The sequence below is a fragment of the Ambystoma mexicanum genome, chromosome 7q (genome assembly GCF_040938575.1).
Source record: "Ambystoma mexicanum isolate Mex_15411 chromosome 7q, UKY_AmexF1_1, whole genome shotgun sequence".
Classification (NCBI taxonomy): Eukaryota; Metazoa; Chordata; class Amphibia; order Caudata; family Ambystomatidae; genus Ambystoma; species Ambystoma mexicanum.
The window spans coordinates 791,670,557-791,814,735 of record NC_090941.1 but is presented as its reverse complement, the minus strand read 5'-3'; positions in this window follow the sequence as shown (position 1 = coordinate 791,814,735).

Sequence of the window (144,179 nt, the reverse complement as noted above, 5' to 3'; positions counted from 1 at the left end):
CTTTTCTGATGTATGTGAAGTTGACTTTGTACTAGACATGTTTATTGTTGTATTGTTTGATGCAGGAGTTGGTTGTTGTTATTTTAGTGGTATTATTGGGAAATCTGCTATAGCTTCTGTTTCTATTATTTGTCTTTTAAAAGATTTCTTTTTCTGAGATACAGGGTGCATATTTAGATGGGGGTGCATGGTGTCTGTAGCCTGTTGTATTCCAGGATGCAAGGAATGTCAGCATTGACTTTTGTTTGTATCAAAGTTAACTAGGAATAGACCACTGAGTGTACGCAGACATGAAAGTGCTACATAACTCATACCTTCTTTAAAGACTGTGCTGCCAATGTCAATCAATGTTTGATCTAGGGTTAGACCTTGTGATTTGTGAATAGGGACAGCATATGCAAGTGAGAGTGAAAATTGCTCTCTGCGTACGTACACGTCTTTGAAAAGAAGGAAATGTCGTATTGTTCGGCCAATTATTTTAACTTCTGCAAGTTTGTCAAAGTGAATATTGACAAACTGAAGGTTGTCATGCGGATATGTTTGGAAGCCAACAACTGTGCCAATTGCTCCATTGACGAAGCCTTGTTCTACGTCAAGGTTGTGCTTTATAATTACTCTGCAGTTCAGACACAAAGTTAATATTTTTTCCAATCCGGCTGATTTGGAGATTCATTTTTCGAAGCTATTTAGTCATGCTGTTGCTTGTTGTCACATAGGAAGTGTCATGTTTGTCTGTGGAGCTGATATGCAGTATAGGTTGCATTTCCTTTTTCAACATTGTCTCATTGAATTGACTACAGCTTTCAAGGGTTGGCATTAACGACATACATTTTAGATTTTGTTGAGTTAATTGTTCCATAACATCAGGAGCAGACGTGTTTCACCCATATAGCTCATAGGTTAGTCTACTATTTAAGATGGATTTTGCATCTTTAGTAAGCAGGCCAGTTCTAAAGTTTTTTAAAATGTTAGCACATGTGAGGTCTGCAGACTGGCGCATGTTTTGAATTAGGTCTCTGTAGTGAAAATGTTGCCAGAGATTTACATTTCCAATGCTGCTGAAAGTATTACGGGATCCTTTGTGTCTTAATGTTTTGAAAATAGGTTGCCCTTTCACTGGCGTTAACTGTAGGAAGTCTCCAAAAAACATAACATGTTTTCCTCCAAACAGTTCTTCAAAGTTGGTTTTTAGGACTTGTTGCATTCTGAGATGAATTAAAGCCAACATGAGGTTGGAAACCATGCTTACTTCATCTATCAGGAGCACTTTCATTTGTTTTAGAATTCAGCGTACCTCAGTAGCAGCTTCTGCTGACAATTTGCAGTATTCTAATTTGTTTTGGTGTTCTACGGGGAAGAGTAGTAGTTGGTGTAAAGTGAGACCACCTATGTTGTAAGCAGCTAAACCTGTGTTACTACAGCCATAATGTTGTTGTTTGTTAAGTTTTGTAGAAATGTGCTAATTATTTTAATTAATAATGTTTTGCCAGAACCAGCTTCACCATTTCCATACAGGAGCACACGGGCCGAATTACTGCCTCCCAGATCCCTGAGCCAACTCCCACCAGCCATCTGCTGCTGCCTGCCTGCCTGCCTGCTGGCCACGTGCCCTGCTAGTTGGTGCCTGCACGTCAGCAATCTGCAGGGGTCCAGTTGCTCTGACCACCCCTGCTGGAACAGAAGACTCCCGACTGCAGTTCCATCGCTCCCCAGCCCAGCACCAGGACCCAGGTGCCGACCCACACCTGCCTCGGGGGTTGCCATATTGGTGGAAACAACATCAGAGACCACTGGCGACCCCCAGCCAGAGAGGCAGAGGGCTGCCAGCTTCACAGCAGGAGAGGTTGGCATCCTTGTGGAGCAAGTCCTGGTTCATTCTGATGCCCCCTTCAGAAGAATATGCGCCGACAAGGATGGACGGAGAAGGATCTGGATGGACATCGTGGTTGCCATCAACGCGGAGGGGGTGGCAACCCATGACCTACCACACATCCACAAGCGCTGGGAAGACTTCAGGTCCAGGACCCTCAGGAAGGCCCGGCGCCTCTTGGACGCTGCGGATGCAGAGGGGCGCTGGGTCTGCCTTACCAACGACCAGATGAGGGTCCTGGAATGCATATGCCCAGCGATTCACCTCCAAGTCCTTGAGAGGCAGAACTGTCCGGAGTCGAGCAGTAAGTGTCCATGCGTACTGATTGGACGCAGTGCATGTTGATGTGTGCCAGGAGTGTGCAGCTTGGACATATGTCTGGCCCATGTATGGATGTGCAGGGACATGAGCCTGCCGCATGGGAGTCCAGTCATGTGTTATGCACATCAATGGTGTATGTGTTCCAAAGCATGATGCACAAATGCATGTGGAGACGCACACATGTTAGCATTTCTGTGTATGTACTATGCCATGGTTGGCGTGTGATGCATGGATGCTGGTTCCACCTTCATGTACGTGCATGGTGTACATGAGCGTGTGTGTGTGTGTTTGACATGTGTGCGACTGTGACACAGACGTGTAGGAGGCTGATTGGCAGATGTGACATAGTTGCCGATGATTTCATCGTGACAGGTGGTGAAGATGTACATATGCATGTATGTCTGGTGGCATGTGTGCATGCGTTTGGCACTCCCCGTGTTGCACGTGACGTCAGGCTAACCTTCGGATGTTCATGCTGTTGTGTGTGTATGGATGCTGCTGCCTGCTGCAACATTCTTGTTAATTTGCGCATGTGTGTGGGTTCAAATACTATGTGTGTTGGGGAGTGTGATGCCATCTGTGAAGTTTGACACTGCCACTCATGTGCAACTGTCATGTGTGAATCAGACCATTGTACAGTGCCCTGATGCCTGTGTTCTGTCTCTCCCTGTCTGCAGCGTTGATTGATGAAGAGGGCAGAGACGGTGCTGTGGAGCACAGCAGCAGGGATCCCACAGCCAGCCGGAGACGCAAGGGCCAGCTCCCCTCCCAGGTTGTCATCTCTTCGAGGAGTGAGGCGTCTGGTGCCGCGTCCACGGCCGCAGCTGCCGAGGGAGGTTGGAGGTGGACTCCTCCGCAGCAGAAGGGGCAGCTGAGCCCCCACAGGAGCATACGGAGGAAGATGGCACGGAGTCATCCAGGTTGGTGGGGGGTTCGGTTGAGGAGGAGGCATGGAAGGGCCACACAGGGGGCCTAGAGGTGGATTCCACTGGTACTAGTGGTGCAGTCCAGGGGCAGGGACAGGAGGCAGCACAGGCCGCAGCGGAGTTGCCTGTGTGTAATCCTGTCCCTGATCCTGTGACTGCATCATCCGGCACCAGCAGGGATGCCTCCGTCCAGACCCGTTTTCAGGGAGGGGATACGCATACAACAACTGGCCTTCCTATCCCTGCAGACGTTGCAATCTGTGACCGGATTGAGCCTGTCCTGGCTGGGGTGGCGTTGCGCCAACGTGGCATTCAGGATGACGTGCAGGGTTCTTGTCTGGAATATGCACGTCATTTCGAATACCTCATTGGCCGCGTCGACCTACTAGGACAGGTCATCTGCACTGGGTTGCTCAGTGTGCTGGCACTTCTTGCGACCCCGTCCTCAACTGCTCAACTGTACCCCCTATGCACCAGTTGTCCTCCGTGCCATCTTCCTGCCCAAGTATCACCTGGGCCTCCTGTGGAGCTGCCCCTGAGCCAGCGGCCAGGCTGGTGGAGGACACATCCCTGCCACAGTCAGGAGTCGGAGGTCCAGCAGGGGTGGCCACCCCACCAACTGGACCCCAGCAGATGGAGGATGTACAGGCATCATCGAGCAGGGCATGTGCCTGGTTTGCCAAAGGTTGGCATTTCCTATGCTGCCAAGACTTTTACGGCACAGTTTGTGCCCTAAAGTTTTAAAAATAGGTTCACCTTTCACTGGTGTTAATTGAAGAATATCTCCAAAAACAATAATGTGTTTCCTCCAAAGAGCTCTTCGTAGTCTGTTTTGAGGACCTCTTGTAATCTGAGGTGAATCAAAGCCAACATTAGGTTGGAGACCATGCTCACCTCATCTATTAGTAGCATTTTCATTTGTTTGAAAACTCTGCGTAGTTCCATTGCACCTTCTGTAGAAAGTTTGTAATAGTCTAATTTGTTTTGGTGTTCTACTGGAAGGAGTAGTAATCGGTGTAAAGTGACACCGCCTATGTTGTAGGCAGCTAAATCTTTGGGGGCGGTTACAACTGCTGACAATTTGTTGTTTGTCAATTTTGAAGGAACTTGCTGATGATTATTATTAAAATTGTTTTGCCTGAACCAGCTTCACCACTGATGTATAGCAGTATAGGTTTGTAGTCTTGGCAGGTACAGTTTTTATTTTCATGTTGCACACCATGTTCAATTTGTTTTGTTACTTCTTGAAAAATGCTATGTTGCTCATTGTTCAGTTGTGATTTCAGTACAGCAAAGTCTTCTGTAGATTGTTCATACTGACACATGGTGTTTTCTGCTTCTGTCATGGCTAATTGTGCCTCATTTGCTATTAGTGACTGTCCAAGTGGTCCTTGTCTTCCTGTTACAGAAGATTGACTACTGTCGGGAGTGTCCACATTTAGTTGGGCCTGGAGTTCTTCTTCATTTTGCTGTTCATTGTGCAACATTGTTTTGTAATGTGTAAAGTTTACATCTGTTATAGTACTTTCATTTGGTTTGAAAGCGTCTTCATAGGAGCCATAGGTATCTAGTAACTCTTCTTCTTTTCTCCATGGTTTAAAAAGTTGTAGCAGGGACATGTATTACAGTTCTTTATGTTGAGGAGTTTTTAATGACAATTTCATATGGTTAATTAAACTTTGTTTGGTAAGTTTCACTAAGCTGCCTTCACAATTTGCCACTCTGTATCTACCTTTCTTTTCATCTGGTTTTATATTATTTTTGTATGTGAAGTTTTGGGCTACGTGGTATAGACACATGGTTTGCAGAGTGGTACTCCTGTTTGGGTAGTATGTGTTCAGTAAATTGTTTTTTAAAATGTCTTGGCTGTTGGGATCATTTTTGGATATTGTTTATATGTCTTCATATGATTTGAGAACTCTTTTTCTACATTTAGCAGGACCAAGACTGAGCCATACTATATTTTCAGTTTTTCCATACAAGGCAGTACCGGTTAAATGATCTCGAGCTTCATAGCAGCCACATTCTCTATGAGAGAGCATTGTTATGCCTAAGCTGTACAATTTCTGTGACAGTGTTTTGTCAGATGATATGTCATCCCAGAGGTCTTGAAGCTCTGTTTTTTCTGCTTTGGTTAAATAGGCTGTGACATATTGTGCAACTGCAGTGGAATTGTCTGCAAAGAACTGCACATCTATGTTTGCATTCTATAGGAGGGCAATGATTGCATTGTAAACATTGATATATATTGATTCTTCTGTTCTTTTTATGTAATATGTGTTCTTAGGTGATTTACCTTTCACAATATGTCGAACTGAAGACATGTAGTTGTTTACTTGACCTGTTGTTGTAACTGGTTTAGGGAAACCAAAGCGGCATTTGGTATAGTATTTTCCTTTGTTTTTATATTTGCAATGACAATATTTCCCACATGTGTGTCTTTGAATTTGTAAAATGTATGCATGAAGGTCACTATGTGTTGTTTGTGAAGGAATTTCACAAGTGACATATTATTGAATAAACTGCAAAACAGTGTCATCACTGTCCTGATCAAATTTAGGAGCATCTTTAATCCATAAAAGCATGTGGATGTGTGGTGCTCCTCTGGGTTGGTATTCTTTTCTCCAAAAGAAGTGTTGCACTTCTCAGAGGGGAGGAACAGTTTTATTACAAATAAAGTGTAGGATAGCAATGAAGCAATGATGAAAATATCTTGATACATTTACAGGATCTAGAGAGCAGAGTTCTCCTGGTGTTTTTATATCTATGTTTGTTTTCTTTTGGTCTGGAAATGGTGTAAATCTTCCCATGCATATTCTGCACAACTTAATGTAACAAACCAAGTGGGTGGACCAAAGTTTCTTATCATACAGCATACATCTCCATGACTTTGGAACCAGTATTCTTTTGTACCCCGCATGTTTGCTAAAAGATTTGAAATACTTGAGTATAAAACCTCATCTTTTTCTTGCACTTTTTGTGTAGCTGACATATTTTGAAAATGGGTACCTGATTTTAATGTGGGTGCAACTCCATAGCATAGAGTTGCTAGTTCATTTTCAAAGAGAAGGTGGAATATGCATTCCACGTTTTGTCTGAATCTGGGGTCATCAGAATACATTCGTAAAGAGCGATATTCTGATGCTGTTATTTGTGTGGGTCTATCATCGTACCTTCCTCCTTTTCCAGTAGGAAAGAGTAGAGGAAAGGCCTGTGCTACTATACTTGTTTCCCATATGCTGATTGGAGATCCTTTGGCTGGTCACATTTGGTACGTTTCCAGTGCATCATCTATGGTGTCTTTAGAGTATAATGGATGAATTGTATAGTGGTCTAAAATATTGGATTCTGTAGCAGGATCTAGAAGTTGAAATTGAACAGTTTCTGGTGAGTCTTGAATTATTTCAATGGTTTCTCTCAGGTTTGTACATTTTCTTTGAGCTCTAATGCTAAATAAACTACTTTGCCATGAATGCCTTTCACTAATTCAGAGGGAGGTAATTTTGCTGTTTTCGGTTGAATGCATATTATTGCTTGAAATGGGTGCACTGTTTGAATTATGATGCTCTCATATAAATTGAGTTGTTGCGGGGGTTTTGGTAGTGGGAATAATTCCAAGTTATTTGTGATAGCACATGAAGGTGTTTGGTTATTTTCAAGTTTTGCAGTGCAGTAAATACACAGAATTAATAGAATTGTTTGTTCTACAATACTAGAATTCTAGTGTGTTTGAGTAACAGTTAGAACATTATGGTAGTATTGCACTTACTTGTTTGTATGGAAAGAGTAGGTTTCTTCTAAATTCCTGTTCATACTTCAGACGCTGCTGCTTTTCAGGAGAGTGGTCTTCACTGCAATTGTAAAAGAAAGAAGTTAGTAAATATGTGTGTTGATAGCACTGTTAATGTAGACATTGTTTTTTTTTATTTTTGCAGTAGTAGTGTTTTCTGATAACTGAGCATAGTATGTACATGCACTTTCCTTTGCCTATGTGCATCCTGTATATTTTACTTAGAATCTGTCAGTTGAACATGCTTTACACATGAGTACAATAGTAAGCATACAGAGCACACTTGGCTTCTTAAGCCTCTATTATTGGATGTTAGGAGATGGAAGAAATAATCATATGATTTTTTTTGCTATTTTTACAGGGTAAATGGCAAGAATTGTACAAAAAAGTATGCAATGTATGTATTTGTGAAGCTGTGGGAAATAAAGCATAAGGATGTGATGTAGAGGCAGTGGTGTTGTTTCAGCTGGGAGCCTTTCTAATGATATTGTCTATCTGTGTGCATGAATAAAGATGCATGTACTTATCCTGGCAGTGTGTCATTTTATAATACACTACAAAGCCTTGTTTCCCACAATTATACTGTTATTTCTCTCATCTTTTAATATGAAATTACACTTTTTTAGATAGCTGTGTATGTAAACAGAAATTTAGAGAGCAGAGAGGTTTGCAAGTGACACTTGATGATAGCAGATGGGAGAAATAACAGTACATTCATTTTACAGGTTATACAGGGTGAGTGGCAGTTACTCTGCTTATATGCATTCATACAAGAGCTGTACATGTACTTTGCAGAAAATACTCATACCTGTAGTTTGTGTTCATGCATGTGGATGTGGATGAATCTGCAAGTAGAAATCTTGGGGAGTTTTATAGTAGTTGTTGCTGTAGGTCCTTTACAGTCACAGCCCAATTGTACTGGGAGTGATCTATAGTACATCTTAAGTGCTGATCTGTCATGATGGAGTTAGATGTAGAGTTCTTGCATGTGATTGGTGGATGGTTGTGTGACTGCCTAACAGTAGCCAATGAGGAAATGGTGCAGGAAGTGAAGTGGAAAGGGTAGAAGGGCTGCCCCATTGTTACACGTTCTGCGGACACCGTGGCTGTCCGCGGACAGGGCGTGCCACATACGGGACTTCTCAACATATCTGTCATGGAAATAGGACTGTAGGGATCAGCCATTCAGGTGTTGAGGTTGTGGTTTGTATTGAAAGAGGCTGTGTGTAGTGAAGATGGCAGAGGTGGAGAAAGTCAGGGTGTTGGTGGTTAGAGATATGTTTGTGCATGGTTTGGAGCAGTATGCTAAATGCAGGAATGTGGCAAACAATTTTGATATTAAAACAGTGGAGGTGGTGTGGAGCACTGTGCCTGGTTTCAATGTACAGGCAATTGTACAAGTTTGTGAAGATATGGGCAGGGTGAACAGTCCACATGTGTTTGTTTTGCACTGTGGTGCTTTGCATTTGGGCTATGTCAATGCCCCTACTTTGTTGAAAGATTCAGAAAACTTGTTTGAGACAGTATTTAAATTACTTCCAAATGCTAAGGTAATTTCTTCAGGTTTGGTACCTAGGGCAATATGGGACAATAGTTCTGTTTTTCTGTCCTCAGAAAAATATTGCTAGGTGTGTAATTAACAGATGCATGTTTGCTTCTATGCTTAGAGCTGACATGTTCTTTTGTAATAATGACAAAATTGACTCTGCTAAAGTTAATTATTTTAAAGAAGATGGTCTGTCTTTATCTTCTTTGGGAAATGCTATGCTCTTTTGGAATGTAAGGATTGCTTGGGAGAAGTTAATGTGAAGATTTTCGGAGGAAAATAAGAAAAACAAAAATACAAAATACAAAATAAAAGGTGTTTTTGAAGCATCCCCATGCTCAGATTTTTCGATTTGTCCATGGACACCACGGTTGTCCGCGACATCGCGTATTACATACAGGGATTTTGGGTTTGAGAGGAATGCAAATGAGATTTAGCAGAGCAAGGGATTGGTCAATAAGGTTTACTGGGTGTGATGTAGAAGTAGAGACTCTGTCAGAAAGTATTTATCCTGAGAGGGGAGCAGATAGCTATGGCTGTGTGTTTCAGAAAACAGATTGTCTGGATTTTGGGAGACTCATGGATAAATTATTTGGAGGTGCATGCACATCGCTGTGTAGTGGCTGCACATCTTGGATTCCCTCATGTGGAAGTGAACTGGCATGGAGTGCGTGGAATGAAGTGGCTTGATTTGGTACCTCTTTGTGCGACTTTGGTGACACAGTGTCATCCAGACATTATTATTATTGATTGCGGAGGGAACAGTTTAGGACACGTGTCTGGAATTTCTTTGCAATTCTCAATGAAAGAAGGACTTGCGAAAGTCATGGACATGTTTCCAAATTCCCAAGTAATTTTTTCTCGTATTGCGCAGAGACAAATGTGGCTACGTTCTTCTTCATTTGGTCCACAAATGGAGAAAGCGAGGCGCAATGTCAATAAGGCTGTTTGTGCCTTTTTGAGAGATGTTGGCATGTCCTCTTTTCACAATGAAAATATAATTTTTCGTAGCACACACATTTTTTGCAGAGATGGAGTACATCTTACTTATGCTGGCAATCAGATTTTTCTACAAAATATACAAAAAGCATTGCAACCCTTTTTGGAATTACAGGAATCCATTTTGCAGTAGGTGTTGACCATTTAAAGTTTTCGAAACACAAAAAACACCACAAAAAGGTTCTGTTCAGAGCCACCACTTCCTCCTAGAGAAAAGTCCAATGGTTCTGATAGGACAGCACCCCAAAACGTTAGATGTCCCCGGACTGTCCACAGACTTCTAAAAATGCACAGGGCCCTGCACTATTTATTTGCCACTTCTATTTTTAAACTGTGAAAGGCGGCTCTGAAAGAGCCTTTTTTGGGGGGTTTTGTTGTTTTATATTTTGTTTTGTTTTTTAAACACGACACACAAGGAAAGGAGGGTAAGGAAAGGACACCAACCACGGAAAGGGCAGGTGGAGAGAGGAAGATGTAGAGTGGGCCTTATTCAGGTAGGTAGCAGTCCTTCTCATGCTCCTTGACCGCAGCCTCTAAAGCACTTTGAAGGGTCTCCCCCCTGCAGAGTACTGTGTCGCAGTACATGCACAATACTGTGACCCTCGAAAGGTAAGGGTCAACAGTATCACGTACGGCCTGCGAGGCAGTTGGAGGGATGCACTGCGCCACAGGAGTGTCTCTTGTGGTGGCAGGAGCGGAAACGGAGGATGCTGCATGGGAAATCAACCTACCACGTCTATAGCAAGGTACAACCTTACAAATAGCCCCACGGTGGAACGACCTTAGGTGTCGCTTCATTGATGTAGTACCATAGCTATACTAACCAGGCTTGCCACGACTGAGCACCATCTTGCACTGAGTGCAGCGCACTTTGTTCGCACGTGCTTTTGGTACTCCATCAAGAGTGGCAAATAACCTCCACACCCAAGATTCACGATGAGTGCTAGTAGTAGGGACTTCCACTACCTCATCCTCTTCATCCTCTTCATCACTCTCCTCTGCATCTTCACTCCTGTTCCCCTCTGCAGGTCCTTGGGGAGGTAGTGGTGGTGGAGGGGGTGGGGTGGTGCTGAGGCAGAGTAGCACCAGCAGGAGCAGCAGCAGCCATTGTTACCATTTTCAATGGTTTCAGGAACCACCAGAATGCGAGAAAAGACAGGAAAGAACAAGAGCAATCCTATGTAAAAATGCAATATGCGCAGTCTCTGTCCTGGAAGCCTAAAAACAGAATAAGAAGCAGCTCTGGGGTGTGGCCTTTCATAGGCGTGCTGGGGCACACTCCCGGGCAACCGTGCTGTCCGCGAACACTTTGAACACTAAGAAAGGGCTCAAAAAGTTCCAAAAAGTATGTGATTTGCCAGGAACATTGTCTGGGATATGTGCAATGGTGAACTTTTACTGGGAAATACCTTGGATTGCTCAAAAAAGCACTTTTTTAATGTTCGGGGGCCCGGACAGTGTCCGGGAACAAGGATCCATGCTGAGCGTGGGTGTGGTCACATGATGACGTCACGGACATGTTTGCGAATGGGATGGCTGTCCGTAGTACACCAAATGCATGGGTCGGTTGTGCGCATGCGTGCAAGTGTTCTACGGGCAGTTTTTGGGTCCCTGAACTAATTAAAAGTGCGACACATGTGTTGCAGACAGTTACCGACAGGCGTGATGTTCGTAGGACCCAAGGGTGTGATACGCATACGGGCGGTTGTCCTGCGAACCGATTTCACGTCCCGAACACAATAAAGTGTGTCACAAATTTGCAGACATGCGGACCTAGTGTGTGTTCTACGGACACATTGGGCCTCATTACGAGGTTGGAGGTAACCATGGCGCTATTAGCGCCATGGCTGCCTCCAAAACCTTACCGACTCCGCCCGTTTGAATGGAGCTATTACCGGCCCATTCCAAGGTTGGCAGGACCGGTAATTCCCCATTCACCAGGGCCCTTCCCCATTCCCATTTGAGCCCCCATAGGGCTCAAAGGGAATGGGGAAGGCGCTAATAACGGTACAGCAAATTGAGGTACCGTTATTAGCTCTAAAGTCCCTTTGCAGGTCCCGTCCTTAACGCCTGGTAAAACCAGGCGTTAAGGAAGGACCCGCAAAGGGAACTCGTAGTAGGGCGGTAAGGGATTACCGGCACCGGTGCCTGTGGCGTCCCGGTGTAGGAAGGAAAATGGTTTACCAGGATGGCCACCATGGAAAGGGAAGGCAGGGTTCCATACAGGGCCCCTCTTCACTTTCCATGGCAGCCCAGAAGGCAAAAAGAGAACTCTATGCCCATATTACCACAAGCACATTTTTCATCCTTTTGAAATCTATCCCAATTTCGAATAACTTTACCACAAGCCAGTCCCAGGAGGACATGGCCACTTTAACCCCATGTTTTGTCCCTCATGGTCATGGCCAGTATCCAGATTGTCTGGATCATGACCTTATTCCATGACCCGGACAATGTGGCCACTGCCCATGGCCACAGGCTACACCTCAGTCACCAAAGGTATATCACTATTTTTTGTGATATGATATGATATGATCATTTATTTATATAGCGCCTATACACAAGGTGTTTCAAAGCGCTTCAAGGCAAGGGAGGGAACAAGGGAAAATACAACCACATTCTTACAGGCCATGAACAGTAAGGATGTGAAATGGCCTATCGTACTCGGCCTGACAACATTTCAGATAGTGCAAGAGCTAATACATAGATAAGGAAGGGAGGGGGAGAGTGGGAAGGAAATGGGAACAGACAGGCAACTACCGTACTAGGCCTGACGACATTTCTGGTAGAGCCGGAGAAAAACAAAAGTTCAGGTAGAGGGGTGCAGAAAGGGAGGGGAGGAACAAAACAAGCGACTATCATACTAGGCCTGACGACATTTCAGATAGTGCTGGAGCGGTTGTGGGGAGGAAAAAAACAGTAATGGGAGGGTGGAGGAAACAGACGAGGTAGCTCTCATATTAGGTCCAGCTACGTGTTATCTACAGCGTGTGTGTGCTGTCTACCCAGCTATGTGTTATCTACAATGTGTGTGCATGGTCTTCGCAGTTTGTGTTATCTACAGCACGTGTGTGCGGTCTTTGCAGCTACCTGTTTTCTACAATTTGTGTGCATGGTCTTTGCAGCTGCGTGTTATCTACAGTGTGTGTGCGCGGTCTTCACTGCTATGTGTTTTCCGTTAACGCCTCCTGCGCGGTCATCATTTCTGCATGTTTTCTTCAACACGCCTGTGTGTTCGGATGAGGCGCGTATGAGCTCGGATTCATCTGTGCATGTGCGCGGTTTCTCAGCTACGTGTTATCTACAGCGCGTGTGCACGGTCTTCGCAGCTATGTGTTTTCTGCAGCGCGTGTGCGCGGTCTTCACAGCTACGTGTTTTCTACAATGCGTGTGCATGGTCTTCGCAACTACGTGTTTTCTACAACGCGTGTGCATGGTCTTTGCAGCTACTTGTTATCTACAGCATGTGTGTGCTGTCTTCCAAGCTACTTGTTTTCTACAACGCGTGTGTGCGGTCTTCGCAGCTACGTGTTTTCTACAGCGCGTGTGTGTGGTCTTCGCAGCTATGTGTTTTCCGCAGTGCGTGTGCATGTTCTTCGCAGCTATGTGTTTTCCGCAGTGCGTGTGCGCGGTCTTCACAGCTATGTGTTTTCTACAATGCGTTTGCGTGGTCTTTGCAGCTACGTGTTTTCTACAATGCGTGTGCGTGGTCTTTGCAGCTAAGTGTTATCTACAGCACGTTTGTGCGGTCTTCGCAGCTGCCTGTATTCTACAACACGTGCGCATGGTCTTGGCAGCTACGTATTACCTACAGTGCATGTGTGCGGTCTTCACTGCTATGTGTTTTCCATTAACGCCTGTGCGCGGTCATCATTTCTGCGTGTTTTCCTCAACACATGTGCATGTTCGGATGAGGCGCGTATGTACTCGGATTCATCTGTTAAGAGCATGCGTGCAAGTTTAAAAAAGATACACCGTTAGGTGCTTCCTTCAACGCGTGTGCGCGGTGTTCTCAGCTATGTGTTATCTACAGCGCGTGTGTGCGGTCTTCGCAGCTACGGGTTTTCTTCAACACGTGTGTGTGGTCTTCGCAGCTACCTGTTATCTACAGCGCGTGTGTGCAGTCTTCACTGCTACGTGTTTTACGTTAACGCCTGTGCCCGGTCATCATTTGTGCATGATTACTTCAACGTGTATGTTCGGATGAGGCTCGTGTGAGCTCGGATTCATCTGTTAAGGGCAAGCGTGCGAGTTTGAAAAGAAAGTGTCTGTGTGTTTTGATTGGTGCGGTATATGTCAAGAGCGGGTGAAGTAGTTGTGCGCGTGCGCTTTACTACGTGAACTCTTCTCTGTGTGAGTGTGGTCTACACCGCTACGTGCTTCCTTCAATGCGTGTGCGCGGTCTTCCCAGCTTTGTGTTATCTACAGCGCGTGTATGTAGTCTTCGCAGCTACGGGTTTTGTACAACGCCATAACACTTGTTTTTTTGTTTCTTGCAGCCATATTCCATCCCATCCTCATCACCCCTCACCTCCCTAAAGAATATTTAATAAGTTTGACAAGTATAATAGTGTTTTTTATATGTTTTTACCGCGATGTCCGCGGACAGCAGATGCGAATCCAAGATTGCGGGCGTTTCTAAAAATCTGACACACTTCACGATTCACCCCAGCCAATCAGAGAACACGTTGCATGTCTGCGGATATGATGTCCGCTGTTTGGCCAATCGGTGTCCTGTCCGCGGAGCGAACAGGGAAGTGTGTCCGCGGAGTGGACATAGATATCACTAATTATTTTGCCTTACGTTTTGGTCGTTTTAAAAAAAACTACTGGACGGATTTGCACCAAATTAACAAAAGCATGCTTTCGGGACCAAGCTGCCGCTCCTGCTGCAAATTTGGTGAAAATCCGTCCAGCGGTTTGGGCTGTAGGCGTGAGCAAAGTTTTTTCACATTATGTCTATGGGAAAAACAGAAGTTTTGAGACCCCCCTATAACTTTGCCCCCCATGGGCCAAACTTTGCAAAAAATTCAGAGTGGGCCAAATACTTTTTGCAAAGTTTGGTGAGGATTCGTCCAGGGGGAGCAAAGTTATAAACCTCCCAAAAAGTGCTCTTCCTATGGAAACAGCAACTTAACCATAACTACATGGCCGCTACCGCAGGCCATGTAATATATATTATATATATATTTGTGAAATCTTTTTTTTAAATATAAGCATACCTGTACTATGTTTTGTTAGTCTTGCGCAGTTACATAGTAGTTTTAGATGCAGATGTCTTTCATTAACAGGGGATATGTAATCTGAGAGTTCAAGTGTACATCTGAAGTGCTGCAGTGAGATGACAGGGTTAGGTGTAGATATTTTGGATGTGATTGGTGGATGTTGTGTGACTTTTTGAAAGCAGCCAATGAGAGAGTGTTGAGAACATGGAAGTGGAAAGGGTAGAAGGGCTGCCCTCTGTAAGGGGTTCCACGGACACCGTAGTGGTCAACTGGCGGCACATGTCACATCCAAATGTTTTGAGGATCCCTGGCATGGAAAGGGGATGGTGGGGAGCAGCCAATCAGGTTTGCTGAGTGTGGTGTACAGAAAGGGAGGGTAGTAGGAGTTTTGTTTGCAGGAGTTGTGAGAGCAGTGATAATGGCTATGGGTATGTGTTTGAGAAGGCAGACTATGTGGATTCTGGGGGACTCTTCAGTTCAGTCATTGAAGGTATATGCTGATAATCATGGCATCCTTAGAAATATTGGATTGGCAGAAGTGGAAGTTTCCTGGCATGCTGTTTGTGGCTCACAGTGGAAAAGCTTGCTTTCATTCTGTGAGAGTATGGCTCAATTTAAATGTCCAGATATTGTCCATTGTAGAGGCGACAGTTTGGGGTTTGTGACTCCAGTGTCTTTGCAAGTTGCACTGAAGAGTTTTTTAAAAAGCATAATGCCACTGCTTCCTCCTGTGCAGATTATTGTTTTGGAAATAAAGCAGAGACGCACATGGAGATGTCCAACAACATTTTTCATCCTCAAATTGAACAATCAAGGCAGATTGTTAATAAAGGTGTATCTGCTTTTTTGTATGCTGTAGGGATGTCAACTTTGGGGATTCATAATATCAATTCTCTGGGTGTGAATTTGTTCTGGCCAGATGGAGTTCACTTCATAGATGTTGGAAATAAAATGTTCCTTTACAATCTTAGGAATGCATTGAAGAGGTTCTTGTAAGGAAAAAAAACATAAAAGCAAAAAAATTGAAAAAAAAGTTGTTTGTTAATAAACACCAAAAAAAAGCAAAAAAAAGGTTCTTTTAGAGCCACCACTAAAGACTTCTGCAGAAGTCTATCCTGATACATTCTGGTTTCACCATCATCGTCTTGTGCCAATTCTGGACTTGACTTTTATGGACTTCATTGTTTCATGGTGCGTCACCCTTTCTCAACTCTCATGCTGGACTTCCTTTGCATCATGTACTCATGGTGGCCCTGAATCATGTTGTTCCCATCGTCATCTTGCATCCTGACTTGCAACATATATGTGTTACTACTGACTTTCTGCAATTTTATTCGCTCTCCCCTCTTGCTTCTCCACCCTTTTCCTATCTCCTCCCCTCCTCCCCTTACTTTCTTCTATGCACTTAATCTATCAGAATTGTCCCTGGACCTAGTATCATAGCAACCTCGACTGTCTCCTCCTCCTCCCCTTACTTGTTTCTTTCCTCTCCCCACAATCCCTCTCCAGCACTATCTGAAATGTCGTCAGACCTAGTACATTAGTTGCTTGTTTTGTTCCTCCCCTCCCTTTTTGCACCCTTCTCCCTCACCTTTTGTTTTTCTCCATCTCTACCAGAAATGTCGTCAGGCCTAGTACGGTAGTCACCTGTCTGTTTCCATTTTCTTCCCACTCTCCCCCTCCCTTCCTTATCTATGCCTTAGCTCTTTCACTATCTGAAATGTCGAGTACAATAGTTAATTTCACGTCCTTACTATTCATAGCCTGTTAGAATGTCATTGTATTTTCCCTTGTTAACTTCCTTGCCTTGAAGCGCTTTGAAACACGCTCAGTATAGGCGCTATATAAATAAACTATCATATCATATCATGCCATGTCATATTAAATAACTTCATTACACGTTCTGCGGTAGGGATTTAACGTTACCGGTAATGGAATACCGGTAACGTTAAATCCCCATGCCAATTACGACCTGGCTCACCGCTATTAGCGGCACCGCTAAGTACGGTGCCACTAATAGCGGGCAGGCCGCGTGCGCGCGACCCTCCTTCCCATAAATTACGCCATGCCGCTATTAGCACAGCATCACAAGGCGGGCGGACATGCTAATAGCGGCATGGTAAAGCCCCCCAAACCCCTTACCGCCATGGTGCTAATACCGGCATCGCAAACCACCCGTTAAGAGAACTGAGCAGTGTTCCCACCTGCCACAGGTGGACAAAATCAGCACAGGTGGAGGCAATGGAGACAGTGGCAGCTCTAAAGGAGTACACCACACCCCTTCCCACACCCCTTCCCACACCAAGATGATTCCAATACTGGCAGCATTACATGGCCTGGAGGACCTCATTGCAGTGCAGGTGCAACAACAACAGGCAGCACAAAGGAGACGCAGGAGGAGGAGGAGGAGGAGGAGGGCAAGACAGGCACAGCAAGCACCACCACGGCACCTAATCATACCACAGAGGCACCCACCAATCCCCAGGATCAGAGCCATCCATTCGACCTAACCCCTGAGCAGATGCACACACTGTACCGTCTGGACACGGCTACTATCACCAGCATCGTGGACAGGATCCACAACGACATTGTGTGCCTCATAGACACAGAACTGCCATCCCCCGCTACTGAAGGAGGTGAGTGTGCACCACTTCCTGTCCACAGGCACTTATCAGCATACAGTGGGACAGATGCATGGCATCTCACAACCAGCATTCCCACGCACACTGAACCAGGTGCCCGATGCCCACCTGAAGCATGCACCTGAACACATATCCATGCCACAGACTGCCCAGGAGATAGCAAACACAAGAGTTGGCTTCCATCCACTGGCAGGCATCCCAGGTTGCATCGGGGCCATTGACTGTACCCATGTTGAATTGGTGGTCCCACATCACAATAAAGTAGTCTACCGAAACAGGGAGCAATTCCACTCTATCTACGTCCAAATGGTATGTGACGCCAACCAGATATTCACACATTGCTGGCCAGATTTCCTGGAACTACACATTAATCCATGGTTCTGCAGATCTCAAATATCCCACGCTACATGGAGCGACACACCGGACAACGTACGTGGCTACTTGGTGAGTAGCCGGGCAAGCACATGGCAACGTGATTTGGGGGGGGAGAGACACACACTCAAAGTGGGTGTTGACTGGCGTCCGTACGGAAAATGGACATACAGATGTACGCCAATGTCCATCAGGGAAGGCCACGATGTACCTGAGAAGAACCCACATGCAATTTGAAGGTGCACGACTATGAGAACAATGCAGGTTGCAAAATATTACACATCCACCCCCATTTCACATCATGCCACGCCACATATTACACAAATCAGCAACATGGCGTCAAGATGGTAATACAGAATCAGCGCATCACAGCATCAATCCAGCAATGTACCCTTGAATGCATGCAAAGGGATCACCCCTAGACATAGCACTGAACCACACACCTATAGCACCACTGAAGTGATGCTTCACAGCATGGCAACATCGGTGTCAGAATGTCAGTACACTAGCAGTGTGGTACAAAATTTGCCTGGGCCAGGGACACCTAAGACCTGGCCTCACCCAGGACATGTCAAAATTACTGTTGTAGGCATTATTGTGGCATTTCTACTTGCAGGGTCGGCCACACACTTGCACGTTGCTGTCACACAGACCATCTGCATGTATGCTCTCAGTTTAGCACTTGCATCACAATGCAATGTCAATTTGTGTGATGTGAACAGGCCGCCCTTGAGGTGAACAGTAACAGGACCCCATTCATCCCCCCATACAGGTGATGCGGCCTATCCCCTGAAAACCTGGCTCCTCACACCTGTACGGAGACCACAGAACAGGCACGAGGAGGTATACAATCGTGCACATACCCGTATCTGCATCGTGATGGAGCAGGCCTTTGGACTTTTGAAGTCACGTTGAATGTGCATTACCAGGTCTGGTGCTGCTCTCCTGTATGGACATGAGAAGGTGGCCAAGATCACCATGGCATGTGTCATCCTGCACAATATGTGTGACAGACGGAATGGCCCACTGCCCCCTGACGTTGGAATAGAAGCACCTGATGAGGATGATGATGTTGATGAGGACGGAGGTGAAGGGGATGCAGGTGTTGCAAGAGGAGATGGCCAGGAGGCACGTGCTGTGAGACAGCATCTGATCAGCCAATAAATCTGCGGAACATGTTTTCGTACTGTCACATGGATATGGGGAGGAATGCACTGGTGTATGTCTTAGAGCACGCAATGGACCCTGTCGCCAATGAAGTACACACACACACAATGAAGATGTCCAAGGCTGTGTTTTCATCAGAAACCAGTGTATTGACTAACATAAAGGTGAAGAAGTGCAAGCCCCACAGCATCCCACCAACCTTCCCACCCCCCCACAACAGACCCATAACACCCTTCCCACCACCCCCCACAACAGACCCATAACACCCTTCCCACCACCCCCCACAACAGTCCCTCATGTGTCTGCCATTTGTGCCATGGCCAATGCACACCGAGGTATCCCCATCAACCCCCTAATTTCCATTGTCCTTGGAAGGATCTTGAGGGTTGCCAGACGTGCGCCTGGTAGTTCGCATTGAGCGCCTGAGGGGACTTGTTTGTGTTGACCCGGAAGACGAGGATGGGGCAGACTCGCCTTGTTGGTGAAAGTGGCGGTCCATTGTGTCTGCCATGCGGACAAGCACCTCCCTAAGCCTTGCAATTTCATTGCATATCCTGTCCGTGTTGGCGTCCATGCGCTCAGTGGAGTGCCTCACCGTCTGGACAATGTTCTCACTGAGATTGGAAGCCTCAGCGACATGCTGGCCAACCAGCACGGTCAGCTCCTGTTGGCGCTGCAGGATGGTGGAAATTTGGAGGTCAGTGCCGGGTGACCGTGCACTGGATGCCGTGCCCTCAGATGGCTGCAATGCAACAGGTGACGGTAGCATGGGTGACATGATTGCAGGGTTGGTGTCCTCGAAAGTCCCATCAGAACCAGGGGTCTGGGATGCCACTGACTCTGGGCTTCCTGGGGGGCTTGGGGTGTGCATCTCCATGTGCTGGACTAGGGTGTCCTCTGGATCGGATAGGGGGCCAGTGGCGGCTGCCTCACCAGCGGAGCTTGCCGCAGCTGATGGTGGGCCCTGGGTGTCTGGCATTGTTGCCAGTGGGTTTGCCTCCGGTGGTGGGGCCACAGTTGGTGGTGCAGCTACTGCTGCCCTGGCAGTGGCACTATGACGTAGGCTACCACTCTTCAGGTGTGGCCTTCCCCCCTTGCCCCTGGATGTTGCTGGGGTATCCTCCGGCTCCTGTGCCCTTGGCCTCTTGGATGTAGGTGGTGCCTTTGATGCATCAGCGGCATCCTCCCCATCTGTATGTGAGCCTGTCAGGGACGAGAAGGGGGATGGCATTGGTTGCGTTTCAATATACTCAATGTAAATTACAGGAATGATGCAGTTGTGGCCATTGGGACTTAGCAGTTGTGGATGCAGGTGATGTGCCAGTTCAGTGCCTCATCCATGCATGGTTGAGTTTGGGACTTGTCTCTGGTGATGTGTGCATGTGTGTGTGTTTGGGTCTGACACTGACATGGTGATGGATGGATGCATGTGTGGATGTGTGTCCATGCATGAGTGGGGTCTGTGCTCACATATGGGGGTGATTGTACATTCACACCGCATCCTGTCATGTGTACACTCACCTCCATCGGAAGTGGTAGCCACGCCGACCTCCATGCTGCCCACTCCCTCGATGCTTTCGATGGCAATCATGTTTGCGCATGTCTCCTCCCATTCCTTCAGGCGTATTGGTGAGCCATCTCCACCGGCACTGGCAATGCGGTGGTTCTCAGCCAGGATGCCCCTCACCCGCAGCCTGAGGTCGTCCCACCTCTTCCTGTATTCGCACACAGTGCGCGTGCTGGTGCCCACGGCACTGACTTTGACAGCCACCTCCTCCCAAATGGCTTTCTTCTTCAGCAAGGTAGCGCGGCGCATGTCATTGGCAAAGACTAGCTCTGCATGCTCTGCAAGGGTCTGTGTTAACATGACCAGTTCCTCATTAGTATATTTTTCCTTCCGCTGCCTGTCACAGGTTTTCTTCAAGGCCTTGGGCATGATGCAGGTGTCACGGATGATTTAACACAGCTCCCAACTCCAAAATGGTCCAGGGGGCAGAGGATGGCAATGGATTGTGTTTTTAAAGATGGGCGCCATGCTCTTTCCCGTTCCGGTACGATGACGCTATTTCCGGTTCCGCAATTTAACGGTCAATGCTAATAGCGGTGACCGCCAATAGCGGTGACCGCTATTAGCATGTAGAGTGAGGGCGGAGGTGCTATCAGCACTTTGGTTGGCCCCGGTAAGGTGCTTTTGCGGCATGGCGGTAGGGTCATTTACCGGCATGGCCCTATGCGCGTGTCCGCTTACTCGTAATGGTGCGCTATTGGCGGTCTCCTGTGAGGGCGGACACGCTAATAGCGCCATGCTGGTAAATCCCGTTTTTTACCGCCTACCGTGTAATGAGGCCCATAGTGTTTAATTTCCCTCACGCACTAGTCTGCGGATGGCACGGGCCACTTCTGGGTCTTTTGTGGTTGCCTGCCATGGAAAGGGGCCTATGAAGGCCACGGACAGTCGTGGTGTCTACGGACATCGGGGATGAGCCAATCAGGTTTCATGGGTGTGGTGTACAGGAAGAGAGGGTAGCAGGAGTTTTGTTAGTAGGAGTTGTGTGAGCATTGAAAATGGCCATTGCAATGTCTTTCAGCAGGCAGAGTGTTTGAATTGTGGGGGACTCTTGGGTCCACTGGATGAAGGTGCATGCTGAGTATTGTGGAATAGCCACAAATCTTGGATTCCCTGAATTGGAAGCGTTCTGGTATGGAGTGCGTGACATGGCCGACTCCGTCTCCATGGCAACTAGAATCAACGTCGGTGCCAGCTGGAGCATCACTGCCGCGGCCCTGAGTCCCAATAGGCTTGCAGCGCCTTGCAGCCCCGGCCCCCACCTTAAAGGGAGAGAGAGGTGACCGCCAGGCAAAGCCGCAGGGCAGAGGCCCAGGATCAAGGCCCTTGCTCTCGTCCGCTCTCTGCTGCTCAAGGATGCACTGCCCCCATCCACACCAGCAAGGTAAGAGCTCCACGCAGGAGCACCATCCCATCAGTGTTATTGAAAGAACGGCTTGTCTTTGCTCCAGCACCGCAGCCCTCTGCCACTTCCAGACCCATCTCCTTGTGCACTAGGAATGAGCGCCTAACCTCGAGGCTCCTCCTCCAATCAAGTGCCCTAAGATCTTCAACCCCGCCACTGCGGCCCTAGCCATTACCGTTCATCGTCACTCTCCTGGCCCCGTCTCCACCTCAAGGCACCTGGTCCCTCACAGTGGAATGACCTGGGAAGAATGCACAGACCACGGGGCCCCACCCAGTCGGGTACTAGGCCCACCGTAAAAGACAATGGGAATACTCCTGTTCTCACTTCCATGCACATTTTCGCAGCCCCCAGCCCTTACGTGGGTGCTGCCGTAGTAACAGAATGTATTTCTCTTGTGACCATGATATCACCCAAACGCGGCCGCACTACTGCTGTTGATGCACCTAAGTTTACTTTGGATGCCCATGTGACTGATGCTGTTAATCCTATGACTACTGCTGATGCCCCTGTGATTGTTGCTGGTAACCCATGATTACTACTGTTGCCCCTGTGATTGTTGCTGGTGCCCCTATGATTACTACTGTTGCCCCTTTGATTGTTGCTGGTACCCCGGTGATTGTTGCTGGTGCTCCTATGATTACTACTGTTGCCCCTGTGATTATTGCTGGTAACCCTATGACTAATGTTGATGCCCATGTGATTGTTGCTGGTAACCCTATGATTACTACTGTTGCCCCTGTGATTGTTGCTGGTGACCCTATGACAACTGCTGATGCCCATGTGATTGTTGCTGGTGCTCCTATGATTACTGCCGATGCCCCTGTGATTGTTGCTGGGGCTTGTGCCCCCATATATGCATCCACTGCTGCTAGATGTGTCTATAGAACTACTAGAATACCTCTAAGTGCCACAACTTATGCTGATAGTCCTGTGACCTCTGTCTCCCCTAAATATTCACCCATTAAGCCTATTCCGGCCCCCTTTACCACGCTCAGGTGCGCTCTCATTAATGCACGGTCACTCCCTGCCCATGCATCGGACATCCATGACCTTCTCTGCAACTCCAACCTGGACCTACTAATTATTAGCGAGAAATGGCTCCATGAAGCCTCAGGGCGTGCTCTTGCCCTTGCCCTACCTTAAGGGTACTCTATCTTCAGACAAGACCCTGGTGCACAGAAAGGAGGGGGTGTAGCACTGATCACTAAGCAGTCCATCCCCATCAGGAGAATTCAAGGAGCCCTATGCCATAACTGCGACTACATGCTCGTTAAAATTAACCCGTCACCTAACTGCACTATCACCCTCTATATCACATACCGCCCTCCTGGGCTGGTCACCGAGTTCCAAGATGCCCTCCTTCATGCCCTTGCTGGCAACCTAAAAAAAACACCATGTCCATCCTCTTGGGAGACATGAACCTCGGCCTAACTGACCCTGCTGATGGGCATGCAGCTTCTCTGAACAATGCCCTCTCCATACTGGGCTTCAAACAAGTGGTGACAGAACCCACCCATAGCAAGGGACGCACCTTGAACTGGATATCCCATCACAACTGCCCTCCTTCAATCTCAGCCATCACCCCCATTCCATGGTCCGATCACTCCGCCATTCATTTTGACCTTACAATCGCTAAAGCACCCATCTTCCGCCCTACAGCACTGCCACCCACTCTCACCAGAAGCTTCAAGCAACTTACCAAGGAAAGACTATTACCACACCTCCTGGTTCCGGAGCTCACCATTTATCAATAACCCAGACACCCTCATCGCCACCTACAACTCTCATCTCACAAGCCGTGGACACCATTGCCCAACTCACCCAGAGAATAGGCAAGATTGCCAAACATACCAACTCATGGTTCTCTCCTGAACTCCTCGAACTATGCACCAAAAAAAGGACAGCCCTCACAGCATAGTTGGCCAAACCGAGTGACACCACTAAACTTGCCTTCAAAAACATCGCCAAACAATATAAAACTGCCATCATCGCAGCCAAAGCCAGCTCCTTCAACTCTAGGATAGCCAATGCTGAATCAGGATCCAGGGAAATCTTTGCGATCTTCAGAGAATTGGAAGCTCCTGCACTCATCCGCCCTCCCTAACCAAGGACAAGGACTGGTGTAACAAGATCAAAGAAGATAGGCTCAACAAACTGAACACCCTACAAGACAAAATCATCAGCCACCAAAAAGCTTTAAAATAACAACTATCCAACCTACACCTGGATTCCCCAGATGAAATCCCAGCATTTTCATTCGAAGAGATGAAGGAACAGGACGTCCTAGCAATCCTCAACTCCGTCAAGCCATCAAACTGTAAGGGTGATTCCTGTCTAGTTCAGCTCATCAAAGACAGCGCCTCCACCCTGGCACCTTTCATCACAGCGTTCATCAACACCTCCTTCAAATCCAACCGAGTCCCTTCCTGCCTCAAAGAAGCCTGGGTGCGTCCACTGGACCCTAAAATCCAGGGAAACTACAGACCTATAACAACGGTCCCTTTCCTGCTGAAGATTCTGGATAAGACAGCCTACCTTCAAGTCCAGAAATACTTAGAAGCTCATCACCTACTAGGCCTCCAACAGTCAGGCTTTCGTCCTAACCACGGAACAGAAACTGCATTATTGGACCTTAAAAACCAGATAGACGACCTCAGAGATGTAGGCAAACCTGCCCTCCTGCTACCCCTTGACTTATCAGCGGCCTTCGACCTGGTTGACAATCATACGCTATGCCACCACCTTTCCACAACCACCAACCTTTCGCCAAACGCCACTGCCTGGATCTCGTCTTCCTCAAGGAAAGAGCAATGAAGTTCTTCTCGGACCAAGCCAGTGCGTTGCCCGAATTTATCAAATGTGGAGTTTCACAAGGATCTTGTATCTCTCTGACTCTTTACAACCTGGTCATGAGATTGCTATTCAACTATCTGGACTCCTTAGGCATCACATACACCAACTATGCTGATGATACACAGGTCCTCGTCCCCCTCTCAGGAGATTTTGAGGCTGACCAGAAAACCTGTGACACCATCTACACCACAATCCAAACTTGGATGGTCGAAAATTGGTTGTGCTTAGTAGTGAAAAAACAGAACTCCTACTCATCGGCTCGCCAGAAACAATCAGGAAACTTTGTGTAAAATACAACTCCTTCCTGATTGACAACACCCCCATCCTTGTATCACAGGCAGTCAAAACTCTTGGAGTGTACTTAGACTGTAACTTCACCATGGTTAGGCAGGTTAACGCCATCGCTTCTGCATCGTCCTATCACTCAAAACCTATCACGGCAGCCAGACCATTCCTAACACAACAAAACTGCCTCACCATCTCCAGAGCAATTATCAGGTCCCGACTCAACTATTGTAATGCACTTCTGTTAGGCACCTCTGCGAGAAACATTCGGAAACTCCAGACGGTACAAAAAACAATGTCCTTAGAGCAGCCACTGGCATCCCTAGAAGAGACCACATTTCGGCAATGAGAACATCTGTTCACTGGCTCCCCGTCTAGGAGCGTATCATTTTCAAGTCTCTGGCCCTAACCCACAAACGTCTCCATCACTCTGCACCCTGTTACATCTCTCAGAGATTCACCCTACCTCTAACTAACAGACCCACCAGAACAATCTACACTAACCGTCTAGCTATTCCCAAAAGCCTCAGGGCTCGTGCAGGGGGATCTAGTTTCCAAGTCATCGTGGCCACCAACTGGAACCTGCTACTCCCCTCCCCATTCAGGAGCATTGAGTCACATACAGCTTTCAGGAAAGCAATCAAAACAATGCTGTTTGTGTAGAATCACTGCCAATCACCCAGCCGCATTATATGTACAATATGTGTTTAAATGTATTACTGCACACCTCTAGACACATGCTCATTCTGTAACTAAGCTTTCTCTACTATTCACGTAACTAAGGCATCCTTTGTATGTATCCTTGAGTATGATTGTATTCTTTAAGGCACTTGCTCCATGTAACCTATGCCTTATGTTCACGTAACTAAGACACCTTCTTGAAACAGCGCCTCGATGCCTTACAAATACAAAAATGAATAAATAAATAAATAAATAAAGTGGGTTGACTTGCTCCGATTTTGTGCAAATATGGTTCAATTGAAGCATCCAGATATTATTATCATTCATTGTGGTGGGAACTTTTTGGGGAACGTGACTGGAATTTCTTTGCAGTTTGAAATGAAGGAACCATTGGGAAAGTTGAAGGAAATGTTCCCTAATTTCAAAATAATTTTTTCACGCATTGTGCAGAGACAGATGTGGATGCCTTCCAGTTCATTTGGTCCGCAAATGGAAAAAGCGAGGTAAAATGTCAATAAAGGTGTGTGTGCATTTGTTTGCGATGTTTGCATGATATTGTTTCACAATGAGAACATTAAATTTGAAAGGAGCAACATTTTTTCGGCTAGATGGAGTCCATCCAACTGATGTGGGTAATCAGATTTTTGTGGAAAACATTCAAAATGCTTTGAAGCAGTTTTTGTGAAAGTGAGAAGAAATAATGAAAATTAGTGAAATGTGTTCTTATTTCAGTTTGTAAAACCAAACATTATCTAAAAGTTAAAAACACAGAAAATGTTCTTTTAAGAGCCACCGTTTTTGAATGCAAACTATTAAAATGATTTCAATATTCACATGCCTTGTTTTTTTTTTTACAAGTCTGCAGACTAATGAACTGTCCACGGACTTTGCAGGCTGCTCAGAGGCATGTGATGTTTTTTCTCACTTTAATTTTTTAACTGTGAAAGGTGGCTCTTAAAGGAACCGTTTTTTGTGTGTTTTTCTGGTTTTGTATTTTTTTAGGGGGTTTTCAGTTTTATTTGCAGGAGAGGGAAATTAAGGTGGGGGAAGGGAAGGGAGGGAAAAGGTGGAAGGGGCACCAACCACAGAGATTGAGGGAGAGGTGGACAGGGGAAGATGTTGGGAGTGCCTTAAATGTAAGGTAGGGGGCACTGTTTCTCATGCTCTTTGACATATTTATATATATTCACTGAAAAAACGTTGTTAAAGGTTCATTATGGTTAAGTTGCACTAACAAAAAGCTATGAAATTCAGTGAAAAAACATTGTTAAAAGGATACTATGGTTAAGTTGCACTAACAAAAAGCTATGAAATTCAGTGAAAAAACATTGTTAAAGGGATGTTATGGCTAGGTTGCACTAACAAAAACCCATGAAATTCACTGAAAAAACATTGTTAAAAGGATACTATGGTTAAGTTGCACTAACAAAAAGCTATGAAATTCAGTGAAACAACGTTGTTGAAGGGACGTTGTGGTTACAAGTAAACCCGAAAACCCCTTGAAATTCGGCAGTTATGGTACGTTAAGCAACCATAACTTGTGCCATCTCTGTGCACTGCTAAAACTAACACCCAGAACATCAAAGATGACATCACAAATGTCATTGATGACATCACCGATGACATTGCGTATCTGGGCCACTTCTTTTTGTTCAATGACATACCTAGGCCATGTGCTTTTGTTCACTGATAGAGATCATTTTACAAATTAAGTGGTGTTACATATGCACACATTAACCTTCCTATATGTTGTTAAGGCACTTTCCTTAGCATTTGGCCTCAGTTCACGGTACACATACAATACAAAATAAGCAAGCCTCAAACACAAAAATCATCTGCATACTTCATGACGAAGTCTAATGTTACTGTGATTTTTGGGGGGTGTTCTTTCTTTCCTCCTTACTTAAATTTCCTTGTATGTGCCTCAGATTTGTATGCATTGTAGGTCTTGATGTGTATTGTTTGTACTAACACAAGTACGTAGTAAGTCTTCAATTATTAGCTATTTATTCCATGTTTATCATTACTGAAAACTCTGACAAGTTACCATTCATTTTTTTACTATCCAAAATTACCAAATTAAACATGTTTTACTTCAATAGTGCATGCTGCAGTCATTGCCTATGTGCATATATGATTAGGTTCCTGTATTAACAACAACACTCCAATATTATGTGTTGTTGAGTTGAGTACATTTCTTAATACATTAAGTAGTTGATGATAGATCTCCCAATCAACCCTCACATCTTGTTACTAACATTATAAACACAACCCCTTTTAGATACTTTTTATCACAATTCATTTTATATGTGATGTCATCAGTGATGTCATCAATTTCATTTGTGATGTCATCGCTAATGTCCTGGTTGTTAGCCTTAGCAGTGCACAGACGTGGGGTGAGTTATGGTTGCTTAGCATACCATAACTGGTGAAATTCTGAGGTTTTTAGGTTGTGCATTTAACCATACCGTCCCTTTAACAAGGGTTTTCAGTGAATTTAATATGTTTCTATTAGTGCAAGTTAACCATAACATCCCTTTAACAAAGTGTTTTAAGTACATATATTTGTGGATGTACGCTGAAAGAGAGTGGACTGCTAGTGGAATGTGGAATGGCAACTTTCATAGCTGGCACGAAGGAGATTAGAGTTGATCAGTTGGAAGAGAGAGAGGAGAGAGCTTGATGGCTGGTAGCTTTGTTCACAGTTACTTCTTGTACACACAATACAAACTTACCTGGATTTTCTGGAGTTGTAGTTCATTTCATATACATCTCTGCAAAGTTACTTTGAATATGCCCTTATGTTTGATTGTTAGATGCAGTTAAAAACAGTCCATTGATCTACTTGTAAGAACGCTGTCTCACTTTAAAATGTGTTTTGTAGAAGGTTCATATTCATTGTACTTTTGGGTATTAGGAACGTGGTTACACTATAAATATGATGGCGTTTGCCTGTTATAACTGGGTGTTAGAAACAAGCCACCTCAATTTTTTTATATTTGATTATAAAATCTGTTGCAAAAGTGAACCCATGAAGTGTATCATGTACACACAACTTTAGTTAGGAGGTTGTACTGGAGGGCATAGCGACCTCTGATGGGCCTTTGGGATCTGAGCTCACCCTCGAGTACTTTAAGACGAGATAGCTGCACCTTGGGGTGGATGGGATGCGGATTGTCTTACTCCAGCACCAAACAATAAGGACAACTCAATGGTTTGACAAAGGGAAGTCCGTTTAATGACAAGTACAAAAAACGGGGAAACAATAGGAAATCAACAATGATGCGATCGCCCGTCTCGCTTCAACTTCCAAATTCTTCATTCCGATAGCAATACTTATAGTGAATTCTTTTCATCATTGACGTGTAACACTCAAAGTTTATCATGCAATTCTATTGATTCAGAAAAGGTAATTTAAGTATAGGTGCTATGTCTGTATATGGTAACAGAGTGTTAGGATTGGATAACTCTTATCGGGTGGGCGTCCCTACGCCCATCCCTCTACATCACTCGTGCTAGACGTCACTACAAGTAGGATGTCTCATTGGTTCTACTAGCTATAGGACCTTAGATTATTTGGTCCATTGTGATTGGGTCAGTTACACCCCTAGGCATAAATCTCCACTTTAATTAGCAGCAGGCAGAATGATCACCGAGATGCGGTAAATCCTAAGATTCACCCTGCCTCCCTTCCATCAATCTGTACCTTTTGGGCTATGTGTCAATTAGTTGGCCGAGGTTGGCCTCGAAACTGTAGCTTCTTATCAGGAGGAGTTATAGTATCCTTTGGGTTTGGGTGACATCAGACGTTGGTACGTCTCCGCGCTTGGCTGGTCACATGTTAGTACACTGTGAATCTGCTTCAATTTCCTTCTATTTGCGTATTTGGTTCTCCCTTCAGCCTTGCCACCAGCCTGGGCCTCCTTATCTCGACCTTCACAGAGCAGACTGTTATGCTCTTAAGTTTCAGTTCTTCTGCGTTGCCGCTCTCCTCCCTTCCTTGGGTGACCTCAAATTCCCAGGCATGAGCTCTTTCTGCTAAGTTTCGATTCCGCTCTTTCGTCTGGCTCTGTGCTGGTATATGAATCCTGGCCTGTTTGCCCCCTAGAAACCTGGGTTAATTCTGCTTTTGTAAAATGAATTTGTATTTGTATAATGTGCTTCTTGGGGGTAGATTTAGTTGGCGCTCGTCGCTCTATTCATCTATTAAGCACAGCAAGCAGTACGGTTTCCTTAGCTTCTTGCGTTCCAAGCCTATTTACAGGCGTTTGCCAGTTGCATATTTTCATCCTGTATTAAGGTTATGTTTCTTTTATTTCAGCATCGTTTCTTCTTTTAAGTCCATTACTGGAATTACTACATAGGGTCTGGGTGCCCTTGTAGGACTCATTTGTGCATCATCAGGTGGGTGCACTGAAATCGGACCGCTTCGTGTACCAAGAAAAAATGCAGTTCTGATCGTTAATGACAGCAAAATAATGATAAACACAATGCACAAATACATGATCGTACGGTAAGTGAGGCAGCAGCATTTTCTCCCAGAGAAGCGAGAGTGCCCCTCTGCTTGTGGGAGGACCAGGTTACTGTTCTGGGCTCCCATCTCCATCCTTTAATCAATGTCAATGTTATTGAATTTCCCCCAAGTCAATATTGTTCTTGAACAGTTTGTATCATAAAGAGTCTGTGTAACGCTCACCTGATTCCCACGGAGGCGCTGACCCAAACTGGACTGCTACAGTTGCTTCTATGACTATGATGAGGCGTAGGACTCGGAAGACGCTCTGGGCAGGACCTCCGAATATTGACTGTCTGGCTTGTAAGGTGAGTTTTCTGCAGGTGGAAGAAAAAGGGGTAATTACAAGCTCGTTGGATAAGTTCTCCCACCAATCTTCTGCTTTTCCCACTTCTTGGTTCTCGACTGGTCTCCACGAACTCTCACCTTTGGTTTAGTAAAGCCGAGCTCTCCATCCTGCTTCTGGTGCAGGGGCGCGTGGAATCCAGTTACGTCACTGGATGATTTCAGTGTTTAGGCTGAGTGTCCTTTTGTGGCTTGTAATAGTCCTTCAGGTGCCGAGGAGCTGTTGGCGACACCACCACTGCTGTGCAAGAAGAGGCTCGTGAGTATAGAAGATCTGAGGCCGCTTCTGAAGGAGCACCCTTTTATAATGTCCTTTTCTGTCTTTCAGGTGCCGAGATGCTGTGGGCGATGCCGCCGCTGTTGCACATGCGGTGGCACGTAAGTATAACTGAATTGTGGCCGTTTCCAAATGGGCGCCTCTGATAATGTCTTTTCCTTCAGGTGCCGAAATGCTGAGGGCGATGCTGCCGCTGCTGCGCGTGAAGAAGCGCGTAAGTATTACTGAATTGTGGCCACTTCAAAATGGGCACCTCTAATAATGTCTTTTGTCTTCCAGGTGCTGGGATGCTGCCGAAGCGAAGGCCGCGGTGATCTCCGGTGGGATCACGGATGGATAAGGTAAGCGAGCACAGCTGCGAGCGTGTTGCCCGTTTTCTAACCTTATGTCTTTATTTGCAGGTTGTCGGAGACTGGACTCTTGTGGCTGAATTCTGGTGAGTAGATGTTCCTGTGCCTTTTCTTCATCCACAGGTTGCTGCTCGAGAAGCTGAGGGTGTGTCTGGACCTGGAATGCAGGAGCCGACCCGGTGAGCGTCCTGCTGCTGTTGCAGAATAACGCGAAGCACGTGAATTCTATCGGGCGTGGTTTAAATAGTGGAGAAGTGCTTTGGTGCGTATTCTTCCTCCAGCCTCACCCAGGTAAGAAAAGAGTTCCAGTGTCAGAGGATTAGCATCAGCCCCACCCAGGTAAGAAAAGAGTTCCTGTAACAGAGGATTGGTCCCTCCCAGCCAGTGGCTGGGACTTCACCCAGCTTGGATTGTTCTAGGTGAGTATGCAGCATGGTCTGCCACAGGTAAGTCCACCCAATCACTACTGCACTCTTTAAGAATATGAGCCGGGCGCCCATGGCGCCCATGGCCCAGGACTGTGGTTCCTTATGAGCCTGGTGCCAGAGGCGCCAGGACATGGTCCAAAGGGCCCCTGTAGGGGTCTGCTGGAACCGGGGGTGTGGATGATGAGCCTGCTTCCGGGGACGCTGGGCCAGTCTTGGCTCCTCGGGAGTAGCGCTCATGACAGCACCCCCCCTCAAGGCCCCTCCCAAACTTGTCCTCCCCGGGGGTTTTGGTTTATCGGGAAAGGTTCGGTGGAATTTCCTGACTAGACGAGGAGCATGGACGTAGTCATAGGGTCCCCAGGATCTTTCCTGGGGTCCGTAGCCTTTCCAGTCGATTAGGTAGAATAGTTTTGATTTGATGATCTTGGAGTCCAAAATGTTTTTAACTTCAAATTCGGGCTCTCCATTCACCTGAATGGGTTCTGGAGGTCTGGTCAGTCTGGTTCCAGGTTGCATGGGTTTCAAAAGAGATACATGAAACACAGGATGTATTCTCATATGGGTTGGCAAATCTAATTTAACGGCCACTGGATTAATTATGGCCGTAATTGAATATGGTCCCAGGTATTTGGGGTTGAAGGTGCAAGGTCCTTTTAGCGATAAATGTTTGGTGGACAACCAGACTTGATCCCCAACCTGGTATTGAGGGACATTGCTTCGGTGTTGGTCTGCTCCTTTTTTGTACCTTTCTTTAGCTTGTTGTAGATGTGCAGTTGCTTCCTTGAAAGCTTGGGTAATAACAGAGTGCAACTGATCTACGGCGGGTGTTCCAAGATCTTGAGGTGGGTCGAGGTTGGAGGTTCGAGGGATGAATTCCATACAAGATGTAGAAGGGACTCTTCCCGGTTCCCAAATGAACTGAATTGTTGTATGCATATTCAGCTATCCAAAGGATGTCCTTCCAGTTGCTTTCAGACTGTTGTAGCATGCATCGTGAATATTGTTCGAGAGTCTGGTTTGTTCTCTCGGTTTGCCCGTCGGTCTGGGGGTGATGGCTGGTTGAAAGTCTTACATCGATTTGAGCTGACCGACAACAACTACGCCAAAAGTGAGAAATAAACTGGCTTCCTCTATCAGAGATTAGTACCGACGGGAAGCCGTGTAACCAGACAATGTTTTCAAGGAATTCTCTGGCTAGTACTGAAGCTGAAGGTAAGCCTTTTAGCGGAATGAAGTGGGCCATTTTAGAAAACAAATCCACAATAACGAGAATAGTGTTGTACCCGGAACAAGAGGGTAAGTCTGTGATGAAGTCCATGGAAAGGGTATGCCAGGGACACGGTGGAATGTCTAATGGTTGCAGAAGACCAGCCGGCCTTTTCTTTTGACCCTTGTTTTGAGTGCACACACCACAGGACATCACAAATTCTTTTATGTCTTTTCTCCATGAAGGCCACCAGAAGTGTCTCTTCACTTTTTCTGTGGTTTTGGCGATGCCAGGGTGACCCTCCATTAATGAATCATGATAACAGGAGATTGCCTGTTTTTGTAAATCGGCGTGTGGTAGGAATAATCGTCCTTGGAAATAAGGCAAGTCATTGTTTACGGTGAAGTTCTCTCCTCTTTGTAACCAGCTCTGTAAGTCTGATGGGGTCACAAGTTGTTTAGTTTTTGCCTCAATATCCTGAATGGATTGCAAGAAATCAGACCCAAGATCCTTTGTTCAGGAATTATTGGTACGGGTTCGGGATTGACAACGTTATCTCCCATTCCAATTCGGGAAGGAGCATCCACTTTGCCGTTCTTGTTGCCCGGGCGGTAAGTGATCACGAAGTCAAATTCAGCAAAGAATAGAGCCCAGCGAAGCTGTCTGGAGGATTGAGCTTTGGCGGTTTTCAGATACTGTAGATTTCGATGATCGGTGATCACCGTAACGGTGTGTTTGGCCCCGAGGAGATAATGCCGCCAGGCCTTAAAGGCGGATTTAATAGCTAAAAGCTTTTTGTCCGTGATGGTGTAATTAATCTCAGGCGCCGAGAACTTTCGAGACCAAAACGCCACAGGATGCAGTTGGTTAGTCTCTGGATCCCTTTGTGATAGAACTGCTCCCATTGCTAAGCTGGAGGCGTCGGTTTCAACGATGTAAGGGAGATCCGGGCGTGGGTGTTTCAGTATTGGCGCCGAGGTGAACTTGGCCTTTCGCTCTTGGAAGGCTTGTTCAGCTTCTGCAGACCATTCAAAGCGCTTATTTTTTCTTAAGAGGGATGTGATGGGTTGTACCACTCGTGAAAACTCTGGAATAAATCTGCGGTAAAAATTGGCAAAGCCTAGCATGCTTTGAACGCCTTTCACGGAAGTAGGAGATGGCCATTTGAGGATTGCGTCAACTTTTCTCGAGTCCATGTGGACTCCTTTGGGTGTCAGAATAAATCCCAGAAATTCGACCTCGTTGACATGAAAGGCACATTTCTCGAGCTTGGCAAAGAGTTTATGTTGGCAAAGTTTTTCAGGACTGCCCTAACATGATTTCGATGATCAGCTTCCGAAGATGAGTACACAAGAATGTCGTCTATGTAGACGACAACACAGACATCAATGAGCTCTCTGAGGACATCATTCATGAAATATTGGAAGGCGGCCGGCGCATTGCATAGTCCGAAGGGCATCACTTGGTATTCAAATAGCCCATACTTAGTGCGAAATGCCATCTTCCATTCATCACCTTCCTTGATCCGTACCAAATGATAAGCTCCCCGGAGATCAAGCTTGGTATAAATACAGGCGTTTTTCACCTGGTCGAGGAGTTCCGGGATCAGAGGTAAGGGGTATCTGTTTTTACTGTTATCTGATTCAGAGCACGGTAATCAATACAGGTTCTGAGGTCACCTTCTTTTTTTGGTACGAAGAACAGAGCCGAGGATGCAGGAGACTTTGATGGACGGATAAAGCCATTGGCCAGGTACTGGTCTAAATACTGTCGCAGATGAAGGTTCTCAGGCTCGGTGAGGATGTAAATCCTACTGCAAGGGGGAGTTGCACCGGGTAGCAGATCTATCTGACAATCGTATGATCTGTGAGGTGGCAAGGTGTTAGCCTGTTCCTTTTGAAAAACATCTTGGAACTCTTGATACTCTTGAGGTAATTGTGGACCGTCAGTCGTTGCTGACGCTAGGCCAATGCTGGGTCGTGGATAGCAGGTTGGTGCACACTCAGAGAACATTATCGTCTTTGCTCGCCAATCAATCTGAGGGTTGTGTTTCTCCAACCAAGGGATTCCTAGGATTACTTGGAATTGAGGAGCCTTGATCACGTCGAGCACAATTACCTCCCGATGCCCGTCTTGGCCTAGTAACGTCACTTCAGCAGTGGTATGGGTTACCGGGCCGGAGGCGATTTCGGTCCCATCCACCGTGGTAATGACGTCTTTAACCGCCTTTGGACAAAGAGGTAGGTTCATCCTGGAAGCCAATTCGCGGTTCACGTAATTTCCTATTGCTCCACTATCAATGTATGCCTTAATAGCATGCAAATGTTCTGGTTGCTTTGGGTTTACGAGGACCATAGGCATTATGAAGTGCAAGGTCAAAGAACTGGTTTTTAAGCTCGGCAAGCGGACCTCTACACTTGTCGGGCGAGGTCGTTTCCCGGCTCAGGCTTTTCAGAGTTCTTGTCAGAAACTCCTACTGTCTTCTTAGGTGGTTTTACCGGGAAATCTCGAAGAAAATGTCCAGAGTTTCCACAATAGAGGCACAATTGCATTTGTCGTCTTCTGTCACGCTCTTTCTGGGTTAAGGGACCCTTTACGGCCCCAATCTGCATAGGTTCAACGGTGTCGACCCCTTTGGCGTTGCTTTGTGTTTTCGTGAATACTCGGGTTTCAAACCTGGATCGGTCCGCCTTTCTGTTTTGGAGCCTATGATCCAATTGGACCACCAAATCAATATATTCTGAACAGTCCTGAGGAGGATTCACGACCTGGGCAAGGATGTCTTTAAGTTCACCACGCAGACCTCTGTGAAATAGCGTGATCCTTTTATCCTCGGGCCATCTAGTTTCCACGATTAACCTATTAAAAGATGCAATGTAGGCTAAGAGGTCCTGGTTGCCCTGTCACAGGGAGAGGAGTTCGTTGTCCAGGGCCTGCCCTTGGGAATGTCTTGCAAAAAGTCTCTCCATACTCGCCTGGTAGGCTAAGAAGTTCCGAAGAATTGGGTCATCTTGTGTAACCAGAGGGATCGACCAATCAGCGGCGCTGCCGCTAAAATACGAAAGTACAAAGGATACCTTGGTCTGGTCAGTTGGAAAGGCTGCGGGTCTACAAAGAAAGTGCAGTCGGCATTGATTTATAAACACTGCAAATCTTTTAGGGTCACCAGAAAAGCGTTCAGGTGGTGCCAATGGCACATTTCCAGGTAGGTTGATTTGAACGGGATTGGTTGAAGTAACTGGGGTATAATTCCCCCCTGAGTTAGGTAGAGGAGTTTGCCCCGCTTGACTCTGTAATAACTGTCTGGCGAGATCGTCAGTTTGTTCTTTTGACATTATCAATTCCCTCTTAAGGGCGTTCGTTTCCTGGCGAGCAGCATGGACTTCAGCTCTTAATTCCCCCAACAACTGGGCCAATTGGTCTGTGTCGGAAGTTTCCATAGCGCCTGGGTAGGAGATTATGGGTAGGCTTCGCGTTCTGTAACGCTCACCTGATTCCCACGGAGGCGCTGACCCAAACTGGACTGCTACAGTTGCTTCTATGACTATGATGAGGCGTAGAACTCGGAAGACGCTCTGGGCAGGACCTCCGAATATTGACTGTCTGGCTTGTAAGGTGAGTGTTCTGCAGGTGGAAGAAAAAGGGGTAATTACAAGCTGGTTGGATAAGTTCTCCCACCAATCTTCTGCTTGTCCCACTTCTTGGTTCTCGACTGGTCTCCACGAACTCTCACCTTTGGTTTAGTAAAGCTGAGCTCTCCATCCTGCTTCTGGTGCAGGGGCGCGTGGAATCCAGTTACGTCACTGGATGATTTCAGTGTTTAGGCTCAGTGTCCTTTTGTGGCTTGTAATAGTCCTTCAGGTGCCGAGGAGCTGTTGGCGACACCACCACTGCTGTGCAAGAAGAGGCTCGTGAGTATAGAAGATCTGAGGCCGCTTCTGAAGGAGCACCCTTTTATAATGTCCTTTTCTGTCTTTCAGGTGCCGAGATGCTGTGGGCGATGCTGCCGCTGTTGCACGTGCGGTGGCACGTAAGTATAACTGAATTGTGGCCGTTTCCAAATGGGCGCCTCTGATAATGTCTTTTTCTTCAGGTGCCGAAATGCTGAGGGCGATGCTGCAGCTGCTGCACGTGAAGAAGCGCGTAAGTATTACTGAATTGTGGCCACTTCAAAATGGGCACCTCTAATAATGTCTTTTGTCTTCCAGGTGCTGGGATGCTGCCGAAGCGAAGGCCGCGGTGAACTCCGGTGTCATCACGGATGGATAAGGTAAGCGAGCGCAGCTGCGAGCGTGTTGCCCGTTTTCTAACCTTATGTCTTTATTTGCAGGTTGTCGGAGACTGGACTCTTGTGGCTGAATTCTGATGAGTAGATGTTCCTGTGCCTTTTCTTCATCCACAGGTTGCTGCTCGAGAAGCTGAGGGTGTGTCTGGACCTGGAATGCAGGAGCCGACTCGGTGAGCGTCCTGCTGCTGTTGCAGAATAACGCGAAGCACGTGAATTCTATCGGGCGTGGTTTAAATAGTGGAGAAGTGCTTTGGTGCGTATTCTTCCTCCAGCCTCACCCAGGTAAGAAAAGAGTTCCAGTGTCAGAGGATTAGCATCAGCCCCACCCAGGTAAGAAAAGAGTTCCTGTAACAGAGGATTGGTCCCTCCCAGCCAGTGGCTGGGACTTCACCCAGCTTGGATTGTTCTAGGTGAGTATGCAGCATGGTCTGCTACAGGTAAGTCCACCCAATCACTACTGCACTCTTTAAGAATATGAGCCCGGCGCCCATGGCGCTGGGACTGTGGTTCCTTAATAGCCTGGCGCCAGAGGCGCCAGGACATGGTCCGACGGGCCCCTGTAGGGGTCTGCTGGAACCGGGGGTGTGGATGATGAGCCTGCTTCCGGGGACGCTGGGCCAGTCTTGGCTCCTCGGGAGTAGCGCTCATGACAGCCTGGTGCTTCACAAGTGTCCCCCCTCTTGCGGGTGACGATTGTCTCTTGATACAAGATGCAGTATCCTTGCTAGACTATGGGGAAATAGATTAGGTTAACACTTTGATAAGTCACTTTTACTGTGCATGTTCAAAGTATGTGAGTTCCCAGTCCACCCCCCAAATCTGCTTCAGTCCTGAGGACATGCTGGATACTGGTCACTTGTGAAGAAATGGAAAAATTGCACTTAAACAACAAAAGGTGAAGTCCTTGTCTCTGCTCCCTCGATCTGTCCCTCGATGGAGAGATTCAATGGAATCGCCTCAGATAATCTCTCTGAATGTTAGACAACTCCACCTGCAGCATTATACCATGGAGGAGCGTTCCCATCTGTGCGACATTAGCTGGATCTCTGATGTATGTGAGGAAGTCAATCTCTGCAGGTCTCCACACCAATTCTGGAAAGTCAGTGACTAGGCGGAAGAGGACGTTGTGGGCCAGTCAGCTGTCTTCGGGTGACAGGGACATTTGTCCTTCCTTGCTGGGTTCAGGATTACCGGCCCTTTCCTTGATGCGAAGAGTCCTTGCACTTCCCTGAAGCGTGGATTGTGACTAAATAACTCAGTTTATTCCACAGTTGTACAGAATTTGCTGGATCTCGAATAAAGGTCAGAGTATCAGTTGTTCTTCCGACAATAGATGGGCACTCCTCTATTATGCGAAAGAAGAGTGTATTGATGAGCTCATCTAGAATCGCCTGTGGTGGAATCATTTGTGTCCTTTTCACTGTATTCAGGTAGTACAACGAAGGCTTCTGCCAAGACAGTAAGTAGTTGCCAGATTATCTTCTTGTTGGCAGGATCTTGGATAAAGTTTGAGATACTGGTGACCCTCCCTACTAGTGACGGATATGATACCAATACTAACTGGAAATAGCTGAGCATGTCCTTTGTGATGTTTCTGCTAGGGGACACCATAAGTGCTGCCAAACAAGTCGTGGTATTAGATGATTCAGGGTTCTGTATTTTGATCTTAAGGAAAAAGTCCTTGATCACTGTTTGTTACAGTCTTTTCCTTAATAAGTGCTTAAGTGTGGCTTGGTTCAATAGTTCGTGTTAACAAACGTGCTGTGGCTTACATGCGCAATTGTTTTTTTTTTCTTCACCCTGCAACTAAGATGCACAGAGTGCCCGTTTTATGTCCTTATCCCTTTTTTTGCTTAGAGGAAATGTCCAATTTAAGCCACAATTTGCAAAAGGTTCTTTTTTGTCTTTGCTTTACTGCTCATGCGTTCTCTTCCTCGTCATGGATCTCGTCTGCATGTGCTGAGGTTATTCCCCATTGTCTGTGGTCTCTTCATGGTGGGGTGCAGCTGGGGGGCTTTCTCCGATATAGGGCTTAATGTCATTTAGAGAAATCCATGCTCTCATGCCCTTCAGTTTCACGGCTGATGGAATGCAGTCCTCCACGATGAAAGGACCATTGGATCTTGGTTCGTCCCACTTTTTCCTCATATGGTTCTTCACAAGTTCTGCATCTCCCGGGAAAATGAGTGGAACACGTAGACCTTGAGCTGGGTCTGTTGCAGCATCCCCCTCTTTGTTTTGTGATGCGCTGCACCCTTTTTGTCATCGCTGCAGCTGGTCTGAAATTACAATAAGGCTGGATGTCATGCAGTTCAGGTATTTCTGCATTTCGGATCCCAGGACCTCTCTGGTAGGCTGGGCATCACATCTAGCTCTGTCTCAAGGGGTTAGGGAAGTATTCATTCTCCTTCCTGTGACTATCTTGTGCGGCGTAAAATGATGGTCGGAGCCTGTTTGGTTCTGAAGAGCATACAATGCCAATGGAAGGCAGTGCAGCCATCCCCTCTTTAGAGTAAACTTCAACTTGGCTATCCTTTCCTTTAACAAGCTGTTGAGCCTCTCCCAAATACCATTACCTTCTGGATGATATGCCAACGAGAACTTGTGCCTTATACCAAGCAACAAGCTAATCTGTTCAAAGACTGTCAGTGCATACAGGATTAGCGCGCTGGAAAAGGAGAGGCTACCTCATAGAAGACGGCACGCCAGTGCAGCATGCAGCCTTATTGGACAGGCTGATTAAGGCAGTGCAGCTCCCAGTGGGCATAGCGGTCGTGAAATGCGCCGCCCACACGAAAGGGACAGACTTTGTGTCACGCGGAAACCACGCAGCAGACACAGAAGCCAAGCGTATGGCCTCCAAAAGTGAGATGATCATGGAAGTGGAAGTTGCATACACCCATGAGAGAATGATGGTAGCACGAACCACACCAGAAGCCTGTAGTAATCAGGGGAAGATACAATTGATGGAAATTCCTCTGTATAATTAGGAATCCTGAGAACTGGAGCTGTGCAAATCGCTCTCTTGAGTTCTACAAACCCCTTTTCCATTGCCTCAGTCCAATCAATCTTTTCTTTTGTCACCTGGGCCTTCTTTAGGGCCTGGAGCAAGGGCCTGGTATACTAGCTGTAATCAAAGATTCATGCTCTAACATAATTGCACAGGCCTAAAAAGCTCTGCATTTGCTTTATCGTGAGTGGCTTAGCCGTGTTCATGATGGCTTCAGCCCGTTCTGAGGTCACCTTTTTACCTTCATGTGAGATTAATTGGCCTATGTACAGCACCTCCTGTTGACAGTATTGCAATTTTTCCTTGTCAACCTTATAACCTTTCTCAGCCAGTATAGTCAATAGCTGAATAGAATCGCGTCTGCATTGCTCTTCCGTGGAGCTGCAGATCAAGATGTCGTCCACATACTGCAAGACAACACTTTTTAATGCAATGTTGCACAGGTCCGTCTGTAGGACTCTGTTGAAAATGGACGGGGACTCACAGTACCCCTGTGACAACCTCGTGCTTTTCAGACGCATTAGTCTGAAAGTGAATGATGTCAGATCTTGGGAGTCGCGGTACAACGGGATCGAGAAAATAGTGTTTTTCAAGGTAATCAACGTGAAATATTTTGCATCGATGGGTATGTTACCTAGAATTGTAGATGGATTAGGGACTAGAGGGAACTCGGCTTCAACAATATAGTTTAATGCTCTTAAATCTTGGATTTCTTGACAGGATAAATCACCGTATTACAGGGTGACTCTGACGTCACTAAGATGCCCGGCTCCAACATGGCGGAAATTGTCTTTGCGATCCCTTCATCTGCCTCTCTGGACATGGGATATTGTCACGCTCTTGGTAAAATTGCTCCTGGTTTCAGTTTAATTTTCACTTCTTGCACCCCCTTTAGGAGGCCTCCATCATATGGTCCTGTAGCCCATACTGAGACAGGCACCTGGGCCATGTCGTCATCAAAGTATTCCGGGCGTATCAGCGCCAACATCATTCTCTTAGGCACTTCTCTTCTGATCATTTTTACCCAAAATATGAGACTCACTTCAACTTTTGTCTCTTCTGAGTCTGGTTGTTCTTCAAACAGATCATCGTAGGTGACGTCAGTCACTCGATACCCTTCTTCAATGGCGATAATCGCACACTGCTGTCTGCCTTCATCATCGTATCCGTCGAGCAACGCTACTTTCCCACGCACTGCTGCTGCGTGTATCGTCAAGGGAAATACTTGTCCCTCCTCTTCATGCATAGGTATTCTCGGTCTGAATAAAAACTCACCGGGGGTTCTCATGGTCCTTTCTGCGAGGCCTGGCAATCCTGCCATGAGCACACGCACGCCATATTCGAAAACTTCTGGCTCTAGTGGTATAGCTCTCATGGCTATGTGTCCTGAATATGCTCTAATTAATTTGCACACGTTCGAATAATGCATTCCTGGAGTGGAGCATACTATGCCCTCCTCCGTGAACGAGATTGTCATGTTCAATTTTGTCATTAAGTCTCGACCCAAAATGTTTACTGTGGTCTGATGCGAATACAACAAAGGCACATTCATTTCGCACTCTCCAATGGAGACTGGGAGTGCGTCCATAAAGGGAACTTGACTATGAGCTCCTGTAAAACTCTGAGTGTCTATGGCCTCAGGAAAACTTGCCTTAACGTATGCACGAGCATGTTGCACCCGTGTCAACTAAGAAGGAATAATCTTTACCCCCTACGACGACATTCACCCTAGGTTCCCTGTTAGGGTCTGGTGTCACTGATAGGATAGAGCACATCAAGGTTCCCAGTGAGCTGTCCTAGTTTATATATAAGTTCAGTCCACTGTACACTTGTGGATTCTCTCCATTTCCTGGGTTGTCTCCCTTTCTGGAGATCGTGCCCTGGGACATTTGGGGTGGTGCCTGTTGAAATTGCCCTTGCAGCAAATTCCCCATGTTCGGGGGGTTGAACCCCTTGTTGTGTATCTTGCTGCACGCCTGGTGCTTGCAGCTGGACTGTGAGATTCTGTGCACGCCTCGTTGTGAGCTTGCAGGTGGATTCACCGTGCCTGCTCCCATTCCTTGGCTATTCTGCCATGCGTCTTGGCTTCTACACGTGCGCGCTAAATGTCCCGTCATTCCACACAGCCAACATATTGGCGGAGGTCAGACTATCTGTCAGTCCGACATATCCAGACTGCCCGTTTGCACGCTTTGAAAGCCTCCCTGATTGCCTTGGAACCTTCCTTGATTATTCTGCCACCCTCTTCCTCTAAATCCTCTTCCCCTTGGGTACGGTCTCATGTTACCCTGGTTATTCTGCTGTAAGTTAGCCACCTGTCGCGTATTCTGTTCAGCTGGGTTAGTTAGCATGGCTCCTTCAAGAGCATACTTTGATAATTTCTTTTGTACCAGCTTCGCTTCCTCACCCTTTCGAGTTGCCTCCTTTTTCCAATTCTTTTCTTGCAACAATCTACAGTAATGTGCAATAGTTAACTGTATTTCAGCCCAAGGTTTAGCCTCAACCCCTACCAATTTATTGAGCTGTTTCTGTACCGGTTCTGCCAACCTTTGGCATAGAATGTGGTAAAATACCAGTATAGATTTTGTCCAAGATTCATACGTTTCGAGCAACCACGCGTCTTGGAAATTCTGGATATAAATCAACGGATCTTCTGACTCATTTTTTGAGTCATTATAGCTCCCATGTCAGAAGTATCCAGGTAAAGCACTCGTAGCGCTTTCCATACGGCTGCTCTGCAATTATTAAATGGTTCTCCGTTGTGCGCAGTGTTAATTATGGTTACATCATGGTACCCTTCCCTGGTCCACACATCGTCTGCTCTCTCACCAAGTATGGCGATTAGGAGAACCTTAATGTCCCCTATAGCTAATGTGACACCTCCTGTCATTTTTTCTAACTCGTGTATCCACTTCCCGGCTCCCGATGTCAACATTGGAAGCTTATTTTTCAGGTTCTCTCTGTCCATGTGTGGCCATGGAATATATTGTGGTCTTGCTCCCCACTTTTCTAGTAGTGGAAATTGGAATTCACAGCCTTCCTTCTCTTCCCCCATAGCTCTTCTGTCTATTGCTGGGGTAACATTCCCACATCGCCGCCTGCCTGGTAATGTCCTCAACCTGTCTAGGTAGGCGGGTGCTGATACCCCTCTGACCATGGGATGTTCCTTCATGCTGGTCAGACTGTGTGGCATATTCTGATGTCCCCAGTGCGGACTCGCTAGCGTCTGACCATCTTACCCCTTTGTCCCTTGGGAGACGCTTTTCGCACCATCTCCCTTCTTTGTTTGTCTCGCACTCGTCTCTTCCCCGGAGTAGAACATTGACAGTTCCCAATTCACGCAACTCCTTGGGCTCATTACGAGTTGGGCGGTAAGGGATACTGTGAACCAGTAAGGAGACCGGTGCCGCTAATCCCCTACCGCCAGATTCCGAGATCCCCTAACGGAACCGCAAGGGACGTGTGACAGGAAAGTGACTGCAGACAGAGGTTGTATTTAAATCTGCACCTCTGATCCAAAACCCTAAATAATATGTTAAACCATCAACTGGTGGCAGGACAATATTGAATAATAAGCCACACCTGGGTTTTGGTATGTTGACTGATAGTTCACATAATTATTAAATCCACATTTTATTTGTCACATGTCAACACTGCGAGCCCAAGCCAACCATAAATGGGCTGTTTTTTTTCCTAGACTGCCTTTCTCTGCTGCAACCAACAGGACAATAGGCGGGGGGTGATGCCTCTCTTTGATCCTTTCTGAGGTTGGGTAACACCTCTCCTCAGCCCAGAAAGTTCAAATTAGGAGCGTCCTGGGAGCCAGGTTTCAAAGTGGGACACCCTAACCAAAGGGGCCAGCCGCACACCTGGGTGTTGTATACCAAACGGCATATGAAGTTGCAGGCTTTGGAAGGGGGCGTGATTAGACAGTCAGACAGAGCAGAAAGGAATGACAGAAGGATTCCACCATCTTAGTTTTCTGTGGGCCTCTCTTCCCTTCCAGTTTCCTCCACTTCCTGCATAACAAAGTACTTTGGGAATGATGATAAAAGGCAACTGTCACTTGTTACCTTAATAGGGATTACACACCTTAAAACAGGCTTACTGTTACCCAATCTTGGGTAGCCTTATGCATTTATGAGGAAGGGGTCTTCCACTCCTTCTGTGATTCCTTTGGACCTCTTCAAGAAGAAGATAAAAATGTGTTTGGACTCTTCTAGGAGAGCAGTCATTTCCAGTGTCCTCCAATTGTGAGGTTGAAGGCAGGTGTTACAAAGCAGGGTAAGATCTGCTCATTACCAATCTTCAGGGTGCACTGGGGAGAACTTCTATTGGATCAAGACCTGAACCCTCTCTGCCAGCTGCACTGATTCCAAGGCCCCTCACTTAAGGGGAAGGACTCCTGCAGGTGCTAGCTAGCCTCCCAGGGTTAGCAGTGAACACAACAAGGGTCAATCTTGTCCCTGGAGGAAAGCAACTGGTTGTTATTATTCTTAGGGTATTTATTGAGCGCTGACATAGCTTCAGGAAGCAACCAGGTGCTTTACAATCATTCATGGAAGAACATAGCGAGGGAAGCAGGGAAAATAGGAGGGCTGAGCTAACAGGAGAGGGTGTGCGATTGGAAGCATGGGGGAGGGCAGAGCAGATGACCAAGTCTCAGGTAGGGTGAGGAGTGCAGGGTGTGTGGATCTAGGTGTTAAGGAGGAGCTGTTCCTTGAACAGGCAGGTCTTGAGCTAATTCCTGAACTGTTGAAGTGATGGGTCAATTCTGATTTTGCAGAGGAGGAGGTTTCAAAATCTTGGAGCATAGAAAGAAGGCCGGTCTTCTGGTTCTTCTTGTTCTTTCCTTCCTGCACTGTTGTAATTCAAGTCTGCACATTTTCTTACTTCTGATGGATCGCAGGCCTTCAGAGATGCTGAGTTTCTCAGTGAGGTTGCTTGGGGACTTAAGGATGACAGCCTTGTGGATGATGCAACAGGATTTGAAGATGATACAGGCTTGCAGTGGGACCCATTGCAGTTCGATGAGGGTCAGGGTGATATGGTCGAATTTGCAGAGTCCTTTAATGAGTCTTGCTGCAGCATGAAGGACACATTTCAGTGATTCCAGCGTAGACACCGGAAGGCCTTCCATGCAGGTGGGAGAGGACCAATGCTTGGACAGTGGATCTGAAGTTGTTTTCTGGGATAAAAGGCTTGATTTTCTGCAGGAGAGAAAGTTGGTACCAGGCCATTTGTGTCCTCCTTCCTATGTGCTGTTTGAACATGAGGTGACTTTCGATGTTGAACCAAAGGGACTTGGCACAAGGGGGCCAGATGGGATGTGAATTCCTCTCAGTTCATAGCAGAGAGCCAGGTCTAGTTGTCTAGTTGTCAGGGTGTTCAGTGTTGTTGGTCCGCAGTAGGAATACAGTCTTGGAGGGGTTGAGGGTAAGCACTTGACATCCAGGACTGGATCAATGTGTGGCAGGCCTTGAGCCTGTCAATGTCTTTGATGGATGATATCTTGGTAATCTGCATTCTATAGCTACCAGTTATCCTAGAACCAGAGTCAACTACGACTTTGAAGCACTGTCTCTTTGAACATCACGTAGCACCATCAGGATCACAACCTTGACCCTCACAGACCTCCAATTGAACCGATGTAAGCATCATATCACTCGCTGTCCCAGGGGCTACCAACATTTCAAACCAGATCGACCTTCAAACTGACTTTGGCAAGTCCTCCAAACTGCATCAATCAAATGGCGTCTTCGAACCATATCGAGCAACCGCTTTGAACCAAATCAATTCCAGCTCGCCACTTAGAAAGACTCGCAGCATCACCACTTAGTTCAACACAAACCTACAGCATCCAGAAGCCTGGTCCAATGCAGTTGAATCACCAAGAGCGGAGAAAGGAACTGTTGAGAGGCCCCAGTCCCTGGGTCCACTTTTGGGACCCCACTGACCGCTCAGCCGACCATATGCACCGGATCTATGTGATTACTGCTCCCTATTTACTGCGACCCTCAGAAAATGCAGACTTTATTTTCATTTCGACCCCGTTTCACCCCATATATGCAGGGGAGACCACCCCAAAGCCCCTCCTCATCCATTATACACTGTACCCATTCCCCCACATATATATTGGATGAAAAGGGGGTCGAAATAAAAAATATTAGCATTTTCGTGCGCCGCAGTAAACGGGGCACATTAATTGTGCAATCCCTTTGCACCTTTTTCAAGAACAAGACTTTTTGGTGACAGTGTAGACAATATTGTATTGCCCATTTCCCCGGGTACATTACCCAGAGTGCTTGCATCATTTACATTCTGCATATTCTGTGTGAACACAGAGGTGGATTTTTGTTCTGTCTTTCTAGAACAGTTATTGCGGATTAGTCTGTTTAATATAAGTAAATACAATTTTATAGAACCTTGATTGGACAGCCCTTGATTTTGGACTGATGTAAATGCTGTTTAGGTTGCTAATGATATCACATTCACACCCCTCTTAAAAGTGTAGGGTGCCCTCGGCCCACGTCTCCACAAAAGGTGAAGGAGGCACATCCCTGTGCCTTTTTCGCCTTTATGACTGGGATCCCTGCTGGTTTGTAGTAGTGTGAGGGCTGAGCAGGCGGTTTAGCTACTACTCATCTTTGAACTCCTGCAGAGTAGCAGTCATTTTGTCACCTGCCCTACCTACCTTTCAGAGGCACCAGCCTTTTCAGTGAAAGCAAGGTTACCTCAGAGGTTGTTAGGGCTGAGGCGAAGTGAGTGACATGGCTGAGGTCGTTTCATGTAACTCAGCAGCCTTAAGAAATATGTGATTTTTCTCTGGTCACCTATCTGTCAGAAACAGCTGGGGTGGCTCTTGACAACAAGACTCTCACCCACATTGAAAGGGACATTCGGTGAGAAAGAGCGGGAAAGAGAGCACAGGGAGTGAGTGAGAGCGTGTAAGAAAGAGGGAGATAGAGATAGATAGAGCAATATATGTCCACGTAATATACCAGGTACAACTAGTGGTCCAATAAAAACCTTAGAAAGTGGACTTCTTCTGAGCGCTTATGGCGCACACACTGCAAACCAACACACTTCTAAGTGCTCCATTGAGAACCTCGTGCGTGAGGGCAATAGAGTACGCTGGCTTTAAGGTTCGGTTAAAATGCGTGCATTTGAATCCACGTTTTAATTTGAACTCATAAAAGCACATGTAAGAGCTAGGTGCCTGGTATCATGGGAGACGTGTATTAAAGGAGCAATGGACGTCGAGAAAAGAGGGAGTTTCGCTCCTAGAAAGGTCGGGTTGGACGCACGTGGGAGGCAAGGCCATTCGCAGCTGATATGAGGTATAACTAATGACTCACACTGTGACCTATTCCAACTGCTGAGGTCTGGCAGCCGGATGCTAATAATACGCTCCCAGACAATAAACAAGTACCGTAAATCCACAACTCTGAAAGAAACTCGATCATCGTGGCTGAGTCAACAGCTCAATAACAAAGACAGGGGTGCGCAGTCGCAGTATGGGATCAAGCCAGGAAGTATACCAGGCAGGAGGGATGGGCAGGAAACATGCCACCTGTGCTGATTTCCAATCGTATCACACTGGCCTGGGCCAGGTCTACGTTTTAATCCTTGACTCACTCTTTATCTGAAACCTAGGGTTCGCTGTGGTGGCCAATACATATTAGGAAATACATAGGGTCAAAGGTCCAATCTACTTTCACTCTATGCTGATAAACCCCACTGCACCTCTCTATAATAAATCCCGCTTTGGTTTTTGCTGCCTAATCTTTCTGCAATATTATGAAACCTCTAACTACTGGAAGTAGCATCAGGCATTCCGGCCATATGACGACATCAAAAGTGGTGACAACACATGGGCAGTGAGCCCACCAGCACAAATACATTAATATTTCAGTCAGCGTTATGCAAATTAACAGTGAATGATAATCAGCTCAAACAAGTAGATACCGTTGATAGATGGTGATTTTTTTAATGGGGGGACAATATTTCCCACAAAAAATGTGCAAGAGCGACCCAGCGTAGTGCAGCGTCCTAACCGACCAAGCGTGGGTCTACCGCTGAGAACATTTTTGATTAATAGGTTACACTTTAAGTGAAAAATTGGGAAACTAGCAAGGGAGTTAGCAATAGGTTTTGTAGGGAAAGTCATGAAAAAATCCATTAGATTCAAGTCACCGACAGCGCACAGGAGCATTTCCCAGTGCATTTTCATGATGCCTTCGCCCCAATATATGCCATTAAAAAACATATTTTTACGCTGGCTGTGCCCATATGTTTACAAGCTGCCTGCAACAATATATGCCAGTATTTCCATTTGCTTTGCTCATAATACCAGTAATTATACTATACGCAGGTTCTGCCAATATATGTCAGTATCCCAACATAAGAACATACTCCTGTTGGCTTTGTTATTAAAAAGGCCATCTTAGTTAAATGAGATAGAGTTTGGCTAACAGGAGGCAAAGATTCCGGTGAGCAATAGTGGTGCAATCACATACAACATCAAATAAAGATATTTTTAATAATTCTGAAACAATGCAGTGCTTTAGGCTAGTTTCAATAAGTGTGGAGTTTTATGCCTACCTGCGTGTCCTAGCTGGTTTCTTTGTTGTGTAGATGTAGCTGAATTGACACCCTCAACAAGATATTTCGGATCTCACAGACCCAAGGGGGGAACTGAAGAGAAACATATATCAATTCCTTTGAGAGTATCGATCAATGCCCCATCAATCTGCAGGGGTGGCCCCAGCAGAGGCTCTGTTCAACAGTATGTCATCATGTGTCATAGTGATGCGGCCATTTACAATCCAGGGAAAAACCTCCCCTTTGTTCCTATACAGAAAATCTGTTTTTCATATAAAACATACTTCCAATATCACCAATTTGCTAATAATACATATTTACATTACAGATTAAATAAGGCACGTATCCATCAAAGTCTCATCTTCCTAAGAGTTTTGGTTCACAAATGACACTTTTCCACACTTTTAGTTGGTTACCCAGTGTCAGATCTGTAGAAATGTTTCCAGATACATGCACATAACATCTGGGCCTACTCATGTGAAGTTTCATATTTTCAACATTATCACAACTGCTACAAAGTCAGCATTTTCATGGTTCAGTCTCTGAATGTCGCACAAATTCCAAAGTAGTTTTAAAACGTGATCAGAATTTTCATTTTAACAACACTATAATTACAGATTTCTACAGATTTTGTTCCGTTTTCTAGGAGTCTTTTTCAAAAAGATATTTTCTGTGCTCTCTGAATAAACAAAACTGTCTGTCTCCACCCCAAGGTTTTGGGCTGGGCCAGAGCAGTCCCAGGCTTCTTCCTGCCAGCAGTTGATTTCCGTCACACCAGAATTAGCATTTTCCTTTCAGTCAAGGGAGCCTTTTGTTTCTTGTCAGAGCAACAGGCCAAAGTCCCCTCCCATTTCCTTTCACACCTCCCTGCCAGTTCTTCAGCGGAGAGCAGGGGGAAAAGATTCCTTTGTTTGGGGAGAAACTGTGGAATGTCTTTGAAGCTCAGTGTGGCTGGCTTTAACTTACTTTAGAAACAATGTTTAAAATAGTCTTTCACTAAAATACAATTTACATTTTTACAAATATAGCCACAAATCTCTTACTTCCAGCCTTTATTAAAACATAGAGATTGAACTGTCACCCTATATGGCTTTTAATGGGGAGTGTCTTCTTTTCCATACTTTGATTTTAAGTACAAGTTTAAATTGACAAGTTAATTAAATGCTGGCTTCTGACACAGGTGAGAGGCGTTACTGGGCCCATTTTTAACATATTTTTCCAAGCAAGCATCTTTGAATGTGGATTTTCTTCTGATAAAATATGTTTCTGCTGACATTGTGCTTAGGTGAATTATTTGATAAAGTGATGTTTAACACCCAACAAGGATGTTGGATCTTTTGTGAGGTTTGAAAACCGTGATTTTTGCACTTTCCACAGCCAAGGACAAACAGATTTTTAAAGCAGTTTCGGGTTTTCCTTTGCAATGCAGCACTGCTTTTTCAAGTAGTTTCATTTTCTTCTGTGGGCAGCCAAATGATAGGTTTTGGCAGTGGTCTCCTGTGTTACCACTGACATAGGCAAAATGGATTGGCAGTCGATTTTTCAGGTTTTCCTGAGCACTTTCAAAGATTTTTAGCGCAAAGATCTTTTTGGCGGCCATCCTGTTGTTTCTGATGCAAGCAGCACACAGTGAGGTTGCAGGGCATGGACCCATGGGTTAAAACATCCCACAGAGTGATGGAGTGAGTTTTACTGATTTTGGGATTCAGATGTTTCTTGTAAATGTTCAAAATGCACTGAAAAAGTTCATGTGAAAAATATGTAAAGTGCATATGAAAACAGTTGTAAATAGTTCTAGGAAATAAAAATCAGAAAAGTAAAAACAAATTTAAAACTGAACACAAACTAAAAAAAAGGCTCTTTTAAGAGCCACCATTGTACAATAAATTGTCTAAATTAAGTTTGATCCTCCCAACCCTCTTTAATTGGATATTCTGTCAGCGAACATCGTGGAAGTCCGCAGACACAGCACGTGCCATCCAGGTCTTTTAATGATGCCTGGCATGGAAAGGGGACTGCATCCAGACATCATTGTAGTTCACTGTGGAGGCAACAGTTTGGGCTATGTTACCGTAATATCATTACAGTTTGCAATGAAGTATACATGTGGAAAATTGATAGAACTGTTTCCACATTCGATAGCTGTTTATTCTGCTCACTAAAAACGGCTGATATAAGAATGTGCGTATGATGGTATGAATGAGTATCACAGGTGGAAAACCATGATTGTGTGAGACTATGAGAGCTTTATATAGTATTCACAAATTCTATGGTAAATATTGGTTTGGTAACATTTGTGGAAAATACATTTTTGGATAAAGAATTGTTTAGGAATTGTGTGGTAATTCAACCTTGGCACCACAGTCCATTTTTCTGTTCATATAATTTGAAAGGGTACACTGAATTGTGTGGCATCTCTGGTACTATTGGATTGGGGGGAGTTGAGGGTTGGTGGGATAACGTTTCTGAGCTAAACTGGGTGAGTTTACGATCATTTTGTAAGACTATGGCTCACTTTCAATGTCCAGATATTATTGTTGTGCATGCTATAGGAAATAGTTTGGGCTACTTTCTTTGCAGGTTGCATTAAATTATTTGTTTCAAGGATTAACTGAACTGTTTCCATGTGGAAACATAGTTTTTTCAGAAATACACCCAAGATAACTATGGAGATCCCCAAATGTGTTTTTTGCACAACTCGAAGAAGGAAGGCACCATGTACATAAAGGTGTATGTGCTTTTCTGAATGGTGTAGGCATGGCATGGTGGTTTCAACCCAGCACTCCACCTAAGTCAATGCCTGGCATGTGATGCCCAGCTGGAACCCTTAATTATATATTTTTATATCAAAAGTTATTCTATTTCTGAACGATGTACCCTTATATCACACCCCTCTCTTTGAATCCCCCCGGTCTCACTGAACCAAGAAGTAGGTTGTTTTGCAAAGTCAAAAGATTTATTTGAATGATTGAACAATATATATATCACACTTTTATGAATTATGAACATTATCTGGATATCACACTATTCATATTTATACATTGATCAGCAATGGGTAATATTACAATAATCAACAATCTCTTTAATCAATAGGAGTATGGATGAAAAGAATAATGTTGCATAGAATAAACTTTGTGTGGGTTCAATGAAATGCAATGATATGAGATTAATGCACACAGAATTAAAACGTGATATGAATTCAATCAAATGCAATGTAATCACTCTTTCCCCCAGATACTACTCAACCCCCCCTACTATGCAGTATGAAGAGATGGAATGAGGGAACACAGGTTTCAGGAATATACAAACCACAAATGCAGTTTCAATCCAAGTTCCCCCAGCAAGCTTAGAGAGACACAGGAATTATTTTAAAAACAGGTCAATTGCTTTTGAATGTGGTTTTGTAATGAATGGAAAAATGCTAAAAATGACTTTAATTTGCTAAATGGATTCAGGACTAGTGGGAGCTGCTTTTTGGATAGGTTCAGGTAAACACTAGCAATGATGTTTGAATGACTGATAGATAGGAAACTGAATTCAGAAGTTAAATGCAAGAAATAGCTGTATTATATTGGATGAAGTTGAGCCAAATGTAGAATTGCGGCAAACTTTTCAGCGTGCGAGAAATGCGATTGCAGCAAACTATAAGGAGTTCGAATGCGGTTTTGGATTTGTTTGAAAGATGAGAATGTTATCTTCAAAGTGACATTTAAATTTCTGTCCTAGCATGCACGGTTCAGAAATTACAGAGGTTTTAGTAAAGCTTGATTTTTTTTAGAAAAGAGTCAAGATTTCAAATGAGAGATGCGCTGTTGAAGATTACAAACAAGGATTTCTTAACACTAAGGGAGGCTATGAAGATGTGAGATACCAACGGTACAGCCAGCAATCCAGAGGCGCCTCTGTCTGATCTTTGCCCGCTGCAACACTTGCCTTTCTTAAGCAAATATATATTAGTGCAAAGATGATTATCACTACAATTATCACAGGATTATATGGATGAGAGAAGGATTCAGGAAAGACAAAAGATATTCTACAATGCAGCTCTGGATAGGAATGGGTTGGATAGGATTACTTAAGGGTAAGAGATTGGCTATGGACAATTCTATGCTAAATACTCACATCTATGGTTTTGGAATAGGAATAGGCCCGTCAGGATCTGGTCAAAGGTTTCGGACTGGAATCTGCTCACCACCGGACAGGATTCAGGGCACCTAGTTCTGCTCTCCGCATGGCACTCTGCCTCTGCACGGCTTCTTGGACTGGATCTGACGGGTTGGTTCTGGGTTACCGCTCTGCTCTACTGGTTTGGATCTCTGGGTTCTAGCAAGGTTCTTGACAAGAAGCAGAAAAACAGCACAGCCCAGGTGTTGAATTGGTTGTGCCCCTTGGAAGTTTGGGGTTCAAATCAGGTTGCAAGATTTTAAAGGCCAGCTGAGAGGGGTTCAGCTTTGGATTGGGCCTTCTGCTTTCAGAATTCTGGAGTCTTGATCTGGGTTCTGGAGTCTTGATATAGGTTCTTCTGGCAGAGCGCTTCGCTGGTAACATCAGTTGATGGGTGAATGTGTGTGTGTCCAGCTCCTCAACAGTCCCTATTTATATATTTCTCCAGGGGCTGGGTAGGCTGATTATACTATGCCCAACCCTCTAAGAAGCCTATTGGTTAAGGTATTCCCTCTCCCCTGATTTGAGAAGGAAACAGTGTGTCATCATGTGTCATAGTGATGCGGCCATTTACAATCCAGGGAAAAACCTCCCCTTTCTTCCTCTACAGAAAATCTGTTTTTCATATAAAACATACTTCCAATATCACCAATTTGCTAATAATACATATTTACATTACAGATTAAATAAGGCACGTATCCATCAAAGTCTCATCTTCCTAAGAGTTTTGGTTCACAAATGACAATTTATCGCGCTTTTAGTTGGTTACCCATTGTCAGATCTGTACAAATGTTTCCAGATACATGCACATAACATCTGGGCATACTGATGTGAAGTTTCATATTTTTAACATTATCACAACTGCTAAAAAGTCAGAATTTTCATGGTTCAGTCTGTGAATGTCGCACAAATTCCAGAGTAGTTTTACAACGTGACCAGAATTTTCATTTTAACAACACTATAATTACAGATTTTTACAGATTTTGTTCACTTTTTTAGGAGTCTTTTTCAAAAAGATATTTTCTGTGCTCTCTGAATAAACAAAACTGTCTGTCTCCACCCCCAAGGTTTTGGGCTGGGCCAGAGCAGTCCCAGGCTTCTTCCTGCCAGCAGTTGTTTTCCGTCACACCAGAATTAGCATTTCCCTTTCAGTCAAGGGAGCCTTTTGTTTCTTGTCAGAGCAACAGGCCAAAGTCCCCTCCCATTTCCTTTCACACCTCCCTGCCAGTTCTTCAGCAGAGAGCAGGGGGAAAAGATTCCTTTGTTTGGGGAGAAACTGTGGAATGTCTTTGAAGCTCAGTGTGGCTGGCTTTAACTTACTTTAGAAACAATGTTTAAAATAGTCTTTCACTAAAATACAATTTACATTTTTACAAATATAACACAAATCTCTTACTTCCAGCCTTTATTAAAATGTAGAGATTGAACTGTCACCCTATATGGCTTTTAATGGGGAGTGTCTTCTTTTCCATACTTTGATTTTAGGTACAAGTTTAAATTGACAGTTTAATTAAATGCCAGCTTCTGACACAGGTGAGAGGCGTTACTGGGCCCATTTTTAACATATTTTTCCAAGCAAGCATCTTTGAATGTGGATTTCCTTCTGATAAAATATGTTTCTGCTGACATTGTGCTTAGATGAATTCTTTGATAAAGTGATGTTTAACACCCAACAAGGATGTTGGACCTTTTGTGAGGTTTGCAAACCGTGATTTTTGCACTTTCCACAGCCAAGGACAAACAGATTTTTAAAGCAGTTTCGGGTTTTCCTTTGCAATGCAGCACTGCTTTTTCAAGTAGTTTCATTTTCCTCTGTGGGCAGCCAAATGATAGGTTTTGGCAGGGGTGTCCTGTGTTACCACTGACATAGGCAAAATGGATTGGCAGCCGATTTTTCAGGTTTTCCTGCGCACTTTCAAAGATCTTTAGCGCAAAGACCTTTTTGGCGGTCATCCTGTTGTTTCTAATGCAAGCAGCACACATTGAGGTTGTAGGGCATGGATCCGTGGGTTAAAACATCCCACAGAGTGATGGAGTGAATTTTACTGATTTTGGGATTCAGATGTTTCTTGTAAATGTTCAAAATGCACTGAAAAAGTTAATGTGAAAAAGATGTAAAGTGCATATGAAAACAGTTGTAAGTAGTTCTAGGAAATAAAAATCAGAAAAGCAAAAACAAACTTAAAACTGAACAAAAACTAAAAAATGCTCTTTTAAGAGCTACCATTGTACAATAAATTGTCTAAATTAAGTTTGATCCTCCCAACCCTCTTTAATTGGATATTCTGTCAGCGAACATTGTGGAAGTCCGCAGACACAGCACGTGCCAATCAGGTCTTTTAATGATGCCTGGCATGGAAAGGGGACTGCATCCAGACATCATTGTAGTTCACTGTGGAGGCAACAGTTTGGGCTATGTTACCGGAATATCATTACAGTTTGCAATGAAGGATACATGTGGAAAGTTGATAGAACTGTTTCCACATTCGAAAATCATTTTTTCTCAAATAGCTCAGCTACAAATGTGGATGCGTTCAAATTTATTGTGTCCCAAATTGAGAAAGCAAGGCGCAATATGAACAAAGTTGTATGTGAGAGAAAAATGACCAAGGCTAGTTAGCCTTCGGTGTGGGCCACACACCCTTTTTACCCACTTGGGGTTAATTGTATTCTTCCAATCCTTGTGGTGAATATAGGAAAATGATGACATTCAATTCTTCATTAGTTCAAAAATGTAGTGTGTTAATATCACAATAATTCAGAAAAATCAAAAAATGTGTTCAGCAAAATGCGACTATTTGGCTAATGTATTTCAGACTATTCGTCCTTCATCATGGCCTAGTCTGATACCCTTAGTCATATACACATCATTATCCATTGATGATCAAAAACAAGAATGCACATATATTACATTGCCATAATGTTTTTCACAATAATGTATGTCATGTAATTCAATCAAACAGGGTACCCATGTGATAAAACATATAACACATAAAGAAACAACATTTAAAGAAAAGCATGTTAGCTAATTCATTACTCAAACAGAAGTGCAAAGAAGTATTCATATGTGTTTCTTTCTCGTGGTTATATCAGCAAAGCCACCAATATCTGTGTCTGTGCACCTCTGTTTGTGTCAAGTCAGAGTATCCAATGTAATAAAGGTAAATAAATCCTTCACCTTTCGTATGCACCCAGTGCATTCATTCCGACATTAATATGGGCATAACAGTCTCAAGCTGTCCGTCTTATTGAGTCAGTGCCATTATTTTAGTGTTCTATGTTATCAACATGCTTTATTAGAATGATTACCCGAGATTAACCCAAGACGTCCTCCTGTTTATACAATACTGGCTATTTGCTGTAACGTGATTTCAAATTCTGAATTTTAAATCCAAAGTAGTCAACCATGCACGTGTGCTCTGATAACAATATGACCTGACAAGAGAACGCTGTTCGCCTCTTCCGTGAAACATGATGCGCTCTGTAGATGATCATTAAAACTTTTGATCACAACCAATTAGATACAAATACAAACTACCGTCATGTGTACATTTAAATGTACCTTCATTCTCTTCTGCTTACCTTATATGTACAGTATGAAGATGCTGAGCACACTTGTGTTGCAACCAAGCACGACTGTCATGCTCGCTCCCAATAGTAAGTTGCTACCTGTTGTCATGGATATGAAGCCTGACCAAACGGTCGTCACACTGGGACAGCGACGGCCATCTTAGTACAGTCAATATCATAATGTATATTTTCCAACTGTATGCCTCTGTAATAGTGGTATTGACAGTTCCATCCACTAACTGTAAATAAAGCAACATCGTAGTTTTATGTTAATTTTGATATTAACAGTAACATGTGGCTTTTTGTGTAAAGGCATATTAAAACCACGGCACATACAATTGCTGTGTTGTATATATTATGGTTATGTTAAAGAACTTGAGGAGTCCAGTTTGATTAAAAACGGATTCTGCACTTAATCTAAATTTAAGTCAGTGTTCGATGGAAGCAACACTGACATATCTATGTGTTGCCCTCCTTAAATAACAGAGATGAAATTAGGAGGTGAAAGTCTGACAATATAAAGAATAGTCATTATGCATCTCATGTTACTAATGCTGGTAAAGGGAAAGTGGTGACAAGTGTTACTAATGCTGATGGAGCAGTCTGTTGTCATTCCTCATGGTAGACATATCTTGTCTATGTTCTATATCGTTTCATGTCCATGCCTGCTGATCACATGTTTAGGCCTTTTAGACTATCATAATGTCCCATGAACCCTTAGAGAAATACTCATACATGCTAGACCACTATTCATCAATCAGTGATACCTATTGCAAACAACATCTCGTTATTTGACTTTATCTCTTCATAGGGTGATGGAAACATTGACCATAATGCACACAGTAGTTATGTGAGACAATTAAATGAAGCACTTATAGAAAACAATTCAGGTCCCACTCCTCATTCATTCCACTGGGCACAAAGGTGTCCAATCGGTCGATCCAGTAAGCTTCTCTCTGTTGTCTCCTATTCTTTGTGTCTAGTCTCTGAAATTTTAACTGTGCAACACTGTGGTTCTTTTCATTAAAATGTATGGCTACAGATGAATTAGCATTCCTATTTCTAATACAAGACGTGTGCTCGTTCATACATGTTCTTATCTTGCGACCTGTCTCTCCCACATAATAAATGCCACAAGGACAATGTATACAGTACACACTGTTCTCTGTGTTGCATGGGTGAAATATCTTAGGGTGATTTTATTCTCCTGTACACAGGTGTAATACTACTTCACTTTTGATGATGTAAATTTTTCGTGCTTTGATATGAAAACACTGGTTTGTCTGAGAACAAATCCTTGATCCTGTTGTCATTGGTTAAGATAGGCCAGTGTTTATTGCTGCATCTCTTTAGTTGAGAACTTTGTGTTGAAAACATAGAGACATATACAATTGTTGGTAAGTCAGGTTTAGGTTTCGTTACCAGAATGCTCTCTCTAGATCTTGTGGATACTTTGCCTGATGTCCTTTTTAAATTCTCCTCTGGATATCCTCGATCCTGTAGCTTCTTCTGTAGTTTCTCTAAACTCCTGTTCATATTCCTCTGGGTTGCTGATTGTCCTTTTGAGCCGTAACATTTGACCATAAGGCAAATTTGCGAAGGGTTTTCTGAAGATGGAAGGTCATACAATGCAACAAGTTGTTCCTATCTATTCATTTGGTGTATAAAGATGTCATAATCTGTAGATTACTCACTCTCACTTCAACATCAATGTAATGTACTCCTGGGTCTCCTATTTCCACTGTTAATTGTATGGGCTGGTCTATCCTGTTGATATATACAGGAATTAGTCTAATGTTTCTCTGGTGCCTTGCCATATGCCAATATATCATCTATATATCGCAGCCATATTTTGTGTCTGTCTTTTCATTGTGCTTCATCCAAAATATGTTTGTTCTCAAAATGATGCATGAAAGAGTTTGTATAAATTGGTGCCATGCACGCACCTATGGCTGTCCCTGATACTTGAATGTAATATTCTTTGTCATATGTAAAGTAGGAGTTAGTAGCAATAAAGGTCAGCAATTACATTATGAATTCTTTGGCTGCCCTTATCTCACCTTCCTGAGGAAGAAGCCACTCTACTGCTTCTTGGACCAGATCATGCGGAATGCTTGTATAACGACTGTTAACGTTTATGGTGAACAGGATGTCATCATCTGTGAGTTGAATGCTTTCCAGAATATTTAAAGTTGTATGTGCCTTTTTGCGGGATGTTGGCATGACATATTTCATAATGAAAACATGAAATTTGATATTGTCAACATTTTTCGAAGAGTTGGAGTGCATCTAACTGATGTAGGCAATCAGATTTTTCTTGAAAACTTTCGAAAATGCATTGAAGCAGTTTCTGGAAGCACATAAAATATGGATTCAAGTATTCTTTAGAAGTTACATTAAACAAAAATAGACAAAATAAATTAGAAGCACTTTCTGTGAAAGTTACAAAAAATAATTACGTTTTGTGGAATATTTGTTGGTTTACTACATAAAGTGAAATAATAAAAAAAATATATAAAAGTCAAAAAGAGAAAAAAAGGTTCTTTTAAGGGCCATCATTTGTGCGTGAAAAACAATTAAAATAATGTTCATTCACCCACCCCACGCCTGGAATTTTCCAGATGTCTGCTGACTATCACGCTGGCCGTGAACTATGCAGGCTGCAATGGGGTCTGTGAGGTTTTTTTTGTTCTATTTTTTAACTGTGAAAGGTGACTCCTAAATGAAACATTTTCTTTTGTGTTTTTTGGGTTTTGTATTTTTTTGGCCTTTTTTGAGTAGGGTAAGGTGTGGAGTCAAGGGGCACCAACCACAGAGACAGAGGGGCAGGTGGAAAGAGGAAAATGTTCAGCGGGCCTTCAAATTAAGGTGGGAGGCAGTGTTTCTCATGCTCTTTGACAGCAGCCTGAAAAGCACTACAAAACTGCTCCCCCCTGCAGATTGATGCATCACAGTACATACATAGTACTGTGACCCTCGAAAGTTAAGGATCAACATTGTTCTGTATAGCCTCGGAGGTGGCCGCTGGGATCCTCTGCCCCACAGGAGAAGTTTTTGGTGCTGACAGGAGTGGTCGAGGAAGATGAGGTAGAGGCCGTCAACCTGCTTCTCCCTGAAAAAGGTAATGCCTTTTACAGAGCACCCGGGTGGTTGAATCTGGTGCGACAGTGCATGGAGGTGGTCCAGTAGGAGTACAGCCCACGTTTTCTGTGACTGAGTGCAACTGTGCACTCGGTGCATCTAACCTTGGCTGCCCGTGCCTTTGGTACACCCCCAATGGTGGTGAAAAACTGCCACACCCAGGTCTCACTCTGGGCACTGGAGGTAGGCTGTTCCTCCATCTAATCTTAATCGTCCTCTTCATCCTCTTCTACATCCTTGCACCTGTTCCTTTTTCCAGGCCCTCCAGATGGTGATAGTAGTGGTGGTGGGGGTGGCTGGGGAGGAGAGATGGCCTTGACAGGTGACATTGGTGCCAGATAAGGTCTCCAAGAAGGTCTCCAAAACAGATCTGCAAAACAGGTGCTCTCTCCTGGTCTGCCAGATTGATAATGAGGAAAAGTAATGGGTGGGTCCGTGGGCCATGCGACTGTCCGCGGACTACCGATTTAACAATCGGTCCTGGGAAGTTGTAAAAAGTTGCCAGATCAACTAAGAATGGGTCTAGGAGCTCGGAAAGGATAAACCTTCAACTTGAAACACTGTAGATCTGCAGAAAATGCTGTTTCAGACAGTCCGCGGAGCATGGACACCACCTCACATGATGATGTCCGGGGACATTCGCAGCACTGACAGCCAACTGCAGACACCGATCAGGCAGGAGTCACATGGCGCATGCTTGTGTGTGTCCATAGAACTGTTGCACGGCCCACGGGCCAATTAAAAGTGCATCATGTCTTAATCTCACAGGTGGCCTAGCAGTAGCAAAGAACACAATGCAATGAAGCTGGAGTGCAGGATGTAAATACACACAGCTAAATGTGAATTTCAATGAAAGGCCACAAATTCAGTGAATCAGGATGTAAACACACATAGCTAAAAGTGAAATTCAATGAAAGGCCACAAATACAGTCAATCAGAATCTAACTACACACAGCTAAAAGCACATTTCATGAAAGGGAGCAGGATGTAACTACACAGAGCTAAAAATGATTTTCATGAGAAGGTGCAGGATGTAAATACACACCGCTAAAAACGATTTTCATGAGAGGTTGCAGGGTGTAAATACACACAGCTAAAAAACAATTTTCAAGAGAGGGTACAGGATATAAATAAACACAGCTAAAAACGATTTTCATGAAAGGGTGCAGGACATAAATACACACAGCTAAACATGATTTTGAGCAGAGCACACACCAGTGAGAGAAGGGAAAGGGGAAGAGGGGGAGCAAAGTGAGATGTACAAAGATGTAGATCAGGCTGTTAGAGTAAGAGGCAAAGTTGAACCATCATTCACTGGATGATCAGAAGTTTGTAGGGGTGCTGAGGAGAGCAGGATGTACCCAGTAGGCAGCAGTTTAGTTTGTGGTGGTGAACGCGTGGGTGCCCTCCCTGTCCCAGACAGGCTGAGACAGGGCCTTAGCAGTGTGGCTTTGGTGGCGTGGCCGGCTTCCGCCTACCTGCACCTCCAATTGGCTACTGTAATCAGAGGTAACCAATCATGATGGGGGCAACTACAATGCAGGCAATGGCTCCAGGCCCATGAGGGGGCAGCCATTTTATAGGTGATATTGGATTGGAGGGAATATACTGATGATAATGAAAGAATACCCCCAGCAACGTTTCAGTCCATCAGAAGTGCCTCCAAGCAAGCGAGCTCTATTAAAAAACAATTGCGCTTCTTCTGAGACATTTATGAGTGTTATGCACGCTCATCTGAAAAAGTATGTAAATAAGCGTGATGTCACTCCAGCCAGCAAATGAGCACCACAGGGCCTACCTTTGTTATAAACTGCAGTACAACGCTGCCCCAGCATATCCTAGTGTGCCAGATGGTATGAGGCAGCTACAGGCTTATCCTTCAGCCTGCATCAATGAAAATATTGTGATTGAAAACCTAGAATGATATAATGCCATTTGGATTAATAAGAGACAAATCATCAGGGAGACTGTGTCCTGGTGTATACCTCAATGCATGTATGTTTGTAAGTGTTTGAAACATGCATGTTGAACCTGAAATTGAATACAGCATTATTTGTGGATTTTAAAGTTGTCCTTGATTTCCAATTGTCATTTTGCACTTAGTACATCTATGTTTATTTTTATTTATTTAATGTAATTTATGTATTTATAGAATGCCGCAGCCCGTAGGCATCAGGCATGACACTGCATTTTTTAACACATCCCAATGTTCTCTTCCCATTAATAGTTTGTAAACTAAATGAAAGGATCTTTACATATTATTGTAGTATTTTCTTAATGCGAAGACATATGTGCAGGTTGAAATAAATGAAGAAGTGAGTATTTGCTATAACAGGTTGTGTTGTTTCAAGTGTGTGTGTGTGTGTGTGTGTGTGTGTGTGCGTGTGCGCATGTGCATGTGTGCATGTGTGTGTGTGTGTGTGTGTGTGTGTGTGTGTGTGTGTGTGTGTGTGTGGAGAGTGCAGTTACCAAGGAGGCATTACAGATATCAGTCAACATGACCCTCAAATTTAATTTATTAACTAAAAACAATTCCCCACTTTGGGGGGCCTCAGTATGCTTTTCAAAGCATTAAAATAGGAGACGCACATTCTCTGAGAAGATTACTATACTAAGAGAAGGTCACGATTGGTACCCAAATGAGGAGAGACTTGATAAGGCTCTCATCTCAGACTGGACTAAGTTGCATAGCTATTTTATCACAATCTAACATTTGTGGCTTTCCAGAGTTGCTTAATAGACCTTAGAGTTCCACAGTTACGCACTGCCTGAGAATCTCGCTCTATAGTCACCTGACTTACCGTTCACTAGCTGAAACTGCAAATGCAAACTTTGCTAGTTTTTCAATTGGTGGTGGCAGTCTAAGGTAGGCAAAAGGAACCCATATGGATTCTGTAACAAGCATGCTGCATGGCTTGTTACACCACACACCCAATATGACATGCTTCCTCTGTGATCTCATTGTCTGGTGCTAACCCTATCAGCAATCACATTGTCTTTTCACAGAAGACCATATAAACAGCCTCCTTAGCCCAAGAGACTATGGAAAGCTTGGGTCCGTCATGCTGATTGGTGGCATGAATGAGTGTATAGGAAGCAGTCACCAAGCACCAAAGTAGACGTCGGCAATATGCAGCTAACAGGTGATGATCTGAATGAAGAGCCAAGGGGCCACATATTTCTGTAAATCTTACACACCTACCACATAGGGTAATGTGGTGCAAGTCTCAAACATTTAAAATAGCTATGCCTCCAATCCTGCAAACTATGTTGGGTTTGGCAGTTGCAGTCCTAACTTTGACTTGGGCGTCAGGATTCAATGTCAGGAGTTGGTGACTCTTTGATTTCTAGTTGTTGCATCCCTGATAATATGACAAATGACAGTGAACTGGTCAGCCGGTATGTGCACTTTCTCTGATATTCACATATTTTGATTCCAGACTTTCACTGCTAATTACTTTTTGGTCTATTGTGGAATTTCTCTAGTCCTTCCACTAGTGAGACATAATACTAGTTTAACCGGCCCTAATTCTTCTTGCAGTCCCACTTCCACTCACTTTCTTTTGACACTGACACCTTAAAATTATAATTTTTAAGCGTGGTTGATAGCCCTTCGAACATTGTTCATGAGCAGGTATAACTGCAAGAACTCCATCTGCTGGAGTTCAGACATTACTCATCAATAGTACTAGTTATATTTGTGCAATTACAATGCAGGCTGGAAGATTTAAGCTGGCAAAACCTCAAATCCCCCGCGTGGTTATCCTTCTCTGTCTTCAACTTTCAAGTCTACAATCCCGAATCCCTTAATAGTAGTACAAGCAGTAGCCCCTACAGACAGGCAATGGAGACATGGATCTCTTTTCTCTGAAATTAACCATAACAATTGGATCAGCTAAAGTAATGAAGCTGGGAAATAAAAGCTACCATGAATAAATGATACAATCAAAAAAGAACAGCAAGGTGGTGAAATCAAGTAAAGAACAGAGGAAGGAAAATGGGAATGACAAACAGAAGGAGTCTCATTATTTCTCTCAGCAATTCTGGAAAGTATCAACAAAAAGGATACAATAATTTCCTAAATAAAGTATGCAGAGTAAACTATATAGTGACTCAGAGAGAGGGCTTATGTTGGAGAGATCTGCTTAACACATAGCCTGCGTACGTTTCAAATCTAATGTGAGGGAACACAGGCAACAGCTACAATGGTCCCAACAACATTAGGAATACACGAGGAACCAAAGAACTCAGTGGAAAGTATGATGGGAAGAATTCCACCATAAACACATGTCAAATGGAGGCATGTAGACTGCCTAAGTGGCTGTGTGTGAGCTAATGCAAGCAGAAGATGTAATGTCTTTGGAATAGCATCATGCAACACAATGTATAGGCAATGTCACATGGGGAATTAGACCAGTCGGTGGACAAGTGGAATAGAGTGGCGGGAGAGATTTTGATAAAGGAAGGAACTAAAGGGAGAACATAACTGATATAAAAATCTGCAGTGAACTAACTTAACTAAGCAGAATTATCACAACTAGCCTCGCCAAGGTAAATGAGCAGCACCAATAACTTCCTATGTCTTGTCCCCTGAGCTAGTCCCTAAAGTAGATGTGAATTACAATGTAATTCCTTCCAAATCCAATAATAGCAAGGTTTTTCTGTAAACTACAACCCTGAAGGATGGATTAAACACCAATCCAGCATTGCCACTCAAACCAAATGACATGTGTCTATTACCCCCTACAGAAGCTACATTCTGAAATCCAAAAACTCCATTCTACCATTAAAGGAAAAATGTCTACTTGATTTGATCAACCCCCAAATTATTTCAATCCTTTCAGAAGTCCCCAAAACTAAAATGACAGCCCCAAGAGAACCTTGGAATTAAATGGATTCCATGGCTAATGGGTCAATCCGGTGCACGGATTGTGTGGCTAAATGACAAAAAAGTGTTAATTTACACACACATCACTAAATGGGATTAGAGGAAAGAGTGCATAATCATTAAGGTAATGAAACTTTGTCAATGACGATATCAAAAAGTAGAAAATCTTTAAACCTGATAATTTTCCTTGAATAATCCTGAATTTCAATGCACATGAAATAGGTAAGCAAACATCACCAAAAGAGCACCCTTCACCTTTAGGCAACTATGTTTAGTTATTGTCCTTCTGGTCCCAAATTCTTTTTGCAGGCCAATGTTATGTCAGCAGTTTTTTCTATTTTCTTAGTCAATGGGCCTCATTACGACCCAGGCGGACTTCGCGGTGCTAAATGCACCGCGAAGCATGGCGGAAAGCCGCCGATAGCGCCATGGGGGTTGGCGGATTTACCGCCCCATTCCGACCTCGGCGGAGCGGTAAATCCCCAATCCCCATTCTGCCCTTCCCCATTCCCATTTTCGCCCCATAGGGTATAATGGGAGTGGGGAAGGAGTTAATTACGCCACCGTAAAATACGGTGGCGTAATTAACAACGAGGTCCCGTAGCGCCATGGTTTTCTCCGGCTGGTAAAACCAGGCGGAGAAAACCTCCATGGCGCTACGGGAACTCGTAGTATGGCGGAGAGGTACGCCATGCACTACGCTGGCGTAACACCCTCTCCGCCAGGGTCCTAATGAGGCCCAATGAATGGGGGAACCGCAACTGGTCTAACACCCCTATCATGACAATCCCACACCAACATTCTGGGACAAGGAGCAGGCTGTTTATGATCTGAATATTCAGTTTTATTCAAAATAATAAATCAAAGGTGGTCCTTTATGCTGGGGAAATCACCCACAACATTCCTTACAAATAGGTAAAGGCAGCTTGCCCACAGAAGAACAATACAACTATCCTATTTTCTGACTACAAATTACAAACATCCATTTATATAAAACAAGTCTGAATAACCATTCTGCACAATTCTAGATATATGTAGCAACCTCTGCAAGATAAATGTTTGATTTATTACTGCTGGTCATTATATTTCAGTATCAAACATCCCCATATTCTCATCAGAAATTTACAATATATATTATGCCTTCTAATTAAGGCTGAGACAAAGTCTCTATGGAGTTTCGGAAAATACATTTTCTAAAAAACCTCCGACCTTGCATGAAAGAGTAATATTTCGTGGCAGCCAAAGTTTCAGAATTTTGCATTAGTGGCTTCATAGTTTTAAAAAACGTGTTAAACAACCTTTGACAGGGGGTTTTCCCATAGGAAAAAAAAAATATTTCAACCCAAATATCACAAAATAGGGTACTTCGATTTTTGCAATTTTTGGCATGCACCTAGATATCATAAGGAATTGGTGCAGTGAAAAAAATGTGAAAATTAGCTTGGCCAACGTTTTAAATGCATCTATATGTTGCGCACACCCAGAATGAACTTGCATTTTACATATGGAGAAAATAGCTTTTCTGAATAACTTTCGAATCCTTGCATGAAAAAATCTGAACATTTTTGTCAGTAATTGTTTGAGGCAGCTGACACAATTTCTGAATTGTACATGAATGGCTTCATAGCTTATAAAATGTTTAATTTAATCACATTTTCAACAGCTTTTAACATGGGGTTTTCCCATAAGAAAAATAAACAATTTCTCGGTCCAAATATCGCAAAACTGGTTGCTTTGATTTTTAACATGTTTGGCATGCACCTTGATTTCATCAGGAATATATGCACTGAAAATTTGTTTTGAAATCAAATTGGCCAAATCTGAGTTATTAACCTCCTATGACATATGCTACTACATGTGCTCCTACAACACTGCTCCTAGAAGACCCTCTTACCACACACTCCTACGACATTTGCTCCTACGACACATGGTCCCACAACACAATGTTACAACACACACTGTTACTATGCATACTCCTACAACACAAGATCCTATGACACATGCTCCTATGGCACCTGCTCCTATGACACAAGCTCCTACAAAACATACTTCTATGACACACGCTCCTATGACACACTCTCACGAGACATGCTCCTCTGAGACACGCTCCTACGGCATGTTCTCCTACAACACATGCTCCTGCGACACACTTCTACCACACCTGGTCCTTCAATAAGCGGTCCTACGACACACGCTCTTACTACACATGCCCCTTTAACACACGCTCCTAGCACAAATGCTCCTATGACACACTCTCTTTTGGGACATGCTCCTACGACAAGTGCACCTATGTCATGGGCACCTACGACAGGTGCTTCTATGACATGAGCTCCTACGACACAAGCTTCATGGCACATGCTCCTATGACACACTCTGCATGAGACATGCTCCTAAGTCATGTGCTCCTAAGACATGTACTCCTATGACACGCCCTCATATGACACCATCCTACGACACATGCTCCAACGACAAGTGTTCCTACAACAAGTGGTCCTATGACACACGCTCCTATGACACAAGCTCCTACACACAAGATCCTATGACACACTCTCATGATACATGCTCCTGCCACATGTGCTCCTACAACATGTGCTCCTAAAACATCTGTTCCTACAAGACATGCTCCTCTGAAAAGTGCACCTACGACATGTGCACCTGTGACAAATGCTCCTACAACAAGTGCTCCTGTGACATGTGCTCCTACAATATGCTCCTACAACACACCCTCTTACCACACACCCCTACAACACGTGCTCCTATGGCACACACCTTTACGACACACACACTTACGACAAACTCTTACTACACAAGCTCCTACGGCCCACGCTCCTACTACATATGCCATGACATGTGCTCCTACAACATGCGCTCCTACGACTCCCTCTTACCACATACTTCTATGACATGCGCTCCTCCGACACATGGTCCTTCAACACACTGCTACAACCAACACTCCCACAACAAGTGCTCCTATGGCATGCACTGCTCTGACATGTGCTGCTACGACACTCAATCATATGACACACACTCTTAGGAGACATGCTGTATAATAAATGCGCATCTTTCATACAAAATGTGCTCAGAATGTATAAAACACATACTCCAACAACACACTCTTTTACCACACACTCATATGACACATGCTCCTATGACGCATGGTCCTATAACATGTGTTCCTACAACACACACCCCTCTGACACATGTTCTTACAAAAAGTGCACCTACGGCAAATGCTCCTACGTCAAGTGCTCCTGTGATATGCGCTCCTACAACACATCCTCTTACCGCACACTCATACAATGCATGCTCCTACTACACATGGTCCTACAACAACACACTGTTACAATACACACTCCCACAATAAATGATCCTACAACACGCACTGCTACGAAATGCACTCCTACGACACACAATACTACACACATGCTCTTAGGAGACATTGGGCCTCATTGCGACCCTGTCGGTCCGGAAACAACGGTGGCAGTAAATCTGCCACCACCGTTGTTTCCAGACCGGCTGATTCTGAGTTCTGCAGGCGGGAGGTGTCACTCCCGCCAGGTGAGACCTGGCAGGAGTAACGCCCCCCTCCTGCAAGCAGAAATGGAAACACTGGCTCTGTCTTAGACGGAACCAGTGTTTCCATTGTCCCCATCCCCATGGAGTCCTGGGGATTTACAGAATTCCACCTCCGGAATTACTGGGGTTGTAATGCCCCGGTGATTCCGGCAATCACAGAGGCGGAATGGTATTTGGTCTGACGGCAGCCTACCGGTTATTCCGACACGGCTACCGCTGGACTCGGAATGAGGCCCAATGTCTATGTAGATTTGGTGCGTACTCAAAATAAATGTTCATCTTTAATGCAAACTTTGCTCAGAACATATGAGTTTCACAGTTCATAAATTATGCTATTGAATCTTATGGAAACTCATATGAAAGTCAGTGCTAACTTTGATGTCAGCTTTCTAATTAAACCAATGTGCATGAACTGCACAAAGAGGTGTGGGAGTTTTACAGGTCATACATTACTCTACTCATACAATACATGTTCCTATAACACACCCTCTTACCACAAAATCCGATAACACATGCTCCTATGACACATAGTCTTACAACACACACTCTTACAACAAGCTCTTAGTACAAAAGCTCCAACAACCACAGCTCCTAGGACACATGTTACTACATGTGCTCCTTCAACACGTGCTCCTACAACACCCTCTGACTGCAAACTCCTATGAAATGTGCTCATATGACACATGGGCTTACAACAACAACACACTGTTAGAACACACACTACTACAACAAGTGCTACTAAGACACATGCTGCTACGACATGCACTCCTATGAAACGTGCTCTTTCAAGACAAGCTCTATCTATATTTGATGCAGGCCCAGAATAAATGTTCATCTTTCATACCAACTTTGCTGTAAAACAAATACAAGTCACAGTTCATACATTATGCCATTGCATCTTCTGAAAACTCACATGAAAACCAGGGCTGACTTTGATATCAGTTTTCAGATATAATGATGTGCACAAACTGTACAAACAGGCATTGTTTTACAGTTCTTATATTACATAACTGTAATCTCCTGAAAATGCACATGAAAGTGATGGCTAACTTTAGTGTCAGTTTTCATTTTAACATTTTGTAATTTACAAACTGCAAAAATCATACGCCTCTTTGTACAGTTTGTGCACATTAATTCAAGTACAAACTGTAAAAGTTATATATGCCTTAGAAAAGCACATCAAAGTTAGAATAAATATAAAATGTACACAGACATGTAGAGTATGTATATTATGCACGCTCAGAATGAATCTACAGCTTGTATACAAAATGTACACTGACTTGTAGAGTATATACATTGCACATGCTCAGAATTAATGTACAAATTCTATACAAAATATACATGGAATGAAAAGCTTTTTTTCTTTTCTTTTTCCTTTTCTTTTATTTGCACTGCCTGTACAAATAGTACATTTACACAATCAGTTTCCTATAAATACATATTTCATATTAAAATAAATTACAAATAATCCACCAAAACATCTCAATACAGCCAGACGTCTCTCAAGAAACCAACCCTCATTGATGGACTACTTTCTCCCCCCTTGATACTTCATTCATAGCAGCCAAATCTCTAATAACTTGTTGCACCACCTTATTCAGTTCTACAGAAACCTTCATTAGCATTCTAACCAGTGCCAAAATAAGTAACGTTTGCGGACTCGTCATGAGCCTATTCCACAGATCTTCCGATATAATTTGTGAGGTTGAATGAAAAAATCTCTCATATGTGTTGTCTTAATTCTGCAAAAAAACAGGCAATAGATCACCAAATGGAGTACAGTTTTCACTGTGCCCATACTACACATTCTACATCTTCTCATCTTCATGGGTATAGCAAGCATAGGACACAAAAACTCAAGCGTGGGAAGGCGTTGCAGTCTGAACTTTAAGTACCAATGTCTGAATTTAGCTGATGGAAACTGGACCAAATAAGACAGTGGCTTTGAGATAGGCATAAGCTGCAATCTGCCCAGGTCTTGTAGATCCATAGATCTACACCAACAAAATCCTCCTCTTCATCACACCCCACACTTCCGTACCCTTCAGGGCCAAAGCCTTCCTCATCCTATAGCACCGCCTCCTAAATTCCTTTAGGTAGGGATTGAAGTCTGCCAACATTAAGGCCAATGTGGAAGCCCAACACCAATTTTCCTGCTTGCTCCAAGTTTCCCATTGGAGAAAGGGTCTTTCTAATATATTGCGACCACCAGGATGTCAGCCCCAGTTCAAGCCCGATGACACTGACTGGAACTGAGACCGACAAACCCAGTCCTCGCTTCAGGATCCTTACTTCCACAACATCAAAGAATTTCCTGTCCTTGATATTCCATAATTCACAGCCATACAGAAGAATCAGTGTCACCTTGGCCCTATAGAACTCAATGAATGTTACTGATGAAAACACACATAATTTGGTTTTTATAGCCATCAGTGATGAGATACATGAGAGAGTTTTTTCTTCCAATCATGCTTTTAGGTATTATTGGTGTTGCTTTACAGCTATAGTCAAACCAAGATAACAGATTGAGTCGACTGCCCAGACTGAGTCTACTTAGCCGGTCCGATAGCACAGTGAGTAGAGCGCTCACTTTGACATCAGTGCAGGGTTTGCTGATGAAGGTTTGAATCCTGGCAGGGCTAAACGCAGCCTTTCATCCTTCCGGAGTCGATAAAGGAGCACCACATACCGTGGGCAATAATAAGTAGCGCTCAGATACCTGAGGGTTTGTAGCACTATATAAATGCTGAATTACTTTTTATTATTATTATTATTATTATTATTATTATTATTATTATTATTATTATTATTATTATTATTATTATTACTCTCTGAATTGGTTTGTCATCTATTCTCTCCACAAAGTTCTTATTTGTCCCTCGTGTTGTGCTCACCATGGCATGTGATTTTTCAAGGTTAACTTGTAGATTATTCGCTCTTAAGGACACTGCTAGACCCTGTAACTGATGCTGCAGACCCTTGTGTGTATTATCTACCAACACTAGGTCGTCAGCACAGGCAATGCACCTTATTTCCAGATTTGGCCATTTAGGGAAATAACCTCCCCAGCTCTCCCCACCTCTTTGTCCAGAGATCTGCCATATATGGATTAAATATTGTGGGGGCCAGTACACATCCTTGGCGTATACCTTTGTTCATTAGTATTTTCCTTGACAGATCATCCAACATATTTCATTGCACTCAAGTTGAATTCTCAGAGTAGAGCAGCTGGATTAGGGACAGCAATCCAGGATCTATTCCCCAGTTTGTCAATTTCCCCCAGAGCCCTGAGATATTGTGAAAAGCCGCAGAGAGATCAACTGTGGCCAGATAAACTGATCAATCCACTGGTGGTCCAGTATCCAACAGACAGGCCATCAGAGCCATCCCACTCACGATAGTACTGCAGCCCTGCCTAAAGCCAGTTTGGAGGGGGCTCAATATGTTAGCTTCCTCAGCCCACTTTGTAAGTTTTCCAAGCTGAAGTGAGGCGAGGATCTTTGATGTTGTATCGATCAGGGAGATCAGCGTATAGGACAGGGGATTCTCCCTGTCTCCTCTCTTAAAAATCGGTACAAGAGATCAAAGTCTTCCACGACTTAGGGCATTTCCCATCCCTGATGATGTGGGTGAAAAAATGTCTACCCGTCAATGCTGGGTTGCTTTTCATGATACTTGTTGTCACACCATCAAGTCCTGATGCCCTAGAATTGCTTATTCTACTAATATAATCTCAATATATAGGTGATCAAGTAATGTGGTCTTAGGGCCAGGCTCTGATTGCTCACCTTCCAAGGAGCCCAGACTTCTTCCATCACAATCCTAGTAGTGAAACTTCTCAGCAAAGTGTGCCACCCATACTTACTCCGGCACTCCTACAGCCTGATAGTTTATTTGGTTTATTTAGCGTCCACCATATGGCACGGGTGTTCTGTGTCACAATTGTACCTAATATGTCTTGATTGTTTGCTATATATTTGCTATATTTATATTCTTTACACCAGTTTGTATATTGCTGTTTTATCAACCTTTTCTCCTTCCAACTGTTAGGGACAGACTTGGCTAAATTCCTCATCTCCTTCCTCATTTTGCCATTCCGAACTTGAATATTCTTGTCTAAGTTGGCTTGTTTCCCTGACAGGGACATCCATGGTTGGACCAGAACTTTAGTATTTGTAGGTTTTCTTAGTTTTGATAATAACTCAGGGACTGCCTCCAGGAGTAAATATAGGTTTTTATCTGTCTCATTCAACTTGGACCACCACTTGTCTAGGTCCACATTAACTTGTTCTAAATTAGCATGGAAGCGGTCAGCCTATATCCATAGGTTGATACCACAAATGAGTCCCTTTCCATTTGTTCCTCATCAAGCTTGGATACCTGGGTGCTCAGACTCAACTGCATCATTGAATGATCACTAAGATTAGTTTTTAAATTTCAAATTTAGCCACCTACTCCACCCCAAATTTTGTTAGGAAGACATTATCAATGATAGATGATGTAAAGGAGTTTGTCCGTGTTGGGACCTCCGCTAGTAAGCCTCCATGGAGCTCACTACTTGAAACATAGTTCCACCTAGACAATGATTTTGACCAAATCCGGCTACAGTTCCCCTTTGCTGGATAATATGCGGATGGAGTGATACCTGTCATTTCATCCAGATCATCCCACCCTCCCACACTTACAATTAAAGTCTCCTGCCAAGACCACCCTTCCCTCTGGATTCTCATCCAACCAGCATGTTAAAACCTTATCAACATGGTATATAACATCATCCACTTCCATAGACACAGGGTTGAAATAGATGCTAATCAACAGGGTTGGTGGCTTCTTAGTGTTATTGTTAGTATTACAAATCATTACCACTAGAGTGGCTTCAGAATTAGTTGGTAATTTCTTTTTGTAACATGATTTCTTGATTTTAACTGCTGTGAGAAGTCCACCCAGAGCTCTCCCTCTTATGCCCTTCTTTGCAAAGGTGGAGTGGGTTGAATACCCATCTCATAAAGGGGTTGTTCTTTGCCATGTCTCCTGTAGAAATATGAAGTCATATGAATCCCAAGTACTTGTCTTATCCCTGTTCATAAATGAGTTGTGACCCTGTGAGTTCCAACTTAATAGCTGGGTCACCTCTCTAGAATCCTGGTCTGCTTCCTGTTTAGGCTGAGAGTGCCACGGCCAGCCAGCCAGCCCTAATTCGTATTTCCTGATTCAAATGGGACATACTTCCTTTGCTCTTGGTCGAAGTTACATCTGTCAGATTGGATCTATGTTGCTTTTCGGTGTACCTTCTCCTTGACATACTTGATAGCACTCGAATCCCTTCAACAGAAATTCATTCTGTTGCCTGAGCACTCATTTCTGTATAATTTTTGAATGAAAGTGGACTGCACATTTTCCCAGGTACCACAGGTCGAATGTATGAACAAACTTTAGGTCAGCTGAGGAAATTGCATTTAACTCTTGAATATTAGCTATAAAGGCCAGTAGTCTTCTTCAATTCAAGGATATGTTGCAATCTTCCTCAAAAACCGACTCAAAATCAAAATGGACTCATCCTTTTCCCTGGTTGTATCAGTGTGGGCCATTGGGAGGTATTTATTGGAATTCCCTGTCCCCTTATTGTACGTTGGCGAGCCCCCACACTGCTGGCCTGGTGTCCTTTGTGCATTCTGCATATATGGTTGAATCCCTTTTTGATTTGGCTGGCACACCTTTTGGTTGGAATTGAGACGTGGTTTCACTCCCATTGTGTCATCTCCTTGATCAACCCTGTGCGGTCTCACTTTTCCATCATTTGACTTTTGCTCTATTGCCTCTCCTGTCACCATCTTTGCAGTTTTCTTTCCCTTCTTCCTTAAATTCGGAGCATCACCAGATATTCAGGGATTAGCGTAGAGCATACTCGGCGCATCATGGTGCCCGAGGGCACTATTTCCCACAGAATTCCCCTTCACCCTTGTTGACTGGGCATCTCCTTTCACTTGTGAATTCTCTTCCCCTTGTAAAGGGTTCGACTTTGCTTGCACCGCTTTTCTGGCTGCGGCAATCATTTTCTGCTGAAATTTCCTAGACCCCTTCTTGGATAATTAAAATCCTGGTCTCATGTTATTTTGTTTTTTTCATTTTATTCTACATTTGTGAGTTCATACTTTCATCACTGCTGGTTGAATTATCAACCATGATTACCTCCTCCTGATCTACCTGTATAGTTGATGTTTCATTGTTGATTGTGGTGGGTCCCTTTTTGGCTTGTGCCACTGCCAATTTGGGACTCAGTTGGTGCTCAATTCTGTTCAGGAGAAGTGACCTTATTTCTGTCTGGAGTCCTGTGTTCATTCTCACCTCATATGCCACTGTATCATATAGACGTATAAATGCCTGCAGCACTGTATTAAAAGCTGTAAGTGAACTCTCACCCATTCATAGCAAGCTGTTAAATGAGGCATTATTGCCCTCGGACAATTGTGGCATGGGTCCTAATGTCATTGCTACCTCAGGGGCGTTGCATGTGTCTGATATAAAGATCTCAGGAACACCTTCCACTGCGTTTGTTAAGATCTGAAAGAGTCCAGGAGTGGCACTCAGCTGGTCCCTCAGACTTTCAATCGATTGTATCTCCTGTTCCAGGCGCACACATGCGTCAAATAGGGATAACTGTACCTCCTCTTCAACTTGGGAGAGGACTTGGCCTGAGACATCACAGTCCGGGACTGCATTCGCCGTTTCCTCTACTACAGTGTTGACCGCCTCCCTCCCCTTTTCTGAAGGGCTTATACATACGTTACCTGTTGTTTCGCGAGAAAGAAAGCAGACGTTGTCCCTGCACCTTTCTCAACTAAAGGCGGGTCTTGTTGTGTTGAAGACTTAGCAGCACCCAATGGTTGCCTCTGCAGACCCTCACTCCTCAGGGTTTTATTTTTTGTTTTTCCCTTGCATATTAAGCCTCTATCATGGATCAAAGGGATTATCAAAGGATTTATCCCTGCAGTCTCCACTACCCTTCCCTGGGTAAGAGTCTCAATGAACCAAAGGAAGATCCTGCAGTAATTGTAATGCGGCTGTGAAGCATAGTGCACTGTAAGTGCCATAGCTTGTTTCTTTAGCATTTAGTAATTGCTCAGAAATGAAAGTCAATAGCCTTTCAGTATTTGCCAGCAGTCAATATTACCTCCAGCTTCTGTGAAGATAAAACAACTTCTGGACACAAGACATTTGTGATGTCATCTTTGATGTCCTGGGTGTTAGTGTTAGCAGTGCACGGTGGCGCGAGTTATGGTTGCTTATCTTACCATAACTGCCGAATTTCAGGGGTTTTTTGGTTTTACTTTGAACCATAACGTCCCTTTAACAACGTTTTTTTACTGAATTTGATAGGTTTTTAGTAGCGCAACTTAACCATAACGTCCCTTTAACAAAGTTTTTTTACTGAATTTCATAGGTTTTTATTAGCGCAACTTAACCATAACATCCCGTTAACAAAGTTTTTTTACTGAATTTCATAGGTTTTTAGTAGCGCAAGTTAACCATAAACTCCCTTTAGCAAACTTTTTTCATTAGCACGCAGACAATATACAAAGATGGAGTGTAAAAAGCAATTTCTCAGGGATGGCTTTACACAGAATGTTGCAAAATAAGAATTTATGCTCGTTCACAGTGAAGGTCAGCTGCTTCCATTTTTTGCTCACGGGTCGGAGTGGCCCACGACTCGCACTATAAGGTTCTATTGTTTTTTGACCTTGACAGAAAGGGATTGTGCCAAAAGACTTCTTTTGAAGGAGGGGTGCAAAAACACAAGAGACGATAAGGATGAAATTTCTGAAACGAAACCGCTTTTATATATTATATCACTATGAGTAAGATCGTTGGCACAGACGGAGTCGTATTTAGGGACTGCATTACGCGTAGACAATGGAAAATGGCAATATAATGTAAGTAACCCTTTAAATTATTTTATACCGGAATATAATAACAATAGCGTGGCATTAAAGCCCGGTTAAGTTGTACTTGTTCGTTCAATGTGGCATATTGTTTTGTACCGCGCACTATCACTGCCGAAGTGGTCCGCTGGCGCTCAGACGGCTCTGAAAAAGGTACAGGAGAGAGGGTGGGTTAGTGGGAATAAGTTAACATACTCCGTTGCACTATCCTCGCTAGCAAATAGTTTGACGCCCTAATAAATAAAATGAATATTTTTAATGAAGATCGGCTCGTGAGACTAATTTATGTTTTTAAAACAGGTACATCCTTCCCTACTGTCAATGCCACACTTTTCAGACCCAGGCCGACGCATTTTTTAACTGCCAGGTGCAGCTCCTAGTAAACAACTTCATGACCCTCACCATTTTATGGGACAATCACCAAGGACCAATATGCCCTTACGCAGTACTAGCGGCTAGAAGCAACATACCAACCGTTATGGTGGTCTAATGCCTCGTTGTTGGAACAGCCTTCCGATTATCAGTGCGACCACAGTCCTTCTTTTATCATAAACCAACACCCTGTGTAACTCAAAGGAACAGCACGTGACTCAAGATGAACATTTGCAGATCGACAGCAAAGACAATTGCAAATCGCTGAATATTCTCTAAACATTTGATGTCAAATAAATGTACTTTACGAAATGTACAATCTTGCTGTTTGCTTTTAAATCACAGTTTCATATTCCGAATGGTGGTGCGCTGTGTTGTGAGATGATGTGTGTTGTTTTCCGGGTTCTGTGTAAAGTCGCGTAGGACTGGTGACGACTGGGCGTGTTTGGCTACGCACCCTGTAACGTCACGGAGAGAGGTGGGGAATATGAATGCTTTGATAATGTCAGGCTTAGGGGCGGGAGATATGATTTAGTGTCGCAAAAACAGGTCAGCCAGGTCGATGGGGCAAGTGATAGGATTATCACATAATGTCAGCGCACAGCAGACTGATTTATCGTTTGTTTAGTGGACAAAAAGTCAGGTAAGGCCCATAGGAAATTGTAATGTCAGCGGACATAAGAAGAGTTCTTAGAACACTTTCAACCTGACAACGAACAATACGAACAGCGTTCTCAGAACACCCCCATTTTCTTTAATTGCAAACATTTCAGCACCGCGAGTGTTCTTCAAACACATTCAACTTGCCAGAGTACAATACGGACAGCGTCCTCAGGACACCCCCATTTTGTTTATGTACCAACATTTAAGGACACCGCGAGTGTTCTTAGCTCAATTTTAGCTTGCTTACGAACAAAACGGACACATGTTCCGTCCTCGGAACACCCCACCATTTAGTTTATATAGAAAATTTCAGAACAGCCGTGTTGTCCGCAGACAAATCGAACACAACAAAAGCGTCTAGCACATAAAAAAAAAAAAACATTGAACTTATCTCATACTCCCCCACCCGCCCCAAACACTCGTACACACCAACACACTCCACTAAATACAATTTTTAATCCAAGTACCACCGTGCTGTCTGCGGTCGTCGGCGAATGCAAGATGGCGGGCGCCACAAAAAATCGGATGCGCTTCAAGCACCACGCCATCCAATCAGCGAACACGTTGCATGTCCGCGGACATCACGCAAGCCGCTTGGCCAATCAGGGCGCTGTCCACGGAGCGAACAGGGAAGTCCATCCGCGAAGCGAACGGAGATATCACTCATTTTTTTGCCTTACATTTTGGTCATTTTTTAGAAAACTACTGGACGGATTTACACCAAATTTGCAAAAGCACGCTTTCGGGAGCAAGCCCCCGCTCCTGCCGCAAATTTGGTGTAAATCCGTCCAGCGGTTTGGGCTGTAGGCGTGGGCAAAGTTTTTTTCCCATTATGTTTTTGGGAAAAAACAAAAGTTTTGGGACCCCCCTATAACTTTGCCCCCCCTGGTCCAAACCTCTCCAAACTTTGCAAATATATTCAGAGTGGGCCATATACTTTTTTTGCAATGTTTGGTGAGGATTCGTCCAGGGGGAGCGAAGTTATAAGCCACCCAAAAAATTTTCTTCCTATGGAAACACCAACTTAAACATAACTACATGGACGCTACTGCATCCATGTAATCACTTGGTGTTCTGTAACATCATCAACAAGTGTTGACATCAGAGAAAAATTGTAAAATATGCATTTCACTTGATTTTCCCTCACACAATCGACAAGTGTTGACACTGGAGAAAAACATACATCGGATTCACATATAACTCTCTTATGCACTTTACGGTGCAATTCTACTCTAAATATAGTTTAGTGTTGATTTCTGTTTTGGACATGTGTATAAAATACAGGGTGTGATTTCGGACTACTCAGTCTAAAATCTTGGGTTTAAAATAGCTTTTATTTTAGGAGGGCCCAAAAAATAGGTTCCTTTAAAATTTCATGCAAGAAGGAAATTATGACTTTGGGATATAACTCAAATGAACCATTCACTTCATCTTGGTATTAGAAGCCCACTTAATGCAGAGTCCTTTCATTTATGTGCATTGTTACTTCTAATAGTGGCATTGGGTATTTAAATTGACCTAATTTTCAGAGGAATAATATGGACAAACTAACCTCCTTCCCACTCACCTTTAATGCTAAAGCTTTACTACAGATGTATCTTTTTATGTAAACTATGGTTTCCTGGGTTCAATTGTAACACTGTAGAACGTTAGTGGCGAAACAAAGTTATATGCTTGACAAATCAGTCATATGAAAGCAATACTTTCCACACATACATGCTGACCCTACTTAGAAGAACACCCTATCTCTGTCTATAGGAAACTTTCCCTAGGCATCGGATGTTGTGCCGCCTATCTAACAGGGATAGATGAGACAATATCCCTAACTCACCTTCATTCATACGTATCAAGTCCTTAATCTTCACTTGTGCTGTTAAATGGATGCACTTCTACATTAGATGCCTTCTATGTGAGCAGCCAGCTGGAGAGGGATGGTCTGCATGCCGTGCGGGGGGGCTGTTCTCCTCGTGGATCAACAAGTTTTGGTCTCCTGACGGAATTAACTAGGGTCAGCATGTATGTGTGCAAAGTATTGCTTTCATATGACTGATTTGTCAAGCATATAACTTTGTTTCTCCACTACCGTTCTACAGTGTTACAGTTAGCAACTATAACGGTTGGAAAGTACTTAGGACCTAGAGTCCGTATTTACTAAGCCTTAGGTGTGTTTTGTTCCTGGGTTCAATGACATTTTTTTATTTTTATCGGTCGCCTAACAAAAAGACAGAGTTTTTTGGGTTGATTTTAGGCAGCCTACAAAAAATGGAAAAACAACATTGTTAGCCCCCCACCACCACCCCACCCCCTCTTGTGGATATTTTTCAAAAACGGGGAGTTTCACCCCCTGCACCCACTCCCTCAGCCACTGCCACCTCCCTCCCACCCAAGACTCCCCAATAATCACAAACGCACACAACGTACAACACAAACACACAAATACTTACACGTGCGCCCCCCCAGCGGTGCTTCCGGGTCCTGGTCTGCCTGTCAGCCACAGCGCACAATCATATGCGGCAGCGGCGTGACAGTCATTCTCTTCTTATTCATTTTTTAGAAAACGTTTATTTGACTTAAGAGTGGTTTCCATGGGTCAAAAGTTGAATACTTTTCGGCAAATCTTTGAATATGTTGTGCACCATTTTGCAAATCCACAAATATTGTCTATGCATTGTATTTGCCACATGCAAATATAAACTCTGGGGCACAATGATCTAAATACATTTCCACATAGTTTCCCTTACAGCCTAGTCCCCATGCAGTGGCCTAGCTCAGAAAGTATTCCCCTAAATTACTTTCAATTGCTATCAAGAATTTCATTCATTCTTGGCACATATATTTAAAGCCACAAGAATTCAACGAACTCACTTTTGGTTTGTCTTTTAAAGTCACAGGGCAGGTAGGGAATGTACAGCTTCATGCCCCTCCCAATATGTACTCTGCTTTCAAAATCCCTCTCAGACCATCTGGTTTTGTCTTGGACAAGGATTCTTCACCAGTTTCCCTCTGGAAAAAGGATTTCTTAAGAGGAAATCCCATCAGCTTCATCCACGATAGAATCCCATTCAGCACCTTTCCAGTTGGACATGCCTTTTGTCTGCAGACTTTCCAAGAGCTCTCTGTATTTTCTGTGTGCTTGGGCTTAAATAGCCCATGATCTGCACCCATGCAGTATCATTTGATGTGACATGTTCTCATCTCTTCTCTCAGATAAACTCCCAATTATCCTCGCCTTTATTTTGTTTGGTAAAATGTATTTTGCCACGTGCAATGGAAGATTTTTCTTCTTCCATCTGGAATTCAGATCAGATTTGGGCTCAAATCAATTTTTCTCTCATAACTTCTGTTATGAACTTTCATTATTGAAGCCCACATATTCAAAATCACAACAGAATTCAGAATGCATAGATATGCTTCATGTTCCAAAAAACATGTTATATGAAAATGTAATTTAAGCATGTTAATTTATTTATAACTTGTCTACGTTGTGATATCATGTCTGCAATTATTGTACGATAATGATAATGATGTGTTATTTATATAGCACCTTTATCTGAATTCAAATCTGTTTTCAGTTTTTAAATGAAGCAAAGCTTTCCCAAATTATGGCTGATAATGTGATTGCATTTCGGTGCATCTAAGTCAACCTCCATTTATTGTGATCTATTTTTTCAATCTGTGTATTGCCTGTCTCCATGGCAATGACTTATGGACTTCAATTACTGACATAGCCTCCTTCTATCCCAGGTCATGAAGCAGGCACACAACCAATGGTACTTTATTGATGTGCTACAGATCAAAAAGGTTGAAGCCTACTTGAAATGTAGTCTTTTGATAAATTGTATTATTCAATAGCAGCTCTTGACCTCTTGGTCTGATTCTCCTTCAGAAATTGTTAGACAGTGCACGTTTTTGGAATACAAAAATGCCCTATTTCTCTGTATTTGTTAATGTTCAATGTATGCTCTGAATAACCATCTGTGTGTGTTCAACTAGGGTATTGGACTGTTTACTGATTGATGATGTGTCTTCTGTTCTGCCAGAGAACTGAACAAGGCTGAAACTTGTCTGGGGTTGCTTGCATTTCTGTGTAGAGGCGACCAGGCCTAGCAGTTCGAGCAGGGCTGCACCCAGTGGTGGCAGTACCGGACTGATTTGCACATGGATGGACCCTTTTTACAATGGCGCAGAAAGGTTAAGAAACGGTGATCTGGAAGGTTGCCCAGTGCAGTGCCAGTGGTTTACAAGAATAGAATTCAAAACCTTTCACCCATCACTCTTTTGGTTTCAGAGAACTGAATAAATACAGGTCTTAGAATCCGAGCTTCAAAGGTACAGCCCAGATCCAGCTGCATTTGAATATTTTTCACATGACATGCAAAATAGCAAACAAGGCTACTGTGCATTTTTTTTTTTAATTAGGCAGTTGTTAAGGTATTTTAATTAAATATGTAAAGTGTTCTACTGCATTTCAAAATACAGTTTTGGCTTTCTTGTGCATTTAAAATACTTTTTTTTATTTCTGTGTAACATGTGTGTACATGTGATTTAAACATTTAGCATAAGGACCCTTTCTGTGAAAAAGCTTTGCACTATTCATTTCCGTTAATAATATGTGTTTCAGATAAATTGACAGTTGGCCGCCATATCGCTTAGCAATAGTTTTTGATAAAGTTCTCCCACTTTAATCCCGCAAATAATATGTCGCCATTTATTTTGCTTTTAATCCTTCTCTGACCATTAAACACAATGCCATGTCATCAGAATGTATGCCGGTTGCAAGGATACCCATTCAGTATCTGGGGCATACCAGAGCAATGCAATAAAATATGTATCAGCCTTCCAAGAAATGTCTGTCAGAGGGACATTGCATACCGGAAGAAGTGACTCTGACCTAACACTCACTGAAAATAATCCTGTTGTAGTTATACTTCTCTTTTCTCTTGGACAAACCCATCCATCCACAAACACACACAGTACCCCTTTTTTAATGTATATGTTCAGTGTTTTACCTTTGTGTTTTACAAAATGTTATACTTCACTTTTACTATGCAAACGCATGACTTGTCCGAGTGTGAAACAAATTAAAACTGAAAAACACTGAAATAGGGAGTGCAGATTAATTGCCTTAATAACATGCAACTCTTTAAAGCCCATTATGGCCAAACTTGAATTTGATGAAGCAAGTAAGCAGGAAGCAGCACACATGGAGCAATCCGGGTGTTACTTGTATTAAGCGAAAAACTTGTCTGCCCTGTTCCTGTGGTATCAAACTCAACAGAAAAATAAGGATTGCAGATCTGAAGCCGACAAGGGTGTTTTCAGGTAGGGTAATGACACACAGACCGCTTCGGCAAGCATGGGAAGACTGCTAGTTTGCCTCTATGCTAGTTCTCTATCTGGCCAGGTAGTGTGTCAGGGAATGTAAACAATGAGTCTCAATGCCATTGGTGTAATGGCGGCTCGGCATGCCCTACTGCCAGATCATGTAACCGAGAGTCCTGTTATACACATTGATCAAAAAGCAGGATATCACTGACTGTTGCGGATAAGGGAGTGCCCACCTTTGTTGATGGTCATTTTCAGACAGGCCCCTTTGGTGGCACCGTGGCCTGCCAGGAATTGCAGCAAGCGCTTTTCGTGCATGTCTGGGGAAGAGGGAGGAAGGAAGCTGGAGCAGTGTGGCAAGGAGTCGGACAGGTGTGGAGGGAGGTAGGGTTTCTAATGAGGAAGGTACAGGGACAAGGTGCATGGGGATGCATTGGGGTTTGTCCCCAGGATACAAGAAGTGAGAGAGTGTGGGTAGGGAGGAGGAATTGATAGGCAGGGGCTGTGGGGGTGTTCGATGCACAAGATGATGGTTGGGGGGAATTAATGAAAATTGCCTGTAGCGCCAAAACCGGACGCAGAAAGCAGAGTCTTAGCAAAGTGGCCTGATGTCAATTTTTATAGATCTGTGGTTAAGACTCATAGGCTTCACATGAGTGACAATAGCAATATTTTGGATCCCATTATGCAGAGTAAGATGATTCGGTTTATCAGCCGTACCAGCACCCGCCAGGACATGCAAGTGCCAGCGGTGGAGCCACAATGCATGATGGTCACTATTGAAGAAGACTGAGATTCAATATAGCAAGAGGCAGAACACATCACCTGTCCAGGGCCAACAGCAAAGAGAAATAATCCTGGTGATCCTCACAGGTATTGAACAGATTGTTAAAATAAACTTAGTAAACACACACACACACACACACACACACACATTGGCACGCACACGTCTTCAAAGATTAATGTGTGCCTAAAAGACATCGGCAAAATTCTTTCTTTCTTTCAAATTATCGAAAGCGTGGGTGGGCCCACGCAGGCACTTCCCCATCCAAAAGGATGATGTGCACCTACCCCACCAATCTTACACACAGCCCTCACATTCTCATAACTCCTCCCACCGCCCCGTCTGCCCCACAAAATCCAGCAGCACACTGCTCCTCTCCCTGCCTCTCACCCCGACTCCTCCCAGCAAAGCCTTCCCACTGCAAAATTCTGAGATGAGTTATCTGGAAAGTTCACTGCTGCAAAACTGGAACCAATTCATTAAAGTTATTATTTTTAGAAACCCTGACAAGAATCAGCAAAAGACGCGAATTCTGCCGGTGGCAGATGTTCCCAAACACATCAATTTATAGAACCTGTTGGAGTCGAAGGTGGCAACGGTACATATAATTGTAAATGTGTTGTTTCTGTTCCGGTTGAAGACACTTCTAGCATCTTAAAATATGTTCAGCCGGCACTGTGTGGGTTGGATGAGGCAGTAGGAGGGCAGCCCGATTTAAATTTAGGGTTAAGTTGGTGTGGGCTATTTTAACCCATGTACAGTGGGTGGTCCGCGTGATTTACGGCCACATCACTTTTTTCTAATAGCCATAACCCCAATCATATTTTTACTCCGCATTTCACCGCAGACTTGAATAACTCATTAAACTGGCTTTAAGGTCATGAATCGTTAAAATAGGAAGTATGGTTTGCTTGTTTAGATCCCAGTGTTCCATGCTGAGAGGTTTAGAGTGGGGGCTCATGATGAGCCGATTAATTAAATCAGAAACTAAGATAAGATTGTCAGAGTGTGTTTTCTGACAAACTATCACTTCTTGTAATAGCTTTGCCAAGGTCTGTTTTTCGATTCCAAGTACTAATTTTTGGAAATAATATTCTTAGTTGTGCACCTATGGTTGTATGTCTGCATTTACCCTATTGAGCAAAGTTAAATAAAAATGCAAAATAAATACTTATGTTTTTGCAACTGCAGCGAAAGCTTTGGTATCTGGAACTTTATTAACTGGATATTTTCGTTAACTGCCATCTCCCATTGCTAATTTTAATAGAACGACAACGGTTAAAAAAAAATCCAGATAATAAAGGTTCCAGTGTGATAACTGGTTGAGTGACAGCAGACAGAGCAAAAAGCCAGGAAGCTTTTATATTCTGGGCCCGATTCATGGAATTTTTGCACGGTTCGAAGTGGCTTTGCACTGCTGAAAAGTGACTTTGCACGGCCGACACAAACCCTGATTCATGGAACTGAGCAACTTCTATTTTGTCAGTGCAAAGTCATTTTGTGCTGAAAAAAATTAGCAATTGCAAATGCTCTGGCATTTTAGCCAATTTTTGGAGAAAGTGTGCTGTATAATGCTTTAGTACCCGGCGAGAGTCAAGCAGAATGCAACACGCATTCTGATTGGCTCTCGCCGGGTCCTTACCCGCCCGAGAATCCTTTGATTCTCGGACGGACTCCAGCTGCCTTGTCCTCGGCGGGGGGGTGTGGCAGCCCCTCAGCCAATGAGGAGCCTCGAAACGGGGCCATCCCCACTCCAAGCCTCCCCACGGCTGAGGGGCTGCCTCCGCCCCCCGCTGGGGACTCGGGTAAGCTTTTTTTTTTCCCTTCCCTCCCTCCTCCCTACCCCACCCCACTTACCTTCTTGCTCCTGCGTCCCTGGTGGGGGACGATCCCTGGTGGGGGACGATGGCAGCCTCCAGCAGTCTGGAGACTCTGTGCCTCCACACAGCTGGAGGCTTCCATCGTCCCCTGGCAGGGACGAAGGTACGTTTTATTTCTCCCCCCCTTCCACTCCCTCCCGCCCTCCCAACCCCACTTACCTTCTGCTTCTTTTTTTTTCGGGAGCGGATGCGTTGGGAACACTTGTGTTCCCAGCGCGTCCGCTCCCAAAGGCCGCCATGGAAAGGGAAAACGGACTCCCGTTTTCCCTTTCCAGGCGGCCATTTTCTTGGTTGTTTTTTTTTTCTGTCCCGAAACGCCGTGGGGTTTCGGGACAGGAAAAATGCTTTTAGTACCCCGGTCCCGCATATAATGCGGGCCGGGGTACTAAAAGCAATATGACCCGAGCGGCGGGGGCATTACTGACTCAGGTAATGCCCCGGGGCCTATAACTATGGGCCCCGGGGTATTACCTGAGTCGGTAATGCCCCCGCCGCTCGGGTCATATTGCTTAATTAAAACACATATTTATATCTTTCTGCTAGTGCAGTGTGTGACGTGCCCCTGACCATCATGTGTATTGTGCAAGCATGGTTGTCTAGGCCGACCCAGATTGGGGCGTGACCCATGATTTGGGGGGGGCTCAGCATGGCTTGCGGGGAGGGCCCAAATTTTGTGCTACGCCACTCGCACTCCACACAGCCTAACAGGCAGATCGTAATGGGTATCCCCCATTCAAGTTGTTGACAGTTCTCCACTACTATGCCACAGGCACATTCCAAAATCCTGTGGCCCTTACACATGGCATTACCCAGCCCTGCTTCTCCAACATCCTTACCCAAGTCCTAAATGCAATGAAGGGACGCCTGCACCACCATATATCCTTCCCCACAAGCCAGTCACCCTCAGCTACACAAATGTCTTGTTATTTCCATTGCAACCTTCCCCAATGTGGTGGGTGCCATCGACTGCACACATTTGGCCCTTGTACCACCCAGGGCAACTGAACAGGTCTGCAGAAACAGACACATGCAACATTCCAATAAATGTGCAGATGATCTGTGATGCAGACCTGCTCTTTACACATGTGTGTGTGTCAGGTTTCCAGCATCCATCCATGACTCCATGATCCTGGCTCAGAGCAACATGCCACACATCATGGAGGGACTGCAGTAATGCTGGCTATGGTTGTGGGGTCAGTACATAAACAACCCCCAGCACTCAGTTCACACCATCATACTGCCACACTCTGGCTAACCCACAACCATACCATCATACCCACTGGACGCACATGCCCTTGCTTGACCCATAGGAGAACATGTACATTACAGAACCGTACCCCAGGGACAAACACCACATGCACCCAATGTAATGGGTGCATCATGCCAGGGATAGCTGCCATGGGCGGGAAGCCATGGACAGGGTACAAACATTTCACTGGTTGGCGACATGCATGTATACTAGGAAAGCCCCATCAATCTGACACACAGGCTCATATGGGATCCTGGCTATGTGAGGGCCCCAACATCACTGTAGAAGGAGATGGGAGGACCAACATAGTAAGAGTACCGCAGGATAGGTGCAGTGGCAGACGTGAGCATGAGCTGGCCAGAGGATAGGTGCTTATCCATCACCATTCCACACTACTACCAATACAAGAAGAATAAGAGTAGTGTGAATATACAACAGGCACAATATCATGGTAGGGCAGTCTACAGGGAGAACACAACCCACTCAGATAGTCATGTGCGTCTGAGGTGCCATGTCACAAAACAAGAAATCAGGGAGTAAGGAGTAAGAGTATGAGGAGGGAATGGAAGGCAAACTTGGTGAGACGCACACTGTTCCTGCCTCTTGGATCCAGTCAATTATTGTACCCATTTACAAAAAGAGTGATGCACTTGACCCTAACAATTATAGGCCCATAGCGTTTACAGACGCTACAAGCAAAGTTCTTTCCATCTTGCTTCTCAGAGACCTAAATTGTGTGGTCAGCGGCAACTCTCTTTTGAATCAATTTCAAGTTGGCTTTCGAGAGAACTTGGGTAGTACCTTAAATGCAACAGTACTGGCGCGCTTCAGACACTCTGTACATAAAACACAATCGGGGAATGTCTTTTTAGCCTCACTAGACCTCTCTAATGCATTTGATTGTGTTATTAGATGTAGGCTTTGGTCTAAGATGCTGGCTATGAACATCCCGTGTAAGCTTGTCCAGCTCCTTGCACTTCTATATTCCCATACTACTATACCGGTTTGATTGACCAGGGAAGGGACGCTTTCTCAGGAGATTGTTTCCTATGTGGGGATCAAACAGGGTTGCACACTGGCACCTATACTCTTCAACCTGTATGTGTGTGATGTGGAGGGATTGTGGCAGGGTCCTTCTATCGCACCCACCAGGTTGGGGAGTACTAGGATAGAATGGATGGCCTTTGCGGATGATTTTATCTTACTATTTCGTTCCCTGCGAGGCCTTAGGACAAACATGCCGTTGTTCTTCCATTATGCTGTTGCCAACAATCTCATGCCCAATGCGTCCAAATCCCAGGTTCTTGTTTTTTCTAGGGGAACTAAGGTGCAGACATATGAGTGGACTATGGGTCAGGAAAAAGAGGATCAGGTTAAGGCTATCACCTACCTTGGGTATAACCTTACGAACCAGGCTAGTCTCGAATTTTGCAAATCTGGTCTTACTGATAAAGCCTTTAAACTCAAAGCTCAACTGACATTTTTGAAACAAAAAGTATGTACATTTTCTCTACTTCCCTTAAGGCGTTACTATCTCGCCAAATTCGAGCCCCATCTCCTATATGGTCTTGACCTTTCTACTCATGATATGGGTTCCACCCTGAATATTAAACAAGGGAAACTCTGGAAGGAGCTGTTGGGTTTGTCTTTGGCCATGCCTAATGCAGTCATAAAACATCAGTTTTGCTTAATATTCCTTAAATCAAGGTATGTCTGAAAACAACTTAGCACCTTTTGGAAAATAAGTGACCCCCCCTTGAAAAATTCACTCTGAGAAACACTGAGTGTGGTTATGCGTGCTGACTCTGTCCTTTCAATGCAGAAGTTTTGCTCCAGGATGAAGTGGGTCCTGGTTTCCCTAGGGCTAATGGTAGAAGGCCTAATTCAAGGATGGGGGATTGTGAAGAGGTCTCTATTTAGGGTTGACTGGGTGGAGACTGCTGATTATATAGCCACCTATTCGAAATATAGCGAATATTCCAAATTTGGGCACGCTAGGGAATGCATACCACTTTACCTTCAAAGATTCCCATGTCCTAATGTACGTATGACCTACATGTGATTCAGGCTTAGCCAGATGCCCACCTATGAGAGGATCAAATATTGGAAGGTTTCCCCCATAATGCCAGCACATAACCATCCCAAGAACCAATGTAGATTCTGTGGAGACAAGGGTTCTCCTAACACCTTGAGGCATATAGTCATCATGTGTCCTTATTTTGATGCTATGCGTTTGGAGAGCTTGAAAGAAAATTTGATAAAAATGTGGAGGTCTCAGCGAATCTCTTCTGGTCTAGGTGCATGTGGGGCTTAAACATCTCTTTGATCTTGGCCCTAAATGAGTTCTTGATGCTAGCTATAATTGAGTTGGACAAAAAGAATCTGTGCATTTAATGTAATTTTGCTAGATTAATTGAATTCGTCAAATGGATTGAATTTATCATGTGGCGTTGGTTTATAATGTGAAATAACTTTCCTTTTTCCTGTTTTGATGTTGCTGGTAATTTTGTACTATGATTTATGTTGAAATTCTTTATATCTGATATATTTTTATATTTTAATGAGACGTATGTGATTGTAAGAGATTTTCTTCTTCTCTTCTATGTTTTGCTTCTGTTTTCCTTTCTTCTTCATTTTTCTTTTTCTTTATATTCTGTATAGGTTGTGTACGTTTTTTTGGAAACTATGAACACAACAATAAAAACATTTTTAAAACTTGGTGAGCTGAAACAGGGAGGCCACAGTTGCAAAACAAGACCAACCTAGGAGCACCAACCAGGTGGCACAATGGTCTTTGACATAGAAAGAAGGGGAGCAGAAACACACAAGTGGCACCAAGGTCGTCATGTCCGACATGAGATGAGGCCATGACGGGGAGAGGGCCTGCCATTCCACAATCATGAGAGATGCCCCACAATAAAGCAAAAGTAGCTGTAAGATGAATTCAGCCTTGGCTTAGGCAACCAGTGAGCAGCGAGGGGCAATATCCAGGGTATATTGGGAAAAAGGCAAGATGGAGTGACTCAGCAATGTACTCAAAGAAATTACAATGAACACGCATGCAGGTGACAAATGCAAGAGGGTGTTCATGTCAAGGAATGTAGATGTAAATGTAAATTAAGGGATGTGTAAGGAAAGCACTGCATCTCAAAGGAAGATACATTTGTGTATATAGGAGGCATGTTAGATGGCCCAACCACATGCCATATGATCTGTCAAACCTGAAACACACCATTGTGATGGAAAGGAGTGCACACCAGTACTTAGAAAACCTAGGTGATCTAGGGAGAGCACCTGCCTACATGTATGCTTGCTATGGATCAAACTCTCACCTGCAAGGACATTTGTTACATGTAGTGTTTCCTCCTCAATGCCCCCATGCCACATACGGCCAGCTCGTGTTGCATAGTACCATGGGCAGCACACTGTGACCAGTTCCACACCTCACACTGCATGAAGGCTGTACCAAACAGCACACATTGCAATGGTAACGTGTAGGTGAATGAGCAATGTGTCAAGGACAGTCACATTAGGGAATCCACACATGCGTTTTCCAATCCCACATCACATCCCAACACTCAAGACTAGACACTAGAGGTCATCCCACGGTAACCAGGTCAACTCTCCCACACATGATTCTACTTGTCAACAATATATTGCAGTGGACAATATCAATTAGCAATTCCCATGGCAGACCAGCAGAAATATCCAGGTGTAACACATTGTGAGGGACAGACGGAGGCTTGAAGGCTTTGTGTACGCAACACCTAATTGTTTGTGCTGGCTCATGTCCATTGTGACACGAGGCAGAGTAGGGGCACACAACAGTGTGAACAGCCGCACCATGCCGTCCACCTGCAGCTCATGTGCCCACATCACTATGACATTGTGCTGCATAGCCTGTCAAGCATAGAAAGATGTGCACCGAGTGTAATCACCCTACAAATAGCACTTACTACTGTGTAGGCAGATAACCTAGGGATCCATTGAACAACGTCACCAGCAAAGGTTGATTTGCAGGCGTTGTATACATAGGTAAGAAGCACATTCTGAAACAGACAGGCAGTATTGCCTCACGACACTACTATTTTTCACCCTGCAAAATGTACACAAGAAAATGAAGTCCCAACAACTGTAGAAATGTGCTGAGTTTGCTTTTCACCTGTATGACAAGCAACCGATGTCAATGTCTGTGGCCAAAACTGCCCAACAGTAGGGTCATATGTACCAAAGGCCTGTTCAAGGGGTGAACCATCTTTAACAATTAACAGTTCTTAACCATGCACACACATGTTAGCTATATGTAGCTTTGTGCAAGGGCAAACTACAATATTGTAGTGTACTCTGTGTCCCACAGGATATGCAGGATACCCCATGTGCCTATTGCTGATGTCACCACTGCAGAATCCTGCCAGCCCCAGACAGCAATTCTACAAGGCTGCCCTCACCCGCACCTGGAACACCATTGAGCGGTCATTTGGCCAATGGAAGAACCACGTCAGGTGCCTCCACAGGACAGGTGGGGCCTTCCTGTACCGTCCGAAGAAGGTCTGCCACATTGTGGCCATCTGTGCCATGCTGCATAACATTGCCCATCAACCTGAATGTGCCCATGCAAGAGGAAGATGAAGATGACCATGATCCTAATGATGGTGGCCGTGGGCATGATGAGGTGGCTCCAGGTCATACCGGGTAACAGGACCATGGGGACTGACTTGTAATGCAGGAGGAAGATATTAACTGTTTCCGATAGAGGTAAGTGTATCTGTATGCTGCACAACATGACCGTAGTCCTCACTGCCTCTTCCCATGTGCCCAAATCACAAACTGGCAGTACACAACAGAAGCAGTTCGAGAACATGACATTGGGATCATTTGAACAGCATGAAAAATAATGTCCTGTCCATTGACCATTGAATACTGTGTCCAGGGTGGTACATTCCAGGGATAGTCCCGGGAAATGAAGGTGAAGATGAAGCACATGGGACATTCAAACAAACAAAAGTCCAGGTGTGGGACACATAATACAGGATTCAGGCCAAACAAAATCAAATATGGTGGCAAGCCTACCAGGGAGAGAAGAGCTTAAGGATAGGCTGGAATGGTACTGGTTTCTTCCCCAGTGTGGCTGTTTGGGCATGGAGCCCTCTTGTCTCAGGATCTATGGTCACACTCTCTGTACCTGTTGTGAGCAGTGTGCTAGCTGTGGATAGGTGGGAGACTGCTGTGAAGAGGTGGAGGCTGCGGAAACAAGGGTGGAGGTTATGATATGTTATGATATGATATGATATGATATGATATGGCATTTATAACGCGCCTGTACTCAAATGTTTCAAGGCGCGACGAGGCAAGGGAGGGGGAACAGAGGGAAGACAGACAACGATCCTACTACGCCAGGTGTCATTCAGATCGCGCAAGTGCATGAGAAATGGAAGGATGAGAAGTGCAGGGGGAAGGTGGAGAAGCAAGTGCAGTAAATGGGATAAGACAATAAATAAGCAATAAGTAAAAGTACGGCCAACAGGTGGCAAGTGAAAGGGTAAGTGCAGACGTCCTGTGTCAAGTGCTGGAAGTGGGACCATACAGATACAGAAAACAGTCACCAAGTGCGGGGGTTGCCAGGAAGGCAGTGCAGGAGTGTGACTGGCGGGGGACTGGAATGGAAAGATTCCCTCCCCACAAACTCCAGCATGTGGGTGAGAGAATGCTCCTGGTGGGTCAGTTGCACAGCCAACTCAATTTGTGACTGGGCATGGTTCAGGCTGGCCTTCACCGTCAGACATCAGATGGCTGCATTGATATGTGCCAAGAGTGAAACAGCAGGAAAGGTGGTGTAAGAAGCATGGCATACCGCCTGGCTGTGCCTGAGGCCTGATCACAGGACACTTCTGATGCAGCTACTGCTTTCAGCTACAGCTGCCTTTTCACAGGCCAGTCGGGCACCTTCCATGGCCTGAGAACAGGCTGCTGCAAATGCAGCTACAGCTGCAGTTGCAAATGCCTGTTCCTGGGCCACTCTGGCATCCCCCTGGTCTGAACCCAACCTGTGACTATTGCAGCTACAGCAGCAACTGCACCAGCAACAGCCTGCTCCCAGGTCACTCAGGTATCCCCCCTGGCCTCTGCCCAGCCTCCAGCAAATGTAGCTACAGCAGCAGCTGCATCACCTGCAGCTTATTCCGAGGCCAGATGAGCATCCTCCCTGTCCTGAGCCCAACCTGCTGCAGATGCAGCTACGGCAGCAGATTCATCAGCAGCCACCTGCTCCCGGGTCAGCCGGGCATCCTCAGGCTGCTTCAGATGCAGCTACAACAGCTGCAGCAGCAGCCTGCTCCAGGGCCAAATGGGCATCCTCCCTGGCCTCTTGCCTAGCTGCCTGCACCTACCCCAGAAATACCTCCCTCAACTTGTTGGCCGCATCCACCTCCTACTGCACCTTCTCCAAGTACTTGTTTCCATCAGCCCCGAGTGGTGCCATTGAGGAACAGGCATCCACCAGTTCCCTCCCATTCTCCTCTACCTGTGCCTGAGCATCCCCCATGGCTGACACACTCACAACTAGTTCAGTAAAGAAGGTGTCAGCCACAGGATTTGTGGGCACAGGTGGGGGAATAGGGTGGTGATAGTTGATTCCTGTGTCCGGCAAGGGACTGATGGCACTGTCCCTGGAGGAGGTGCAGTGAGCCCTCCATGAGGCAGAGTTGCTGGTGGTTCCATGAAATTGGTTTTGTGTCCTCCACCACCAGCAGTATATGTCCCCAGCCCTCCGCTGCTGGGACACTGTTTGAGCCACAATGACATTGGCCTGTGTAGATGGTCCTCGCAGGTGGGTGTCCTGGTAAGAGTGGCTGTGCAGCTGCATCCTCTTGCTGGATGTGGGCTACGGCTCCATGCGGCTTCCAGATGGAGATCTATTGTCCCATGGAGAATCAAAGAGTTTTGCCAGATACACCTCCAAGTCACTTGAACCCTCTGTGTATCCACCATCATCTTCATCATCTTCATCCTTTTCATCTTCCTTCTAAAAAAGTGACCTCATGCTCCCCTGTAGGGACAAAGACACATTTAGTGGTCTTGTATTCTCTATGTTCATTGTACATGCAATCAGTCATTGTCAACAGTACGTAATGAATGTGTATAACATGCACAGACAGGGCACTTGCAGAAGTGGCATTAGTCCACAGATATTGCCATTTCATGATGTGGGATGGATTTTAGCACAGATGTTACACTGTTTACAACTGTTTACATGGGTCACCACTTTATGTAGTGCTGCCAATGTGACCCCGGTCACTTACTGGCCGTGATGCATCAACAGGAATCACAAAGGAGGGCGGCGAATGGGAGAGTTTATGTACCACTCTCAACGTTCTGGTGACATATACCTGTGGCAAACATCACTCCTGCACTGACACCTTCTTGTAGGCCATGGGGAGTGTGTTCAGTATGTGGGAACATTGTCACTTGTTCCTGGGAGAACCCCATGGGCTGATGAATCATTTGTATGTGCACCTGAGGAAATGTATTTGTTGTCACTGTGAGGGGGGCGAGTTAATCTCTATGTGTGTTTTGGTATGTGTTCAACATGGACCCTATGCCATGGCTACCTATGTTTTGGATGCATATACCCTCAATTGCCAGGCTTATATCAGATGGAGAGAAAGCATACTTGACATGTATGTTACCTGGCAGCATAGCCATGTAGTGGTAGTGTCATTACACATGATGAATGGCTCTAACAGGGCAATGCTGGTCTCTTCAGTTTGGTGCATGGGCGTGTTACTCATTTTCATGTAACCCGGTAAATATCTACCTGAATCTAATAAAGAGAATGATACTGATGAGTTATTCTACCTTTCTCTCGTGTGTTTCTGCAGGCATGTTGCAAGTTTGCTGCTGGGCTGCATTTCCCTTTTCCTACTCACCTAGATAGGCTCAATTTCCCTTCGTCTACTCACCCCACGCCCTTTGCAGGCTATGTGGCATCAACTAGGATGTTGGTTTGTAAGAGGCAATATAGTTGAGGAGTTTGTGGGGAATATCAGCAGACATAATGATGGTTGGACGATGGTGAGATGCTGCTTGTTGACTGTGAATGATGCCGCCAAATCATCTGGTAGGTTGTATTTGTGGGATAGGTCTGTGCATGGTAATCATCGCACTCACATTGCACAAGTCTGTGAGTGTGTGCACAGTGCATGAGGCCACACGTCTGGGATACTGTTGTTTTATGGTACATGTTCTGCTAGCATCACATCCCTTGCATGGGCAGATGGATGTCATGCATCCAGGGGCAATGTGCAACAGATCGATGATGTGTTTTGCATGTGACTGTTGTACCCTATTGCATTTTACATGGGCATCCCTAGTAGTGTGCTCCAGGACTGATTATGTGGGATTAGGTAGTGCAAAGACATGTAGTGGCAGATTTGACTTTTATTTTACCCCTACATTGAGCATTGCTTCTCAGCAACTGCTTTTGTGTATTAAGAGGTATTAATGCTATGTGTTTGAGAACAGCACTGGCCCACTCCATTTTCTTTGGACTCTTGCTATGAAGGGCCTGTGGTGATTTCATGTTTATGTTGCTTGGTGCTGGAGGTTTGAGACATGAAATCATGCATGTATGTAAGGGGTGGGCCTTTTGCTATGCTTGTGCGCATGCACCACAGATGTCATATTGTCCCTTTGCAGACATTGGCCACATTCCGATTTTGGAGGTAACCACGCCGCTAGTTGCGGCATGGCTGCCTTCAAAGTCGTTCCGATTCCGCCCTGGCGAATGGAGCAATTACCGGTCCATTCCAAGGTTGGCGGGACCGGTAATTCCCCATTCACCAGGGCCCTTCCCCATTCCCATTTGAGCCCCCATAGGGCTCAATGGGAATGGGGAAAGCGCTAATAACGGTACTGTAAATTACGGTACCATTATTAGCTCTGAAGTCCCTTTGCGGGTCCCGTCCTTAACGCCTGCTAAAAGCAGGTTAAAAAAGCAAATTATCGTGAATATCGCACAAGGAAAAGTTTGCCGCAAATCACAATTCTGAAAGAATTCTACACGTGTGAAGTAGCTTTAAATTAGCTTTAAATTGTTTCTTACTTGGACGTTGAGATTTCAAATGCTTTCTTTGGACTAAATCATTGTGACTGTGTGCAACTGTTCAAAGCTCCCACAGGAATTTACAAGTATTTTTGACCATATTTGGTGTTTTTGCCCAGTCAATTCTAAAGACAATTTTAAAGCCATCCTTGTGTTTTATGGGGGAAGTGGGACTGATATTCTGTTTGATTTATGCTATTCTTGAATACATGCTCTCTCCTCCCATCTCTTTACAATGCCTATTGGAGGGGTTGAGGGGTATTGCAGGGGGAACCTCTAATCATAGTGCTATCTGATCTGGACCAACACAAAAGTATTATTTTCTGTGCTGCATTTGTTTTGCCCATTACTTATTCCTAGTGTATTAAAGATATCATTCAGTGTTCTGTCACCCCATTGGTGATTGGTGTGTACCTATTATAATATACTGTGATTACATTTTAAATACATAAATAAATATTTACCTTTGCAAACTAATCTGATTCCTGGTTCACTGAGACCGGGGGGTCTCTGGAGAAGGGTGTGATATGAGTGGTGTATCGTTCAGAATATTGAACTTATATACAAAAATAAATAAGGGTTTCCGTTGTGCACTACATGCTGGGCTTTGACTTGGGTGTGTGCCGGATTGAAATCACTTACAGCTTGGGGGCTCGTCGCTGGATCCTGAATTAGACATACCACTCATGACAGTCTAACACAGAATGCTAGCCGATGGGGTACACACATCTTGTTGGGTTACCATACTGTGCTACACTGTATAAGCACCCCTCAAAAGAAATACTCAAAGGAATTGGGCCTGTTTGCAAAAGTAAAGTAACCCTGAGATAAGCCAGAAGGAAATTAATATTTCTGGAATGGCGACCCCAGTGGAAATCAATATTGCAAGGGAACACCTCCTGCTCAAATTGTTTGTCAGGAGTGAATGGCTAGAACAGGACGAACAGGTACGGCTGCAGGGAATAAAACAAGAAATCACTGAAATCAACCTTGATACCTGGCAGGACAAGGAGCCATTACATCAAGCACTCACCGAGCTGTACATGACCCCTAAAATAAAAGAGGAGCAATGCAAAATTGCCAAAATAGCGGCTTACCTGTACCTCCACATAGGAGTCATACAGGAAAAGTATGCAGATCATGTAGATTTCACAAAGAGGCAAGGGGAAGCACTGCAGAAAATCCAGAGCAATCTGGACTCTGCACAACAAAGGCTCCAGGGTAGCCAAGAATCTGAAACAGAGGCTAGGCAATATGCCACCAAGCTTCAAGAAGATCTGGCTCTCTTACTGCAAAAGAATGCAGAGCAAGATACCCAGGTACAGACACTGTAAAAAGAGTGTCAGGGAAGGTTGGACTCTTTAAAACAGAGTCAACAAAAGCTGGCGCAACAATTAACTTTTAACAGAGTCTGTGCAGAACAGCTCATGTTTTACAAGACCAGATAGACCAATTAAAAGAGGAAAATAATAAATCGATTATCGAAGACCTAGAATCTCAGAGTTTGATGAGGAGCGCCAGAAATCTGGGGCACTTAAAAAGCAGAGGGACGATGTGGCTGCACAGAGACACACTCTAAGTCAGGAGAGGGATGCCTTAGGCCAGGAAGTCAGCAATTTAAAAACAAAGTTGGAGGAAAGTAAGCTGGCCCTTCAGGAGTTTGGAGAAATCAAAACTGATTATGAAAAGCCGTTAGAGCACACCAGGCGGGTGGAGGATGCTCTGGCAAAGAATAATCAGATCAGTAAGGACCAAACTCAGGAGGTGAGTCTCCTGCAGCATAAATTGTCCCAATACTTCCAATTCAGGCAGGAAGCACAGAGAGACAATGGGGCTCTCTGTGAAAAGAATGACAGGCTCCACCAACAGATAGCCATGCAAGAACAACTCATAGAGACCAGCAAGGCCTTAATAGAGGAGCAAAAAGGTCAGATATTGGCATGTCATCAGGGAGTAGGGGCTGAAAAAGATGAGGTAAGATGGGAGAGAGGAACCCCTGAGCATAACCTCAGGACCCCATGGCATCAGGGACTTCAATCCCTTCCGTTCCATGGACTCTGCCACCCTCATGTCCAATGACTCATATGAACCAAGGGCCACAGGGATGGTAGACTTCAACACAATGGGAAATATGGGACTGATAGGTCAGTACCTCCCAGAAATGGATGGGCGGCATCTATGTACAGGCGCCCAAATGCTAGGGCCAGCTTCTCTGATCAGGGAGACTCCAGTGAGCGGAGAATGAGAGAACTGGATCCTCAGAAATATCACCTACCAAGAGATCAGTCAGTCGAATTTGGTGAGGAATTCCATGAGACTAGGCCCACAAAGAGCATTCTAAAAACCTCTTCCCAGCTAGGACAGTGGGGGCAGGGGGGTACTCAGACAGGGGGAGTCAGAAGACTCTTTTGAGCACCACCAGTTTCAAGAGACTAGGCCCCCACATTCTGTCAGCCATTCCCAAGCTCGCAGAATCAGGGAGAGCCTAGAGGATCAGACAGCCACCTCAGGTAGCAGTGCCTCTGAGTCAGAGGAGGAGTGGACAAGGGTGACCAAAACTAAAAAGGCCAACAAAGTTAAGAGAGCTTTACTGAAAGATCCTCTGAAGCAAATCAAGGCTATTAGGGGCGTCATCACGCCCTACCATAAAAATGCCAAATATTCAGTTTGGGAGCACCTTCAGCTGTTTGAGCAAATGATGGAGACTTTCCACCTGAAGGACAGCCAAAGTTGTATTCAGTATGTCAAGTGGACATTTTCACCTGAGTACTCTAGCTTTTTTGCAGGGCTAGAGGATCAGAACCACTTAAGATGGTCCACATATAGGGTAGCCATCCTAAAGCATTTTTCAATCCATAGAAACCCTCAAGAGGCCTGCAAGGCAGCCAACAACCTGCAATGTGGGTAAGACCAGGCCCCACAAGAATGTGTCCAAGAGCTGAAACGTGCCTTTGCGCAGACCACCAGGAGGGTGCGCACTGACAGTAGGGAATTTATCAATACCTTCTTTCATGCCCTCCCTAAATACATTATGACCCAGCTGGTGAGGGACTTTCATGAGAAAAGATCACTAGACTGGGTCATTTAACAAGCAACTCCCTTTTACGAAGTACAAAAACCACTAGAGAGTAAAAGTGCTAATAAAAGCCCAAAACCAACCAACACCCCTGCTGCTGCTGCTAAGGTGGCGGAGGTGAAGGTTGCCCCTATTTTAGATCTGGAGACGGGGGGGCCTAAAAACCTTCCTGTGCAGAATCCTACCAACCCACGACCCAGAAGGCCCTCGGGCCAGACCCAAACAGGAAGGCAGGGAGGTAACCCCACAAATGGGACCCCTAACTCCCCAGACTACATCAGCCCCCGTTACAAGGGAAAGAGAACCATCCTGGGCTATGTGTGGACTCCTCCAGCCCAAGGGGGGAGGAGGCAAACCAGGCAGCTGCCAACCCAGAAAACTTCCCTCCTCACTTTCCCCAGGAGGGCAGTAATCCCCCAAATGCCGGGTTCAGTTTCTTTACCCGGTACCCGCCAAACCTCAACCCCCAAAACAACCCTTCTTTCTTTCCCCACTTTCCTGAGCCCAGACAGCCCAATCTGGGAGAGGGGAGGCCAAGGGTGCAGGGGTACCAAAACTATCCCAACCAAGGGTAATACGGGAGAAAGGACAGTTACCCTTCCCGTGACCAAACTAGGGAAGACCAGAGGACCCCGTACAAGCCAGAGTGGGTGTCCCAACTGGAGCGCCAGGTCCAGAACCTGGCACAGGATCTGGGTTGCATGCTCAGGGCTCAACAGAACCCTCAGATGAGCATGGAGACTTAGAACTCATCAAATCAAGGGTCTGGTATTCCAGAGCAATGATGGAGAGAGAACCCTGACAACCCACCGGTTCCCAGGGAAGAGGCACAGGGGGAAGGGGGATGTAAAGCCTTAGAGGAAGCTTCCTTCCCCACTTGTGAAAAGCCCCTGGAAACCCAGGAACCAGAACCAGAATCTCACCAGAATCTCCTACCCCCGAAAGTCTACAACCCAAGGAACAGAGGGCGGGTAGGAGAAATAAAGAGCCTAAAAAGACCCATTTTGAGGAGGAGGTTAGAATTTTCCAATTTGAAGGAGAGGGGTCCTCAGATGATTCTGGGAAAAGGATCTCCTCCCAAAGAAAAATGGGTTCAAAGAAATCCCGAGCAAGACTGGGTAGATGTGGGGACTGAGTTTAAACCGCCCAACATTGAACTCCAGAATGACCAGCAAGAAAGTCACCTTGTTCAAACCAATTCTGGTGACTGCCTCCAAAAAGGGGGCGGCAGCCCAGAATCAGAACCAGGGGAGCCCACAACTTCCCCCATCTCCAACTGCCATCTTTTTCTTACAGGTTCCCAAGATCCCGAACAAAATCCTGCCCAAATCACCCCTCTGTCAGAAGCTAAAGCAAAGAAATGAACCTACCAATTGTCCAAAAATGCTCATTATCTTTAGCCCCATGAGGAAAAGCAGGGAAAAAGATCCAGCCATTCCCACATTTTAACTGTTAGACAAATGGGAAATGGACCTGGAAACACCCAATTCCAAACATCTCCTGCCTAGCAGGTGCATGCTCAAAATTTCAATAGGCAACAAGAGCATAGTGCATAATTGTTGGGTCGTGCTAGATGTCCCTGATGCATTTTATTTAGGCAGTGACATTCTCAATCACTTTGCCATTAGTTTGGACATAATAAGCTTCAAAGCCTGGTCCCGACTTTGATGACCCAGAGAAAGCATTTTAGTCAGCTTAACAGCTGACATATGCAGTTGAAATTCAGATTGGAGAGGAAGTCACCATCCCAGAGCGGACCCGACAATTTTCACTTGAAGTAAAAATTAAAAGACAACAGAAACTGAAAAATCCTGACACCTATGTTCATCTCAACACCCATTTGCAACAACAAGGGTTGGGGGTAAACCCAACACCACTAGTCAATACAGAACATGACACCATTCCAATAGAGGTGGATAAAAGCGACCTAAAGAGTATCACTCTGAGCGCAGGCACCATTATTGGAATGGCGGTTGATGACCAACATTTTTCCATAGATTTAGGTAACGAACTGTTAGGACCAATCCCCAAGGACTGTTTTGACAGTGATATCGACAATGACACAACACCAGACAGGATCTTCACTCGGCATGGGGGGAATTTCCTGGTGTACTCTTCCTGCCCTTATGGTAAGGAAGATGTGACCGTGACTTCCGGAGGGATGAGGTGATCTTTCATGTCCACCAGGACTGCCTTCCCCACCTGAAGCCATCAGTCCAAGTCAGTACCTTGACCAGGGACTTCTCCACCCATCTGTAGGAGGCCGCTGAGATAGCCAAACCAGAAGTCTTTCCGGGATTCAGGCAGAGGGTTGAAGAGAGAGTCAACCTAGCTGATGCCTGAGAGACTCTGGAGCAGAAGCAAAAATGTAAACAAGTTTTCTTAGATTTTCAAGATCTCCTTGCGGTGGACTCATATGACTGTGGTAGCACCAACATCCACACAACAACAATTCCCACAGACCCTGGCATGACTCCAGTGTTTGTGAAGCAATATCGCTTGCCTCTCGCATCAATGGAGTCCCTTACTGAAATAATTAAGAAACTTGAGTCACGTGGGATCATTCATCCAGTCCACAGCACCTTCAATAATCCGGTGCTGGGGATTTTGAAATCAACCGTCAGTGGAGACTCTGTGCTGACCTAAGGGAGCTCAACAAACGGGTCCATACTTCCTGATGGCCTCTTCCCTACATTGACCAAGGGCTGGCCTAGATCCAGGGGTGAAAGGTATACACTGCCATTGACCTGACCAATAGGTACTGGACTGTACCTGTCAGTAGGGAGGACCAATACAAGCTGGCCTTTACCTTCAGCGGGAAGCAGTACACTTGGACCCAGACTCCCTTTGAATACATCAACTCCGGCAATTAATTTAACATCTTTCTGCATAAGGCCGGGCCCGACTTGGGTGAAAGGGCTAACCTGGCCTATGTAGATGATGGTTTAATCAAAAGCTCAACTGTGGAGGAACACATAGCGGAGATCCGTTATGTTCTGACACAGTTGAGGGCTGCTGGAGCAAAACTCTCTTTCCAAAAGGCACAGTGGTGCAGGACCCATGTCAATTTCTTGGGAAATGAGATAACTCCTGAGGGTCTCTGTCCCCAGGAAAAGAAAGTAGAAGCACTCCATAAAATAAAAGACTCCACAACTCTGCGGGAACTAAGGAGCCTCCTTGGACTGACTAATTACAGTAGAAAGTTCATTGAGGATTGCGCAGAGATCACAAGACCCCTAATCCATCTGTTGAAGGGGGGGGTCAAGTGGGAGTGGGGTCCCGAACAAGCCGAGGCAGCAAGACAACTCAAAAGAAGCCTCTCACAAGTGCCTTGCCTAGCTTACCCTGTCAAAAACAAGGAGTTCTTCTTGGAGACAGGGTTCTCAAATACATGCTTGACTGCAGTATAATATCAATAGCATGACAAGGTCAATAAAGTAATCTCCTATGCAAGTAAGACTTTATCCTCTGTGGAGGAAAAATTCAACGATTGGGAGAAGGCATTCCTCGCAACGGTGTGGGCATTTGAAGAATTACCGCCCGTTTATCCAGGCGGAACACATCATAGTGAGACTCCACACCAGCCTCTGCAATATCTTCAAAGTGACAGAATCCGGCCCGGAAATGTGAGTAATTCCCAAGTTACTTCCTGGATTCTGTCAATGCAAGGCTTTCCTGTGGAGGTCAGATATGGCCAAAACAAGAAGAGTCCCCTCACGCAAGGTCTGGCTGACTTGCATGATTTTGCCAGAGAAAACTGTCTCGAGGACGAAAGTCTTAAAATCAAGGACAACATAGAGGCATACCTTAATTCCCCACACAACGTCTATGAAAAAGACCAGTGTGAGGGAATGCCCACCGTCTATGTGGATGGGTGCTCCTACCATGTTGACAACGGGGAAAAGGAACTTGTGTCCGGCGTAGGGAATGCATGGGTGAATGATGCCCCAGAAACTTCCGCTGGGTACATAATCAGTGCCCGAAGTAGTCAAGTGGCAGGATTGATGGCTGTGCATCAAGCCATCCTCAATGCTGTCCAACACCAACTCCACGAACTGTTCATAATCACGGATTCAGATTCTGTACGGAACTGTTTCGTGGAGCACCTAGTTAATTGGAAAACCAGAGGCATGCTATGTGCTAATAATAAACCTTTAAAACCCAGAAAATGTATACAAAATATTGATGATCTGGTCACCTCGAATGGGATGACCATCTACTGGAAAAAGATTAAGGGTCATTCTAAAATAGAGGGACCAGACGAAACTGGAAATTACCTAGCTGATTAGCTGGCCAAAACCAGAGCCATCCAAGGGGATCTACTTGAGAACGAGTCCCTGTTGGGGGAAATCCAGGTCACTGCTATCACTAGGTCCCAGACAAATGCTCACAATGAACTCTCAACTGCACAATGGAGTAAGGAAACCCCAGATGCTGATTTCATTACGGCTCAAAAAGGGGATCCAATAATTGGTAAGTTTTATCAACACATTGAGGACCCTGAGAACTTGCCCCTGACGGATACTGATTACATTGGGAAAGAGGACCTCAGAGTGTTGACGAAATGTCCAAAAATGTTCCGAATCCAAGACGGTTTGCTGGTGAGGAGATCCATATCTGGCCATGAAAGGGTGGTCCCTACCTCATTCCGAAGCCTGATGCTAAGTCATGCCCATGATGCGGCCACAGCCGGTCATCGGGGGTTTCATATGACATTAGAAATCTTGCAAGAGGTTGCATACTGGCCATACATGGGGCAGGACCTCGACCAATACTTGAAGGGGTGTCTTGTGTGTGCACAATTTCAGCCAACATCACTCACACACTGTGCTCCCCTCCAAAAGAGGGGGATGACACTGCCTTGGTCAGATTTGCAAGTCGATTTTATCGCGCCCGTGATTCGCTCCACTAGGGCAAACAAGTACATGTTGACAGTAACATGCTTGTTTACTAAATGGGTGGAATGTGTCCCGGCCCCAAATTGCAAGGCAGAAACAGCAGCTGCCCTGATGATCAATCATATCTTCTTGCGTTTTGGACTACCCCAAAGGATTGAGTCAGACCGAGGTAGTCACTTCACTAGCGAAGTGATGACAAACATGTGGGAGATACTTGGGGTCAAAAGGAAATTACACATTGCCTACCGCCAGTCCTCTAATGGTGGAGTTGAGAGGTACAATACAACTATTGTGAGCATATTAAAAAAGTTTGTGGCAGATTCTGGGCCAAGTTGGGACATTCGATTACCCCTTGTCCTGATGGCCATCAGATCTACCCCTTCTTCTGCAACACAACATTTCTCAATTTGAGCTGATGACTGAACGAAGGATGCTGCTACCCCAGCATCTGCTCTACAGAACACAAGAGCAGACCTTGAGGATGAGAATCTGAGAAAACACCTTCAACATGCTTTTGCCTATGCACAACGGAATCTAGAAAGATCTGCAGACAGTATGAAGACCCACTATGACCTTAAGACAACTAAAAAAGAATATCAAGTAGGAGACCGGGTCTACTTGTACCATTTCCCAAGGAACCAAGCCAAAGAGTGCAAATTCCTCCCAACTTGGTGGGGTCCTTTTGAAATTGTGGACAGAATCTCACCAGTCGCCTACAGAATCTGCATCCCCAAGGGCAGTTTGGCAGAAGGGGAAGACAAGTGGGTCCACATAAGCCAGCTGAAGAGTTGCCATCCCAGGCATATCTTGCAGCAAATAGAGGAGCCAACCGGAAATCCAGAGGGGGAAAATCTGGAAACATAAAAGAATCACTAAATGTTCACCTTGCATGTGTGAGAAGAGTGTTAATTCCATTAGTGAACATAGATGGGGAATAGTGCCAATTGTAATCAATGCGAGTGTCTTTCCCACTGCTGACATCCCCCAGAAGATGTGTGGACACAGTAGTGGGACATTTTCCATAACCATGCTATGTTCTATCTTTTAGCATCTGGACTAAGAATCATCCCAAGGATTACCAAGGAGGACCACTCGGGGACCGGGAGGAGAGACCCATGGAGCCTGGAGTGCCGCTCCATACTCCCAACCAGAACCAGCAATATGCCCAACCAGAACCAGCAATACTCCTGGCGAGGAGAGCGGATCGCCTCCAGCACTGACGGGAGAAGCGACTGAAATTCTCCACATGGACAGAAAAAAAACATCCCAATCTCCTGACTTCCCCTTGATGGGAGGTGAAAACCAAGTCGGGAGGGGGGGCTCTGTGGGATGTATTGACCCACTCAGCTATGCTATGCGGCATCACCCTGCCAGTTATGGTGAAGGAATCTGCAACAATGGCGGCAAAACCCTTGTGCACACCAAAAACCTACAAAAACCATGTACTTCAGCACACAAAAAGAGGGATGCACAACCTGCCACTCATGGTGCATATGTGGTGGGATAGAGCACACCCAAAGGAACATGTGCCAGTGGGCTCCATGACCAGCAAACAGAGTGCAGAGAGAAGCAGCACTTTGCAAGTGAAACGCCAAAATGTGCCCACAAATGACCTTTGCTTTGTTGCTAAAACTCCAAAACTCCTATAACACAACACTTCTCAACATTCAAAATCTTGCCTGGTGCTAAAATTCATCTATCTAATGAAGCATTGTGAACATACAAAGTCCTAATGTGAAGAGCAGGACATTCATCAGACAAACTGGATTGTCTGTAAACTGACAGCCTCTGTCAAAATCGGGGTGCAGTACCCTGGGCTACCTGAATGACAGCTGTCAGATGAGTTACTGATGAAACTTTAAAGTGAGCTAAAACTAAAATGTCTGCTGGATTAGCAAACATAAAAAGGATTTTTGCAAAAAGGAATACAGATCTTAGTTGTGTTTTTGATCCCACAGATTTTAAAGCCAAGAAAGTAATGTATTTATGTTTGATGCAACAAGTTTGGGTTTTGCTGGATTTAAGAAGTTAATTAGCCTGGCTGAGCTACAAGAACTGGGAAAGCAGGTTTATCCCAGGGGGAGGTCCTTCCTCTCAGCAGAAACTCACTGGGTTAGCCAAGGCTTTTGTCTGTAGAAAGAGAAGGAACAATGACAGAGCTTCAGCCCAGGAAACGGAGGTGTGAAGGTGGTCGTAAATGGCTCCTGGAAGGAACAAACAAGGAGGGGTTGCTCCTGGACTGCAGGGAGACAAAAAGGGGCGGACTATCTGCTGTTAAGAATGAACAATGAACATTTTTTAAAAGACTCATAACTTGTTATTAAAAGTGGTGAAAAATATATATATATATATATATTGGCTGCACGTGTGAAGAGGCGGTAGAACTGTGTGTCATGTTCTGGATAGGAATGGCAATATATGTGGTTTTATGCAAAATGCATGAATGTTAGAATTGTGAAAATATACACGCACATCCCTATGTTAAACACACACATTTGTGGAAATTTGCATAAAATTTGGAAATCGTGTTCATAGCAAAAAGGACAAAATTCTGTAGAAAGTTGAAACAAGATCCCACCGCTGCGGGCTTTGAGGAATAGCTGCTACATAAAATATGGCATCTTTGTGTGTGATTTGTATAAAGGTGACCAATCTAGAAATGTACATTTAGTATCAAATCCGATCTTGAAACCAGTGGCTAAAGGGAGGTCTCTGAGGACTGTAAAGCAAACCATAAAATGTGACATCATCCAGCCTTGATTCAATCACTCAAATTGCAAGGCGGAGATTCATTTTCGATCCTATCCCAGCTCACAGGGGCAAGCATAGCTAAGCCGGCCCATACACCCACTTTGTGATGTCATTTTAAAGCATAAATAGAGACAGCTGACAACACATAGGGACTCACTGATCCACTGACTTTCCTGATTCTGGTGAAGCACTGTGATCCAGCATTCTACATCCAGCTTTAATATCCTTCCAGATCCAGATGTCAAAACTCTTGCCAACAATAGAGAACTATTGATTCCAGCAAGACCCAAATCCTCAAATTTATTCTCTCCACCCCGTGAAGCGCTGTGTGGTGTGAGAAGGCTTGTGAACCAGTATCCTGAAATTCTCTGGCTTGCCACCACTAGGCTTGCCTGTGGAACTCGCTATCCAGCTGATTAAAATACCCACAGACTAGGAGGGCAGATCCTGTGCAAATCCGGCGACCGGCCTAGCTGATCCAGTCCCGTGCCTGATGTGCTGTCCCTCCTAGACCAGATCCAATCCATGACCAGAACTGACGGTCCAATCTAATAACTTATTTTGTAAGTATTAATAGGAAGAAAAGTGAACCTAATATCTCTGCATAGTCTTATCCCAATCTCAATTCATCCTATCTGTAAATTCAGAATCATAGTATTGTCAGTACCTTTCTTGCGCTGATTTTTCTCATTTATTTTATAAAATCATAAGTCATTAGTGATTTTGGGTAAGACAAGTAAATCCCAGAACAGAAACTAGAGTATCACACGTGAAGGGTTACGCTGGCCAAGTAACTGTTTAAATTCACGTGTGACATTCTCTTTTTCATAGTCATAATCTAGTGGAATCAAAACCATCTTTCATTTTTAAAGTGCATTTCCGTTTTCCATTCTCGCGCCTAATTTACAAAAACGACCTTTACTAAAACCTCTATAACTCCCTCAGTTTTTGTGATAAAAATGAAATTTCAACTCCTACTTGTACCTAACATCAGTAGCTATCCATAGAACCTCCCGTTATCACGAATATCATGCAAGGAAAAGTTTGCCGCGAACCACAATTCTAAAGAATTCTACGCGTGTGAATTAGCTTTAAATTGTTTGTTACTTGGACGTTGAGATTTCAAATTATTTCTTTGGACTAAATCATTGTTTGTGACTGTGTGCAACTGTTCAAAGTGGCTCCCATAGGAATTTACAACAATTTAAGTATTTTTGACCATATTTGGTGTTTTTGGCCAGTCAATTCTAAAGACAATTTTAAAGCCATCCTGACAGCTGAAAAGTCCATTCTGTTTTTCTCTTGTGTTTTATGGGGGAAAGTGGGACTGATATTCTGTTTGTTTTGTGCTATTCCTGAATACCTGCTCTCTCCCCCCATCTCTTTACATTGCCTATTGGAGGGCGGGGGGTTGAGGGGTGTTGCAGGGGCAACTTCTAACCCTAGTGCTATCTGATCTGAACCAACATAAAAGTATTATTTTCTGTGCTACATTTGTTTTGCCCATTCCTTATTCCTAGTGTATTAAATATATTATTCAGTGTTCTGTCACCCCATTGGTGATTGTTGTGTACCTATTATAATATACTGTGATTACATTTTAAATACATAAATAAATATTTACCTTTGCAAACTAGCCTGATTCCTGGTTCAGTGTGATCTCAGGAGAAGGGTGTGATATGAGTGGTATATTGTTCAGAATATTGAACTTATAGACACAAATAAATAAGGGTTTCAGTTGTGCACTACATGCTGGGCTTTGACTTGGGTGTGTGCCGGATTGAAATCACTTACAGGAGGAAAGCTGGTCAAGTGTTGGGTAGGCCACAGGTCAGGGTTGCAGGAGTGGGGAATAGCATGTAGCGGAGCGGAATCTAGATGAGGGTGAGAATGAAGGTGAGAATGAAGATCATGAGACTTGGGGGCAAGCTGGGGAGGTTGGTGGTAGCTATGGCTGGGTGGTGGAGCCAGGAGCAATGGTGGTGACAGGAGTGAGGGTGATGCAAAGCAATGAGGAGTACAAGGAGCAAGGTGTGTTAAAAATTGGATGCTCGGCACAGGGGCACTATGACATTCAGGGGGGAGTAAACATTTCATCAGGGGCAGCATCAGTGTGGTGGTCCTGTAGGGTAAAGGAGCAGGATCTGTATTTGTATTTTTTATATTTTATTTGAACTTATAGAGTGCTTTACTCCAAAGCACTTAACAATAATGCCTTAAGACGGTACAAATCGAATGATAAAATGACACAATGACCAAAAATGACAAGGAAAGCAGATGAGCCTTAAGGGCAGAATGGAAGAGAGGGTAAGAGGAATGAGAGCGAAGGGAGAGAGGGAGTGCATTCCAGTGAAGACAGAGAAGGAACGAAAGTGGGACTGGGCAAAGGGACTGCAGGGAACAGACAGAAGGAATTGAAACTGTGAGTGGATTGATAGAGTGGGGGAATAAAATGAGAGCAAGGAAGAAAGATAAGGGTGGGAGCAAGATTATGAAGAGACTTAAAGACAAGACATAGAAAATTTAACTTGAGACGAGAGTAAAAAGGTAGCCATTGAAGTGAAGGCAGAGCTGGAGAGATGGAATCCTATGGGGAAAGTGAAAAAAGAAAGTGAACAGAAGAGTTATAAACAGATTTTAGGGAGCTTAGGCAAGAGATAGGAAGACCAAAGAGAAGACAGGAGCAATAGAAGAGGCGAGAGAAAATAAGGGAGGAGATTAACAACTTGGAGGCATAGATAGTAAGAATAGGACAGGTTTTGCGGATGCTAAACAGATGAACTCTTCAAGAGCAAGAAAGAGATGAGATGTGGATGGGTGGAGAAAGAGAGAGGAGGATCAAGGTAGACACCTAGATTTCGGCAGAAGGAGAGATGGGAGGGAAAGAGGGAGAAAAAGAGATTGTAGCAGGTGTCAGAGGAGAAGAGATGGCTGAGGCAGAAAAAAAGAGGACCTCTGTCTTGGAGGAATTAAGAACGAGGCAATGGTCTGACATCCAATACTGTATATCAAGAAGGTAGGAGGTCAGGGTAGCCTGTATAGAGGAGGAGTAAGCAGAAAAGGATAGAAAACGCTGGGTGTTATCAGTGTAGAGATGATGAGACAGACCAAAGAATGAAATTATAGAAACAAATGGACAGGTGTAGAGGGAGAAAAGAAGCGGGACCTGGAAAGAGCCTTGAAGGACACCATGATGGAGGCGGGGGAATTTGCCAGACAAGGAAACAGAATAGGTACGATCAGAAAGGTAGGACTGAAGCCAATGCAGGACAGCCACAGAAAACCCAAGATAGGAGGGAGAACAAAGGAGAAGAGAGTGGTCTACAGTATCAAAGGCTGCTGAAAAGTCAAGGTGGAATAGGAGGGAAGAGTGTTTCACATATATTGTGGAAAGAAGTGAGTCACAGACTTTGAGGAGTGCAGTCTTGGTGTCATGATAGGGGTGAAAACCAGATTGAAAGCAGGGAAGGAAAGAGTTAGCAGTGATAAAAGAAGAAAGTTGAGAGTAAACAGGTAATTCTAGAAGTTTAGAAGGAGAGGGGAGGAATGATATAAGAGGGAAATTGGAGGGAAGAGAGGGTCAAGAGGGGTTTTTCTGAGGATCAAAAGAATGGTGGTACAAATAAATGAGGAAGGAAATGAGGTTAGAAGTGATACATTAAACAAGGCAGTGAGGTAAGGCACTAGAGAAGGATAGATTCTGGGAATAAGAGAGGAAGGAATAGGGGCAGAAGGGGCAGAAGCAGGGTGACTTCTAGAAACAGAGAGGGCAGTGTCAGCATTAGAGACAGGAGGAAATTAGGACCTAGAGGCAAAGTGAAAGGAGGAAGGAGAGACAGATGAAGGGGATGAGGGAGTAATAGCAGAGCTCAGAAAACCAACCTTAGAGGAGATGTAGGCAGCCAGGATGGTGGCTGAACGATATGAAACAAGCATAAACGGAGGGCTGAGGAGAGAATAAGAGTCAGAATTTGAAACAGGTGACGGGTGGAAGAAAAGGAGCCAGCTGAAGAGTTGCCATCCCAGGCATATCTTGCAGCAAATAGAGGAGCCAACCGGAAATCCAGAGGGGGAAAATCTGGAAACATAAAAGAATCACTAAATGTTCACCTTGCATGTGTGAGAAGAGTGTTAATTCCATTAGTGAACATAGATGGGGAATAGTGCCAATTGTAATTAATGCAAGTGTCTTTCCCACTGCTGACATCCCCCAGAAGATGTGTGGACACAGTAGTGGGACATTTTCCATAACCATGCTATGTTCTATCTTTTAGCATCTGGACTAAGAATCATCCCAAGGATTACCAAGGAGGACCACTCGGGGACCGGGAGGAGAGACCCATGGAGCCTGGAGTGCCGCTCCATACTCCCAACCAGAACCAGCAATATGCCCAACCAGAACCAGCAATACTCCTGGCGAGGAGAGCGGATCGCCTCCAGCACTGACGGGAGAAGCGACTGAAATTCTCCACATGGACAGAAAAAAAACATCCCAATCTCCTGACTTCCCCTTGATGGGAGGTGAAAACCAAGTCGGGAGGGGGGGCTCTGTGGGATGTATTGACCCACTCAGCTATGCTATGCGGCATCACCCTGCCAGTTATGGTGAAGGAATCTGCAACAATGGCGGCAAAACCCTTGTGCACACCAAAAACCTACAAAAACCATGTACTTCAGCACACAAAAAGAGGGATGCACAACCTGCCACTCATGGTGCATATGTGGTGGGATAGAGCACACCCAAAGGAACATGTGCCAGTGGGCTCCATGACCAGCAAACAGAGTGCAGAGAGAAGCAGCACTTTGCAAGTGAAACGCCAAAATGTGCCCACAAATGACCTTTGCTTTGTTGCTAAAACTCCAAAACTCCTATAACACAACACTTCTCAACATTCAAAATCTTGCCTGGTGCTAAAATTCATCTATCTAATGAAGCATTGTGAACATACAAAGTCCTAATGTGAAGAGCAGGACATTCATCAGACAAACTGGATTGTCTGTAAACTGACAGCCTCTGTCAAAATCGGGGTGCAGTACCCTGGGCTACCTGAATGACAGCTGTCAGATGAGTTACTGATGAAACTTTAAAGTGAGCTAAAACTAAAATGTCTGCTGGATTAGCAAACATAAAAAGGATTTTTGCAAAAAGGAATACAGATATTAGTTGTGTTTTTGATCCCACAGATTTTAAAGCCAAGAAAGTAATGTATTTATGTTTGATGCAACAAGTTTGGGTTTTGCTGGATTTAAGAAGTTAATTAGCCTGGCTGAGCTACAAGAACTGGGAAAGCAGGTTTATCCCAGGGGGAGGTCCTTCCTCTCAGCAGAAACTCACTCGGTTAGCCAAGGCTTTTGTCTGTAGAAAGAGAAGGAACAATGACAGAGCTTCAGCCCAGGAAACGGAGGTGTGAAGGTGGTCGTAAATGGCTCCTGGAAGGAACAAACAAGGAGGGGTTGCTCCTGGACTGCAGGGAGACAAAAAGGGGCGGACTATCTGCTGTTAAGAATGAACAATGAACATTTTTTAAAAGACTCATAACTTGTTATTAAAAGTGGTGAAAAATATATATATATATATATATTGGCTGCACGTGTGAAGAGGCGGTAGAACTGTGTGTCATGTTCTGGATAGGAATGGCAATATATGTGGTTTTATGCAAAATGCATGAATGTTAGAATTGTGAAAATATACACGCACATCCCTATGTTAAACACACACATTTGTGGAAATTTGCATAAAATTTGGAAATCGTGTTCATAGCAAAAAGGACAAAATTCTGTAGAAAGTTGAAACAAGATCCCACCGCTGCGGGCTTTGAGGAATAGCTGCTACATAAAATATGGCATCTTTGTGTGTGATTTGTATAAAGGTGACCAATCTAGAAATGTACATTTAGTATCAAATCCGATCTTGAAACCAGTGGCTAAAGGGAGGTCTCTGAGGACTGTAAAGCAAACCATAAAATGTGACATCATCCAGCCTTGATTCAATCACTCAAATTGCAAGGCGGAGATTCATTTTCGATCCTATCCCAGCTCACAGGGGCAAGCATAGCTAAGCCGGCCCATACACCCACTTTGTGATGTCATTTTAAAGCATAAATAGAGACAGCTGACAACACATAGGGACTCACTGATCCACTGACTTTCCTGATTCTGGTGAAGCACTGTGATCCAGCATTCTACATCCAGCTTTAATATCCTTCCAGATCCAGATGTCAAAACTCTTGCCAACAATAGAGAACTATTGATTCCAGCAAGACCCAAATCCTCAAATTTATTCTCTCCACCCCGTGAAGCGCTGTGTGGTGTGAGAAGGCTTGTGAACCAGTATCCTGAGATTCTCTGGCTTGCCACCACTAGGCTTGCCTGTGGAACTCGCTATCCAGCTGATTAAAATACCCACAGACTAGGAGGGCAGATCCTGTGCAAATCCGGCGACCGGCCTAGCTGATCCAGTCCCGTGCCTGATGTGCTGTTCCTCCTAGACCAGATCCAATCCATGACCAGAACTGACGGTCCAATCTAATAACTTATTTTGTAAGTATTAATAGGAAGAAAAGTGAACCTAATATCTCTGCATAGTCTTATCCCAATCTCAATTCATCCTATCTGTAAATTCAGAATCATAGTATTGTCAGTACCTTTCTTGCGCTGATTTTTCTCATTTATTTTATAAAATCATAAGTCATTAGTGATTTTGAGTAAGACAAGTAAATCCCAGAACAGAAACTAGAGTATCACACGTGAAGGGTTACGCTGGCCAAGTAACTGTTTAAATTCACGTGTGACATTCTCTTTTTCATAGTCATAATCTAGTGGAATCAAAACCATCTTTCATTTTTAAAGTGCATTTCCGTTTTCCATTCTCGCGCCTAATTTACAAAAACGACCTTTACTAAAACCTCTATAACTCCCTCAGTTTTTGTGATAAAAATGAAATTTCAACTCCTACTTGTACCTAACATCAGTAGCTATCCATAGAACCTCCCGTTATCACGAATATCACGCAAGGAAAAGTTTGCCGCGAACCACAATTCTAAAGAATTCTACGCGTGTGAATTAGCTTTAAATTGTTTGTTACTTGGACGTTGAGATTTCAAATTATTTCTTTGGACTAAATCATTGTTTGTGACTGTGTGCAACTGTTCAAAGTGGCTCCCATAGGAATTTACAACAATTTAAGTATTTTTGACCATATTTGGTGTTTTTGGCCAGTCAATTCTAAAGACAATTTTAAAGCCATCCTGACAGCTGAAAAGTCCATTCTGTTTTTCTCTTGTGTTTTATGGGGGAAAGTGGGACTGATATTCTGTTTGTTTTGTGCTATTCCTGAATACCTGCTCTCTCCCCCCATCTCTTTACATTGCCTATTGGAGGGCGGGGGGTTGAGGGGTGTTGCAGGGGCAACTTCTAACCCTAGTGCTATCTGATCTGAACCAACATAAAAGTATTATTTTCTGTGCTACATTTGTTTTGCCCATTCCTTATTCCTAGTGTATTAAATATATTATTCAGTGTTCTGTCACCCCATTGGTGATTGTTGTGTACCTATTATAATATACTGTGATTACATTTTAAATACATAAATAAATATTTACCTTTGCAAACTAGCCTGATTCCTGGTTCAGTGTGATCTCAGGAGAAGGGTGTGATATGAGTGGTATATTGTTCAGAATATTGAACTTATAGACACAAATAAATAAGGGTTTCAGTTGTGCACTACATGCTGGGCTTTGACTTGGGTGTGTGCCGGATTGAAATCACTTACAGGAGGAAAGCTGGTCAAGTGTTGGGTAGGCCACAGGTCAGGGTTGCAGGAGTGGGGAATAGCATGTAGCGGAGCGGAATCTAGATGAGGGTGAGAATGAAGGTGAGAATGAAGATCATGAGACTTGGGGGCAAGCTGGGGAGGTTGGTGGTAGCTATGGCTGGGTGGTGGAGCCAGGAGCAATGGTGGTGACAGGAGTGAGGGTGATGCAAAGCAATGAGGAGTACAAGGAGCAAGGTGTGTTAAAAATTGGATGCTCGGCACAGGGGCACTATGACATTCAGGGGGGAGTAAACATTTCATCAGGGGCAGCATCAGTGTGGTGATCCTGTAGGGTAAAGGAGCAGGATCTGTATTTGTATTTTTTATATTTTATTTGAACTTATAGAGTGCTTTACTCCAAAGCACTTAACAATAATGCCTTAAGACGGTACAAATCGAATGATAAAATGACACAATGACCAAAAATGACAAGGAAAGCAGATGAGCCTTAAGGGCAGAATGGAAGAGAGGGTAAGAGGAATGAGAGCGAAGGGAGAGAGGGAGTGCATTCCAGTGAAGACAGAGAAGGAACGAAAGTGGGACTGGGCAAAGGGACTGCAGGGAACAGACAGAAGGAATTGAAACTGTGAGTGGATTGATAGAGTGGGGGAATAAAATGAGAGCAAGGAAGAAAGATAAGGGTGGGAGCAAGATTATGAAGAGACTTAAAGACAAGACATAGAAAATTTAACTTGAGACGAGAGTAAAAAGGTAGCCATTGAAGTGAAGGCAGAGCTGGAGAGATGGAATCCTATGGGGAAAGTGAAAAAAGAAAGTGAACAGAAGAGTTATAAACAGATTTTAGGGAGCTTAGGCAAGAGATAGGAAGACCAAAGAGAAGACAGGAGCAATAGAAGAGGCGAGAGAAAATAAGGGAGGAGATTAACAACTTGGAGGCATAGATAGTAAGAATAGGACAGGTTTTGCGGATGCTAAACAGATGAACTCTTCAAGAGCAAGAAAGAGATGAGATGTGGATGGGTGGAGAAAGAGAGAGGAGGATCAAGGTAGACACCTAGATTTCGGCAGAAGGAGAGATGGGAGGGAAAGAGGGAGAAAAAGAGATTGTAGCAGGTGTCAGAGGAGAAGAGATGGCTGAGGCAGAAAAAAAGAGGACCTCTGTCTTGGAGGAATTAAGAACGAGGCAATGGTCTGACATCCAATACTGTATATCAAGAAGGTAGGAGGTCAGGGTAGCCTGTATAGAGGAGGAGTAAGCAGAAAAGGATAGAAAACGCTGGGTGTTATCAGTGTAGAGATGATGAGACAGACCAAAGAATGAAATTATAGAAACAAATGGACAGGTGTAGAGGGAGAAAAGAAGCGGGACCTGGAAAGAGCCTTGAAGGACACCATGATGGAGGCGGGGGGAATTTGCCAGACAAGGAAACAGAATAGGTACGATCAGAAAGGTAGAACTGAAGCCAATGCAGGACAGCCACAGAAAACCCAAGATAGGAGGGAGAACAAAGGAGAAGAGAGTGGTCTACAGTATCAAAGGCTGCTGAAAAGTCAAGGTGGAATAGGAGGGAAGAGTGTTTCACATATATTGTGGAAAGAAGTGAGTCACAGACTTTGAGGAGTGCAGTCTTGGTGTCATGATAGGGGTGAAAACCAGATTGAAAGCAGGGAAGGAAAGAGTTAGCAGTGATAAAAGAAGAAAGTTGAGAGTAAACAGGTAATTCTAGAAGTTTAGAAGGAGAGGGGAGGAATGATATAAGAGGGAAATTGGAGGGAAGAGAGGGTCAAGAGGGGTTTTTCTGAGGATCAAAAGAATGGTGGTACAAATAAATGAGGAAGGAAATGAGGTTAGAAGTGATACATTAAACAAGGCAGTGAGGTAAGGCACTAGAGAAGGATAGATTCTGGGAATAAGAGAGGAAGGAATAGGGGCAGAAGGGGCAGAAGCAGGGTGACTTCTAGAAACAGAGAGGGCAGTGTCAGCATTAGAGACAGGAGGAAATTAGGACCTAGAGGCAAAGTGAAAGGAGGAAGGAGAGACAGATGAAGGGGATGAGGGAGTAATAGCAGAGCTCAGAAAACCAACCTTAGAGGAGATGTAGGCAGCCAGGATGGTGGCTGAACGATATGAAACAAGCATAAACGGAGGGCTGAGGAGAGAATAAGAGTCAGAATTTGAAACAGGTGACGGGTGGAAGAAAAGGAGTTGAGAAGGTCAGAATAGTATGATTGTTTGGTGGAAAGGAGGACAGTGTAGAATGAAGGGCAGAAAGAATAGAAGAGTCAGAGTCGGAATGAGACTTACGCCAGCTACACTCAGCACAGAAGAGGGTGCACCACAGAGAGTGTATCTGGGGCATGAGCCACAGTTAAAGTGGTTTGCGAGTGTGAGAAAAAGAGGAGGCAGCATAGAGCAGAGGAGTAGAGGATAGAGTCCGCAAAGAGAAGTAAAGGTAGAATAAGAAGGAAGTCAGGAGGAGCAAGAACAAATGAAAGAAGAAGTATTAAAAAATCAGAGTTCATGAGGATAGTATGTCTAAGGGTGAGGGAGGAGACAGAAGAGTGATAGGATGGGGGATGATAAACAGGGAGAGAAGAGAGTGGTCAGAGGAAGGAACAGGGAATGCTGAGATGGAGGAAGTGGATAAGGTGTAAAACGAGATAAGATCAAGATGGGAACCAGATATATGAGATGTGAGGTTAGAAATAGGGGAGACATGGTAGGAATACAGAATGGGAAGTAGGGGTAGAGAAGAATGATTAGAGGAGAGATGAAGATTAAAGTCACCCAAAACAATTAAAGGATTAGAGGACGGAAAAAACAAAGAGAAAAGGGCGTCAAGGTCACCTCAAAAGGAGCCAAGAGGGCCAGGAGGACAGTAGATTGCAAGAAAAGCTAAAGAATGGGGTCTCAAAAAGAAGTATAGTGATATTCATATGAAGGAAGACGGGAAGAGTAAGGTGAGCGGGGCAATAGCAAGGAAAGAGTGAAAAAGTATGCCGACAACTCCACCACTGCCAGAGGGGTGGGGGAATATGTAAGAAGGAACAAAACGAGGTTGAAAGGGTAGCAGGTGTGACAGAGTTTAAAGGAGAAATCCAAGTTTCAGTGATGCATAGAAAGTGTAGATTGACACGAAAAAAGGAAACAAAGAACTGAGTGGGCCTCATTGCACAGGAAGCATGTGTTCCATGTGGCACCATTGACAGGAGGAGGCAGGTTAACGGAAGGGGGATAGCCAAGATTAGAGACTTTATTGGGTGGCAGAATGGACTGGTGGGGATCGTACGAATAGTGAGTGGGAATAAAGGAAGACACGAGGCTTAGGTATGGTAAAAGAAATAGCTATGTGCTGTAGGCTGTGGGAAGTCTATTTTTAAACATATTTATTGTATGTGGGCTGGGGTGGTGGAATAGGGATCCCTGGAACTTCTCTGGGAAGGTGGGTTCATAGGTATGCGGGGGGGCTTAACTTGCCCCGGGGATATGGGTTTTATAAAAGAATATATATATGGCGTGGGAGTATGGTAGAGCCCTGGAACTCCTGGACTTCTCTGTAATGGGGGATGTATAGGCTCTAGGAGGGGTGAGGATAGGGGTGGCTAGCTTGGGGCATCGTGTTTTTTTTTTTAAAACAAATGTTGGATGTGGTGAGGTGAGCTGTAGGGGGAATCCCTGGAAGTCCTGGGCTTTTCTGGGGTGGGGTTTATAGGCCTGGACGGGGTGGCGTGGGATGTGATAAGCTGGCTCTGGGGAGGTCTCATTTTTGAAAATATTTTTGTGCATGCACTGGCGTGGGGTGGGGGTAGGGGAGAGCCATGGAACTCCTGGGCTTTTCCGAGATGGGGTTATAAAAGCCGTGTCAGGGTTGGGGGTCTGGGGTTTTAAAAAACTGTTTTATGTGGAGAGGGGGAAGAAGGGGCCCTTGAACTCCTGGGCTCTCTGGTGAAAGGTGGTGAATAGGCGCTCGGAAGGATAGATGGGTTAGTGGCTACGGGGGAGGTCTTGTTTTTTTTAATTGTAGTATGATAAAAAAAATGTAACCTTCAACAATTTAAAATAAGCAGCAACCCTATAAGAAAACATAGTCATTAAAAGCAAGCATAAGCATCTGTAAAAACTTCTTTGTGAAAAGAATAGAACACATTTAAATATCTCAAAAGGGGGGCATGGCTAGCAGCACAATGGTGCAGACGTGAACCTGATCTGCTCCTCTCGTTAAGAAAACATCCTGATCTTCCAGCCTGATCCCTGATTTTATGGGCATTCCTGACACCTGCACCGTTGACTGAAGTACTGGGGCAACACCGGGCGCCAAAAGCAGGGAAAGTCGCAGCCCCGTGTGCAAGCCCGAGGCGTATGAAGACTGACGCGGAGGAGAAACCTGTGTATACAAGATGGCCACGACCGCTGTGTAGCGTGGCCTGAGACCTGCTGGACTGCAGGAAATAGACTGCACTACGTGCAGCGGATGCAGCGTAACTTGGCAGACAAGGTGAACTCATCCCGCGGTGCCACTGAAGCCTGCGCCCCTCCCAACCGCCCGCGCCTTGGAACAATCGGCCGGGACGAAGAAGAGGGCCGGGCGCACAACAAGGAACGGCGTCCGAGGGTGGCGTCCTGCAGCGCCGGGCGAGGACAGCACACAGGGGCCGTGGGAGGCCTCCCCCCCCGGAGGCCTTGCAGCCTCCTGCTCCTGATCAGCACTCATCGCCGCAACACTCGGTGACAGCAGAGGTGCCGAGGGCCCCCTGAACCCATGTCTCCTGTGGGTTTCAAAGAGGAACCCCCCTCTGAGCGGCACCAGCAGGAGGACTTTTGGTGGGTGCGGGTGTCGGGGCATAGCGGCGCGGCCCCCCAGCACGATGCTGGATGCTGCTGGCCTGCGCTAGACACAACACCCTCAGCTGATGGCGTGGGGAACCGCAAGAAAAGAGACACCTGGCCCAGCGACCCTACATTGCATTACATCTGCCTAAGACCCACAATAATCACCCTGGAATCAGAGGAGCTGGGCTGGCGTGAAGCTGGAAGGGAGCACCATACTACACACATGCCCTGGCGAGACTGAAGAGCTCCCACTGTAATAAACAGGCTCCTGTGGACACTACCCCACGTTCCCAGGGATATTTGGAATCAGGACAGAGACTGCTCATTGGAAAACGCTACTGGCAAATATCACCCACAAACTGCTCCACAGGCCACACACTGGCAAGTGACAAAGCCCGACTCCCCCAGATCATTGGATCCATGTCTCACTGGAATTAAGGGCTAACACCAATGTGCAACCATCCCATCCTAACCTGACTCACCCTCAATTCACCACATCGCCTTCGACAATCAAATTAGACCCTGTACCGGTATCAACACCCTGACTTGCTGCGACACCACAAGCACCCGACTCCCCCAGATCATTGGATCCATGTCTCACTGGAATTGAGGGCTAACACCAATGTGCAACCATCCCATCCTAACCTGACTCACCCTCAATTCACCACGGCGCCTTCGACAATCAAATTAGACCCTGTACCGGTATCAACACCCTGACTTGCTGCGACACCACAAGCACTTAAATCTAGTGGCACCCGGCTTAGCGATAAAACTCAGACCAACCGCAAGCGGCGCAGGACCTACTTGCGCCACGAAGAGGGCCCCTGTTGCCCAACAAACGCCTGAATCTCGGTAGTGTTGAATCCCGCATAACTCGGACATCACGCACCACAATTGTGGTGCGGGCAGCCTGAACCCAAAGCACTCGTACCAGAGAATAGCACCTAAAGGTGCCACATCCAACAGGCACGGGCAAACTGACAAATGCCATGGGAAAAGATAAACCAAGGAAGCAGTCCATGCAAAATAAAATGGATCAGTACACAACACCTGCAGCTCTAACCCATGAGCATCGAAGCCTGTCACCCATGGTGACCGAAAGGGAAGACACACCATCGCTGAAAGATATCATGGCTGCAATAGCGGACTCCCGGTCGTCCATGGAACAAATAATTGATGGGATTAGCGCGGATGTCTCCCTCCTCCACCACGACCTGCAAAAGCTGTCGGCACGCACAGGCAAGGCTGAACAACGACTCTCTGATGCTGAAGACGGTATGCTCAATCTAAGACACCAATTTAACAATGTCTCGACCAAACTGAAAACACTGGAAGAAAGGGTGGAGGAGAGCGAAGGGAAACGCAATAATAAACGCATACTCGGTCTACCTGAAAAGACTGAAGGCCCATGCATGGAACTTTTCCTTGAACAATGGCTCACGGACCTGTTAGAACCAGATGCCTTTTCAAAATTCTTCTCAATTGAAAGAGCACACTGCATGCCAACGGGAAGGCAGGTGCCCTGAGCCCCGCCACGCACCGTTATAGCAAAAATCCTCAATTACAGAGACCGCGATGCACTGCTCCAAAGCCAAGGGAACAATCACTTTTAATGGCTCCAAGATTGCATTCTTCCCCGCCTACACAAAGGAAGTCCAGAAAGCCAGGCAATCTTTTGACCCGCTCAAGAAACAACTACAAGCGCTCGGTATCAAATACGGACTGCTCTTCCCCGCCCAACTGAAGATATATCACAAAGGAACGACAATCCACTTTACGGATCCCAAGGCAGCGTGGCACTGGGCAGAGCAACACATAGACAGAGATTGGTCAACGGCCCGAGGTAGCAGGAACAGAATCCCCAGAGCCCCAGCGGAGCAGCAACAACCACCACCACAAGCACCGATGCAGGACGGACCAAGAGACATTGGTGGCTGACTGCAAATGCACGCTAGTTCACCAGCACAAAGCAGCAGGAAACAGGAGACAGAGTCTCACACCATGATTCACCATCCTCTGCTGCAGTATGCCCTAAACAGGTACACAGTGCTCGACCACGAGAGTGCAGTCCCCCTTACCCACCCCCCACTCTCCCCTGAGAGGCTAGGACACTAACCCCAAGAACGTCCACCGCAGGGGAATCTCATTATGCTAAGTTCCACCACAGCAGGTGTTAGACATACACCAGCACAAGGTAATGTTGTATTATATGTAAGCTGTACAGTTAACGGCTACTATTTGATGTTCGGGCGACAGATGCTCCAGGTTGGGAGGAGTGTAGGGTGGGGGGTACAATAGGATTTGTTAATTTTGTTAATAGGGGGTCAGACAGACAGAGAGTCCAGAACGAACTGAGAACAGAACACAGTGACACGGCAGAACACAATACTGGCGGTGGCAACATCCCAGATAGCCAACTTCTCCGTTTTCTTACGCTCACACAGATAGGTGCGGTAACCGGAAGACATGAGCCATTCTACATGACACTCTCATGCACGTGACACACCAATCATAGATCACTATGGCACCACAAAAGGACACTACTAGAACCCTTAGATTTATGACATGGGATGTCAACGGATTGGGTAGCGGCATTAAAAGACTGCTGGTAACGCAATTTCTGAACAGGCATAAAACAGACGTAGCCTTCCTAACTGAAACACATCTCGCAGGCACAGTATGTAACCTCTTCAGACGCACAAACTATCGAACAGCAATACACGCGGGTTTTACCATGGGATCGCGTGGGGTACTCATATTGATTCACAAGACACTCACCCTGCACCTATCTACCGTCACCCAAGACACGAATGGCAGATATGTGTGTATAACCGGGACACTATGGGAACAATCCATCACGATGCTGTCTATCTACGCTCCCCCGATCTTGTTAGCCCCACTACTTACAGATATCTCACCTTTGTACACCACAAACACAGCAGACACCACTATTATATGAGGCGACTTCAATGAAGTCTTGAACATAGAAATGGATCGCACACACCTGCTTGGCAGGAATCTCAACACTCGCACCAAGCTAGCCATTTTTGCTGATGCCCTAGGACTGCAGGATACTTGGCGAGACCTACATCCCAACGACAGGGAATATTCCTTCCATTCGAGAGCACGCGCCTCGCTCTCAAGAAGAGATTACTTCTTTATCCCACTGATGGATGCACACAAAGTTCATAAGACATCCCTGCTTCCTAGAGGGATCTCTGATCATGCTCCTATGGTGTTAGAACTTTGTACCTCCAGGCTCACGCCCCCTCCCCGATGGCGGCTCAACAACTACTATCTAGGCTTCCCAGAACTGGAGGAACGCATGCAGACAGTCACAAAAACATACTTTGAAATAAACACAGGGACAGTGGATAACCCGGGAACACTATGGGAAGCGTATAACACAGTGTTGAGGGGAGAAATCATCTCCTGGACCACTGCCAAAAAAAAGAAACATCTCTCCGCGATGCATGAAGCTGAAAGGCAGGTGCGGAGTCCGGAGGAAACCCACCTCACCTGAGACCAACCAGAAACGCAATGAGCCTGACTACTCGCACAAAAACGTCTCAAAAACATAACCCTGGACAACGCTAGACAAGCGCACAGTGCGATGCGTGCCAGAATATATGAAAAGAACGAAGAGACAAGGGGTATAGACACGTCAGGCAGCTCTGCCAAAGGGACACTGACCCCCTAGTAACGGATCGGGAAATAGCTGAGGGCTTTGCTGCTTATTATGCAGACTTATACAAGGCACCTGACTCCCCCACCGATAACTCAATCCTGGAGGAGATAACCCTCCCGCCCCTAAATACTAACGATCGAGATCTTCTCGAAAGAGAGATCACTGAAGAAGAGGTGATGACTGCCATGTCGGGCCTCCAACCAGGGAAGACACCGGGACCGAATGGCCTCCCCATGGAACTGTGGAAGAAGATAGGTGCAGGAGGGCTAGCCCTGCATATGCTGCGCATGTTCCAAAGCGCCCGTGATGAAGTCCTTCTGCCACCTGACCTAAGGGAAGCCACCATAGTGGTAATACCCAAACCAGGCAAACCCCCTGACGAATGCAGCTCTTACATGCCTATCTCCCTCATAAACAGTGAAAGTAAGATTCTGGCAAACATACTAGCTGACCGTTTACAACGGGTCGTTCCGTGCCTCATCCATCCAGATCAATGTGGCTTCATGCCGCAAAGGTCAACCTGTATGAACATATACAGACTGCATTCCGCCCTGGAAAGAACAGATGACCTCCGAAGCCCTAAGGCACTATTGGCCATCGATTTTGAAAAGGCATTTGACTCAGTTTGCTGGGATGCAATCTGGGAGATAATGCACCACATGGGCTTTGGCACGCAATTTGTGAAATGGGTCAGACTCCTCTACAGGCTCCCAACAGCGGTGATGAGGGTGAATGGCTGGCACTCAGACTCCTTTGCACTAGGAAAAGGAACAAGACAATGCTGCTCTTTATCGGCCATGATCTTTGCTATAGCACTTGAACCCCTCGCGACACTACTGCGAAACAATGAAGCCTGGAGTGGCTTCCACTGGGCGGAGAACTGGAAAGATAAAGTCTCACTGTATGCAGACGACCTGTTAATATACCTCAAAGACCCGATTAACTCCTGCCCCGTCGTAACACGCCTACTGGAGAGGTACGGTGCATTCAGCGGCCTGTGAGTCAATTGGACCAAGTCCATACTATTTCCAATGGGAAAGCCCAGCGAAACAATACCAACAAACTGCCCATACCACATAGAACTGAAACAATTCAGGTACTTGGGCATACAAATCACGAAAGATCTCAAAAACTACATATCTAAAAATCTGAACCTGATCACGGCACGGTTCGCAGAAGACGTGCAACACTGGGCCGCCCTGCCACTCACCCTACTCTGCTGAGCAGCCTTTTTCAAGATGATGACCCTCCCACACTTCTTATATATACTGCAGAACGCCCCACTAAATATCCCAGGACACGAATTTCAAGAAATTGACCGTATCCTCCGGAAACTGTTATGGGACGGGGGCCACCCACGAATTGCACTCGCAACACTCCAAAGGTCGGTCTGGGACAGAGGTATCGGTCTTCCCAGACTACAAACATACTATTGGGCCATCCGAATTGCAGCTGTAAATGACTGTCTACACGGAGACACATTGCTACCACACATTAGAGCGATTGCCATGGGCGACCCGGAAAAGTCACCCATGGAAAACCTATATCGTAAGCTGAACCATGCGGCCCCACCCTTCCATGACAGCACACATGTCACGAATATGGGCGGAAACACACAAACAGATGGGATGGGAAGACAAACTTACACCTATACAGCCGTTATGGAACAACAGGAATCTACCAGAAATAAGCAAACTTCCCAGATGGCCTAATTGGACGATGCAGGGGATAACACAAATTGGGGACGTAATGCGTGAGGGCAACCTGATCCAATTCGAAGAGTTGGCATCCCGCTTTGCTCTTCAACCCACAGAACGATACCACTACACCCAATTAGGTCATGCGTTGCAAACCCACCTACCGGCAATGAGTGATATGCCTGAATACACCCCTTTGGAACGCAACTTAATCCCCGAAAAAATCAAACATAAAGTCACCTCAGTGATGTATAACACTATCACTTCCTTCGCCAAACCCGAACTGGTAATCCTGAAAGCAAAATGGGAGAGAGATGTGGGAATTATTCAGCCTGAAGAATGGACAACTGCTCTGATGTACCCACGTGAGATAGCCATCTCGTCCAGACTTAGACTTATTCAACTTAAAATCCTCCATAGAATATATTATCCAAGGGTGGCTCTCTTCCGCTGGGATAGAGCAACAGACCCACGCTGCCTGCGTTGTAAATGCGAGGAAGGCACCTTCTTTCATATACTCTGGCAATGCGACATCATACAACAATACTGGAGAGCATTCTGTGACAGACTATCGAGAACCTTGGGAAAAACAGTCCCCAGAGAACCAAAGTTACTATTGCTGGGGGTAGAGGACGAGATCGAATTGTCACGGTATGAAAAACTATTTCTATCGACCGCCACAGCAATACGTAAACGGACATAGCACAACTATGGGGATCGGAAACATCACCCAGCATTGAACAATGGTCCACCGATATCGACATAATTGCAGCAATGGAACACAGAGTATACACCGCGAGAGGCTGCCCAGACAAGGCAAACAAAATCTGACAGAAGTGGGAGGATAGTAGATAACACGCTTTACACCCGCCCACCCAGTCCATCGCTGGGAGTGCATAATGCCTGTGTAATGTCCACTGTGATAATGTATACCACTGCCTTCTACCCTTGCTCTTGTGACCCCTTTTATGTTATGCATTTTATAGGAAGTTGTAAGGTTTATCTTTAAACGTGTAAAACCAATAAAATATTTGATTAAATATATATATATATATCTCAAAAGAACAGAACACATTTAAATATCTCAAAAAGTAAAAATGTAGTTCCTATTACACAAAGGAAGCGAGAAAAGTATAAATTGCAACATCTGACATAAGACACAACTTTCTTCCACATATAAATTGCGGAAACTTATATAATCAGAAGGTAGAAAAAAAACATAATCAGTGTTTACTTTGAAGAGAGGGCATTCAGGGATTTTAAAAAGCCAGTTACCGGCACTACAATGACCATCTACCACCCAAGCAACAGTTGCATACCCATTCTTCGTCACCCAGAGAGAACAATCCTGCACATTTGTTCAGGAAATTCCACCTTAAGTCCCGAGTAGTCTGACAAAATAAAAATAGATGTTTTAAAGTTTCTCTTCCTTCTTTGTTCTCACAAAATCTGCAGTAGGCTATTTCCAAGGGCAAATGGGTGTATCTAACCAGAATCTCCTTGATGAGATTCCACCTAAACCGAAAGAATAGCCTTTGGGTGCTCTTGTCAGTATAGATCGCAACCTATGGGGCAAACATACCCAGGTGTTTGTGGTCACCAGACAAATGGTTCAAAGAGACATAGTTGTGCATACCCTCACTTGTGAGAATCCAGGCAAGGCTATATAGAGAGACGCCTAATCTTACCAGGGTTCTCGATCAGGTCACACAAGGAGCTACCCGTTCTACTAAAAAGGTCACGGCAGAGCGTGTTCAATTCCTGTACTAACCCACTTCCGGGAACGCGCAGTGTAACTTTAAGATCGCAAACAAAGATCCTTCCACAGGGCACATGATTTTTCTAAACAGTGAGAGACATTTCCAGTAGGCTCTCGCCTACAGGGAAACCAAACCCAACTCAAAGATTATAGCATGGAGAGGGACCAAAGCAGGCATTTTAAGTGCTCTTTTCCAAATCAAAGCCTCAAGACTGCGCAGGTATTCCAAGATCAATAGGGGGTACATTTCCATCCTATATAGAATCTTGGGTACCACTTTACCCTCATAATAGTGAATGCGGGGCAAGAGTCAAAATGTACCAAATCTCGCATCAACTGTGTACAGTTGGTTGGCTAAAGCAGTGGCCAGGGATTTTAACCAGCTCCGCAATTGGATTTTACATTGTTTTGAGGTTATCAAAAAACCCAGGTACACAAGAGCATCAACCCTCTCAAATGGATCAATTCCAATACACCAGCGAAAGGTTGAATGTTTTTTCCGGCTTGAGTACTACATCAATTTACTTTTATTTGGATTGATCTTAAGGAAGTGTACATTCACAAAAGTAGAAAAGCCTTCAATTAAGCATTGAAGACCAATGAGGGTTTGGTCGAAAATCAAAAAGTCATCTGCATAGGCTATTCATAATGGCCTAATGTTATGCAATTCAGGAGCGGCTAAGGCAACTGGCTCAAGGTGGTCGGTCACCGATGTCTGCCATATAAAGATTAAACAGACAGGGCACTAATGCGCAGACCTGCCTGACTCCACAAAAGGCAAGAATTTGGAGAGACAATCACCTCGTGATTGAAACGGACTAAGAAGCTAGTTTTCGTTAAGCCCAATTATCATTCGCAAAGGGCAAGTCGGGATGCCCCAGTTTTTAAGTTTGGACCACAGAATACTGTGGTCCACGGCATCAAATGCTGCCAAGAGATCTATGGATGCCATGTAGATCGGGTCTACTTTCCCCACCCATATCAGATCTTTAATGCCTTTTAACATGAAGACATTCAGTGGTGTGCCCATATGTCTCCTAAAACCAATCTGCAAGTTCTCGATTCTCCCAATCTCAGACGCTCACAGCTCAAGATGTGGGAGTAGAATTATAGCAAACCCTTTGCTATCAGCGTCTAATATGGCGATTGGTCGGTAGTTAATTGGGGCAGATCTTACTCCCTTCGAAAATCAAGACTTCGGAAATGATGAGGCGTTAAGCACACTTTTAAATAGAAGTGACAATGCAGAAGCCCCTGCACCCGGATTGCCACTGAATAACAAGTTAGAGAGCTTGCTCAGGCCAGGAGCATGAGAAGAGCTAATCTTAGTAATAACTTTGTAGACGTTCTCATAGCTGATGGTTAGCACACTAGACTCGACTCCAAAGTAAGGTCCTATTGTTTGGTTTACAGCTTTTCCCTCAAGCAGAGCATACAAGGGTGCAAAGTTTGACACTAGGTCATTTTCCAACACTCAGGTAATCTGTTGGGTCTACTGAACCATGTCAAGATCGTTGATTCTTTTCCAAAAGGCGTGTGTGTTTTTATTACGCAAAGACAATAGAACAGCTTCTGCGTCCTGTTGAATCCTTTTGCCTTGGCTACTGCAGAGACAGTTCCAATACGTTTGTCGAGCTCATCTAATCAGCTCTGCTTTCTCAATCAGGGTTAAATCAGCCCTGTTCTTTATTGTTCTGATGGCCGCTCTCAGGACTTTTTTTGTAGCAGCTAAATCCCCATTGTACACATGCTGATGTTTCTTAGATCGAATCACCCCTCCTGAGCTTCCTTTACTAAGGCTAAAAGATAACAAATCCCTCATGAAGAGAAGTTCTACACCGTGAAGGTGTTAATCTTCCACTCCTGGTGGGTGGCTGAAAACCGACAGCCATATTAACATTCACCCTGGCAACTGCGTCCAGATTCCAGGTAATCCGGGTCCTTGGCTTTTCTAGGGGGTGCGGGCTGTGGTGGAATAAAATGTTTTTGTATATGCAGTGGGGTGGTAGTAAGGGAGAGCTCTGGAATTCCTTGGCTTCTCTGGTAAGGGGGTGTATAGGCCTGTTAGGGCTGGGGTGGGTGTTAGCTTGCCCTAGCAGTGTCAGGAGTAGGGCTGGCCTTAAGCCAAGTACTGTTGGAGCTGTGGGGCCAGGGACCATGAAGAAACCCATATCCAGAAGGGTACTGTACTTTAAAGGGCTGTTATGCCCTTTCTGTAGACAAAATGCGCCTACAAACTACAAATCCCAGCGTTTGGCTCGCCAGGACTACAATTCCCAGCATGCTTCGCGGGCTCGCGAGCCAATGGAAAGCCGCGCTGGGTGTGGTACGCGAATGCGCATGCGCAAGCCCCAAGGCACGGGGCTTGTGCTCCAGGAGAGAGGATGTGAGCCCAGCAGCTCCCCGGAATCCATACGCGAGGGGCCCAGAGCCACTGGAACAACGATCCGGCCCCTCGCTGATAAAAGATAAGTGCCGCTCAGCCCAAGCAGTTCCTGGGATCCTTAGGGGAAGCGCAGGGGGCATTGCCAGACCCCCCCCAGAGCCCCTGCGCATCACGTAGAAGGTAAGTGGGCGGGTTCACGGGAAAGTCATAGTTTTGGTACCGCTTCAGTGAATGTGTGAAAGTGAAGGAAGGAAGTGTTTATGGTTTCACGTGCATTCGTCTCGTGGAGAACACGCCGGAAAGGCGCATGAGATGGAAGAGCATTAAGCTACGGCACCCGGTCTGAAGAAAGACCGTGTTTTGGCAAAACTGTAAAACTTGGGGGTTAATAAGCCATGTGCGGCAGCGCACCCATTGCAACTTGAGATTCGTGGAATACACTAAGCGCTGAATGCGTGTTGAGTGAGTTTGTGAGAATGAGAGACTGACAGAACTAAAAGGCATACGCTAATGCTTGTCCTTTGTTTTCTTTTAGTTTGAACCTGATTTGAACCTGAACCTCAGACTGCAAGGACGTGGCACAGGACTCGACAGCCTTTGCAGGACAGGACTTCAAAGACTGAAGCAAAAGCTAAGTGTGCTAGTGCATGTGACTGTGCTCATGAAAATGTAAATGGGCTCATGCAACAATTGTTTGTTGTCAATCCTCGTATGCTTACCTTCGTGTTCATGGGAGCACCTACATGTGTGTTCTGAAGGGTAAGGTGAAGGGAAAACACCTTTACATGTAAAGGTGTTAAGGCAGTTCCATCAGCCAGTTTGAGGAAAGTGTGCAGACATCGTTTACCCTAAAAAAAAACAGTCCCATCCATAACCTCTCCCTAACCCTCAATCCGGTTATCCTAAAATCCCTCTACCTATCCACTCATCGAGATCCTAACCCTCCTTCCCCGCTCTGGTTAAAGAGGTCTGTGTAAGCTTTGACTTGCAGGCACTGAGACCATTGAGGGGGTGGTTGGTACTGCGTCGCTCCTGCGCCTTGGACCTGGGCACCTTGACAAGCAGTCTGGCTTTTTTAAAAATGGTTTATGTGGGTTGAGGGATCAAGGGTCCATTGAACGCCTGGGCTTCTCTGGGGAGAGGCAGTGATTAGGCCCTAAGAGGGGTAAATGGGGTTAGAGGGCTCTGGGGTGGTCTTGTTTTAAAATATATAGATATAAGATAGGGTGGTGTTGGCGGTAGGGAGTGCCCTGGAACTCATGGGCTTACTCTGAGATGGGGGGTGCACAGGCACTAGGATTCGTCAAGTGGGGTTAGCTGGTTCTGGCGGGACGAGTTTTTTTTTAATGTTGTATTTTATGTTGTATGTTGCTGAGGAAGGTAGATGTGTGCCCTGGAACGCCCACACTTCTCTAGGGAAGTTTTTTCTTTTAAGTAGGCAGTGGAGGGGGTTGAGATCTAAGGATCATGTGGATCTATGCAAAGTGGAGCAGTGTGAGACCTGGAAGTTTTTTTGGTGCGGGCTAGTGGTGCAGTCATCTGCAACTCCTCTGGGATCTTCCAGCGCCCAGTTAGCTCAGGGTTAGGTACGCCATACAAATAATAAACAAATACAAATTGGACCCAGAAGAGGCCATGATGCTGGCCACATTTCCTCGCCGTGTGATTGAAAGGCATATGCACATTGTGTGTCTGCCTTATGCTGGAGCACAGAGCGGTTCTTAAATCAAGGCAAGTAGGTCATATACGCACTGAAATAAACATGGGTAAGCTGAGGTGTTCTACAGGGCACATTTGCTGCACTCTGTAAAATTACCCCCTACGTGTGTTTGCGTGTTAAGAGTGCTTTTAATTTAGGGGGTGGGATTTTCACCTCAAAAGGCCTCGAGATTTATGGTGGCAATGGTAAAAAAGCGGTATTTTAACTACCTCTTTTTTTAAAATATGTGTTGTTTTACCCATGTATGCACCCCATGCCGTAAGTATTTAATATGATCCCATGCTGTATTTTTAAAATGCTATTTAAAAAATAGGGGAGACTCAAAATAGCACTTGTGGTACCGTTACCAGAACATCTGCAATGAAGACCAAACCCAAAACGGCATTTTGACCCCGCGAGCAATGTGCCAAGGTTTTAGGGTAAATATGGCACTCGTTGGTGTCCCCTTGTGGTGGAGCCCAGGGCACTCTCCCAGAATTGCCTTATTAAAGAACAGCCCTTGTTTTCACAACAGATGCGCGGATTTAGTTATATGCTGAGAAATTAATTGCATAAAAGTATCTTTTAAAAATAGCGTTCTATGGCTGACAGCACTTCCCAAATTGCTGGAACTATTGATGTGTGTTGAAACTTGCTTAAGTAGAAGTCTGAATGGATAAAGCATGAGTCATACTTTTAGCCTCTAGGATTGTTGTAACGTTGGCTTCAGGCCCTGCCACTGCATTATTATTAAACGTGAAGAACGAAGGCTGGGGCGTCTGCTATGGATCGCCCTTTGACATTAGTTTGACATCGAATCCAGACAGAGGCAACGATTAATTACTAAGGAGAGATTAAATGCATATCTCCAGGGGCAACTGAAGGCGAATCATTGTTAGAATGTACGCCCGAGCCTCGCTGTCTGTGCATCTTTAAAATGTTTATGTCACATGTAAGGCCTGTGGTGCTGTCTGAGCTTCATACAGCCACTCTCGTTCTAGTGATAACAGGCGAACATTTGTATAGACTGGCATATCTTATGTAGTTGTTTCTCATACATGTGATTGCTTCAGAGAAAAATAAAAAAAGGGCGTATTGGCGCATTAGGTTTTATTGCAGGTGTTGAACAGCTGTTTGGTAACTTCTTCATTGCCGAGTGCAGCAGTTTTGCCACTGCAGCAGGCATTTCACCGGGCATGTCTAGCAGGCACGTGGGCACGGACGTCTAGTCACCGAAATACATGTGGTATCACACACTTGATGATATTACAGTACATTTTGTCAAATGATGCTTTACCCCAATGAGCCCTCACAATGACACTGCACTGAAGGTGCTGTGTGTCACCATACAAAAAGTCGATGTCAATTGAGTTTGTCAGACTCCAAGAACAGAGGAAACACATGATCCAAATCAGGTCACAACACATGTGAGAGTGAAAAAAAGGTCTCACTCCAGGGTTAAAATTAGAAAGTCCTAAAGTCCAGCAAAAGAGCTGGGATCTCCAAGGTGGGAGTAATTAAGCACTAAAATGAAAATTCTCCCTAACGGGGGCGGTGGGGGGGGGCGCAGTGTATTGTTACGGAAGGCTGTTTGGCAAAGGTGCCATCTGGCATGTGTCCAATTATGTGAGTGGGATACTCAAAGATCTGACACATATTGAGGTGAGATGAGCCTGGCAGTGCTTCAGCGTTCTCGTTGTCTCAACAGTCAAACCAATAGCTACAATTCCCTGGCATTCCCTAGCTGTTATGGACATTTTTGATAACATGGGGATTAAGGATGAGTGGAAATCTTTTAAGAAGTCAGTGAATTGATTATCGCATGTGAGAAGTATATAATTGATAATTAAATAATGATTTAGACATGCAATCTGTGCTAAACCCTGCAAAAGCCAAACAACTACTGAAAAATATAAGGCAGGGGGCCTCATTACGACCCTGGCGCTAAGTGGTTAACGGCACCGTAAAAGGCTGCGGCGCCATTAACCACTTACTACGAGGTCCCTTTGAGAGACCTGACCTGAACGGCTGGTCTGGACCAGCCGTTAAAGTAGGGACCCGCAAAGGGACCTCGCAGGCAATTACAGTACCGCAATTTGCGGTACCGTAATTGCCGCCTTCCCCATTCCCACTGAGCCCTATGGGGCAAAAATGGGAATGGGGAAGGGCGATGGTGAAATGGGGAAATACCGCCCCGCCAACCTTGGAATGGGGCGGTATTTCCCCATTTCACCATGGCGGACTTGTTACAACACCGGGACCAACCATGGTGCTAATAGCGCCATGGTTTAGCGCCGGTGTTGTAATGAGGGCCAGAGACTTCCACATACCCACACACATCTCCCATTTACCACCTATAATTAATTACTATTCTACTCCAGTTTTTCAAAATGTTTTTGTATTTCCACTTCTCTGACTTATAGCTAATATGCATTCTTATGATACTGGGGTATGTTAGTTTATGTTGAGGAAAGTTTTAGTGGAGGGGGACTGTTACAGCCTTATCTTGTATTTTATATTGTATGAGGATTTATTCCCTAAAGTGCAGTACAACTTCACCAAGTGAATTTATTTTCAAAGAGAAAATATATGACTTGGAGGTGAGAAGTCTCAAAATGAATCTTAAACATGCGGATGGAATTTGTATTTCCTTCAATGTCTCCTGGAGTCCTTCCCTCCACTCACTGTGGCCAATGGCTACTGTAACCTTCATTATGAGCCTGGTTGTAACTGAACAAAAATGTGGGATTTTAATGACCATGGGCCTCATTACACGGATGGCAGTGAACCATGGCGCTATTAGCGCCATGGTTCATGCCGGTAAAATACCAGCACCGCCTTGGTGGAAAGGGGAATTACTGCCCTATTCCAAGGTTGGCGGGGCGGTAATTCCCCCTTCCACCATTGCCCTTCCCCATTCCCATTTTTGCCCCATAGGGCTCTATGGGAATGGGGAAGGCGCTAATTATGGTACCGCAAATTGCGGTACCGTAATTAGCTCCCTGGTCCCTTTGCGGGTTGGTTTTGAACGCCTGCAAAAAGCAAGTAAACCCTTACCGCCATCCGTGTAATGAGGCCCCATGTATTTTTAAAATACCTCCTAATTATGGGTTAAAGTTGCATGGGATATGTACCTAAAGGGGCACATAGAAAGTACTGCATGGGGTAAATAACCCTGCACCTTCTATTCATCTCATGTGGACAATATCCTGTGTGGTCCCAACTCATGTGTAGGTGGTATTTTAAAATAGGAGGTATTTAAATACCCCATGCCTTTAACTTCATCAACATTCATAATGAGCTCTTTTTCTTCCTTTTGTCCCGATACTTGAACTGCAGAAGGCTGGCAAATTCTACTGTTTTACCTAACAATTGATTTCCATTTTTTTGCCATGGAAATTATTTGTTGAGCACCTGGAAACTGCCCTTAGGTGGTAGTGGTGCACGGTATAAATGAACCTAACATTCCCCACAATTTTAGCAATGAAGGGTGTGGACGTCCAAGAGCATGGAATGACTTTTTAGGCTTGAAATTGTTGGACATCTCACCCAAAATGTTAACTGTAGCAATGAGTGCAATGTAACTATTTTTACAAATTAGATCTCTCTAGGACTGAATAACCTGTTAAGTAATAAGTATTTCGTAAAGAAGCACAGAGTCTCTTGAGTGAAAATGGGGACACAACTAGTAATCAGAAGGTAAAATACTCCTGTTGAGTACAGAAGGCAATATAAGAACTGACAATACTAAAAGACAGTGGCCCTCATTACGACCCAGGCGGTAAGGGGTTTACGCCGGCGTAAACTTCGCCGACCCTTACCGCCTGAGTACGAGTTCCCGTAGCGCCATGGTGATTTTAACGCCTGCTTTTTGCAGGCGTTAAAATCCATGGCGCTAAGGGACCTTGTTGTTAATTACGCCACCGTAATTTACGGTGGCGTAATTAACGCCTTCCCCACTCCCATTATGCCCTATGGGGCAAAAATGGGAATGGGGAAGGGTAAATGGGGATTGGGGACTTACCGCCCCGCCAAGGTCGGAATGGGGCGGTAAGTCCGCCAACCACCATGGCGGAGTTGGCAACTTAGCGCCATGGACCATGGTGCTAATAGCACCATGGTTCTCCGCCAAGGTCCTAATGAGGGCCAGTATATTTAGGAGTGTCTTTCTATTTCCAGCTCAATTCAGAATGAGTTCTAACTTCTAATCATAGCATTGTTCACGCCCTCTGCACATGTACATTACATGAAGACTATGCAAATTCTGTACACCCACGTTACAATCAGTATCTCAGAAACAAAATCATTGAAACTAAACACAACTCTGTAAAACATGTTAGCCCACAACAAAAGGCAATGGGGTCGATTTACAAAAGCCTTTTACAATGGTGCAACCCATTTGGGAAAAGCTTTGTAAATCAGGCTCGATATCTCCAGTAATAAAAGAAGCTGTGCTATGGTGGATCAGCTCCTTCCTCACAGGGCGAACCAAAACCACCATCCTGGTTCCCTGCAGATCCCAGACACTTCTCCTAACCTGTGGTGTACCCAAGGAACAGGCCTTTTTCTTCTCCTGTTCAACATTTACATGACTCCCCTCCTGGACTTTCTGAGATGTTACAGAGATCATCTACAAAATCAAAAACACCCTCTCAACATACTCACCAGACTTACAAACATCCCTCGCACAGGTGGACGCCTGGATAACAACAAACAGATTAAAGCTTAGCCCCACTGAAACATAACTCATGATGGTTTCAATGCCCATCATCCTCTGTAAAGAACCACAGAACCGTGATGGACAGCAGCCTCGCGCCTGAACCACAGGTGAAAGCCATTGTCAGAAGTTGCTTTTCCACCGTCGCACTATACGATGCACCATGCCATATCGGTACTTTAACACAGGAGCATCCCAGATATTGCCATGGTATAGCCAGGAATTGGAACCATATCCTTTTGTGCCAACCTAGTGCTCCGCTCATAGCCAGGTGCTACCGTTCTATACCCAAGTAGTAGAAACATATGCCCACCTGCTTCTCTCACTATACGCCCAGCACTGCCACCATATTCTCAAATGTACTTTAACCCACACATGCACTCTCTTACCCACCCTGCATGCTAACGCCTGCACAAACAAGCATCCACACAAACACAAAAGCAGGAACTAACACAAATATCGCCGCATGCACGCAGACGGCATCCGGTCATTTTTTCGAATGCATTTCTTTGAATTGCAATTATCTCGAAAACATTTTGTCGAAAAAAATGTTTTCGAATGTATTATTTTTTTATTTCATGTTTTTTTGGGTTTTGAAAGTAAACAAAAGTGTTTAAAAAAAACAGTGGGTTTGGGGGGAACCCCCCCATTTAAAAAAATAAGACATTCGAAATATTTTTTTTCAGCGAAATGTTTTCGACATAATGGCATTCGAAGAAATGCCATTCGAAAAAGTCACTATAAACCCACGCAGACACATGCAGACGAGCACTGTTACAAATACATGTATATACAAACACGCACACAGGCGCACAGGGAGTGACACACGTGCAGGAACAATCTTTAAGGAAACGTGAGACGGTGCTGTACAAAGGAATATATTCTGCAGATTGGTTTAGGTGGGTTAATTATATCTTGACAGACAAACTCAACAATTATCGCCAGTCTCTCCCAGTCTGCCCATTACCTGGCTGCTCTTTTCTGATAAAGCCTATTTTGCATCCATGTGTACTCGTTGCTTACGTATTCCCTTTCTCCTGTACTGAGCCTTTTACATATTATTTTGTTTTTGTCTTTACTACTACTGTTGGGAAACGGTTCCATGTATTCACTACTCTGAAGTTCCACTTAGTAGTTACTGTTCGTATTATACTTTGAACAGTTTTTTTCATTAAAACATATTCTGGAAATAGCAGTATTTTCTGAAAAATCGTTCACATGCTGACCTTTTAGAGAAACAGCCACATCCAAAGTCGGGTATTTTTTATATTTTTAGTCAGTATTTTTCTTTCATTGTGTTCTGCTCAATTACAAGGCAACACAAGTTGCCACAGGGAACAGCTCCACCTCTTCCAGCTTTTCCTGCCAAACAGTGACTGCATAAGGCCTTGTTTCCCTCTCTTGCAGTTCTCTTCCACAAGCCTAAAAAGCGTGTCTCTGATCACATGACCAGCTCCGCCTCTTCCAGCTTTTACCACCTAACTGTGAATAGTTCAGGGCTTGTTTATTCCTTCCCTTGCAGTGCTCTTTCACCGGGTTCAGAGGAGTGTCCCATGTTGTCACATGACCAGCTACTCTCTTCCATCTTTTTGAGCTAAATGGTTACTTCTTAAGGACTTGTTTTTCCCTCCCATGCATGACTCTTCCACCAGCCTGGGAGGAGCGTGGCTGATCACATAACCAGCTCTGCCTTCTCCAGATTCTCCCACCTAATGATGACTACTTAAGGGCGTGTTTTTTCCCTCTGTTGCAGTGCTCTTTCACCAAGCTCTGAGGACTTCCCCATGTCATGTGAACAGCATGCCTCCTCCAGCATTTCCCACCAAAAGTGGACTTCCACCAGGATCATGGGGGTGTCCTTGGAAACGTGACTAGCTCTGACTCCTCCGGATGTTCCCTCCTAATTGTGACTGCTTGAGAGCTTGTTATTCCCTCTCTTGCCATGCTCTTCTGCCAGGCTCAAAGGAGTGTCGCTGGAGACATGAGCAGCTCCACATCATCCAGCTTTTTCCATCAAACTGTGATTGCTTAATAGCTGCCTTTTCCCTCCCTTACATTACTCTACTAACATGACCAGGTTTGCCTCTTCTAGCTTTCCTCACCAAATGGTTACTACTTAAGGGCTTGTTTCTTTTCACTCATTTTCTACCAAACTGGTAGGAATGTCCAAGGTCACGTAATCATCCCTGCCTCTTAAAGCCCACTAGCAAATGAGGAACCACCTACGCTTCCCTATATGTATCCCTCCCTAGGCATCCTCATGATTGACGTCCTGTGTTATGGATGAACACAAGGTATCATCGTTTGTTCCTGTTAGCGCCTGGGTAGGGCCAAGAGCTAGAACTCCTGTCTTTTTTCAATAGCATGGAGACATTGTAATGTGTTTCCTCAAATCATTTAATATTCCCCTTCCTTCTTATGCTCTAAAAGGCCTGTGTCACACCATAGAATACCTGCAAAGTGATTACATGCTCCAATGGTGCCCACATAACATTCGTATCTTAGATATGTTCACAAGCTAAGCCCGAAGCAAACATGGGACAGTAGGAACTGCAGAGAAACCAATACCGGTGGGGAGGGAGGGGGGCGGGAAGGGGAAGTTGGGGACAATGTTGTGTCCCGATGTTAATGTCTAAGAAATGTCAATAAAAATCCATTATAATAAAAGGCCTGTGTCCATCAACACTCACAGAACCCCTCCTCTGTGAATATTACGGACACCATCCACAACACTCTAATTGCCACCTCACCAACGGTTGGGCTGTCCTCACGTAAAGGGATGATAATCAACATTTGCTCGACATTCCATCATGGAACCAGCAAGCCAATATCATTTCAGCAAACAATCTCAGTGCTTACTTTTTTACTGACACATGGTTCTCCCCCACCTCCTCCCCGTATCCTTAAAATACCCACTACACCTGGTTATCACAAAGATAGGGAGAGGAGAGCCAGTAATCAACAAATCCAACTGGGCCTGCGTCATGCTCAGCCAAGTGCCCATGAACTTCATGGAGCTCCTCACATGTCAAATCACACAAACATATTGCCACTTTCCATCTTATCTATTGCCCACCTCACAGGTGTGGGTCTTTCCTGGAAGATACCTCGGATCACATCACATTGGTGTTAATGGCACGCTTAACAAACATCTTCCATTGGGATCTCAACTTCCAGTAACCCAAGCCACCAAAAGCAACAAGCATGATGTCCATTGTCTCACAGAATCTATGAACAAAAAGCAACATGTGTGGAACCCTATCCTCATATGTGAAAACATACTCAAGGTCATCTTCGCCACGTCTACCCCACTACTCCTGAGACTTAGCCGTGACTGCTCTCCAAGCTACCCTGAATTGTGCAGGCTAACTTCGCAGAAGTGCCTCCAGAACATCTGTTCACCAGAGCAGAGTTCAGAAATCCATTCCAACAATCATCACTGAATCTAACACAGTGTATTACCCCACAACTATTGCATAAGTCATTAACAGGTGCAAGGCCCACTTTCCGGCAGTCAAACTCTGTCCAAACACTTTGCCCAACCCGCTAATCATAAAGTCCACAGAAAAAATGTAACGCACTTAACAACTTCTTCAACACCAAGATATATAAATCAGACAACATATTGATTCAACAAAATCAGGGCCCCGCCCATTCACAAACCTACATAGCGCAATATAACCCTTGACAACGAAAACAATGAATGTTCCACAATCGGATGCGCTGTCAGCTCACTCGTTATACATCTATGGTATTAAGCATCCTCATGGACGGCCCATATACAAATTGTATTTTGAGAAAAACATGAATGAATTTGGGTATTTTTAATTATAGTCATAGTCCATGATCCAACATCAGATTTGTATGTCCAGATGGTAAAATCATAGGCTGATTCATATGCACAGATGGCATAGCCATATGCCAACAGGTGTTTTGACCTCCACAGGTCTTTCTCAAGGCAAAGCTCTGCTCAGATAAATGCCCAACATTACAATACATATGTGTATCCCCCAATAGAAATAGGGTCAGACAATACAGGATAAAACATCAACCTATACAGTAAGGTATACATTACCCAACCATGATGTCATAAATGTGAATACAACAACATGTCATCAACAGCACATAGAAAGAAATGAAAATGAGAATTGGAATCTTCTAACTTGAGTGAAAAATTGGTAAGTCATCTGACACGCTATCAGAATGTCATCTAAATATTGCATTTATCTTGCCTTAACTCATATAGTGAGTTAATGCGTGCCACCGTCTAGAGCCCAGTGTCACCAGCTAAAGCACCTCTTCACCACCCGTAGAGCCAAACACATATATAAACACCCAGCTCCAGGAGTATAGAATCCAATCCTCTCTAAACCACTCTGCAAGTAAAATATCCTAATGCACAATAATCATGCTGTGCCACAAAGTTACAGTTCAACAATTACCCATTGAAAAGTCTTGCTGATAAATATCCACTGATACTTATGTGCAATGATGTCATTTGAATGAGGTTGGTGTCCTATATTTAAAGAGAGAGAAATGTGGTCAATACTAATATCCGCTAAGTATTAATATAGTGTCTCCAACCCTTAATAGAGTGGAATCCCCAAAGTGCAACTACAAATGTTACCTGCACTGCGGAGTCATAGGAACAATCCCGGTGTATTGGTCATTCTGTGATGCAGCCTGCCATAGAATGGCATTACCTGATAAGGAGAACCGTGCATGTTTATAAGAAGCGGAATACAACTGCCCTTGAATCCACATATATCTCCAAGAATAAATGACTGGACTTACATTATAATCCTGTCATCCGCACCCGTCCATCTCATAGTATATTCAGACGCGGTCGATCCCGCGTTCCGTGTTAAAGGAAACACAGAGAAAACAAAGGAAAACACCTTACGAATTGCACTCGGACCAATTTGTGTCACGTGACAGCTTCAAAATTTGAATAGAACCACGTCAGCAATAAAAGTATAATTTCGAGCGATTTGCATGTAGTGGAAAGCATGCGCTCGTGACTACAATAACAGAAGTCACTCGCATCCCTTTATCTACCAGTACAGTGGCAACACTAATAACATTTCTTTCATGGCACATGGTCACGTGACCCTATCGGTCACGTGACAGTTGAGAGCTGTGACTCGGACCACATCCGAAATAAATGTAAAATGTCAAGCAATTTACGAGTAGCATAAGACACGCGATCTATATTGCAATAATTAAAGTCCCTTGTGTCCATAGTGTCAGGCTTCATTATCCAGAAGGGCAACGAAGCGTGAGACTGACAAGGCAATAATACTTGGTTATTACCTGCAAATCACTCTATGTGATGAGTGGATCTTGTTTTTTACCCTAGCTCACGTGATAATTTGTATGCTGAGATTTTAATAGAATTCTCACTACCACTGTTGCAAATTCAAATGGGCAGGTAATGTAGCCAGTACATCGGATTGTCAATACAGTTTCATGTTGGAATGACTATGGACATTTGTCAAATCTTACCACATATGCTGCAAGTGTGCATGAAAACAATGACAAAAAAGGAAATTTAAGGTGTGTGAATACTAATGTATTTGGCTCACGGATGCAGCACCGGCGCCCCGCCGGTCCCCTAGGCTCCAGCAGTGATACACATGGATATAAGTGCATTAGGCTATGGTTCACACATAAGCCTGCCCATCTACAGGAATACATGTAATTCCGTATCACTGTTGAGTCCTAAAGTGGTACATCGTAACCTGCAAATAGTACGGGCTTCCAATTGCCGTAATAATGCCAAACGGTCCCCACCTCTAGGATGGGTTCTCGCTTGCATTAGACCAATGAATCTGATGTCACTAACATTATCCATTTGGTGATGTTCTTGCCAATGCATTGAAAGCGGTAATTTTGAGTCAAATTTAGTTAAACTGGCAAAATGTTCTCTGATGCGTATTCATAATTCCCTTAAGGTAGAGCCAACGTATACTTTACCACAAAAGCAAAGAATCGCATACACAACAAATTTAGTCTTACAGTTCATAAAATCACATATTTGAATTGATAAACCATTATGGCATGAGAAAGTGTCAGATTGAATGACTATGTATGGCAATTTGTCAGAATCAAGTTGAAGTAAATGCCAATGCTTAGCTAACAGCCTATATAACATGTCTGAAATTTGCACATACTTTGTAATGATTCATAGATCTGAAAACCCAGTAGGCTTGATCCTCTCATACTCAGACAGCATATCCTCTCGTGATATATTACTAGCTCTTCTGATGCCATTTTGAATGCTGCAATTCGAGTAACCTCTTTTTTTTAACCTTTCATGAATTACTACTGGGTTTTCAGATGTACGAATCATTATAATTCAGACATGTTATATAGGCTGTATAGCGGACAAACCCAAGGTCATCTTCACGCGCAATCGTACACTTAAGGGACATTTGTGCCCCTCTTACTTCGCCTCCCTCAGAAAACTCCATATCATGGCTACCCTCTAAGCCAAATGGTTTCTTCAAATGTGGTACATGTAACTTTTGCAAGTTTGTCATTCAATCCAACACTTTCTCATGCCATAATGGTTTATCAATTCAAATACGTGATTTTATGAACTGTAAGACTAAATTTGTTGTGTATGCGATTCTTTGCATTTGTGGTAAAGTATGCATTGGCTCTACCTTAAGGGAATTACGAATACGCATCAGAGAACATTTTGCCAGTTTAACTAAATTTGACTCAAAATTACCGCTTTCAATGCATTGGCAAGAACATCACCAAATGGATAATGTAAGTGACATCAGATTCATTGGTCTAATGCAAGCGAGAACCCACCCTAGAGGTGGGGACCGTTTGGCATTATTACGGCAATTGGAAGCCCATACTATTTGCAGGTTACGATATACCACTTTAGGACTCAACAGTGATACGGAATTTCATGTATTCCTGTAGATGGGCGGGCTTATGTGTGAACCATAGCCTAATGCACTTATATACATGTGTATCACTGCTGGAGCCTAGGGGACCGGCGGGGCGCCGGTGCTGCATCCGTGAGCCAAATACATTAGTATTCACACACCTTAAATTTCCTTTTTTGTCATTGTTTTCATGCACACTTGCAGCATATGTGGTAAGATTTGGCAAATGTCCATAGTCATTCCAACATGAAACTGTATTGACAATCCGATGTACTGGCTACATTACCTGCCCATTTGAATTTGCAACAGTGGTAGTGAGAATTCTATTAAAATCTCAGCATACAAATTATCACGTGAGCTAGGGTAAAAAACAAGATCCACTCATCACAGGTAATAACAGGTAATAACCAAGTATTATTGCCTTGTCAGTCTCACGCTTCGTTGCCCTTCTGGATAATGAAGCCTGACACTATGGACACGAGGGACTTTAATTATTGCAATATAGATCGTGTGCCTAATGCTACTTGTAAATTGCTTGACATTTTACATTTATTTCGGACGTGGTCCGAGTCACAACTCTCAACGGTCACGTGACCGACAGGGTCACGTGACCATGTGCCATGAAAGAAATGCTATTAGTGTTGCCACTGTAATGGTAGATAAAGGGATGCGAGTGACTTCCGTTATTGTAGTCACGAGCGCGTGCTTTCCACTACACGCAAATCACTTGAAATTATACTTTTATTGCTGGCGTGGTTCTATTCAAATTTTGAAGCTGTCACGTGACCAATTTGTGTCACGTGACCGAGTGCAATTCATAAGGTGCTTTTCTCTGTTTTCTCCGTGTTTCCTTTAACACGGAACGCGGGATCGACCGCGTCTGAATATACTATGAGATGGATAGGTGCGGATGACAGGATTATAATGTAAGTCCAGTCATTTATTCTTGGAGATATATGCAGATTCAAGGGCAGTTGTATTCCGCTTCTTATAAACATGCACGGTTCTCCTTATCAGGTAATGACATTCTATGGCAGGCTGCATCACAGAATGACCAATACACTGGGATTGTTCCTATGACTCAGCAGTGCAGGTCACATTTATAGTTGCACTTTGGGGATTCCACTCTATTAAGGGTTGGAGACACTATATTAATACTTAGCGGATATTAGTATTGACCATGTTCTCCCTCTTTAAATATAGGACACCAACCTCATTCAAATGACATCATTGCGCATAAGTATCAGTGGATATTTATCAGCAAGACTTTTCAACGGGTAATTGTTGAACTGTAACTTTGTGGCACAGCATGATTATTGTGCATTAGGATATTTTACTTGCACGGTGGTTTAGAGAGGATTGGATTCTATACACCTGGGGCTAGGTGTTTATATATGTGTTTTGCTCTACGGGTGCGGTGAAGAGGGGCTTTAGCTGGTGACACTGGGCTCTAGACGGTGGCACGCATGAATTCACTATATGAGTTAAGGCAAGATAAATACAAAATTTAGATGGCATTCTGATAGTGTGTCAGATGACTTACCAATTTTTCACTCAAGTTATAAGATTCCAATTCTCATTTTCATTTCTTTCTATGTGCTGTTGATGACATGTTGTTGTATTCACATTTATGACATCATGATTGGGTAATGTATACCTTACTATATGGGTTGATGTTTTATCCTGTATTGTCTGACCCTATTTCTATTGGGGGATACACATATGTATTGTAATGTTGGGCATTTATCGGAGCACAGCTTTGCCTTGAGAAAGACCTGTGGAGGTCGAAACACCTGTTGGCATACACCTGTTGGCATATGACTATGCCATATGAATCAGCCTACGATTTTACCATCTGGACATACAAATCTGATGTTAGATCATGGACTATGAATATAATTAAAAAATACCCAAATTCATTCATGTTTTTCTCAAAATACAATTTGTATATGGGCTGTCCATGAGGATGTTTAATACCATAGATGTATAACGAGTGAGTTGACAGCGTATCCAATTGTGGAACATTCATTGTTTTCCTTGTATTGTTAAGTGGGATAGAGGTGCCCACTTGTTCCCCCGGATGCTGCAGCTAGTTCTGAAATTTTAAATATCGATCTTGTTTAAACACATAAGCTTAAGCGCTTCTAATACCTGGTACGCCTCGGTTGTACTGTTTCTTGTAACCCTTGACAACCTTGACATCCCTCAACCACAAGGACCCAACTGAAATACTTATTTCACTGAAACCCGCCTCATTCCATTACTGCATCCTTAACTCTGCAGTCATGAAACAGTACTCATGATCTACCCTACCCCCGCCTCCAAATGGTCATTCCCTCTCACAATCATGACATCTTCTCAAGACCTAGATTATCTTGATAATTATTGGCTGGTTACTAGTCTCCCATTAATTGGGGAAATCATTGAGAAGGCTGTTGTCCACCAACTCCATGATCACAGTAAACAATATGAACTGTTACCTGATAAACAATCTGGATTTCGAGACAAATAAAGCAAATCATGCATAAAGGCATACCTCTCAAGTCACACGCTTTTGGTGGGCTTTACCCGCCTTGCAATCAGCGGACTCACCCAATAAGCCCCGACACGCCCATAAACTTCAACGAGCACATAACCGCCAAAAATAAAAACTGTGTTTCCACCCACCAAAG